The sequence below is a fragment of the Telmatherina bonti genome, assembly GCF_933228915.1.
Source record: "Telmatherina bonti genome assembly, chromosome: 15".
NCBI classification, from domain to species: Eukaryota; Metazoa; Chordata; class Actinopteri; order Atheriniformes; family Telmatherinidae; genus Telmatherina; species Telmatherina bonti.
This window is the reverse complement of record NC_136613.1, coordinates 26,126,024-26,257,503: the sequence shown is the minus strand read 5'-3', so window position 1 is coordinate 26,257,503 and position 131,480 is coordinate 26,126,024. Positions and strand designations below refer to the sequence as shown.

At 37.5% G+C, this 131,480-nt stretch overlaps 7 protein-coding genes across 8 annotated transcripts; 1 reads left to right on the top strand and 6 right to left on the bottom strand.

Annotated features, from left to right (window-relative positions):
• Positions 1-6,182: 6,182 nt before the first annotated feature.
• LOC306766698 (UDP-glucuronosyltransferase-like) lies at positions 6,183-8,428 on the bottom strand (the record flags this gene model as incomplete). The annotated part of the gene is made up of 5 exons (XM_079254516.1): positions 7,562-8,428; positions 7,290-7,421; positions 6,924-7,011; positions 6,615-6,834; positions 6,183-6,465 (listed from the first exon to the last, which is right to left on the bottom strand). The coding sequence occupies exons 1-5, from the start codon at positions 8,420-8,422 to the stop codon at positions 6,183-6,185; spliced, it is 1,584 nt and encodes a 527-aa protein (XP_079110642.1). The 5' UTR covers positions 8,423-8,428.
• A 3,280-nt stretch (positions 8,429-11,708) lies between these two features.
• LOC306766889 (UDP-glucuronosyltransferase-like) lies at positions 11,709-15,307 on the bottom strand (the record flags this gene model as incomplete). The annotated part of the gene is given in 7 exon segments (XM_079254741.1): positions 11,709-11,790; positions 12,165-12,443; positions 12,579-12,798; positions 12,893-12,980; positions 13,240-13,371; positions 14,447-14,776; positions 14,780-15,307. Coding segments are annotated over 7 exon segments (1,659 nt in total).
• A 1,961-nt stretch (positions 15,308-17,268) lies between these two features.
• On the bottom strand, positions 17,269-26,261 carry LOC306766888 (UDP-glucuronosyltransferase-like; the record flags this gene model as incomplete). The annotated part of the gene is made up of 7 exons (XM_079254740.1): positions 17,269-17,488; positions 20,533-20,746; positions 23,030-23,274; positions 23,426-23,645; positions 24,092-24,179; positions 24,897-25,028; positions 25,401-26,261. The coding sequence occupies 7 exons, from the start codon at positions 26,259-26,261 to the stop codon at positions 17,269-17,271; spliced, it is 1,980 nt and encodes a 659-aa protein (XP_079110866.1).
• A 6,863-nt stretch (positions 26,262-33,124) lies between these two features.
• On the bottom strand, positions 33,125-36,335 carry LOC306766426 (UDP-glucuronosyltransferase-like; the record flags this gene model as incomplete). The annotated part of the gene is made up of 5 exons (XM_079254185.1): positions 33,125-33,407; positions 33,564-33,783; positions 33,911-33,998; positions 34,699-34,830; positions 35,481-36,335. The coding sequence occupies 5 exons, from the start codon at positions 36,333-36,335 to the stop codon at positions 33,125-33,127; spliced, it is 1,578 nt and encodes a 525-aa protein (XP_079110311.1).
• Positions 36,336-39,731: 3,396 nt separating this feature from the next.
• Positions 39,732-53,834, bottom strand: LOC306766887 (uncharacterized protein; the record flags this gene model as incomplete). The annotated part of the gene is made up of 12 exons (XM_079254739.1): positions 39,732-40,014; positions 40,171-40,390; positions 40,525-40,612; positions 41,769-41,900; positions 42,502-43,388; positions 49,099-49,302; positions 49,402-49,520; positions 50,890-51,132; positions 51,282-51,501; positions 51,608-51,695; positions 52,116-52,247; positions 52,974-53,834. 12 exons carry the CDS (start codon positions 53,832-53,834, stop codon positions 39,732-39,734), a joined length of 3,477 nt encoding a protein of 1,158 aa, XP_079110865.1.
• Positions 53,835-60,514: 6,680 nt separating this feature from the next.
• nxph2a (neurexophilin 2a) lies at positions 60,515-79,564 on the top strand (the record flags this gene model as incomplete). Its single annotated transcript, XM_079253900.1, has 2 exons — positions 60,515-60,592; positions 78,818-79,564. The coding sequence occupies exons 1-2, from the start codon at positions 60,548-60,550 to the stop codon at positions 79,562-79,564; spliced, it is 792 nt and encodes a 263-aa protein (XP_079110026.1). The 5' UTR covers positions 60,515-60,547.
• A 3,498-nt stretch (positions 79,565-83,062) lies between these two features.
• spopla (speckle type BTB/POZ protein like a) lies at positions 83,063-92,138 on the bottom strand. 2 transcript variants are annotated; one of them, XM_079253794.1, is made up of 13 exons: positions 91,997-92,014; positions 91,722-91,771; positions 90,715-90,795; positions 89,267-89,391; positions 88,872-88,993; positions 88,381-88,532; positions 88,119-88,246; positions 87,142-87,319; positions 86,359-86,414; positions 86,041-86,163; positions 84,982-85,124; positions 84,829-84,882; positions 83,063-84,363 (listed from the first exon to the last, which is right to left on the bottom strand). In XM_079253794.1, exons 4-13 carry the CDS (start codon positions 89,342-89,344, stop codon positions 84,219-84,221), a joined length of 1,179 nt encoding a protein of 392 aa, XP_079109920.1. In that variant the 5' UTR covers positions 89,345-89,391; positions 90,715-90,795; positions 91,722-91,771; positions 91,997-92,014; the 3' UTR covers positions 83,063-84,218. The 2 variants fall into 2 exon arrangements, with proteins under 2 accessions (XP_079109920.1, XP_079109919.1); XM_079253793.1 differs by lacking the exon at positions 91,722-91,771 and having other exon boundaries at positions 91,997-92,138.
• Between the last annotated feature and the right edge of the window lie 39,342 nt (positions 92,139-131,480).

Below are 131,480 nucleotides of genomic sequence, written 5' to 3'. Positions count from 1 at the left end.
TTTGCGATGACAGATTTAGGTCCTGATGACTTCACCTTTTATTGGGTACATTCTTTGCTGTTGCCTGATTGTCTGGTTTTTTTGGGGGTTTTTTTTTTTGGTTTGTTTTGTTGAGGTGAAAGGTAAATGAGTCAGTGGAAACTGTGTATTTAGGACACACCAGCCACAATAATCACAAAGGATTTCACAGCTCTTGTTTAGCCACATGAAGTACTTTCTATCCTTTAAAACCCTTTTGCCTTTAAAACGGTAGACTTCAATTTTAAATTTAATTAAATAAATTTATTCAATATTGTATGTATTTATAAAGCATTAACGAACCGAGATGAGATCCTCAGACCCCTTGTGAGACCATTTGCTAGTGTGGTTGGCACTCGGTTCCTCCTAATGCAAGACAATGCTAGACCTCATGTGGCTAGAGAGTGTCAGCAGTTCCTGCAACATGAAAGCATTGATGTTATGGACTGACCCGCCCGTTCCCCAGACCTGAATCCAACTGAGCACATCTGGGACATCATGTCTCGCTCCATCCTCCAACGCCAAGTTGCACCACAGACTGTCCAGGAGTTGGCGGATGCTTTAGCCCAGGTCTAGGAGGAGATCCCTCAGGAGAACATCTGCCACCTCATTAGGAGGATGCCCAGGCATTGTAGGGAGGTCATACTGGCAAAAGAGCTACTACTGTGCCTCATTTTGACATATTTAAAGGACATTACATCAAAGTTGGATCAGCCTTTAGTGTGTTTTTCCACTTTAGTTTTGAGTATAACTCCAAATCCAGACCTCCATGGGTTGATACATTTGATTTTCATTGATGGTTTTTGTGTGATTTTGTTGTCATTACATTCAACTATGGAAAGAACAAAGTATTTAATAAAAATATTTCATTCATTCAGATCTACAATGTGTTACTCTAGTGTTCCCTTTATTTCTTTGAGCAGGGTCATATAGTTTCTTCCTAGCATGTTACGCTAGGGCAAATTTATAAATGAATTTATGCTTTCATCCAATTTGAGGGTTTTGATAAAGAAATTTAGAAAAGAAAAAGTGCTTAAAATGATCATAGAGTAGTTCTCATTCCTAATTTCCACAAAGAACAATCAGAACAATACTTTCACCCTTAGAGAAAGTAGAGCACAATGGTATCAAATGCAAAATAATTTAACCAAGTTAGTTGGGATGTATCCATTGATGTGGACCACAAGTTCAGTTTTACTTTTGCTACTTCTTCACGTTGGCCAACTCTGTGGCTTGTACAATGTAGTCTATGTTTATCAGAAAAGCAGCTTCCTGAGGAAAAGGATGTAGTGCACAACTTTCTTTGTAAAAGGGGGTTTCTTTATACATGACTGATATCTAAGGTCACCAGAGGGGTTACACAACACATATATACATATATATATATATATATATATATATATATATATATATATATATATATATATATATATATATATATATATATATATATATATATATATATACATATACATATATACTACTTGGTTTCTGTTCTTCAGTGCTGGTTCAGTATCCTGCCTCCCATCCCTGCACTTCCACCACTCCTTGACATAAACAATGTTAAACTGGATCCAGTCTCTTGCTTTTTAAAGTGAACCTAAGTGCCATTACTTTTGGTTATCTTCTATTGTTAGATTTATTGCTGGTTAGGATTAACCAACCCACCCAATATTACTTTATTTTAGCTTACCTTCAGTAGCATAATGTCATAACCACATTCTTGATAATACTTAGGATGTGGGTAGTATTTTGCAACAGTTGTCCTTTGCTGGCTTTTCTCTTTCTTGCTGATGTCATGTGCTCCTAGTACCACTGTCATGGTTAGACAAGGTCTGAAAATAAAGAAAACGTAGTTAGGTTGTATTCTAAATCTATATTCAAGGATAATTCAATGATAAGGGAAAATGAAATTGCAAAATAAACTCACTGTTTGCAGTGTGCTGAAGTCAGAACATAATCCTCCCTAATAAGTATCCCCCCACATGAATGGTGTCCATGAAACTGGAGTGATGCCATATAGCGTCTGGAGTGGGGCTTTGCAACCCTTCCACCTATTACACCACTCCGTGTGGCCCCTTGCAGAAGAGAAGGAGTTCAAATCAGTACATATAACCTAAAGAACAATTTTCCCAATTACATCTAAAAAAATATTTTCCAGGTAACATACAGCTGTTAACAAAAGAATTAGATAGCAGGAAAAGAAAGTTAATACGACTCTTGAAGCCACTTGAATCAAGAATTAAATCTCATCTTACGACTAATGGTGACCAGGAGAAGGAGGTAAATGATGCAGTATGGATGGGTCATTATTTTACACACACAGACAAAAGATTGAAGAGTCTGGCTTGCACTAGCTCGTCTCCCCCTTCTGCAGTCAAACTCTTAGAAACGGAAACTTTGTGGGCAGGTCTTAGAAATGCTTCTGCACAAAAAGGAGTAACCATCATGTTGTGTTTCTGTTCGATCCGTGAGATGCATCTCTAAGATGATAACTTTTTATTTTGGTTTTGCCTTTATCCTTTTTTTTTTTGCATGATTAGTACTTTTTGTTGAAGCAGACAGAGATTTATAACAGAAATGTAAGGTTTTTAATGTTTCAAAACACTGAGATTTGCGATGACAGATTTAGGTCCTGATGACTTCACCTTTTATTGGGTACATTCTTTGCTGTTGCCTGATTGTCTGGTTTTTTTTGGGGTTTTTTTTTTTGGTTTGTTTTGTTGAGGTGAAAGGTAAATGAGTCAGTGGAAACTGTGTATTTAGGACACACCAGCCACAATAATCACAAAGGATTTCACAGCTCTTGTTTAGCCACATGAAGTACTTTCTAGCCTTTAAAACCCTTTTGCCTTTAAAACGGTAGACTTCAATTTTAGATTTAATTAAATAAATTTATTCAATATTGTATGTATTTATAAAGCATTAACGAACCGAGATGAGATCCTCAGACCCCTTGTGAGACCATTTGCTAGTGTGGTTGGCACTCGGTTCCTCCTAATGCAAGACAATGCTAGACCTCATGTGGCTAGAGAGTGTCAGCAGTTCCTGCAACATGAAAGCATTGATGTTATGGACTGACCCGCCCGTTCCCCAGACCTGAATCCAACTGAGCACATCTGGGACATCATGTCTCGCTCCATCCTCCAACGCCAAGTTGCACCACAGACTGTCCAGGAGTTGGCGGATGCTTTAGCCCAGGTCTAGGAGGAGATCCCTCAGGAGAACATCTGCCACCTCATTAGGAGGATGCCCAGGCATTGTAGGGAGGTCATACTGGCAAAAGAGCTACTACTGTGCCTCATTTTGACATGTTTAAAGGACATTACATCAAAGTTGGATCAGCCTTTAGTGTGTTTTTCCACTTTAGTTTTGAGTATAACTCCAAATCCAGACCTCCATGGGTTGATACATTTGATTTTCATTGATGGTTTTTGTGTGATTTTGTTGTCATTACATTCAACTATGGAAAGAACAAAGTATTTAATAAAAATATTTCATTCATTCAGATCTACAATGTGTTACTCTAGTGTTCCCTTTATTTCTTTGAGCAGTGTCATATAGTTTCTTCCTAGCATGTTACGCTAGGGCAAATTTATAAATGAATTTATGCTTTCATCCAATTTGAGGGTTTTGATAAAGAAATTTAGAAAAGAAAAAGTGCTTAAAATGATCATAGAGTAGTTCTCATTCCTAATTTCCACAAAGAACAATCAGAACAATACTTTCACCCTTAGAGAAAGTAGAGCACAATGGTATCAAATGCAAAATAATTTAACCAAGTTAGTTGGGATGTATCCATTGATGTGGACCACAAGTTCAGTTTTACTTTTGCTACTTCTTCACGTTGGCCAACTCTGTGGCTTGTACAATGTAGTCTATGTTTATCAGAAAAGCAGCTTCCTGAGGAAAAGGATGTAGTGCACAACTTTCTTTGTAAAAGGGGGTTTCTTTATACATGACTGATATCTAAGGTCACCAGAGGGGTTACACAACACAGTGAGAGCTGCAGCTGCATGCAAACATACCACAAACCACAAATTTACTATTGAGTTGTACTAAATTGACAACTTGTCTTATTTTTTATATTCAATTTAACTTTCTGCTTTGCTTTCCACAAAAATATTATAAAGACAATTTCAAAGGAAGTTCTCATAGCATACTGTCTCTTTACCTGAAAACAAGCATTTCATTCAAACTTAAATGCATAGATTTAATATAAAAACAAACACAAACAAAAGATAAAAGAGTTCATAATAGCTCATTTCAAGCAGACAGTAATAAAAAGCAAAAGCATATGTATTCGCCTGTGCAAAGGTATAATATTTAAATTTGACTGATCAGCTAACTTAAGTGTCCTCTTTGGCTTGTGCACCACTGAGTTTTTTGGTAGAGATGAATAGATGAGGCCTCTTCAAACATTTTAGCACATCACCCAAATTGTCCTGATACTGCATCAGTACTTTGTTGCTTAATACTGACACCTGCTGGGTTTCAAACATCAGTGCAGGAAACCTTGTTGCGTCTCAACTGTCATACAGATTCAATGATCTAGTAAAAATAACAATAATATTTTATGTTGCAATTTATCTTAATCCAGGTTTAGAATGTCTCATTTTAAAATATACAGTCAAATAATGTGAAAATTGGGTGTGTGATCATGTGAAATATAATAACAATTATATGTAACAATGTGAACATCAAAGTGTTATGAATGGGCTTTTACTTGCGTACTTGTCTTTGAGGCAAGGATAGTTTCTTTTTTTTATTTATACATTTCTATTCAATAATTTTTTGTCTTTCAGGCAATGAAGTTTCTTTGACACAGCTTTAGAGAACACCAACTCACATAGCACTGATGAATCTGGTGTGCACAAAAAGTGTAGGGACAGCCAGAAGAGGTATGGGTGTGTGTGCCTTTGGTGTTCCCCATATTTTGATGAAAACTAGGATATTGAAAGATTACTCTGCCAGGTGTCTCTGGACCTCAATGCCGAATTGGCTGTAGCATTAATGATCTGCCTACCACAGCTGCTGCCACAGATTATGTAGAAAACAACAAACTTGCATTTTAGTTTCAGTCTTCAGTTCTGTCTGTTGATGGCTTCAGTACATTTGGAGTAACTACAAAATCTATCACGGGAAAAACTGAATTAACAAAGTGACAAAGTAGGTTAACTAAATGTGTGCACACTGTCAATCAACAACTTGGAAATAAATATGTGGAATATGAAAAATAGTAAAGTCTGTATTTATTACAATTGTTGGTGAAAAAAAAAGTGTACACACACACACATATATATATATATATATATATATATATATACTTCTTTATTTACCACTTACTACTAATTTCAGGATATAACAGGACTTAAAAAACAACAACAAACAAACAGTCAAAAAAACAAAAAACTTGGAAAATAATACATGTCATCTTGGTTTAATGATTTATAATTGTTTGTTTTGTAATGTGATTGAAGGATGATACAGTATGATATAAACTGAAATAATGGAAAAACAATGTCCAATTCAAACACTACTATTACATATCATACAACCCCCAAATACCTTGTTTCAGCATCTGACTTCACATCCCCAAGACTGCTACCTGCTGTTAGCTTGCTAAGCTGCAGCTATCAGCTGCCATTGTTAAACTGTCTGGAGAAAAATAGTGGTGGAAGATAGAATCAAAGCAAAAAAATGGATTTTGTTTCCACTTAAATTCAAACAAAATGATGTCCTCCAAGAATCAGACGAGGACTTCAAAGATTTTAAAGTAAGTCTGTCTCTTTAAACACAATGTTCTTAGCTTGTTTTTACATTACACACACAGAGACACAAAGCACTACCATGTATTTATAAAACAAGTTAGATTCAAGGAGGGTTTTATGGCTTCAAACCATATCTGTAAACATGTTATTACATGTTAAGTGTTTCAGTTCAGTGTGGAATTGGCTTATTTACATACGATACACAACAGCAAAACAACAGCGTTAATACCATTTTCATCATGATAGTTATTACTCAGATTTCTTCTTGGCATTTCTCTTTCTGAAACATTTGCACAATAAAAATGGCCTATCTTATACAGCACACAACTAACACTTAACAGTATACAGTACATCCTGCTAAAACTTAACAGTTGATTTACATAATGACAGACGTTACTCAGATTTCTTCTTGGCATTTCTCTTTCTGAAACATTTGCACAGGAAAAACAAGCAACATTTCTTTGTCAGCCACAAAACAGTTATGACAATCATGACTAAAAAGCCGATGACGTCCAGGCTGTGGTACTGAATCCAGTTCAAGTCATGTGCAGCAACCCTTAGATGTGTGGCTCCTTTGTGCCTCATGACAAACTCGGTCCAGAAAGCAGCCAGGTCCACAGGCTGGACAGGAAGATCTTGATGTGTCTGGGACATTGCCACCATCCGCTCCTTGTAACTGAGGGGGGCAGTAATATCATTACATGCAGACATCAAGTTTGTGATGATCTTAGATTTGTTAAAGTGGCTAAATTTTCTGCTGTTTAATGATCTCCATATATCTACAGATAACTATGATTGCGATTAATACATATTCAGTTTTCTTACCTTTTATCATGGATGAGTTTCTTCAGAGCAGCCACCAGCGCTTCACTTGTCACATCATATATACTGAGTTTGCCTGCTACACCACGGGCCACCATGCGATTTACATTGTCTCCCTGGTCCCCGAAAAGTGGAAACATCAACATCGGTACGCCATTACAGATACTTTCAAAGATACCATGGGTGCCTCCATGAGTGATGAAGACTTTAGCTTTGGGATGAGCTGTGGATGAGAGATACAGAAACAAGTTTCAAGTTTAATCCACCATGCAGATTATTTTATCAAGTTCAATAGCAAAGAATTAATCCCACCTAGGAGATCGTTCTGAGGTAACCATTTCATAACTCTGACATTCTTGGGGACATCTTTGGGTAGAGTACCAGTGTATCTCCACAAAACCTAAAACACAAATCATATCACCTCCTGAGCATGTGCAAACTGTTAAGTTAACGGCGTTGCCATGTTGACAAAGTAGGGACAAAGTCCAGTGGCTTAAACTGATCAGATATTTTGTTTGTATGCAAAGGGCGAAAATGTCTGGTTAACATATCAATGATTAGTTTAGCTGTATCATTAAAAGTTATCTGTTTTATCAGAGGAGCATAAAGAGGAGTCAGATAAAGACATGTTGGTTTAATCGAAACAAAAATTAATGAATTTATTGAACTTGTCATTACCCTCTGAGGGATTTGTCGGAATGCATCAAAGAAGTGTTTGGCTTTCTCCTCGGGCATGTTGGACACCATTGAACCCAGTGTAAAGACAATAAAGCCATCTTCTCCTGAGCCATCCACAAACTCTTTCAAGTCCTACAGGGAGGTGGGAGAAGACATAAAAAATCACAGACTGGAGTGTAAACTTAAGGTACTAAATATGAGTTATTTACTGTAAGTGAATCTCAATGGGAGTTAAGCTTGTTTTCTTTGTATACCTTTATTTACATACTCACCGCTGGTAGAGGGGCTTTCTTTGCACAGTTGATCCCACCAATTAAAACCATGTTTGGTAAAAGAGGTCTGGGCCATTCAAACACAAAGTCATATTTGAGGAGCCAGATTGCACCGTGGCTTATAAGTTCTGAATAAGTCATGCCGTTTCCAATGCGTCTGCTGGTCAGATCATCAAAGTGCTGATATGTTACTCTGCACATGTAGGACTCGACGAAATACATCATTGCGTTTTTCACTCTCTGAAGAAAGTTCATGTGGTCTGTATTACCAGAGTGTTGTGCAGGAACGTAGGAAGGAGGAGATGGGCACTGGTTAGCCTTGAAATCCAGTTGACATGGAAGTCCATGCAGGAAATAAACGGCAGGAATTGAGAAGAGTTTAGCCAGGACTGAACCACAAGGAAGGAAGGGGTCTGTAAGCATGACATCAAATCCCTCTCTCCTCAGTCGTTCCATTAAAGCTTCATTATCTAGTAAATTATCGCAGCCCACAACCTGGACTGAGGTAAAATTAAGCAAACGCTGCAAATTGACAAACAAATCTGTAATCCCCGGCGCCTTGATGAACACATTTTCCCCAAATGTTTTGAAGTTTGCATCCAGCTCAGCTTGGGTATACGGCACTTTGTAGATCTCAGTCTTGTAGCTGTCTGAGCCTTTGATCAACAGGCTGCTTTCAGGCACCAGGACGGTAACCTCATGGCCCCTGCGGCTGAGTTCCTTCACCAGTATCTTCATGCTGAGCCAGTGGCTTCCATCCACAGGCATAACCAGCACCTTCCCCCCCTGAACGGGCCCCAGACTGAGGCAGCATATCCAAACCAGCAGTCCCACGGCAGGAAACCACACCCCGCTGCTCATTGCCTCTCTCTGCTCTGCAAGCTGTCTTGTTTGGAGACTTGATGGTAACTGTTGTTAAAACCCTTTAGTTGAGTGTTTTCATGTGTGAGTGTGTTTTAATTCTTCAGGAAGTGCAGGCTATGTTTTCAGTCAAACTGTTATGTAACCTTGGATTAGACAAAGACAAGGCTCAGAGTATGTCTCCAGTTAATCATTCTTTAATGTGAACTGATTATTTTCCTGTAATAACTTAAACCCAAGAAAATCAGTATCTGTTTGAAAGATAGTGTTTTATTGCAGCTTTGTTAACTTGTCACGCAAATCTTACTCATGTGACCTGCAAGTTGTAGTGGCAATACATAATTCTGCCTGCCCATTTGTGCAAAGTCCTCTGTTTATGTTGGCTAAGCCCTCTGACAAGCAGAGACATGCAGGGCTGTACACTGACCTGAGTTCTGCAAAAAACAAGAAAAATAGTATCACGCCCACTTAAAACAGCCACTAAATTTTTAAGGACAAGAAGGAAGTTTGTTATGAATCTTGCAAAGTAAATCAGTTTAAACATCACAACCTAATTCTATAAGTTTGTTTCCTTATGGCGGTAGTGATTATTGGTAAACCATTAATGTTTTACATTTTATGGTTCTTAATTGTACTTTTTCTCCAGTTATTTCAAAATACTTAAACAGGTTTAACATCAAAGGTTTAGGTGCTGATGATAAATATTTTTTGTGCTTTCTTTACATTTGCATGATCACTGTTTCTCTGAAGGTGTCATGATTTGGGTTTTTCTGTGCTTTGTTTTTGGGCTTCCTGTTTTATTTGGTAGTTTTTTCCTGTCTTGGTTAGCTTCTTAGATTTCCTGTTCATTGATTTGGTTCACCTGGGTTCATTTAGTTCATTTGTTTCACCTGTTTCTCGTTCGGTTTTTCCTGTGTATTTATACCACTCATGTTCACTCATTGTTTGCTGGATCATTTTGTACCTCAATTAGTTTGTCTGTTCTTAGTTTCCTGGGTTAAAAATAAATCAGTCTTGAACCTGCATCCCTGTTCCCTCGTCTCCGCGTTTGGGTCCACACCACATCTCCATTGCTTTCGTGACAGAAGGCAGATATAAGAAAAGGTGTAAATTTATCAGTGGAAACTGTGTATTGTGTGACATAATCCTTTACGTATGTTGTGACAGCAAGTTTGATAGTATTAAATACAGGTTTGCATGGGTCTTTTGTGTACTTGCGGACTGCAGCATCTAAATCACTAAAATATTTTAGTGAAGAATTTTTTGAAGAACACATTGCCACATGTTTGGACTTTGCATTTGAATCTATCATATGTCACATATTTTATTAAGTATATAATAAAAATCTTAGTCAGGTAACACATATGATAAAAACAAGGAGGCTAAATATATTTTATAAAAGTATTTAATGGGCCTCCTTTTTTCTATTATTTTTGCAGTTAATTTGAATCAGGGCATGTTTAATTATCCAAAAACTGGAAACAAAAAGATCCCAGTAAACAGTGTTCATATCTCCCTCTTAAATCCATTACATTTGATCCATTCACCAACTTCCACCCCTCTTTAACCTATGTCCTAATGGCACAGTGGATGAAAGGTTAAGCGGCAGTAGGCAGCTTTAGCCGGGATTGCAGTTCTGCAAGCTTTAGATATTTGCTTGTTCTAACACACCTGTACTCATTTGACCTACACTGTAAGAATAGCTGCCAGCTTTTCGCTTTTATGTTTGACAGACTAATATATTTATGTGATTCAGAGTACTCTGAAGAAAAATTGAAAGTCTTCAGAGACATTGTGGTATGAAACATAACCCTACCTGTCTATTCATCCCACCTACTGACTGTTTATTCAACCTTTAACATATAAACCAGTTAAGATGAAGACAACCAAATAGAGTGAGGTAATTTCATCCAGCTCCTTCTTAGTCATCCTCAAAATATACCTAGCTTCTAGATTAGTAATTCCAAGGATATTTTTCTTTATTCAAGGAGGCATGGCTGTTCAAAAAGCTGACTTGATGTCTGTCACAACAGTATCTGCCTTCCTATGTACCATAGCATCCAGTACCTGACACTTAGGCAGTGAAGACCACAGTATTTTATCTTTTCTTGATGTGAATGTCTTGCTTGGAGAATTATTAAAGTCTAATTCCCTACCTGGTTTAAAATTAAAATCTTCAGACTCAGAACTGACCTCAAAATATTCTTCATATTAAGATAAATCTTTTTTTTTCAGACAGAAAGAAGACATATTGACAGATTGATGGATGAATATATTGTTAGATAAACGGAGATGAAGAAATAGATGTGTTACAATCAAAATTAGAAATAACATAGATTTGAAGTAGATACATTTAAAATACAAAAAAAATGCCGTTACTTTGTGGTAACTGTGCATTTTATAAACTCAATAGCCTATAGCATAAAGACAGGTTTAGCACAAAGACAAAGCAGACTCTATTTTTGTAAAGAAGCTAAGACCCTTCCATATCTGCAAAAAAATGTTACATGACATCCAAAACTTTGTTGAGTAAAGTGTGATTGTTTTTTCATCCATCTGTTAGGACAGCAACATCAAAGTCAGAGACTGAAAGAGACCATAGAAGGCAGGTTTCATGCTGGGAATAACTGGAGCTGTTTATTGAGGAAAAAATGCTGCAGAAGCTGCCGAAGATAATGAATAATTCTTGTCGCTGTCTATAAAACTTAACAGCATATTCAGTATAAGGCTTTAGAAGTCAAATGCTAGACAGTAAGGTGCATTAGATCATTAATGCCAAAAGCCATCAAACTCAAGAGCAAGACATTATCATCTTCTTTTTATGGTCTTTAGTTTTTTTTTTTAAAAATTGCAATTACAAGAACAATATAATATCCCTCTGGGAACAATAAATTATTTTTAAGTAATTAATTTAATATGATAATACCAATTATCATACAATACTTATATTTAATAATAAAGATATATAAGATATCCAGGGCAAAAATGTTGACCATAGGCCAAGTCTTTATGCAGACTTGTATTACATTCCTCTGGAACTCACAGATCTCTCTTCCTCACACATACAAGGAGATTCATTAATAGATCTTTATTAAACTAAGATCGCTCTGTCAGTTGGTGCAAATCCAGTGCTCTGTCTGTTTCCCTGTTCAAATATACCAGCTTTTTTTTTTCTTTTATTCAGAGTGACATTGTCTATTTCATTACAGATGTTTATGTTTTGATTGAAGAACTGATGTGTTGCTTTCAGTTTGGCGGATCTCAAACTTTCTTCTTTTTTTTGGTCTCATTTCCTCCTCCGTTTACTCTCTCCTTTCTTTGAACTGAACCACTGCAGGGCAATGGCCCTGATCCCCAGGCTGTACACACTGTGACACAACAGGACAATTGTGGGGGTCAATTGCGTCATAGCAGGATTGATTTCTAAATGCACAAGCAGAATTAGTAGTGTCTCTAACCCATGATAGGTTAATAAACATCTCAAAGATGCAGAGTCTGTAGTGCGAAATGATTTCAAATCAAAACATTGTTCATACAATTCAATTTATTTTTTGAAGTATTCATATTGGCCTTTGACAAAACAAAAAATTAAATTTGTAATTATTTGCATATGTGTACAGTTTATTATTGTGTGACGGATTGTTGTAGTGCAAATGGTGTTCACCAGGGAGCAGAAGACAAGCATCAGATTTAGAATGACATAAACAGCGGTGTTTATACAATTCAAATCATGACATATTACTCTGGTTTCTTCTTGACATTACTCTTCCTGAAACACTTCCGGGTAAAAAACAAGCAACATTTCAGTGTACACCATAAAACAGTCATAATAACAATGATTAAAAAGCCGATGACATCCAGGCTGTGGTACTGAATCCAGTTCAAGTCATGTGCGGCAATCCTTAGATATATGGCTCCTTTGTGTCTCATGACAAACTCGGTCCAGAAAGCAGCCAGGTCCAGGGGCTGGACAGGACGGTCGAGATGTATCTGGGACAACTCCACCATACGTTCTTTGTATCTGAAAGGGAACAATATTTTCTCCTGGTGTCAATTGCATCCTTGCATTAGTTCAGCTGCATCAATTTTTCTGACGCTCATTGATTCCCCACATACAGACTGAAGTGAAAAGCATGCCTCGGTATTCAGCTCTTACCTTTTATCATGAATGACTTTGTTAAGAGCAGCAACCAATGTTTCACTTGTCAAATCATTTATGTTGAGTCTGCCTGCTACTCCATGGGCCACCATACGATGAACATTGTCTCTCTGGTCCCCAAAAAGAGGAAACATCAGCATTGGAACACCATTACAGATGCCTTCATAGATACCGTGGGAACCGCCATGAGTCATGAAGACTTTAGCGCTGGGATGGGCTATGTAATACAGACAGAAAATTGAACGGTTTTGTCAAAAGGTTCAAAATCATGTAATGTGTTTTCTATTTTATCTTTTGTTACTTAAACAGACCCAGGAGATCGTTCTGAGGTAACCATTTCATAACTTTGACATTCTTGGGGACATCTTTGGGTAGAGTACCAGTGTATCTCCACACAACCTGAAATACAGTACAAATCATATCACCCAATGAGCATGTGCAAACAGTTAAAATAATGGCTTTGCCATATTTTACATACAAAGCAGAAGACAAAGTCTAAAGGCTGAAACTGATCACATGTTTTGTATGCAAAGGGTGAAAATCCCTGGTTAATATGTCAAAGATGAGTTTGCTTGTTACGTTAAAAGTACAGAGGAGTCAGATAAAGCCTTTTTATTGAATTGAACTAAAGTAAAAATTTTATTGAACTTGTCATTACCCTCTGAGGAATTTGCCGGAATGCATCAAAGAAGTGTTTGGCTCTCTCCTCGGGCATGTTGGACACCAGTGAACCCAGTGTAAAGACAATAAAGCCATCTTCTCCTGAGCCATCCACAAACTCTTTTAAGACCTGGGAAAATGGATTAAATCTACCTTTATGAATATGAACGGGAAAAAACAACAGACAGACTGGTAGAGGGTAATTAACGGTAATTCTCAGTAAACTTAGATTTGCTTTAACGCGACTGAAATTAAAATAGAAGGGTCTTTATTTTTCACAAAATTGCTTAAACTCATCTTTAACATCCATACATACATATATGTATATATATATATATATATATATAGTTGCATGAATTGGATTAGCCTTTTTACAGTGTGCAAAGTTACAATAAAAAGCATTCTTCAACTGAATTTGGGAAAATACTAGCTCTGTAACGTATATATTTAAAGACTGAGAGTATAGTCAAATTTTATTCACCTGACTCAGAATTAGATTTTTGAAATTGAGATTTTAAAAACCAGATTGTATAAACTGGACTGCCTAAAGAGAAGAAACAAACAAACAAATATGAAACACACAAGATAACACAAGTGTTGTTCTGTTATCTTGTTAGCTCTTCAAACTGTATTTGAAGAGCTAACAAAAACAATTACACTAGAAAGCAAGTTGAATCAGACAGATTGTAGCTTTTAATCCAAGGCAACAAAAATCATTTTAGCTTTGCACGATAACATGGTTTTCCAGCACAAACAGTATAATAGTTTATACTAAAAAGGAAAAAGCAAAAGCTGGATGATAACACATACCCTCCTCAGTCCAACAACACTGAATGAAATCAATTTTTTTCAGCTTGAACTTGTCTCGTAACCCAAAGCACAACAAACAACTTTAACTATTTTTACTGAATTTTGCGTTGGGTTGGGTGCCAGCTTCAGTAGATCAACAATGCAAGAAGCAGAACTTGGCTAGCTGTTATCTAGAATGCTAGGTCAAAATTCGGTGACCTCTCAGATTGAAGTGTAGCACGCTCCTGTGCTTTGGAGGCATCATTTAGGAGGGAAGTCTGAAAAAGGGGTTTGAACTTTGGAATCGCAACATGAAGCTTGCTCGAATTGTTTTTTGGAGCTCACCAATCCTACCTGTGTACCTTGATATAAAGTGTACTTGTTCATCTTTTCTATTTACCTACCTACATACTCACCGCTGGCAGAGGGGCTTTCTTTGCACAGTTGATCCCACCAATTAAAACAATGTTTGGTAAGAGAGGTCTGGGCCATTCAAACACAAAGTCATATTTGAGAAGCCAGATTGCTCCTTGGCTCATGAGATCCACGTAAGTCATGCCATTTCCAAAACGCCTGCTGGTCAGATCATCAAAGTGGTAATGTAGTATTTTGCACACATGGGAACCTACAAAATGCATCATCATGTTTTTCACTCTTTGCAAAAAGTTCATGTGGTCTGTATTACCAGAGTGTTGTGCAGGAACGTAGGAAGGAGGAGACGGGCACTGGTTAGCTTTGAAATCCAGTTAACATGGAAGTCCATGCAGGAAATAAACAGCAGGAATTGAAAGGACTTTAGCCAGGACTGAGCCGCAAGGAAAAAAGGGATCCGTAAGCATGACATCAAATCCCTCTCTTCTCAGTTGTCCCATTAAAGCTTCATTATCTAGTAAATGATCACAACTAATCACCTGGTTTAAAGTAGAGTTCATTAGATGCTTCACATTGACAAACACATCTGTGATTCCTAGAGTCTTGATGAACAGTCCTTCCCCGAACGTTTTGAAATCATCTTCCAGCTCAGCTTGGGTATACGGCACTTTGTAGATCTCAGTCTTGTAGCTGTCTGAGTCTTTGATCATCAGGCTGCTTTCGGGCACCAGGACGATAACCTCATGGCCCCTGCGGCTGAGTTCCTTCACCAGTATCTTCATGCTGAGCCAGTGGCTTCCATCCACAGGCATAACCAGCACCTTTCCCCCATGAACGGGCTCCAGATTGAGGCAGCATATCCAAGCCAGCAGTCCTGCTGCATAAAACCACAACCTGCTCCTCATTGATTCTCTTTGCGCTACAAGCTGCCTTGTCAGGAGAGCTGATTGTATCTTGTTAAAAGGCTTTGAGTGTGTGTGAATGTTAGAGGGTGTGTTTTAATGCTACAGGAAGTAAAGGCCTTGATTTTGAGTCAAACTGTTATATAACCTCAAGGAAGCAGAAAGGAGAAGTGTAAAAGTATGTCCCAAGTTAATCATTCTTTAATGTAACTTCACTACTTCCTGGTAGTTATAACTTATATAAAAGACAATCAATGTGTGTGTGTGTGTGTGTGTGTGTGTGAAAGATGTTTTATTTTCTTTTTTTGTGGCAAAGCCAACATGTCATGAAAGCCTCATTCAAATGACTAGCAGGTTATTGTGACATGTTTCTGCCTGCCCACTTGTGCAGTGCTCAGTTCATGTGGGTGGATCCATCACCACTCCCCCTGAGAAACTGAAAAGCAGACATACAGGTCTCTACACTGACTTAATACCAAACTAAGCAAAATAATTTATGCCACATGACGTTTTCTCTCTTGTCCTATATGTTTGTTGTTGTTGCATTGCAAAAATTAAATGGTGTTTCTGGATAAAGCATTTTATTTGGCATTTCAGTGAACATGCATGAACACAGGCCATTTTTTTGTACTTTAAGCTCATGAGAAAGTGCGATAGAAACAGCACATTGTGGTTCATTTTCTGGGTTTCATAATGTTGCTTGATACAACTCTATATGTGAATCAGGTGACTTAAAATGCATTGCTTTTGCTCACATGCATCTTTAAAAATTATGTAAGTTAGGCTGAATTAATCAGTTAAAAAACAGGTAATTTAGACTTCATGAATTTTTCTTTTTTTCCAAATCATACACAGCACCTGTTACCCAGAGCCAAAACTCATAAGTTTCTTTTCAAAAGTAAAATTGTAGAAATATAATCATTATGTCTACATGTAAAGCATTCAACAGACACAAATGATAGCTAAAGGACCTGTTTAAACAGAATTACTTGCAAGTGTAAAAGACACTATTTGTAGATTTGTGAGCTTATCCTGCTGTTAGCAAGTCTGAAGCACCACCTTGTGGACTCAGAAAATACTCCAATATATTACAGCTCATTGATTCTCTTTTAAAACATTTGTACTCCTTTGTTGTTCTATGTCCTAAATAATACTTACATGGTTTTCTTTTAAAAAAAAAAAAGTTAATAAAAATCAAATTATGGCACATGATGCTACACCCTATTTGCTCATTAAAACACCTTTTATGTTCAAATGAATGAGATGCTTACAATGACCATTGATTAGTTTACTCTCACCTATAGTCACACAGAGTGGTAGCCAACAGTACCTTACAAATGGAGGTACACTTCAAATAAAAGTGTTTTGCATAACACTGCAGAAAGAAAAAAGAAAATTCTCGTATGAATCAATATTTTTACAGCCTTCCCAGCAGTTCCATGAGGTTTTGTGTTGAGTACTGGTTATAAAGCAAACATGGCTAAAACCAATGAGATGGAAGCTTTGCAGCAGTGTCTCCAACCCTCTGAAGCTCCTGTTTCTCTCAGTATAAGATCTTCAGTAACTGCTTGTAAAAGCAGCTAAAAATGCATCTTTTAAACTTGCTTGTGCTTATTATTAGAATCCTTTTTTTCTGGTTTCTCCTCACAAGGGGTCCTTAGGTTATTTAACATCAGACACACTCACTCAACCAACCCGGGTATGGTTGGTGTTTAGATGGCATTTGCAATCCCCCCATTGATCAACTCTCCTGATCCAGACCCGCCTTAAGACTTTTTCTGCTTTCTCCATGATGTTTGATGGTTCTCCACCTCTCTACTGCACTCTACTTTATGTCCAAAGCAGTCGAGGTTTGGAGGGGTGATTGTGCCACAAACCCATTGCACTCAACCTCAATGGACATCCACTTTGCCTTCCATTCCTGCTTGTGGCAAGCTCTTCATATCTACACTAGCCCTCTTTTCTCATGGGTCTTTCCTAGACTGTCCTCCCACAGCACTGGCAACTCCATGAAGATGATGTTTTTTTATCTCCTCTGAAATCAAGAGGATGTCTGGCCTTAAGGTGGTTGCAACACTGTGATGTGGGAACTTAAGTTGTTTCTCCAGGTCGACAAACAGCTGCCAGTTTTGAGCAGTTGCCAAGAGTCCTGGTGGCTTCCTGGCTCCTGCAGTTCTCTCCAACCTTTACGAAGGCAATCGTCTGGATAGGCGGGACCATCTGCAGTTGCTACTGATTTGTACATGGATGGATTCCATGATGAGTTTCAGGACGTGGTTATGTGCCCAAATTTACCAATCCTCCCCAAGAGCTGCTAGACAGCAGGTCTTTTAAGTTCCAATTTTCACCCCTGAACACTGTGAACAATTAGGAGACTCTATTTTGCCCCAGATGGAGTGGTTTGATGGGCTAAACAGAATGTTGGGTACTGCCTGGACAAGAAACTTCATGCACAGTGTGTTTTGCACACCAATGATCAGTCTATGTGTCCTAGTTGATAGACTGCTTTCTCCTTGTCCAAGCATGATGACGCACAACTTTATGCCCCGGATCTACCAAAGGTTTGCTTGTACTAACTATGTGCAAACTGACTGCACACACAACAAAATTCCAAACTGATTTTCTAATGGTGTACACTGAGCGTTGCATCTTTCAAATGTGCAAAATCAAACATTTGCATCCATTTAGTACATCTATGTAAATAAATATGCATTATGAAACATTTGCACACAATTTTCCATTAGTTGGAAGGAGAAAATGTAAATATGTTAATTTAGCACCTGTAATGTGATCTATCAAACCTAACAGCAATTTTGCTCATAGAAACTTTGCCTATATTTAACACATTTTAAAAGGATGTGCAAACAGTTTGCATGCATAATTGTCCACATGGCTGCAGTTATTGTCACAAGAAGGAGATATCAAAACAAAGCAAGGAGATGCAAAGAACGTGTTTTCACCCATATGTGAATATTTTGGGATGTTGTACCTGTACCCTTACCTTGTAGGCAGTGTATCGGTAGAAAATAAAAAGACATCTAATCTTCATAATAGCATGATATAATAGCCTTCTTGTGTAATGTAATTCCTAACTAAGAACAATGTGATACAGAGACAAAGGAAGACAATGGCAGATATGCAGCAGTTTGTGTTCTTTCTTTTTACCATGAGACTTAATATTTTTGCAGAGTCCCATAGGAAGAGATTACACTTTTGACCAATCAACAGATTGAAGTGTCATGCCATATAACCCCTTTGGGCTAGATGGATAAGAGTGGGACAATATTGGAAGAATCCAAAGAAATGTAGGACAAGCTAAATCTGATATTCTGGCACCAGTCCCATTTTGTCTCAATGGAAATGCAAAACAAATATGTTCTGCTTGAAACTGTACCAACCTGCACCTATTGGTGCAAGTGGGACATAAGCTGCAGGCAACTCCTAAATTTGATGAGGGCTGCCAGCGAACATCTCCTGTGTCTGCTTTACTCTTGCAACACTTCTGTGTCACTCAGTGAACAAATCCCAATAACCTGGCTGCAATGTGTGTTTAATTCTGGCAAACTGGAGCTTTTTTAAAAAGGTTCTTTTCCTTCTAACGTTTTTAGTTTTTTTCTTATTCAGTAATGTGCGTTTAGGCTTGGTCAACACTCAGTCAATGGCACTTATACTGTAAGAATAGATATTACATGAGGAGCCTTGCGTTTCTATGTGTTAACTCAGGGTTTAAGCATACTGAAAAGTATGATACAAATGCTGATTCTTGGTTGACTTAAACAAAGCAAAATTATTGAAACAATGGTCTTATTGAACAGTCAATGTCACTTTTTACATACAAGTATAAAATGAGATTTGTTAATCATTAGCTGTTATATTCTCTTTTTGATTAGGGAACAAAGGAAAAAAATCTTTTGTACATGTGAAATATAATAAATTCTGATGATGATGGCTACCAGCAAAACATTTCTTCTCATGGTTTCACTCTTAGAACAGATTAATAATTATCTTCCCGCAGGCCTTGTGCCCTTGGTTGTGCAAGGTCAGAGATATGAAAAAAAGCAATCACATTTCTTTTCAGTTGTACAGCTGAACAGGCCTCAATCAATGTTCCAGAATAATGTGATTTTACACTGTATTGTTTCATACAAGAAAGTTCTGTCAGGGTCTTTAGTTAAGCAATAGGAGGATAGAGTCATTGTTAGTGGGTAGTGGGAAACAGCCCCCATTTCTAAAGTAAAACAAAATATGGACGAGAAATGGCAGGAATTCAAGCAAACATTTATTTAGTTAGATTTTAATTTATCTCTTTACACCAAAACACAAACTGTAATGCAGCAACAATTCAGGGCAGAAAAAAGTGGCGTTTTAAGGTAGTTTGTCACTTATCATTCACAGCAATCCAGTGTTAATACACAAACACAAACACGCACACACACACACACATATATGTATATATATATATATATATATATATATATATATATATATATATATATATATATATATATATATATATATATATATATATATATATATATGTCAAGGAGGACGAGGAGCCTGGTTCTGAAGTGAAAAGGATTACAAAGTCTATTGTACAGAAAATAAGAAAAAACGAAATAATACAAAATTCAATTTGGAGAGACATCCCCGAGGTCCGATAGGGTAGAAGTCTGAAATTCTCAAAAGAGTTCTACACAAAACTACTTTTTTAAGCCCTCGCCTACAGTACGTCAATTGCATGTCAAAAACCTGTATTATTCTAAACAGGTAATATCTGTCATGGGTTTAAAAGTTAGGTCAGACTGACCCCTAAGTTATAATCTCTCTAATGGGACCATGGTATCTGACTTAGCTGTAAAACTCTTCAAAGGAAGAGAGTGTTCTAATTTATCAGGTCTCAGATCTCTGAATGCAGACATCTCAGGACTACATCTACACATTTTATTTATGTATATATATATATATATATATATATATATATATATATATATATATATATATATATATATATATATATATATATATATACATACATATAGCTGTAGAAATTCTATGTTCTATATTTCATCATACTTAGCATATATTCATTTCTGATTATGGTTTTGTTACACATTGTCTGCTTATTTTCCTTTACAGAATAACTATATATATATATATATATATATATATACATATATATATATATATATATATATATATATATATCGCTGCAACGGGAATTAACAAACCTCCTGCTGGCTCCTTGCTTACGGAGACCGGTTCTATTGCAGTGGGGATTAGCTACTTCCCCCGATAGGATAGGAGTTGAGTTCAGATAACGAACCCCCTGGAACACGCAGGAAAGTCGGTCTGAACCCAGCAGGATGAGAATGGGTGGATTCCACACCCACACCACTCTGCTTCGGCCTGGATACGCGTCTTGACGCGTTTGCATGCAAATGTCTGCAGTTTAGCAGACAAACAGTTACAAATCACATCCGATGCTTATTCGTAAAGACACCAGTTTACCAACAATTAAAGCACAACATTTACCAAGTTTATAAAAATTCCCAGAGAGAGATCATTCACAGAACACGCGTTCTCCGTTTCCCCAGCGGCTTACACAGCAGATGGAACAGTATCATGCAGTTAAGCGCAGCGCACTTCACAAAGAAAGAAATAAAATTCCGTAATTTTTGAATGCACTTTCTGATCATTAACGAATTCTTGCCTCGCACGCCGGACACCATTATATGTAGCGGAATAGGCCTCTACTAATTTATTAATTTATTAATTACCTCGGAGCACCACTCATCACTTTTAATTAACCTAAGATTCAGGCGGTTGAGACACCTGAAATACTCTCAATTCAATAAACAGTCTCAATTTAAAGGAGTAAATCCTAAGAACGAATGAACCAGAAATTGTGCATTCAGAAATTATGACAAGAACAGATGAATTGATTATACATAATTATTACAATGATGGTAAACATACAGCAGTGAAAATGAGCAATGATGGAGAGGTTATTGGTGAGATGGTATAATGAATTTGTCTGCATGGAATTTCATTTATGACAGTAATAAGGAACGCTGAAATTAATGAAATGAGATGGAGCAGGAAGAAACTGGTTGTAATTAAGCAAATAAATTGGGATGATTATCTTACTTAAATCTTTGATAAGAACGTGTTTAATAATTCTAAATTTGGATAAGAATTCAAATTTAATTATTTAATTAGAATTTGATGTACTGGTTTTGGACATCACAAATGTCAGAGCGCTATCAGATCCTACTTGAACGCTGAATCCGGAGTGAGGTCGAAGCGGGTGGTTGGTTCCCTATTCGGCGAGTTTCTGGGGGATTGGATCCCTGGAGCGTCAGACGGGTAGGTCTATGCAGCTACTCTGGGCTTCTGGGTCCGTTCAGCGGAGTTCCAGAGCGGGGTGATGATGATCCAGATTGTCCCAAAAATAGATAGTTCCAGAATTTACGTGTTAAGACGCAGTGGGAAAAGTTGGAGCTACGCTTCTGGTTAATTACTGATCTCGGGAAAAATACTGGTTACAAATAAACACTTGTTGTACTTTCTCCCGTTCGGAAGAACGGAGAGGTAAAAGCTTATAATAAAATAAAAAAAGAAAAAGAAGACGAAAGACTAAAGAACTAAACAGAAGACAAAAGCTTAGACAAAGACAAAAGACAAAAACTGAGAAAGTCAGGCTGCCAGTCTAATTTAAACAGACCCGCCTTTCGAACTTCCAGCCAATCATGAGTTGCTTCTGTCAGAGGCTGACCAACCTTATCCAATCAGGTCAGCTCTAGTTCCTTCCCTCTGCATCTCATTAATGTGAACAGGATACTCCCAATTCTTTGCTTTGTTTGACTCCAATACACATCAAATCACATGCTTTCAGAGTTATGCAGATTCATCGTTTGCTGGGGAAGGAAAGCATTTTATAGTATTACTTTCACACATGAAAAGATTGGCTACATGTATTTTTATTAAAGGTGGATTAAGTAATTGTCATGACTCGTCCTCATCGGGTAATCCTAAAAAAAAAGGAAAACTCACATTTTATTCATTCACATTAGTAGCTTAAGAGAAGTCTGAAACTTGGAAAACATAATCAACAATTATTTAATGCAGTGTTTATGATTAATATGCGTGTGTGATCAGTTCAAAGAATTAAATCATATATCAAGATGAAATAATGGAAAAGAAGAAATTCAATCAAAAACAATTAACCACAGTCATTCTGACTAAGTTAAATTGGTTGGACAACTTGAAGAATAAGATCATGAGGTAAAGCATCTAAAGTTTCCTTCAATTGGGGAAAGAAGTTTGAATTTCTTTCAGTCTCTTTCTCAGTCAAGGGAGGGGGTTGTTCTGGCGCCATGAAGTCTGGTACTTTGATGAAAGGTGTCATTTTTGACAAGAACCAGGGTTTGGTCAGATGCGACTCTCGGCATCCCCCAACCTGCAACCATAAATTGCCCTATGTTCTACTCCCTCTGGTGGAATGCTGTAGAGAGAGAAGGGTGTAAATCTCTGTGTGTCACCCTCCTCTTGGGTCAAATGGTCACCCTCTCGCCTTGTGTGGACCAGTCTGACTGCAGAGAAAGAAATATGACAACTATTGTTTAATCCAGTTCGAATGTCTTTTAATCCTGGAAGGCCAAGATCACTACACACATAATGACAGATGTTAGTCAGATTTTTTCTTGGGATTTTTCTTTCTGAAACATTTGCAGAGGAAAAACAAGCAACATTTCTTTGTCAGCCACAAAACACTTATGACAATAATGACTAAAAAGATGATGACGTCCAGGCTGTAGTACTGAATCCAGTTCAAGTCATGTGCAGCAACCCTTAGATGTGTGGCTCCTTTGTGTCTCATGACAAACTCAGTCCAAAAAACAGCCAGGTCCAGGGGCTGGACTGGACGATCTAGATGTATCTGGGACAACTCCACCATCTGTTCTTTGTAACTGAGGAGGAACAAAATGTTGTCAGGGAGATATTTTATCAAGCTGATGATAACATTTCCGCACTTGCAGTACTGCAAACATTTGCTGCTGTTAATGATCTACAAATATGTATATTGCAGTGTGGAGGTCAATGAGTATTCAATTGTTTTACCTTTTATTATGAATGATTTCCTTCAGAGCAGCCACCAGGGTTTCGCTTGTCATTTCAAATATACTTAGTTCCTTTGCCACACCACGGGTAACCATGAGCTTTACATTGTCTCCCTGATCCCCAAAAAGTGGAAACATCAACATGGGCACGGCATTACAGATACCTTCATAGATACCGTGGGAACCTCCATGAGTCATGAAGGCTTTAGCTTTGGGATGAGCTGGACAACAAAGAAACAGAAGCAGTCACAGGTTTATTCCCGAGTGTACACTATAAAGAAAATAATGTGAACTTAAACAACTAAAACAGCTGCAAAACCCTTTGGGGTACATTAACGAGAGGTTTAATTTTCGTGTGAACCTAAATTAAGAAGGGAACTCAAAGTAGAATCTTAAATTTAAGAAACTTAGCAAACACAAACAAAGATGCCATTTCAGGTCTACTCATGTCTTTGAGGCGAAATTCTAAAGTTGTTTATTTTAATATCTGAAAACCTCTCTTCAAATATTGCCTCAGTTTAATTGTGTTACTAAACATGAATAGCAATATTTTTTGCCAAACCTAATATTTTTATATAATATAAGTTCACAATATAGGTTTTTTTCTGTTCTCACAGAGTTTTATTAAAAAGGGATGGTTTTATATTTCAGGAGGGATTATACTCACCTAGGAGATCGTTCTGAGGCAACCATTTCATAACTCTGACATTCTTGGGCATATCATTTGGTAAATCCCCAGTGTATCTCCACACAACCTGTAACAAAAAAATTAAGAAAACATAAAGAACTGTAAACTGCTGCATTAATACATTCTAAATGGCATGTATTAATTCCGAAAGGGGCACTGTTGAAAACCGACCACGCACATAAAAACGGTAAAACCAGGTGTGTATACATCCAGGTGTGTATACATCCAGGTGTGGCGCCATAGTGCAGAGTGAGGCCATCCAAAAGTTTACTTGCCCTCACTTCCATTGAAGACATTTTGCATCGGCATAACGCTGCTGACCTAGTCCACATGGCCCCTGCGGCTGATCCTCAACTCTCACATACTATAGAATATCATGGATAGAATGTCAAATACAAATTAATCTTTTATCCAGAATCTGTAATATTGGTTACCTGATCAACGCCTACTGATGTGCTTTACACACTTCAACCCTGGTGCTCTGCTATGTTTTAACATCCTGTTCTTTCTCAATATGCTGCAACGGAAATTATTCAAATCATTAAACATTCTGATATTCATCATACTTGTATGAAGTTTTCTTGTTAATTTTCATCATAGATTTCTTATCATTAGTCTTTCTTTTAGAGGACTTTGTCATTTGACTTTTTGCACAGATAAAATTAGTTCATGTGAACCTTGAACTATAAGCAGTGTTTTATCTGATTTGTATCAAGATCAGTGGAGCAAAAGTCAGTTTATTGTATTAATCTCCTGTAAAGTGATTCATTAAGCTTATCATTACCCTCTGAGGAATTTGACGAAATGCATCAAAGAACAGCTTAGCTTTCTCCTCAGGCATATTAGACAGCATGGAACCCAGTGTGAAGACGATAAAGCCATCATCTCCAGAGCCATCCACAAACTCTTTAAGGTCCTGCACAGAAATAGAATCAGATAGAAAAATTACCTTTAGAAATGTAAGAAAAACCCACTTCTGGAGCTTGTATGATATATGAAAGCAATTATTTTAAATGTTAGCTGTTACATCAGTCCGTAAAATGTTCAATTATCTCATAAATACTTGAGAAAAATTGTTTTAGCAACATTAATGTTTGAAACATTCTCCAGTCTTAGTTGTCTCTTAGTCACAATGACACTTTGTACCAATATCAACAAGTATCTGATATTCCCACTTTGCTTCAAGTATGTAACTTTAAGTTTAAGGGTTTGCTTTAAATCAGGCTGATCTCAAAGTTATTTCTAAAGGGCAGTATGCTTGTTTACTTTCTTTACATTACATACTCACCGCTGGTAGATGGGCTTTTTTTGCACAGTTGATCCCACCAATTAAAACCATGTTTGGTAAGAGAGGTCTGGGCCATTCAAACACAAAGTCATATCTCGGGAGCCAGATTGCTCCATGGCTTATAAGTTCTGAATAAGTCATGCCATTACCAAAACGTCTGCTGGTCAGATCATCAAAGTGTTGATACATTATTCTGCACAAGTAGGACTCCAAAAAATGCATCAACATGTTTTTGACTCTCTGAAAGAAGGTCATGTGGTCTGAATTACCAGAGAATTGTACAGGAACGTAGGAAGGAGGAGATGGGCACTGGTTTGCCCTAATGTCCAATCCACACGGAAGTCCACGCAGAAAATAAACAGCTGGAATTGAAAAGAGTTTAGCGAGAACTGAACCGCAAGGAAGGAAGGGGTCTGTAAGCGTGACGTCGAATCCCTCTCCCCTCAGTCGTTCCATTAAAGGTTTGTTGTCCAGCAAAGCTTCACAGCCTACCACCTGAAGTGAAGTAAAGTTCACCAAACCTTGCGCATTGAGGAACACATCTGTGATTCCAGGTGCATGCTTGAATACTTCTTCCCTTAGGTGTTTGAATTTTTCATCCACCGTATCTTGATTATATGGCACTTTGTAAATCTCAGTCTTGTAGCTTTCTGAACCTTTGATCAACAGGCTGCTTTCAGGCACCAGAACAGTAACTTCATGGCCCCTGCGGCTGAGTTCCTTCACCAGTATCTTCATGCTGAGCCAGTGGCTTCCATCCACAGGCATAACCAGCACCTTCCCTCCCTGAACAGTCCCCAGACTGAGGCAGCATATCCAAGCCAGCAGTCCAACTGCAGGTAACCACACACTGCGACTCATCGTGTTTCACTATACAGCAATCTGTCTTGTCAGCAGAGTTGGAGGCGCTTGTTCTCAAAAAGGAGGCTTTATGTGTGTGAATATGTTCAAATCTTGAATGATGTGCAGGCTGCACAAGCAGAGAAGTCTCAGCATTCAGACTTTGTCTCTAGTTAATCATTCTTTAACATGACTAGGTATTTTTCCTGTAGTTGCTTAGACTCAAGACAATCAGTGTCTCTTTGAAAGATAATATTTTATTGCAGCAATTCAGTTGGTTAAATGGTGAATAAAAGCAGTCAAAGGCTGGTTTGTGGGGCCCTGAGTCTGACATACATCCCACACACAATCCATCTTATGTTCAGTCCTACCTTTACTCTCAAACCCCACCTTTTTCAGTTTGTGCACCATTTTTATCTAGCTTGTATCAAACTCTGTTGCAAACTGTCCAGTGCATGCTAAAGTTCTTGGCTTCAGGAAGATAACAGACCCACATGATCTGTATCACCTGCAAAAAGCTGTAACCCTGAGGTTTGTCAACTACACACCTCAACTTTCCAAATGTTCCTTGAGATCCTTCCATAAATTGGAGACACAGGGATAGTTTTTGTATCACCAACTCTGCAACTCTAGGGCCAGTGTACTGAGGCTTTAAATGTTTCTCTGGAGCAGTGCACCATACTGAATTGAATGGGTGGTCAAAAGGCTTGTGCAGAATATCTCTACAAGCTGTTGGAGAACAATTCAATTCAAATCAAGTGTGCTGCACTAGGAAAAACCTGCAGTACACTGGCCCAAAAGCTTCGTAGTTGGTTCCCAGCCTAGTTCCAAATGCACTTTAAATATGATCAACTATGTGCTGATTATGTGGACACTGGTCTTACTTCGAGCAAACAGGGACCTCTTGAAACAGTGACTGGATCCCAAGGGAAGGGAGAAGGGAAGTGATCATAAACCTTCTTCAAGTCTACAAAACTCACGTACACTGAATGGTCAAACCCTCATTACCTCCTCAGCAACCATGATTGGTCTATTGGTTTAAGACCAGGATAAAACCACATTACCCCTTTTGAATCTGAGCTTCAACAATTGTAAGGAGCATTCTTTCCAACACTAATATGAGCTTTCCAAGTGAAGGTAAGAAGTATGATTCTTAATTGTTGGAGCACATTCTCCAGTCTCCTACTTTTAATTGGGGCTCACAAAGCTAATCTACCACATAACAATTGTTATTCTGAAGCTGCAATATTGAAAAGAACAGTTATTCACATGCTAGAGTTCACCATCTCTCATAAAACCTTATCCATCTCTAGGGCAATGCCACCAGTGAGCTTTGTAATACCTGGGAAACCTCTGCCAGGGTGATGGGGGTGTCTTCCTCAGGGTCTTTAGACTCTGCCTCCACAGTGTAGGACCAGATGACGGAGATCCTTAAAGACATAAGAATTTGTCATTTTTCACTTTTGGATAGAAGGAATTAAAAAGTCGCTATTTAAAGAACTAGAGGATTGTAGTATGATGTTACAAACAGTCTCTCTGTGTTATTCTCCAGCTCCGAGTTTACCAGCCAGTCTGGCTCTGAAACCATGTACATTTATGTGAATCACTGCCTACCCTCTCTTGCAGCCCTCAACCCTCTCTCCCTATAAGAAATTTTCCTGCAAGGGAGTTATGGCACTGCATGTTTTCGAAGCTAAAATGGTGGAGAAGGGAACATTGTTCATCTGAAAACAACCAAGACATTACTCCTAAAGAAATAATGGTTGCTGACAAAGAAGTTATGAAACAGTTAACATGTCCTAAAACCAAACCAGGTTCTGTAGTCTAGTGTTTCTTTCTCCACTGGGTGGAGCTTCAGACCATAACGTGTAAGAGAGCGTGTTTACTTTGTCCTTGTTAAGATACCTTTGGTGCAAAATACTTATACAGATGTATAAACCACTTACTTTGTTTTACTATCACCTCTCGTCACACAGAAAAATAAAGCTTATAGTATCTTATGGACAGATTTTGAATTTAAATTACAAAAAAGTTTTTGCACAACCTCTGTAGGAAATAATGCTTTAATTAGAATATAAACAGTTTGATAAGCAAAAGTTGTATATTTAAACAATGCTCTTATATGGCTCTTATGGCTCATTTAAGTATCTGTCTGTTTGTTTGTCTGTTGGCAATTTTACACAAAAAATACTGACCATATTTTCAGGATTTTTTTTCTAATGAAAATGGGTCTGTCATGATGTGACATTTGTGTTGTCACTTTAGTTCCAGTTTCCTGTTTGATTTTTTTTTCTCTTTTTTTTTTTTTTTTTTAGCTCCGCTGTGTATTGTAGCTCATTTTGCTTTCTGTTCATTGGCTCACCTGGTTTGATTTACTGATTCTCTTCACCTGTTCCTTATTACTCCTTGGTTCTAAATTTGATTTAGAATACATCATCCTGTGATGTTTCCATCTTGTTGGCTTTTCAAGTTCATTGTTTGGATTAAAACATGTTCCTGCATCTCATCAGCCTTCTGCCTCTCTGTTCCTTCTATTGGGTCTCCACTAAATGTGACAGGTTTTAGGGCTTGTGTGTGTGTTTAGGGCTAGGTTTTATTCTAGCTTGGAGTCCAATAAATTTGGGATGTGATCCCGATTACCTTCTGGATCCAGGACTGTTTTTTTTTTTTTTTTTTTTTAAGAATATTTTATCATTTTAAGATGGAGCTATTTCAGTAAATATGTATAAAACTTCACAATAAATGGTCAAGGTGCTTGGCCAAAAAATACAGGAGAAGTTCCCTCCAGGTTTTACAATATATCAAAGTTAGATATGTCATGGCAAAATTCTGGATACTACCATCCAGAACAGTAAAAATAACAGGATCTTAGGAATTTCCATCGCTGCAATAGAGCAAATTAAGAAGCATGTAAGAAACACCCAATATAGCCAAGTCACTAAAGATTCATTCACTGTTGTATTTAGCAACCATCTACTAGACAAATAAAATTAATATAGGACTATAACATAGGCTGGAAATCACAGTATGGGCGGAAATGAGCTACTTTGCAGAGGTCTGCACTCTCATGTTGCTTTTCTAGTTTTGAATGCATCTGTTTATACCAGCTACCGGCAGTCCAGCGACAACGAAGTACAGACAAAAATGTGACATTTTTGCTGCTCTCTGCAACTTCTTCTTTAACGTCACCGCTGATGTTTGTCATTGTCAAAACTTTAAACATTTTCAAAGGAAAGGAAAACATGTATGACTAACTATTTAACAAAAAAGAGGTTTTTATCAATATGACTTATACACGAAGAGCAGCAGAGAGCTTAACCAAACCTGCCAGCACTGTAGCTGCATGCATACCAAAAAAATGTGAAACTAATGAATTAAAGTTATGAATGAATCTAAACAGACACTTTTTTGGCATTATAAAATTGCTTAAGACTCATACTTACTACAGTTTTCTGCTATGGATACTTTTTTAGATTTATCACAAGCCCTAATTCTGAGGAAAATATCAAAGCATCATTTCTTCTGAACTAAAACCTGTAGTTGCAGAATCAAAGAGGGTGGACTAAATGATAAAGTAAACATGTCAATATCTAAATGTCTGACTTCTGATTAAAAGCTTCACAAATCTTAGTTAAAAGCAATCAAATAGAAATAAGGATAGCAAGTCCAGTCATCAACCCGCAGGCATAATATTTGCTTTAGGAAATTATCTCTTGCAATATTGACTGCAAGCTCTTTATTAAACAAGCTGAATGATTTTTTTCCACAAACAAGGTAATCAAATTTCCTGTTAATGATGAATCTAGGGCCAACTCATTTCAAATAAAGAAACAGTAAAAATCTTTGCCAGTGCCCCTGTAATAATTTCTGTAATAGAGGTAATTTCTTTAAGTCCCTCAAAAAAAAGGAAATAAAATGATAATGTTTGCATTCATGGTTGCGGTTGCCATATTTTATACTTTGACCAGTAAAAACATACATTGATTATTAATAAAATATCCCTTAAAAAGACATGAAATGATCTTTTCTACCCATTTAATAATTAACCTTGAGAACCACCAGTTTATTCTTGCACCCACTCCATGTAAGATGCACATTATACACCAGAGTTTTGTTTTTTTTTCCCTGATGGGAAGCACTCTCCCACACAAAGCCAGAATGATCACATATTTAAGAGTAATGACCTGAGAGAGGCGGACCGTGTGCCTAGACCTAAACCCAGCAGAGCATTATCGCTTTAGTATTCTGTGCCATAATGACAAACATATTCACACTGGTCAACTTTCAACAACCCCTGGTTGGGAGGCTACTGTTGTTGGAGATTTGAACTATTAAAATATATGTACTGTAGCAACCTCCCAAGGCCGAGTTAACCCCCGAATCAGATAAGAATTCAGGAAGTTCTTATCTGAGGAGGTCCATCCACACAGCTCCAAAACAGAGCTCAATGAAAGCCCTAAAAATCAGATCCATCTTAATCCAGGTAGACAGACCTCCACTTTAAACCAGGAACCCTGCTGGTTTTATCTTGTTCCTGGTAGGAAATGTCTACACAGACAGACCGTGGCACCCTTTTGAAGTTGGACCCTGGTAAGAGCCTGTTGTCCATCACCCCAGGAGGTCCCTTTGTATGCACAGCACACAAAGACCAAATTCCACCTGGATAAATGGACTCTTCTTCCTTTATAAATTAATCCAAGACTTTAACCATTTTTCAGATGTGAAATCTAAAGAAGTTAACAAGTTAGTTCATTTCTGTGATTCCTTGGGTGGAGCAATGGTGCCATCTAGCAGACACCCTCGAACAGGTTGAGATATACATTTCAGGCTGATTAAATACACTGTGGTTAACGTTATATGCTGTTGTTATTAACGACTCTGACTCAAAGTAAGAACTTGTGTGGAAATGACTTCTTGACCCACCAGGTCCGTGGAAAGTGAAAATCATTAAGTGTATTTGAAATGTCTTGTACCTGCTAACAAACCGTTTCCCGTTTTGACAGCAGCAAAACTGTTTTAAGGTTCATGTGTATAAGGATCATTCATACTTCTTCTAATCTATAAATGGATTTTATAGACATTTTTTGAGGTTGGAAAAATGTTAAGTTTAATTCCCCAAGAATTTAGTATTTTGACCAAACCTTCAGACCCCATGTTCTGACCCCTGCGCTCTGATTGGATAATCTAAAGTCCACCCCAGAGCGCCGGCAAATTTAACTGCGGGTCTTCCCGGAACTTACCTCTTCTTCTCTTATCTTTTGTCTTTTTTTTTTTCTGCTCTTGTTTTTTTTTCTCTCTCTCATTTTCTTTGTTTCTCTCTTGTTTTTTTCTTTTTCGTTTTCATTTGATGTTTGCTTTAGTCGTGTTTTTGTCCGTCTGGCGTCGTGTTCGTTTTTATTAAGCTCGCTCGATTTCTTAACACCAGAAAACTCATCCAATTCTGGCTGAACAATTTTTTGCTTCTGACACACCATCGAAGCTGCTCTCCGGGCCCACAAAGACTGTGACCAGTAACGTACGGATGACCCAAAGGTTACTGCTCCAGCTGATCCCAGGACTTTGCGGCACCCGTGACGCTTGGATTCTAATCGGAATTGGGTCCAGCTTCAGACGTCGAACCAGGCGGTTCCAGGCGAGCTCCTGACTTCTGTGGAGGTCCCCTTTGGACAAGTATCAGGACGACCACTGAATCCTTGCCCACTGGACCCAAGGTTCGGGTTCTCGACCACCAAGGCGCTGAAGTAAGGCCGACCCATTATTCCACTGTCTCCGATCCAGCTGGTGTCTTAGCGGAAGCTGCCCCTTTTTAAATCCACTCCCCTGGTATCTGCCTGATAGTCTACCCTGACATAGTTAACTTCATTAGACTTGCCATCTTTCCAACCCTCCTATTTGTGTAAGTTATGTAATCTGCTTTCATAACTTTACCTTTCATAATTTTATTTTACATTTTTGTTGTTGGCTCGGCTCGAGCTTCCATACTCTCTCTCTCTCTCTCCCTCTCTCTTATCTTGGCTAATTCAGTATTTGATGCTTGCTGACCCTATTTCTGGTTTACATTATTAATTTAATTTGTGCCGGATGATTTTAACCGGTGTGGTTTTTAATAAGGTGTGTTATATTTTAAGAAGTCATGGTAGCGTGATTGATCTTTAAAGAAGTGATTTGTTCCCTCTGACGAGAATTTACAGTAAGCGTATTTTGAGACTGATTGTTATCTGTTATTAGACAAATATCATTGTCATATTACGGTATTCCCTGCCTGACCGTATAACAAATTTAGGGCTAGGTGGTGCCCCGAGATTGTCCGCTTGTCTAAGGACACAGCGAATTAATAATTAATAATTAATAATAATTAATAATCCGAAATTGGATCCCAGGTTAACGTTAATGATAATACGCTACAGTACCAATGGACCATGGATCACCAGCTACCCCTTGTTGGAAATTGAGAAAAACAATGATGTGCTGATGCAATGAGTCAAAATGATCACATCGAGATTTTCTTTTCAACATTATTATAACTGTAAGGAAATGATGTCCTGTGCACCAATCATTTATAACTGTTTTTAATAAACTGAGGAGCAGAAGAAAACACAAACACTGATTTCATTCAAACACATCATTACTCAAATGTTTTTAAAAACTGTTCCTGAGTGTAAACAGGATGTGTTTTTGAAGAAATCCGTGACATGAAAGTGTTGGCAAATGCCACACTTATCATAAAGGGTTCACAAGTAGGACTTAACCTTTCTTCTCAAGAACTGTTTGTGAATGTGGACCAAATGTAAAAATGGCCTATCTTATACAGCACACAACTAACACTTAACAGTATACAGTACATCCTGCTAAAACTTAACAGTTGATTTACATAATGACAGACGTTACTCAGATTTCTTCTTGGCATTTCTCTTTCTGAAACATTTGCACAGGAAAAACAAGCAACATTTCTTTGTCAGCCACAAAACAGTTATGACAATCATGACTAAAAAGCCGATGACGTCCAGGCTGTGGTACTGAATCCAGTTCAAGTCATGTGCAGCAACCCTTAGATGTGTGGCTCCTTTGTGTCTCATGACAAACTCGGTCCAGAAAGCAGCCAGGTCCAGGGGCTGGACTGGACGATCTAGATGTATCTGGGACAACTCCACCATCTGTTCTTTGTAACTGAGGAGCAACAATATTTTGCTAAGAACATACTGAATAGGATCAATATAAGCGGGATCATCTTAAATTAGTTAAACTGGATCATTTTTTTTATCTGTTTAATGAACTCCATGTAGATAAAAGTGACTGGGATTGATCAGTATTAAATTTGCATACCTTTTATCATGAATGAGTCTCTTCAGAGCAGCCACCAGTGTTTCGCTTGTCATTTCAAATATACTGAGTTTCTCTGCCACACCACGGACCACTATCCGATGAACATTGTCTCCCTGGTCCCCAAAAAGTGGAAACATCAACATGGGCACAGCATTACAGATACCTTCATAGAGACCATGGGAACCTCCATGAGTCATGAAGACCTTAGCTTTGGGATGAGCTATAAATGATAGACATAGAAATCAGTCAGAGGTTGAAACCACAATGTCGACCATTTTTGTCTAAAAGATTTAAGAACATGTAGAGGTTTTTTTTGTTGTTTTTTTTTCATGAAAAATGAATCATACCTAGGAGATCATTCTGAGGTAGCCATTTCATAACTTTGACATTCTTGGGGACATCTTTAGGTAGATTACCGGTGTATCTCCACAGAACCTAAAACACAAATCATATCACCTGATCAGCTTGTAAAAAGTGCTGAGCTAATGACTTTGATATTGTTTAAAGCAGAGGACAAAGTCTAGTGGCTGAACCTTATCAGGCCTTTGGCATATACACAAAGGGTGAACATCTCTGTTTATTTGTTTAAACTAAAAAGAAACACTGGTGCTGGAAAAAGTGGTGAAAGCTGCCCAGAGGAACCTCCCTTTCATTGAAAGTATTTGTATCATCATGGAGCAGCACAGCACACATCATAAGTAGAACACAGTCTAACCAGCCCATAAACTAATTCCCAACCATCAGCTGGAAGGCTGTGGAGCATCATGGCTAGAAGAACAGGCACTTTTTATACAGGCTTTATGATATAATCACCACCTTTCTTCATGCTGTGCTGTACTAAAAATATTAGTTGAATTATTTATTCTGTTATTTACTAGACATATGCTTATTAACAGTGCTTGTACTTGTTTTGTTTTTTTTTCTTTGTATTTTAGGACTTTTATCTTCAGACTTATTTGTGATTTGACTGTCTAATGTATCGTGGTCGGATGACCAAATTTGTTTCAGGTAGAAACATACAATTGAAATGAATAAATAAAAATAACCTTGAACTTTGATAACTGTTTATCTGATTTTGTGAAGGGAAATTAGTTGATTGACTAATGTGAAGTGATGTACTGAGCTTTTGTGTTACCCTTTGAGGAATTTGACGAAATGCATCAAAGAACAGTTTGGCTTTCTCTTCAGGCATTTTGGAGAGTAATGAACCAAGTGTGAAGACAATAAAGCCATCATCTCCAGAGCCATCCACAAACTCTTTCAGGTCCTGCAAAAAAGTGGAAAAATTATACTCAGAAATATGAAACACTCAGTTTACAACCCCTTTAAAATTTCAGCACCTTTTAAAGGCTGCATCTGCATGAGAAAAATTATTTAAAATGATTTCAATTCTGCATGAAATATCCTCTTATTATTTTCATTTTTCAAGCACACTCCCACATTGTTCAAATCTCAACAAGATGATTTTATATGTGTGTGATCCCTGTTGATACAGAAGGGATGTAGTCCAAAAATTTAGATGATGATCATCAGACAAAAAAAAACATGTCCATGTTTAAAGGCAAATATTACATAACCATGAAAGAAATGCAGGAAATATAGCAAATATTGGACTTATGATGGGTGATTATGTATGAGTTGAAACAGCTTTCTCGTCTCCAGAAATTATTTAAAAAAAAGCATGCAATGAAAAACCAAAAATATTTTAAATGTCCATAAAACATTAATAGACAATAATTTTAAATTGCTTCCATGATCTCTGATAACATGTGTTTCTCAAGAGGCATCATAAATCTACAGACTGATGATGGTTTTCTGATTCTCAGTAAGTTTATAGTTTGCTTTAATCTGATTAACCTGAGTGTTAAATTAATCCATATGCTTCTTTCCCTTATATACATTTATCTACATACTCACCGCTGGCAGAGGGGCTTTCTTTGCACAGTTGATCCCACCAATTAAAACCATGTTTGGTAAGAGAGGTCTGGGCCATTCTAACACAAAGTCATATCTCAGCAGCCAGATTGCTCCGTGGCTTATAAGTTCTGAATAAGTCATGCCATTTCCAAAATGCTTGCTGGCCAGATCATCAAACTGTTGATATGTTATTTTGCATGTGTAGGACTCCAATAAAAGCATCATCATGTTTTTCACTCTCTGTAAGAAGGTCATGTGGTCTAAATTACCAGAGAATTGCACAGGAACGTAGGAAGGAGGAGACGGGCACTGGTTAGCTTTAACGTCCAATCCACAAGGAAGCCAGCGCAAGAAATAAACAGCAGGAATTGAGAAGAGTTTAGCCAGGACTGAACCGCAAGGAAGGAAGGGGTCTGTAAGCATGACATCAAACCCCTCTCCCTTCAGTCGTTCCATTAAAGGCTTGTTGTCCAGCAAAGCTTCACAGCCCACCACCTGAAGTGAAGTAAAGTTCACCAAACGCTGCACGTTGACGAACACATCTGTGATTCCTGGTGCCTTGATGAACGCTCCTTCCCTCAGGTCTTTAAAGTTTGCATCCAGCTCAGTTTGGGTATACGACACTTTGTAGATCTCAGTCTTGTAGCTGTCTGAGCCTTGGATCAACAGGCTGCTTTCAGGCACCAGGACGGTAACTTCATGGCCCCTGCGGCTGAGTTCCTTCACCAGTATCTTCATGCTGAGCCATTGGCTTCCATCAACAGGCATAACCAGCACCTTCCCCCCATGAACAGGTCCTAAACTGAGGCAGCATATCCAAGCCAGCACTGCAGGAAACCACACTCTGTTGCTCATTGCCTCTCTCTGCAAGCTGTCTTGTCGGGAGACCTGATGATAACTGCTGTTAAGAACCAGTATATTTTTTGTGTATGTGAGTGTTTAATTTCCCAGGACATGCAGGCTGCACTTTGATATGAGCTGTTATATAACCCCTGGAAGACAGAGTGAAAGTCTCAGCCTTCAGAGATTGTCACTCATTAATCAATCTTCACCATGACAAGGCTATATTCCTATTGCCTTTTAAACTGAAGACAGTCGGTATTGTTCGACAGATCATGGTTTATTGTAGTTATTTTAAATGTAAATGATTAACTAAATAAATGGCCGGTTATCCATAAAATCATGTTAGCAATCATGGCTGGACTGGGACAAAAATTTGCCAAGGCATTTTGAACCGAGACCGGTCTACTATGTATTGATGGAAAGACAGAAATAAGTACAAATGAAAACAAACTCTTATGAGAGTGCTTATTCACTGTGTTGTTGATGTATATGTACTTGCTTCATAAAATAAAAGTAGGGCTGGGCATTACGATGATATATATCCTTTGGACGATAGAAAATGTCTAATGTTTCAAATGAGGCTTTCTTTACACCACAATATGGTGCTTTACTGCAATATTTCACTTCAAGATGCGCTTTACAGCATGCACACTGCAATATAAAAACAAGCATGGAGAAAGATGGAAGTAGACGCGTTTCAGAGCAGGGTTATTCATTAAAAGATGACTAGCCAACAAAAACGGATAAGCTTGTTCATAAAAGTGGGGAAATTACTGTCGCATGGATGCGGTTTGGAACCGACAACAGACTAGCTCACAGTCCCAACAATGGACTCTGACACAACTAACTAATTTTATCACCTGCGCAAGAATCAGGATAAATAATGTAAAAAATAGATTTGAAAAAAAGATGTGTGGGATAAATGGGCTGAAATGCAGCCTTTGTTGTACAAGCCTAGTTTGCATGTTGCCTACGATGAGCGCCTTATTTCATTCAGGCGGTTATCTCGATTCCGACAGTACACGCCCAACAATCCTGCCAAGTATGGCATAAAAATATGGATATGCTGTGATTCTAACTCTAGCTATGCATAAAATATGTAAGTGTACACTGGAAAGCTACCTTGAGGAGCAGAACATCACATTACATGTCACAACTTCTTTACATCCTACTGCCTTGGAGATGAACTTGCAAAGAGAAAGCTATATGTTTGTAACAGTCAGAAGAAATAAGCCAGAACTTCCAAGAATGCAAGAATTACATCTGCAGAAAACACACAGTTACAGTCCGTCCATCATCTTGATAACATTGAAAATGATCAAACTGAGAAAATCAGATAATATGGGGCAAGTTAAAAGTGTTTGTGAAGACTGAAAACCAAAAATAGTTCTTAAATAAATGGTGTTGGAGTAAAAAGATTGTATTTAATGTTTCTTTTCTAAATGTTTACATAATCTGAAAAAAGCTGTAATAGGTCGAACTAATTTTTTTTTAATGTTCTGAGTAGATTTGCACAGTGTGGGTCAAAATGAACCACAACTTAATCAATGGTATTTTTTTTCAATAATACAAAGGTTAATTCCTTTTTAGAGCTGCGGGTTGGGAAGGGTTCTGATTGAACAGTCCTTATTTATGGGTTGTCCCAAATATGACCTGAAAAGTCTTCAGCTGATCCAAAATGCTGCAGCGAGGGTTCTGATGAGGACTAGCGGGAGAGATCATATTTCACCAGTTTTAGCCTCTCTACACTGGCTCCCTGTTAAATCCAGGATAAAGTTTAAAATTTTTCTCCTCACATATAAAGCTCTCCATGACCAAGCTCCATTGTACATAAAAGATCTCATAGTTCCATATATTCCAAATAGAGCACTTTGCTCTCAGACTGCAGGTTTACTTGTGGTTCCCAGAGTCTCAAAGAATACTATGGGAGGAAGAACCTTTAGCTATCAAGTTCCTCTCTTATGGAACCAACTCCAACTGCGGATTCGGCAGGCAGACTCCCTCCACACCTTTAAGATCAATTTGAAAACCTTCCTTTTTCATGATTCTTATAGTTAGGATATGAGCTCCTGAGTTTGAGTCTGCATGTATGGGACCCAACTGTCCAGGTTATGCTCATTGCTCTTATAGTTATGGATAGTCTAGCCAACCATTGCTTATGTAGGAATGGGGACGTCAGCTGATGCACGAGAAGTACCTTGCTCCATTTCTCTAATGTATTAATGTATAAATATATGACAATATTGCCATCTCTAACTTATTTATCCTTTTCTGCAGGTCTTACTGAATAAGTGCAGTTGTACATGTTGATCTGTCTTTCCTGTCCTCTTCGCCCCAACCAGTCGAGGCAGATGGCTGCCCTCCCTGAACCGGGTTCTACTGGAGGTTTTCTTGTTAAAAGGGAGTTTTTTTCCTTCCCACTGCAGCCTCGTGCATGCTCAGGATAAGGGATTGGATCGCAGTCATGATTCGATGCAATCAGTGGGTTTCTATTATAGCCTGAATTGGCTTGAAATGATGTATATGTAAAGTACCCTATGACAACATTATTGTGAAGTGGCACTATACAAATGTAGCTCTATATATATATATATATATATATATATATATATATATATATATATATATATATATATATATATATATATATATATAATTTCCTACTTTAATTAAACAAAATAATCATCAAATAATCATCAATTCATGTGCGCAAGAGAAACAAAATAAATTAAATATAATTACTGTTCAGATAGATGGGAAAGCATTAAAAACAAAACAGTAATTTAAAAGTAAAGGTTAACAAACTGAATTAGATGAAAATTTATATGTGATACTAATAGTCATACAGTCTACAAAATGGAGCAATATCAAAGGTAAACTGCTTATACTTAAATGCTGTTATTATCTTATTTAGACATTACGCATAAACTGTGGCCATATGTTCATAAAATTAAAACTTGTTTTATATGTTTAAAAAATTCTTGAGGGATTGAAGGCTTTAAACAATCACTACCAGCATTAATTTTAGACACCGATTGTAGAAAATTACTCACAAAAAAAGGAAAGGAAACAAAAAAACCAGTATACAGCACACCACAGCAGTGTTCATATCATTCACATCATAATAGTTATCACTCAGATTTTCTCTTGGCATTACTCTTTCTGAAACATTTTTGGATGACAAATAAGAAGTATTTAATTTCCATCGACAAAAATATCATGATAACAATCACTAAAAAACCAATCACGTCCAGGCTGTGGTACTGAATCCAGTTCAAGTCATGTGCAGCAACCCAAATGTATAAATGGCTTCAGTTTTACAGACACACAGTTAACACATACACACTGTACAGTAGATTATGCTAAAGCTTAACAACCTTGTTTATACCATGCACATAATGACAGATGTTACTCAGATTTCTTCTTGGGATTTCTCCTTCTGAAACATTTGCATAGGAAAAAAAAGCAACATTTCTTTGTCAGCCACAAAACAGTTATGACAATAATGACTAAAAAGCCGATGACATCCAGGCTGTGGTACTGAATCCAGTTCAAGTCATGTGCAGCGACCCTTAGATGTGTGGCTCCTTTGTGTCTCATGACAAACTCAGTCCAGAAAACAGCCAGGTCCAGGGGCTGGACTGGACGATCTAGATGTATCTGGGACAACTCCACCATCTGTTCTTTGTAACTGAGGAGCAACAACATTTTCATTTTAAATCCTGAATGCGATTAATATAAGGATAATCTTATATTTGTTTATTGGAAAAATTTTTTTTTTTTTAGCTTTTTAATGATCTCAATGCAGATATGAGTATTGATTGATTAGGATTGATTTTTTTCTTACCTTTTATCATGAATGAGTTTCTTCAGAGCAGCCACCAGTGTTTCGCTTGTCATTTCAAATATACTGAGTTTGTCTGCTACACCACGGACCACCATCCGATGAACATTGTCTGCCTGGTCCCCAAAAAGTGGAAACATCAACATGGGCACAGCATTACAGATACCTTCATAGATACCGTGGGAACCTCCATGAGTCATGAAGACTTTAGCTTTGGGATGAGCTGCAGATGACAGACACAAAATCCAGTCATGGGTTGGATCCACAATGTAGACCAGTTGTTACTAAAAGATTTCTAAGAATATAAAGTTTTTTTGTTTGTTTGTTTGTTTTTTATTAATGAAAAATTAATCATACCAAGAAGATCATTCTGAGGTAGCCATTTCATAAGTCGTACATTCTTTGGGACATCTTTGGGTAGCTCACCGCTGTATCTCCACACAACCTTAAACAGAAATCACATCACATGATAAGTGAAAAGTGCTAAGCTAATGACTGACATTTTTCAAGGCAGGGGACAAAGTCCAGTGGCTGAGCCGTATCATGCCTACATATATATATATATATATATATATATATATATATATATATATATATATATATATATATATATATATATATATATATATATATACAGTACATATATGAAAAACGTGAAAATGTCTGAAAAGAAACAGAAACAAACTAAAAAGAAACAAACATATGTGCTGCAGAAAGTGGTGAGAGCTGCCCAGAAAAGAACCTTCCTTTCATTGAATATGTTTCTGTCATCATCAGTTACAGCTGTACAGGGGACCATATGCCCATTCAGCCCATAAACTAATCTCCAACCTGCAGGTGGAGGCTGTGGAGCAGCCTGTCTAGAACAAGTCTGTTTTACTTACAGGCTGTAAGATATCATCACTGCCATGCCTCATTCATGCATTTTATATGGCTCTGGTCTGCTGTGCTGCAATTAAATTATTTGCTGAAATATCATTCTGGATTTTTTAGACACTTGCTTATAAACTGTTTTTATTTTTGTGTTGTTTTATGTTTTCATTTAGGAATTTCTATCAATAGACTTATTCATAATTTGACTGTGTCATGCATGCTGGTCAGATGTCATGTCTGCTCCTGCTCCTCTGGTTTGCTCAACCTCACCTGCCGACTGATCACTACATTTCCCAGGATTCCCCTGCACCTGCCACCATGGATATCACCTGTTTCCTCCTAGTTATCCTCATATATTGCCCCTGTGTTTTTCTTGTATTTAACCCTTGTGTTTTGGAAGCTTCCTTGTGTGGTCTTGTTCTTCTCTGTTGAAGGTTTTCACCCTAAGTCTCTTCTTGCAGTGTTCTTCGCTACCTGTTTGAGAGTATTTAAAAGAACTTCTGATCTACATTTATCCTGCATTTGTGTCCACCAATCACCAAGCCTTGTCTGACATCAACGGACAAAACTTATTTCAGGTGGAAACATACAATTGAAATGAATGAATAAAAAGAACATCGAACCTTGAGAACTGTTTATCTGATGAGAACATTAGTTGGTCGACCAATGTATATATACTTAGTATATATATGTACATATAATTAGTGATGTACTGAGCATTTTATTACCCTCTGAGGAATTTGACGGAATGCATCAAAGAACAGTTTGGCTTTCTCTATAGGCATGTTCGACACCATTGAACCCAGTGTGAAGACGATAAATCCATCATCTCCGGAGCCATCCACAAACTCTTTCAGGTCCTGTAAAAAAGTGGAACAAGACATTAAAAATATACTCAGAAATATCAAAAACGCAGTTTCCATCATTTTAAACTGAAGGAATTTACATCCTGTTCCCATGTCTAAAGGCTGCATTGCTTGTTTATACACATGGGAAATTTTTTTCAAATGATTTTTTTTAAGGAAGAAACATCCTCTTATTTTCATTTTTCAAGCACAATCACACATTGTTCTCAACAAGCCTATTGTTTTTACATGCATTTGATCCCTGTTGACACAACAGAGTAACCAGCACTTTTCTTCCTATCTTGGCTGCAGTCCAGAAATTTGGATCACCGGCATTAAACAAAATAACCACGAATATTACATAAACCTCAAAGGAAATGTGTGGGTGATTCTGTCTGAATTGAAACAGCTTTTTAAACATGTTCTTAAACATTAATAGAGACTAATTTTTAACCACTGCTATAATCCCTGATAAAATTTGTTTCTCAAGAGGCATCATAAATGTACAGACTGATGGAGGTTATCTGAGTCTCTTAAAAAGTTTAAAGTTTACTTTCATCTGAATAACCTCTGTTGTAAATATGCTTCGGTTGTATACATGTATTTACATACTCACCGCTGGCAGACGGGCTTTCTTTGCACAGTTGATCCCACCAATTAAAACCATGTTTGGTAAGAGAGGTCTGGGCCATTCAAACATAAAGTCATATCTCAGGAGCCAGATTGCTCCGTGGCTTATAAGTTCTGAATAAGTCATGCCATTTCCAAAATGCTTGCTGGTCAGATCATCAAAATGTTGATACATTACTTTGCACAAGTAGGACTCCAAGAAATGCATCATCATGTTTTTGACTCTCTGTGGGAAAGTCATGTGGGGTGTATTGCCAGAAAAGGCTGCAGGAATATAGGAAGGAGGAGACGGGCACTGGTTAGCTTTAATGTCCAGTTGACACGGAAGTCCACGTAAGAAATATACAGCTGGAATTGAGAAGAGTTTAGCCAGGACTGAACCACAAGGAAGGAAGGGGTCTGTAAGCATGACATCAAACCCCTCTCCCTTCAGTCGTTCCATTAAAGGCTTGTTGTCCAGCAAAGCTTCACAGCCCACCACCTGAAGTGAAGTAAAGTTCACCAAACGCTGCACATTTACAAACATATCTGTGATTCCAGGTGCCTTGATGAACACTCCTTCCCTTAGGTCTTTGAAATTTGCATCCAGTTCAGCTTGGGTATACGGCACTTTGTAGATCTCAGTCTTGTAGCTGTCTGAGCCTTTGATCAGCAGGCTGCTTTCAGGTACCAGGACGGTAACCTTATGGCCCCTGCGGCTGAGTTCCTTCACCAGTATCTTCATGCTGAGCCAGTGGCTTCCATCCACAGGCATAGCCAGCACCTTCTCCCCCTGAACTTGTCCAAGACTGAGGCAGCATATCCAAGCCAGCAGTCCCACTGCAGGAAACCACACCCTGCTGCTCATCATCTCTCTCTGCTCTGCAAGCTGTCCTGTCGGGAGACCTGATGATAACTGCGGTTAAAAAGAGGTTTCCTTGTGTGTGTGTGAGTGTTTAAATTCACCAGCACATGCAGGCTGCACTATGAGTTGAGCTGTTATATAACCTCAGGAAGACCGAGGGGAAGTCTCAGCCATCAGAGTTCTTTCCCAGTTAATCATTCTTTACCATGACATGGTTGTTTTCTTGTAGCCTTTGAAACTCAGGACACACTGTATCAGCTTGATAGACTGTTTTTTTATTATAGTAATTTGATTGTGAAAGGATTAACTAAAGTGATTCATTACTTGTAGGTCAAGTTACTTGTAAGTCATGATAACAAAGTATATTGTCAACCAGTTTCTACAAGTCTTATGATTATGCTTTCCTGACCCTCTCTCCACAAAATCAGATAAATTTATAGATTTACTGAATAATCCACACACCTGTGATGCCATGCTACATGAAGTAAAACAAAATTAAAACCAGAAAAGCACTCAGAGAGCGCAAGCATCCGCCAAGGGCCACAGTTCTCTCCTTACTGTAATTATTTATTCTCTTTCTGTGATTAAAATTCCAAAGGCCCCATATTTTTTCGTATTCTGGATCACAATATCCAGAGTGATTCCTTTACCTGAATCAGTCTTTGATGTATTTTACAACCTGTTGGAAATTTTGGGATGAAATTATCAAAAAAAGTCTAATTGTTGCATAACCTATTTGTTCGGTTATGCACATACTGGGGTATTCGGTTATGCACATACTGGGGTATTCGAGAGTGCTGATTGAACTCCCCCCCCCCACCCCCACCCCCACCCATGTGCAATCTCAAAAAGCGAAGCCCAGCTTTTCGACATGGATGCACAATGGTGCATGTAGTCATACAGGCACAGCGAAGGTAAGATCTATTTTGCTCTTATTCTGCATGTGCAATTTCGAATTTTCTGTGGGACTGAACCACAGTTTATATGTGATTTAGTGATTGTGTAATAGGGCAGAGGTTTGCATGTGACATGGCTTGCAGTTGGCGAGTTTAGAGAGAAAACATAACCTACAGTAAAAAATCTGATTGACACACATTTAAACGCTGTATGGGAGCAGTTAAATTTATGATAGACTCAATGCTGTCAGTTAAATGCTAACAGGTAATGAAGTAAAAAGACGTATGAAGACATTAAAAGGTGAATAAAAGAAAAAGAAATCTGGGAAAAAAACATTTTTTGGTGTTAGTTAATGACTAGTGCGTGGAAACCTAATAACCGTAACCATCCGGCGACACATGATTAGGACTTGGACAGCACATCTGGGGATCCCAGCTGCAACACACAATATCTGTCATCTGCAGGTGTCCGTGAATCCTCTCCACATCCATCATGAGTTCCTCTAAAAGCTCCAAAATGCTGGATATGTTTCGATGATTGTTTCCTAGTTCATCCCAAAATTCTTCACATGATGGTGAAGAACACGTTCTGTAGAAAAGGCCTCAAAGTAATTTTTTTTATTGTTTTATAATCAGGTTCATTTAGTTTAGTATGTGGTCATTTAAGGGTTAAAGTCGCGTTATCAGCTCACGGGGGGTTAGGAAAGTTATACAGGTGCAGAGAGTTTGTCAACAAGTGGGCTACAATGGTGTGGGGACCTGAGTTTTGGTTTGGTTGGTGTGTGCGTGAGTGACTGGTGAGTAATACTGCTCAGTGACAATCTTGCTTTGGTGTTTATGTGGCCACTGTTTATCCGACACTTCGTATGATAATTGAGCTCATTTGTGTTAATATTAAACCATGCTAGCTCCTTGCTTGTGCAGCTAAGTAACCACCGAGCTCACCTATACCTGTAACTCATAAGTGAATTGGCCATGTTTGTATTCTATTTGTGTCTAATTCTGCCCATGTTCGCGGCACAGTTGTATCTATTGTACACAAAGTTATTTCTGTGCTAAATCCATTATAATTAACTCTAAGTAATGTTTTATCGGCTTGTGTAAGAAGCTAACGCGCTACCGGAAGTAGCCCACATGGACTTTCACAATAAGAGCATGCAACGGAAGGGCTGTATATTTCAATTTATGGTAACTTGACTAGCCGGAGAGCTTTGCTGTGTTCATTTAAGTGTTCATTTGGGTTTATTTTGGTGTTAGTTTGTTTATTGATGCGACTAGAGGCATACAACTCCAAGCTGTTCTTATTTACCTTATTTTCCTTGTGTTAAATTATGTCTATGTTAATTTGCACTATTGTTGGTTGCATTTATTCTATTTTGTGTAGGAAACCACACATACTCTATCCTATACATCCCCACCTTTCCTGAAATAAAGAGAAGAGGAAAAGATCTAATCAGCCTCCAGCCCCGTTTATTCATGTTATACTCTGATTGGCTTTAAGAAGTGCTCTGGCTGGCACCCCAGTGTGAACCTGGTGATAATTCCAGGACAAGCACCTTAAAGTCCCTTCAGAACACGTTCTCTGCATCTCTTTGCTTTGTTTCCATGTCTCCTCCTTGTGACAATAACTGGAGCCATTTTTGCAATAACGGCTACAGACTGTCTGCACGTCATTTTGAAATTTATTAAATATAGACGCATTTTCTGTCAGCAACATTGCTCTCAGGTTTAATAGATCCCATTGGGGGTGTTAAATTAATATATTTACATTTTCTCCTCCCAACACATGCAGAATAGGCCGTGAACACCCCATTGTAAACATTACATCGGACATACAAACAGTTGCTGTGTTTTTGCACACCATTAAAAGACACAACCCTCAATGCACGCTGATGATCAATTAACTTGTACTTTTTTTTTGCGTGTGCAATTACTTTGGTCACTTTTGAGTATGTGCAAACCTTTAGTAGATCCGGGCATAGGAGTTCTACTGCACACATAAGCCCATTGCGTTTTTCTGAAGTACAAAAAAATCAGCACAGTCGGTATTAGGTATATGACTTGTGTGTGTGTGTGTGTGTGTGTGTGTGTGTGTGTGTGTGTTGGGGGGGGGGGGGGGGGGGGGGGGGGTGATCTGCAAATAGTGTCACATCAAGTCAGCTCAAGCAGTTTACTTTTCAATTATATCTTCATTTTTATTTGAGTTGGTCTCTGGAGACTGGGCCAGTACACACTTACTGGGCAAAAAATGGGACTGGCTTGTCAAAAATAAAAATATGTCTGCGGCGGAGCACACTTTAACAGCAGAAACTGTCTTTCAAAAACACATTTCTGCCTCAAACTGGGTAACATTGTTAGTAATCCTTACACTTATTATCACTGAGCATGATATTATTCATAATCTGGATTTTAGGAAATAATGAAGCTTTCTGTGCAAAAGAGACCAGAAGAAAGCGCTTCTAATAAGGACAGTACAGTGTTTATTGATAGCATCTGCAGGTTTTCTTATGTTGTGTCTGCAGTGTCTGCAAAGTAATGTCAAGCTATTTCTATTTCGGGAGCATGGCCTCACAGGGTTGTTTGATCTGTTGCTGCTGTTATTTATCAATTCATTATTGTAATCAATAATATATTTTATGGTCATGTTATTAATATGTCAATACAACTAAATAAAGAAAACTTCAGTGTAAACATGGATATTATTTTCTATAATGAGAAACTTGGTACATTTGGAGGATGCGACAGGGCCTACACAATTTCTCAGCCCAAGGGTCCTACAGTAGATAAAGGCTAGGGTTTCCAACTTTCATAAATTAAAATAAGGGACACTCACCACAACTGCGCGGGGGGGTGCTTTATTAGCAATGAATACATTCTTTGTTGTGCAATTGTTGGATATGAAGTTTTGCTTATTAGGCTATATAAATCTGTAATTACATGTATCTCTACTAACATGAGGAAAATACTTTAACACATTAATCACCTGATTCAGATCAGCTGACTTTTGACAGGTGAATGAGAAAAATGTGCTACCTGACAACAGTTGTTTGACATAAAAACTATAGTTTTTATAGTTTCTATAGCCTACTTTAGCATATTTAGCAAATTATGTTAAAAGAAAAAAGAAGGAAGACAAAAGAAATTTTTGTTATAAAATATTTACAATGTGGGACTATGGTGATGACAACGCTGCATTGTGCCGTCTAGGCCCCGCGTTGTTCCATGAAATGCGGCTCCTCGTTTAATCCTACATATTAGACTGTATGTGTTTGCTGCCTGCTTCATGACTTGTAGGGAAGTCATGTCATAACAGTTTAACAACACTAATACAAAAGGCTGATTTATCGAAAGATCACTTATTACAAATTTATTAAAAACTGACTTAAAAACATAAAGCTCTAAACGTTTTAATGTAGGAAATGCATATACAGTAAAAATAAACTTGTCTATAGCTGGACTTTATTTATTTTTTGCGTTTATTTATTAATTTTTCATCCATTGAAAATACATTTTTAATGGGTATATATGGTATGTATATTGGCTAATATAATTATATGCCTACAATACATAATTAATGATCGTGCTCTGCTGATGCTGTTTGATATCGGACAGTCCACCGTGCGCGACGGAACAGTGGCTGACAATGGTACAATTTGACTTATAAACTCTTCACTGACGCTGCAGCCACGTCTCTTCACGTCTGTATTACATGCGCATTCTATTTTGAGGAGGGAGAATACCAGGTAGGCCACAGTCGACACTTTTAAAAGGCACGGGTCTTCTGAGGAGCGTGCATGAGTCATGTCTGTCTCTAGGCAACTGTGACTGTCTAACATGCTGGCGCAGAGGGGAGGAGACTGGACCTGTGCAGATTCTGCACGAAAAGAACATTTTTGCTGGCCGTTGTATTTTCTGTGTTTTATTTAGTTAATTATTCTAAGAGTGAATGTTGATGTGTGTGACCAACATGTGTAGGCTGTTGGAAAAATATGAAAATACAGAACAAAGTGCATCCCATATTGGTTCAATCCGGGACGCAACGTTTGTCTGTCAATTAAAGGACAATTCCGTATTTTACAGGACGGGTGGCAACCCTAGTAAATGTGGCCCTGGGTCCGGTGTCCCATAGTCCTAGTGCAACCCCCACAGGAGTCAGAAGTTGTTCACCATTGCCCGTGCCTCCTCCCATGCCCGAGACTTTGCCTTGGCGACTCCTTCAGCTTGACAGCACCCTTCACTGTGGCGGGTGTCCACCAACAATTAGCGGGATTAGCGTCATGACGGGCACGAACGACGTTACAGCCACAGCTCTGGCTGGCTGCTTCAACAATAGAGGCACAGAACACAGCCCAATTGGACTCAATGTTCTCCACCTCTGTCAGGACACGGTTGAAGTACTGCTGAATGTGGGAGTTGAAGCTCGCTCTGACGCTGGACTCTGCAGACATTCCCAGCTGACTCTTATCACACGTTTGGGCCTTCCAGACCTGACTGGACTCCTCCCCCACCATCAGGACCAAATCACCACCAGGTGATGATCACTGTTGCGCCCCCATCTTCACCCTAGTGTCCAAGGCATGTGGTCGCTGGTTCGATGATACGATTAAAGCCGATCATCAAACTGCAGCCCAGAACACAACACTCTTATGTTCAAACATAGTGTTTGTTGTGGACAATCCATGGCAAGCACAGAAGTCCAACAACAAGATCCACGTGGGTTCAGAGGGCACTATGCCTCCCAGTTACTCCTCTCCAGGTCTCACTGTCATTGAACAAGTTAGCAATAAAGTCCCCCAGTAGAACAAGGGAGTCCCCAGAGAGTGCAGCTGAGGATCAGGATCACCAGGGTCCCTGCCTCTTGCAGCTGCCTGGCTCACATTGCACCCAACCTCTACGGCCCCTCCCTCAGATGGTGAGCCCACAGAAGGTGGGGTCCATGTAACCCTTTTAGACTGAGCCTGACCGGGCACCACGGGCAAAAGCCCAGCCACCAGATGCTCGCTCTTGTGCCCCAACCCCAGGCCTGGCTCCCTGAGGGGACCTGCGTCTGGGCAAGGGAACAATTTTGCCACTCATCATAGGGGTCTCTGAGCCACACTTAACTTGGTCCCTCCTCTAGACACCAAAATGACATCGGTGATCCTACCAGGGGCATAAACATAATTACTAGGATCTTCAGGACACACAAACCCCCCCACTACAATAAAGGGGCGTCTGAAGGGAGCTGCTACCTTATCATCCAGGAGGCCCTCAGGTGGAGGGGCGCTGAGACATGTGTTCAGAGAATATAAACCAAGCCAAGCTCCTTGGTTCAAAAACTCAGGTCAACTTGTCCAGACCAGACTACAAATGGAGAAGCAGCATTTAGCTGTTATGCTGCAAACAAGTGGAACAAACTGCCATTAGAGATTAAATTTATCTTTAAGTAGAGATTAATCTTATCTTGCTTTTGATCATTAAATTTATGATCTTATTATGCTTATATTGAGCTTTTTTTTTTTTTTATTTGTTGCTTTGTTTTACTTTTAATACTTTCTTAACATAGTCTGTAATGCTGTTAATGTTTCATGAAAACCATGCCATACAAATGTACTTGCAGTCTCATATTGGTAAACTTGCTTTGTTAGATAAACTTCTGATATAAAATTCAACTATTGCTTTTGTGCTGTATACACTACACACACTACACAGAAGGAGTGGCCAACTCCAGTCCTCAGGTAAGCCACAGCCCTGCAGTTATTTGGAGTTTCCCTCTTGTAACACACATGACACACAAACCTTATTGGTACATTTGTGCAAGGCTTGACATCAAACCCTGACAATTCTGTTAATTATCCATTGATTTGAGTCAGACGTGTTGGAGCAGGGAAACTCCTAACACTTGCATGATGACAGTTCTTGAGGACTAGATTTGGCCACCCTTGTTGTACAGTATAAAATACAATAAAATCTAAACATTACAGCAATGTTTCATTTCACCACAACTATTATTTATAATGCAATCCTTAATTACAGCATTTTTCTCATCACCTTAACTCATATGTCTAACCACTACCAGTGCTGTCACTGTTAACTTGTAGTATGATTAGCTATTGGCTGCCAAGGATCACTTGTTTGAATCCCACTGCTTTAATTAAACAAAATAATAATCAGTTCATTGATTTAAAATAAAAAAAATCTGTGGAAACATTTTTAGTGTTCAGATAGATAGAAAAAATGACTTTATAGAAAAACATTGAAAACCATATAAGTAATTTGAAAATAAAGCTTAACAAACAAAATTAGATTAAAATTTGTTTGTAACACTTGGCCATGCAGCCTACAAAATGGGGCACTTTCAAAGGAAAACTGCATAAACTGTTCTTATCTTATTTAGACCTGAGACATAAATCTGTGGTCATGTGTTCATATAAAAAACTAATTTTATTCATTTAAACTTTATTGAAGTATAGATACCTTTCAACAACACTGCCAGCATCATTTTTTGGACCCATGTTTTAGATGAATGTAGAAAATGACACACAATAAAAGAAAATGAAACAGTGTACAGCACATTTCATAGCAGTGTTCATGCTATTCAAGTCATGACGGTTATCACTCAGATTTTTTCTTGACATTACTCTTTCTGAAACACTTGCGGGTGAAAAATAAGCAGCATTTAAGTTCTAGCCACAAAACTATCATTAAAACAATGAATAAAACAACGATCACATCCAGGCTGTGATACTGAATCCAGTTCAAGTGATGTGCAGCAACCCTGAGATGTGTGGCTCCTTTGTGTCTCATGACAAACTCGGTCCAGAAAACAGCCAGGTCCAGTGGCTGGACTGGGCGATCTAGATGTATTTGGGACAACTCCACCATCCGCTCTTTGTAACTGAGAAGGAACATAATTTTGTTAAGTAGTTACTGAATAGGATCAACATAAGCTGGATCATTTTGTACTTGTTAAACTAGATATATTTTTTAAGCTGTTTAATGATCTCCATATAGTTACTGGGATTAATCAGTATTGAATTTGCATACCTTTTATCATGAATGAGTTTCTTCAGAGCAGCCACCAGTGTTTCACTTGTCATTTCAAATATACTGAGTTTGTCTGCTACACCACGGACCACCATCCGATGAACATTGTCTCCCTGGTCCCCGAAAAGAGGAAACATCAACATGGGTACACCATTACAGATGCCTTCATAGATACCATGGGTACCTCCATGAGTCATAAAGACCTTCACTTTGGGATGGGCTGGGGATGACAGAAACAGAGAACAGTTATAGGTTATGCAGATTATTTTATCAGAAGTTTTAAAAGCATGTGCTGTATTTTATATTTTCATGAGATATGAACAAACCTAGGAGATCATTCTGAGGTAACCATTTCATAACTCTGACATTCTCAGGGACATCTTTGGGTAGAGCTCCAGTATATCTCCAAACAACCTGAAACACAAATCATGTTGCCTCATAAGAACGTGAAAGCACTGAGCTAATAGTGTTACCATGTTTACAAAGCAGAGGACAAAGTCCAGTGGCTCAACCTGATCAGATTTAGTCATGTAGGCAAAGAGTGAAAGTTTCTAGGTAGTATTTGAATGTTGGCTTTGCTTGTGTAATTAAAATGAAATAAGCAGTCTTTTATCCAAAGAGTGTAAAAAAAAATATTGATCAAATTTATCTCAATTGTTGTCATTATCCAACAGTGGTCGAAAGACAAAATTCATATAGAAACATCGAAATTAAAGTAATGAAAGAAACTTTTCACCTTGTTTATTTGATATTACAGAGCCTTGAAATAAGTTAGCGGACAGTATGAAACTAATGTAAGGTAATGTACTGAACTGAACTGTATTGTACTGTTACCCTTTGAGGAATTTGACGAAATGCATCAAAAAACAGTTTAGCTTTTTCTTCAGGCATGTTAGACACCATTGAACCCAGTGTGAAGACAATGAAGCCATCATTTCCAGAGCCATCCACAAACTCTTTAAGGTCCTGCAAAGAGGTAGAAGAAAGCAGGACAACTTTGAGAAAACGCCTCAATTCACATCATATATGTAAATAAGCTATTTAAAATTTTAGCCATTACATCTGTCCATCACTGAAGTCTGCTAATTTGTTATTAATGTGAAAGAGAAATTATTTAATATGTTTGAATGAAATGCTCTCCAATTTTCTTAATCTTTCAAGAACAAGCACATTTTGTACCAATATTAACAAACCTATTGTTTTTGTATGTATTTGATCCCCTTCAACAGAACAGGGACCACAGCTATCTTCCCAGAGTATGTTGACTGCAATCCATAAATCAGGATCAAGGGCAAGCATTAGTAGTTACAGGTCATTCTTAAATACATCTGCCAAATTCAACTCATGTTTGACTTTAATGCTCCTGCCCTCACATTCACATCAGAGGTGTAGCTGCTTTTTTGTGTCCAGAAAAAACTAAAGTAAAAGCAATGGAGAATTAACGAGCAGCCAAATCAACAAAAAGCGGTTTTGAATCTCCTGAAAACATTTGGATGCAATTTTTTTAAATCACTACTATGTTTTCCAAAACCATGGGTTTATTAAGAGACATATAAATGCACAGACTGGTGGCCGTTTTCAAATTCTTTGTAAAATTACACAATTTAAGGTTTGTTTTTGTCTAACAAATGTCAAAGTGTTAAATTTATCCATATGTTTCTTTCCCTTGTATACATGTATTTACATACTCACCGCTGGCAGAGGGGCTTTTTTTGCACAGTTAATCCCACCAATTAAAACCATGTTTGGCAAGAGAGGTCTGGGCCATTCAAACACAAAGTCATATCTCAGGAGCCAGATTGCACCGTGGCTTATAAGTTCTGAATAAGTCATGCCATTTCCAAAATGCTTGCTGGCCAGATCATCAAAATGTTGATACATTATTTTGCACATGTAGGACTCCAAGAAATGCATCATCATGTTTTTCACTCTTTGTGGGAAAGTCATGTGGGGTGTATTGCCAGAAAAGGCTGCAGGAATATAGGAAGGAGGAGACGGGCACTGGTTAGCTTTAATGTCCAGTTGACACGGAAGTCCACGTAAGAAATATACAGCTGGAATTGAGAAGAGTTTAGCCAGGACTGAACCACAAGGAAGGAAGGGGTCTGTAAGCATGACATCAAACCCCTCTCCCTTCAGTCGTTCCATTAAAGGTTTGTTGTCCAGCAAAGCTTCACAGCCCACCACCTGAAGTGAAGTAAAGTTCACCAAACGCTGCACATTTACGAACATATCTGTGATTCCAGGTGCCTTGATGAACACTCCTTCCCTCAGGTCTTTAAAGTTTGCATCCAGCTCAGCTTGGGTATACGGCACTTTGTAGATCTCAGTCTTGTAGCTGTCTGAGCCTTGGATCAGCAGGCTGCTTTCAGGTACCAGGACGGTAACTTCATGGCCCCTGAGGCTGAGTTCCTTCACCAGTATCTTCATGCTGAGCCAGTGGCTTCCATCCACAGGCATAGCCAGCACCTTCTCCCCCTGAACGGGCCCCAGACTGAGGCAGCATATCCAAGCCAGCAGTCCCACTGCAGGAAACCACACCCCGCTGCTCATCGTCTCTCTCTGCTCTGCAAGCTGTCTCGTTGGGAAAGCGGATGGTACCTGTTGTTAAGAGGAGGCTTTATGTGTGTGAGTGAGTGTGTTTAACTTTGCAGGAAGTGCAGGCTGTGTTTTGAGTCAAGGCGTTACATAAAACCAGGAAGAGCATGATTCCCAGCTGAGTTGGTGGGGGGAGGTCTCAGCATTCAGACTCCAGTTACTCCTTCTCTAACGTGACTTGAATATTGTACTGTTGTTCAAACTCAAGAGAATTAATATTTCCTATTTAAAGGTGTGCATTGCTGTATTTCTAACTGTAAAATAATGAACCAAAACACTCAGTCCCTTGCAAGGCTTAGTGTTATGCATGTATTGTTGTTTACTTTGGCTGTTCCCTTCACTCCTTCTGAATAACATACACATGCGTGCCTTAAGGGCTTTTACCACTTTTTTTCTCCATTTCCAGTCACGCACACAGCTATTGTCGCAAGAGTGATAGCGTGCAAAGCAACCTGTAATAGGAAACCAACACCCCCGTCTTTGCAGTTGGGTGATAGCATCAAACTAACTGTGCGATGCATGGAATTTGAACTGTGGTTCAAACACGCTTTTCCAAGGGAAACAGAGTTTAGAGATTAACTATTACAGAAGTTTTAAAACTGCCAGAAACAATAATAAATAAATAAAAAATGGAGAATGGAGCCCCTTCACAGATTATTGTTTATTGTTTTAGTGAAGGGGAGGCTTATGACCAACACAGCTTTTGGGGGTTGGGAATGTGCCAGCTGGTTTCCACAGGCAACTTTAGAGGTTGTTTCTTCAACAGAGCACTTCCAAGCTGAAAGAAACAAGTTCAATTTCAGAACTTTTTCACAGCTTTTCAAATGATCTTTTCCACATTAACTGGGTGTATCACTGTGTGCCAACTAGGAGTGATTGCATTCAAAGCTTTTTATAAAAGGAAACCGACACCCTTTGCTTACAAACTAGTTGTGTAAAGTCACTGAATATGAACTCTGGTTTTATCTTGTTTCAGCCAGAGTAACAGATTTCAGTGAGGAACTATCCCAGCGATTTTAAACATTTTAAAAGCTCAGTCAAATAATTATGGATAAACCCACTTATCAGTTCTTACTCTGTTTGCAGGAATCACAAGAGCAGTGATAATGACAAGTCCAGCAGAAGTCAAGTGTACTTATAAATTTGTTTCTTTTTTTTTTTTTTCTTTAAATGACTTCATTGTGTCAGTTATGCAACAGCTAACCTGTTGGCTGCGTAGAAAAGCTTTTAGGTTAATAAGGCCACACAAAGATTTAAACCATTGAGAAATTCAACACAGCTCTACACATTCATAAAATAATCACAGCTTCTCATTAAACCACAGATGCAGTCCTAGAACAGTTTTATAGCTACAACTGTACCATAAAACTGTGTTTTTTTTTTCACCATTTGCTTATTCAGCATGAGGCAGGAGGTGTAAGCAGACATTACAAAGCTGAATGAGAGGTAGGACTGAAGGAATTCCATCACCCACCCCTCCCCTTTAGAGACAGTTCAAACTGACATGCTTGAGTTGAAGCAGAAGAAAGAAAGATAGATTACACAAAACTTGCTATGTGCACAGCTATATCAATCTTTAAAAAAAATAAATAAATAAACAATGACAGCTTCTGTGCACAAACACTGTTACATAACCCTAACTTGAAAAACGGGACAAGTCCTTCTTTTGTAAAAGTCGCTCATGCTCTGTTGGGTGCTAACTGTCAGGACTTTAACACTGAGTCTCAACACTAATATCAGGCCGCCAGTGACCTTTTGCTTGATTTCAGCTATTTAAATGAAGTATTGCAACACAAACCTGCTTATCTGACATAATACAAGAAAATTGTACAGAGCACCTCATAGTAAACAGGTTCCTGATATAAATCGTAGGTGTGGTCTTTCTCTGTGAGATTTGCATGCATGAGTTTCCATGTACTACAGTCCAAAGAAAGCATATTAGGTTGAATGATGTTTTTAAATTCTCTGTAAGAATAAATGTGAAGGGTTGTTTGTCTCTCTGTGTTGGCCCTGTGAAGGTCCAGGATCCTGTCTAGAATGGGACACTAGAGCCCGACCACCATGACCCACATGATGGTATTCTACATGACATTTTAACAAAGTAAACAAAAATAAAATAAGTTGAATTCTATATTAAATTTTGTTAAGACATTATATGGTAAACTAAGAAGCATATTAATTAATTTCTAATTTGCTCAAACAGAATGTCTCCGTCTCAGCCTTTTGTTCAAATGTATGTTTCTTGGGTGGAGCTAATCACAACAGTTTATCCAGCATGAGGCAGGGAGGGATTCTGTCGTGATAAGGCCGCAAGGGATGTGACATAAAAAGAAGGGGATTGGGTGAAAACATGCTCCATATTTGCATGGAAACATGAGGATTTAAATGAGAATAACAAGTGAAATAAAAATAAGATCCCATGAGAAAAAAAAACACTGCTGTAAGTCTGCAGAAAATGGATCTGCATGCTTTGTGGTTTTTTGTATCAGTAAGTCCTCTATAGTCAGTGTCCAGTTGTACCCATTGATATACCCCTTGTATATTAAAATTTTTACAGTCCTAACTATTGTACACGCATTCACAGAATGAACTGGTTTAATGGTGCAATTGAAGTGAAGTTATATAAACTTAATGTGCCAATTAATTTCCATCATTCTAATAGAGCTTTTACCTGTACAAATTGCATGCAAAGTGTACAATGTATAAATTAAAAATAGAGAATATTTTCTAAAAAAAAAAAAAAACAAAAAAAAAAAACACAGTCAAAATAAAGACCCTCAAAAAATCCAGCAAAATAAAAAGTTTAACTGTAAAACACTTGCACGGTCAAGCCGGTTTTTCCAACGTTTGAGGTAATTCTACTTTTTCACCACATGATGGTGCTACAACCTTACAACTCCTTACAAGAACATTTACTCTGCTGCTTTATGCTTTTATTCATCTTCAGCTCCAAGGAAATTTTCCTGTTTTTGTTTCGTCACAGCAGACAAGCTCTATCTTCATCAGTGTCCATGAAAATAAAGCTTCTGGCATGGAACAAGAAGGAATTTCTCTTTCTTCAACAGTCTAACTTCAGATGCATTTCTTAATTCTTGTCTTATTAACCACAAATTGCTCTTACAAATGGACTGGCAACGCAGCGTGCTTGCACTTTTGTCGGCCAATTAATCAAAGCTTATCATAATCAAGTGACTGTTTTATCAAGTAACCTTATCAACCATTTGAAAGTGTTGAAAGCTCCTGACTGAAATCCAGTGCATGTGAGAGGTCAGTGACTGCCTGATGTGTGTTCAGAGTTCAGAACAATGGAACAGATCAATGTGCCAGCATACAGCTCAGTCCAACTGTAAAGAACCGATTGATGGATAGCAGTTTCAGGTTACTTTTCATATCTATGCATATGTGACAAGACAAATTGTGTCAAAAGCAAGTTTTGTGAACTCTGACTCACTCTTTGTCAAACTGTTTGTCTGATTAACTCTAGGTGCGCCTCTCATGGATAGACATTTATATTGGGGCATTATCAAATCAGTAAAGTCATTGTATTGAACTTTGTTCCTCCTATCAGGGTTTCCGCCACCAGTGGGGACTGATCAGTAATCTAAATTAATATAAATATAAAGTACATTTACTCAAGCAAGTAATTAATTTATATAATAATTTTCTCATTTTTACATAACTGCATTTTTCACGCTCCTCCCTTTTAAAAGGCGACTATACATTTCTTCCTCCACTGCATTTATTTGACAGCTTCAAGTTTCCTATAAGATGAAGCTGTTACACAGTTAATGATCTGACAAGCTTTCCAAATACTAAATATTGTTTCAAATCCAACTTTTCTGGCTCTGAAACAAAGAGGAGGTAGTTGCTTTAAAATTGCCGAAACATTCCCTAACTGGAACGTTCAGGTAATGGATAGTGAGGAGGTGAGCACATATCTTGGTGTTCATGAACAAAAGGCCTGTCCTGGAAGGGACTCAGTAGGATCTATCTTCAGCAGAGTCACAAGTTCTTTGGGATTCCACCGTCATGAATGGCAAGAGAAGGAAACTCAAAAAAAAAACTGAGTAGAAAGGCCAGCTTTGCTCTGAGAAAGCTGAATCTGATGAATACTGGGACACAAGCATGTGTTGCTAGGCTAACAATACTTTAAGACAATGTTTCTCACATCATTCCAGCCACCCTGATCATGATGGAAGCTGTCAGTGTGCACCAAGTGTGTGGAAAAACCACAAGACATTTACTAAATCCAGTTCAATTTTATTTGCAGAGCAAGTTACAAACAATACTGTTGAAACAAGTTCTGTACACAAAGAAAGAAACACACTTATCTCACAATAAAACCATCATAAGAGAGTCAGCATCTCAGCCTGAATTAGAAGTCAATGAGAAATATTGTGTTTTAAGATGAACAGAAAATGAATCGACCAGCCGAATATGAAATGGTGGATCATTTAACACTTCTGGGATGGCGAATGAAAAAGCACAGTTGCTTTATCTGCTTTGCATGTGAAAACTTCAGTGTAGATCAATGTGCAACAGCATCTGTATGAGTGACGGGTTTAACGACTGTAGCCTGGTGCTTGTTGCAATTTTTATACTTTGGCACCCATAAAGAAAAGTAACTAGTTCCAACTCTTGCATGCTGCATGCAGTCCTTAAGTCTAACTAATTTAAGCCATATTTTATACCAAGAGGGGCTAAAACTTTAATATTTTACTTTGATATATGAGCTATATATTTCTGCTAACACTTTAGAAGGACCATGAGATGTAACAGATCGGGTTCCTAGCTGTATTTATAATCTGCACCCATCTTGCATCACTACATCCAACAGAAACTGTCATATTTTTCACAACACATTTAGATATTAAATTGACAAAAAGTAGCCTTTTTGTAATTCTAGCAATATTAGCACTGCCACATGCTGGATAAATACTAGTTTTAAAAGCTTAGAAGGCTTATTAAAATAGTAGTGGTATACAAATTGTGTGTATGGTCATTCACATAAAGTAAATAGCAATGCCAGAATGATGGGGAAGGAAAGAGACAATGACTTCATCGATTAAGCTTAATTTGGAGATAAAAATTAAAGTAATCCTGATAACGCATATTCAAAACATATTACATTGTATAAATGATACTTGGTGTGACTATCGCAACATGAGGAAAAAGATGGAAAATGCTATAGCCCAAAAGCAGCATCCAGTGAAGTAGTGATGGTGTAAATGGTAACATGTACTTAAAATAAGTTACAACAGCTTCAGTTGTTTGCGAAACATTTTCAGTCATGACATGTTTGACCTTTACTAAACATACAGCTGTCACATATCATTTTATTCTTTAAACACAAAGAAAGACATTTAAAACAGAAAGTGAATGAACGGAGAGTGCAACTTTTAAGTGTTTGGGATCACAGCTGTAAAACCAGTATGTGCATAAAGTGAGACTACCAGCTGTAACCACATGGTGGCGCAGATGCCACGGGGATCCTGTGAGTCCAGTCTTCTCTAAATGAAAACCCATCGCCCCTTTACACAGCCAAGAGCAGACTGCTAGTAGCACACAATTTGACCTTTTGTTGTGGGGGTCCCTGCGTAGTCAGGTCTGCTCCATCAGTCACTTACCAAATAAATGAAGTAACACTTCCCATCGTGTTTGTGTGAGCCAGCCTGGTTTCAGCAGTCATGAGGATGAGTTTGCAACCAAACCATCACATACACAAAAAAGTGTCAAGTTTCTGATGCAGAACTCAAAACCATACCATAAGGATCAAAGAAGCATTGCTTGTATTTTATCTTGTGTTTGCAGACTTAAAGACATTTCTGCCTTCTTCAAATGATCAAATCTCCTCTTAACGAGCCAGAAACCGCCACCACGTTTAAGGGGTTAAAAAATTGGACATGTTGCTGAATAGAACCGGAACCCAGTGACATCAAGCCTCTTGCTTGTCTTTTAAATGAGGAGAGTGAGTCTTCAGAGGTAGATGTTTTGGGTCCTGACTCTGAACGGATGCGCGCCGATCTTGGAGTCTCCAGGCGCGCAGCGAAGGATTTTGCGCACTGAAATCAAACAGAGCAGAAGAGAAGAGCGCACTCAGCGAGCGGACTGCTGCTCATCTGCCTGCAGTCCTGTTACTGGGATACAGGCAAGAACTCAAAGCTAATATCGTTCCGGATTGAATCGAAAAGAAAGTCCTAGTTTATAGCGGTGTGGCTGGATGTGAAACTTAGAGGAGCGCTGCTTGCACCGACTGACTGCAGACGCTTCATCCCGTTGCAGACTCCCAGCTGCTCAGAGGGAATTCCGCCAACATCCTGAGAAACGGGGGCAAATCCAGAGGATTTTTAGAAGCCCTGCAGAAAAAGTGGATTGAGAATGATTCCAGTGTGAGGTATTATCTTTGCAAAACTGTAAGAAAAAAAAAACCAAACTTCACTCTGTCCTCACCACGATGAGAATCAAACGCTGTGGGCTCATTAAAAAAAAAAAAAAAAAAAATCTGACATAATAGGGGATTGGAAGTGGTTTACTTGGTTTAATATTTCCACTTTTCTCGCAGGTGATCACAGCGATGTTTGAGCGACACGCGCGTCTTCACCTCTCCAAGTCTCCCAGAGAGGATTTAAGCGCCGCTCATCTTGAATAAACCGAGAAAGTCCTGGAAGATGAGTGCCCTGCAAACATTCTTGCTGCTTATCCTCCTGCACCAGGTGAGGCATGAGATGACACAGATGACTGAATGCGAGAAGTGTGTGCTTTTAACATGCTGTTGTCTCACACTAAGCCTAAGTTTATGTCATGTGTTTTATTCCAGCTCTGATTCCCACAAACCTCTTTTACGTATCTTATCAAATAGCTTTTCATCCAGTCTTACAGAGGCTGGGATTTTAACTATATGACACAAATGAGTGAGATTTTTTTTATTATTATTATATGAATGAGTATGTTTTTTTAATGTCCTAAAATTGAAAATTTCTCACTAATTTCACAGTTTTATACCTTTTTCGAACCATAACAATATACTGTACATTTTAGAAAATCAAATAATTATTGAATAAGAATATAGAATATAGCATTATAGGCTACAATATGCAATTAAATAACTTAATGGTATCAGCTTGAAGATATTTAACTATTTAGTTAGGAAATTAACATGTTAGAAGTTTATTTTAAAGAATATTACAGTTCAGACTTAATAACGCTGCTCAGTTACTAATAAAAAAAAATTAGGCTGGGGAGATAAAATCAATGCAGTATTAACTTTTAACTTTGTCCTGAGATCTTAGACTCTTTCATAGATTAAATTTATAAACTGTTTAGTCTAAAATCCATATTGTGACTCTTCGTTTTCTGCCTCTCTCGCTTTAGCCAAATCAAAATAAACAAACAAAAAAAAAAAAAATCCAATCTTTATTTCTTTAACAGTATCAGGTGCACACTGGTGTATGAAGACTAGTATAATTCATTTTGCTTGCAGGCAAGAACAAGGTTGGACCTCTGTGTTAAACCCCTAACATCTGTTAAATATATTTTCTCCATCAAAAATGAGGCCAGAACTTTTTTTTTTTCTTCTATTAAAGGGACATTAGAACAATAGATGAAAAATTGCAGAACCTGCTGATTTATTGTATAACTTGTACAATGATCAATGATCAGGTCTCTGCAAGTATAAAAAGAATTATTTTGTCTGTGCTAGAAAGTGATTGTGTTAAGCTTCTGAACATAATCTCTGGTGTAATTTTGTTTGCGGTAAGCATACTAAAGAAAGATTGTGGTCTTTTGGGAAATTTAAAGGTATTTGTCCGCTTTGATCAACATCTGCTGATGTTGTCCCTCAGTTTTTCTTTTCCTTTTCTTTTCTTTTTTTTTTTTTTTTTTTTTTTTTTTTTTGGTACAGTGTGGGTTTTATCGTGTTTATCCCTTTCCATGATCAGACTTGAACTTGAAAAATGCCACGCGATTGAAGAAGTTTTTCACATCTGCGCTCGATCCTCAAAGAGGGCTTCTTTAAAGATAGCCTTGAACTGTGCAGCTGCAGCAGCAAAGTGCTGTCTGCTCTGTTGTAATCAGCGCTGTGTCTGTTGGGAGCTTTGCCTCCTGAGAGAAAGAGGCAGGCTGCCTCCCTGGAGAGGCCCTCTTTATATGCCTCAGTGGCTTCCCTCCCTGCACACCCACCCCTCCCCACTGTCTGCCTGGGAGACATATCAGCCTTTATCAATATTATCCACATTCAAAGGCTTAAAAAAATTCAAAATTATCCATCTGATATTCACTGAAAGCATAAAAGGAGAACATACAAAATCATTTTCCTGTAGTTTAGAACATTAAGAAGATGCACATCGTTGGAATTTGGCAGACTTGGAACAAACAGGATATAAAATTTGTTAAGAAAGATAAGAAAAACAAATGAAAAAATCTAAACAAATGCTTAGTTCCTGAACCAAGTGGGGAAAATGTAACCCCATTTCAACATCTGTGCCAAACCCCAGGGACAATATGAGGGCAAAGCCATCCTGGGAGAATCCATTTTAGCCCATGACATCTGCTGCAGTTATCCTCGGTGAAATGACAGCAGAACAATGTAGATGAAGATGAAATATATTTGACCACTGTGGTCTCTGCCGTCTCCCCTTTACCTCTTCTGTCCCCGGTCTGTACTCCTCAGATTGTATGTAGGGGAAAGTGTGTGTGTGTGTGAGTGTGTGTGTGTGGTGGGGGGATTAAAGTCTGAGAATATGTTTGACAAAGACTATTACGTCTTTGCTGGGGTAAGAGTCTTTGGGACTATAATGTGACAACAAAGCATCGGTAGGGCCCATGCTGACGGGATCAAGGGCGGTGTTAAATGTATAGCACCAGAAATGGACCCCCCATCCCTGCACGACTCTCACACACACACATACACACACACACACACACACACACACACTCTCTCTCTCTCTCCAATACAAATAATCTGACCGCCCTCCCCAGGGTTGGAACAAGCAAAGGACTAAGCATCTTACTATAAGGGTGTGTCGCAGTCTGAGACGAAGCCGAGCTGGTTAAAAAGCTGGCAAAATGTGTGTTGTGTTGGGGATCATGCCACACTCAAAGTTCCTCCGTGCAAGTTTGATGTGCAGTGATTTTAGGGATTACAAGTGATTTCTCAAAGGATTTGGCATTAATTTTCAACTTTTTAGAATAAATGTATTTATTTATCAGAAGACGGTTCCACAAAAGTTCATCTGTTCAGCCAGCGATGGGCAAAAATAACATTTTTAAAAAAGTAAAAAATTATTTCATATAATTTTCTGCTACATAAAGCTGTCATAAAATTCCGCCTGAAGATCTCCACCCCACTTCTTTTTTCTTTTTTTTTTTTTTTTTCTTGGCAGTGTCAGCAGCTCCATTCAAAGTCAAAAAGGGTTCTGGCAAGGACAACAGTTTTATCCCTGTCTTCATAACAAAACACAAATTCTACACAAATTCCCTCTCTAAGGACTCTTTAACCCTTTTCCCCTTCCCCATGCTCAATTAGGTTTGCTTTTATTATTTATTTATTGTATATTTAAAGGCAAATAACACTGGGAAGTGTAATAAAATGTACAGTTGGGGGATTAGGAGCAGCTCTTTAATCTCACGCTCCTGATAATACTGCATGGGCTGATTGATTAGTTTTTCAGGAAGCTTATGTCAGAAAAACCTAATCCGTCTTTGGATTGTGCCAGCCTTGTAAGGTTTTCCACGCTGCCACTTTATCATGGCGGCGAATTACAGAGCTGCTGGGCTGTGATAAGGTCCGTCGTCTCTTTTACAGACCCTACCGCCCAACCCCTCTGCACACACACACACACACACACACACACACACACACACACACACACACACACACACACACACACACAAGCACCCCTTTCCCTCTGGACAATAAAAAAAAAATGTGTTTATATTCTTCACATCCCTGCTCTGCCTGGTCTTCACATCAACCTCTCCCAGGATTTGCCTTGTAAGAAAAGAGAGGAAAAAAAAAAAAAAGGAGTGGAACTTAAGTCTTCAAAAAGCCACCAGAGGAATTGGGTGGAGAGAGAAAATATGAGAGAAAATGGCAGGCAGGCCAGTGAACATTTCTGTGGAAGTGATTAAAACATGGTTTGGTGGAGTGAAAGGGGGCATGTTTGCATGCACTGCCTTCCAGGAATCATTTTTAGAGCTTACATGCTGCTGATGTGTATCTGTGCTCATATTGGGGTCACAATCTTTCCAGCCAGAAGGCTTGACTTGATAATCCTTCATAAACAATACTGTCTGTGGCATTTGCGGTCCTCAGACTGTATGCTGTCTCAGACCTTGGAAGGAAAGGTTGTCGTTGCTGCAGGTGAAATCCCTCAAATGCAGCCTTGTAGGCACTACAGGTTGTTCTTGGCTGTACTGAGCCCCCTGCAAGCTATTCCTTCTCCAATCGTCAGTCATAACTGTGTGTCCAGGCAATAAATCCACGATAAAGGTCTTGAAATGAAGAGACGGACGCTCCAAATGATTGATTGCTGTGGCAGAAATGCCCTTTGTGTTGACAAAAACCCTAATGTGGAAGCTGGATGGTCCATTAAAGACTTAAGTCAAGCAGTTATTAACAGCATGATTACTTTCCCGATTGCTGCTCTCGCGATGTGAACTGTTCAGGAGGAAGTGAAGTGGTGCAGGAAACATTATGTTAAATATGTTGTTGAGTTTCCTGATCTTGGTCCACAGCTATGAATTTTTATGGCTGCCGTGTGGCCCGAGGCGACGGTAGATCTAGAGTCTCAGCTACTTCATAGCTCCGTCATTACCGCTCTGCAATTTCAGAAATAACCAGCATCCTTCCATGCACAACTTTACTATTTAATAGACTATTGAATGCATTGCTTTCCCTTGCCATGCTGCAATAAAATGAAATGTAGCACTCACATAATATACAACTACATCAGCTGAAGAGGAAAGAATGGGTGCTGCCTTTTAATTTCTTATTCAGTTAACTGTTTTGTGTCCGAACTGCAAACTAAAATCTCACAAAAACAAAGTTTCTGCTTTTTACACTTTGAAACACCAAAGTTATTAATTATAATCTGGTTAAGTTCCTGGAGAAGACAATAACGCCACGTGTCAGGGCTCAGGAAAATGATTGACCTTTTTAATTAAAACTGCGTGGCTTTCTTGTAAAAGGCAAGTGGTGACAGCTTCAGAATAAGTACAATAAATCTCCTCTCTGATTCTCCTCACTTTTGCATTTCCTCCCGCCTGTGAGCTTTGAGGCCCTTTTCTTTTTCAGCTTGTCATTTTCAGCCCTAACAAAGCGCTGTCAGCTCCCCTCTGTCTTTGTATATTTCTTGTGATGTACCTGTCTTCAGAGCTACTCGGAGAAAAAGGAAGCGACGTCTTGCCAGCTCTTGTTTCTTCTTCAAAGGCTGCTGTTTTCTGTGAAATCAGCCGCGGCGCAATCAGCTTTGAGAATGGAAACATTTGCTCTGTCAAATTTAGTGGACGTATGTTTGAACAAATCAAGCAAAACAGTTTTTCTCTCTCTCTCTCTCTTTTTTTTTTTTTTTATCATTTCCAGCACTCATTTGAAAGGAATAATTGCTAAACGGTAGCTTTCACACAAACACTGATGCAAAATAGCTGAGTGAGGGAAGCATTCAGATGATGTCTTCAAAAGATGAAAGATTTTTTTTTTTTTTTTTAAAAAGCCCTAAAATGGTAATTAATGAAAGCCTCTTGTAGTATTAGTTGAAGAATCTTGCAAGCACGTTTACTCTCATTGTGAGGTGTTAAAACTGGTCAAGCGGAAGATAATTACACTGAGTCCTGAGTGCTTTGTGGTATTATCCATCCCAATCCCTGCTATCAGAAATCCGGAGGTGTGTGGCAGGTGTCAGGAGCCTGCACAGGAGTTGGTGCTTTGACCATGTAAGGGGATTATGAAAGTGATGATGTGTTGAAAGGTAACGCCTGCCTAAAAGTGAAGTGTGCAGGGCTTTGCTGCTGTCGTATGTGGCAGGTGCAGAGATAACACGAGTATCCAGATTACCTGGAGGCGCCCGTCCCAGAGGCTCCTGCTCATTCTCTCTTCTCTCCTGGTGGGATCTCTGTTAACACTTTCCAAACACCTGACAGCGTCGCTGCATTTAAATCTGCCACACTGAGCCGTGCTCACTAATGTCCAATTTTCACCCGAAGGCATCGTGCAGTTAATTCACAAAGAGATGAAATGGAAGATATCTATAAGTGCAGCTATTATTTTCATCTGCTGTCATCCAGGGAGGTGATACGGATCAGCAATTCAATGTCAAAAATGCATTATTTATTTTCCTTTAAAAAATGTAGTATTAAGTAGTACTTTATTAATATTGGTAAGTCAAGTATTAATTAAAATGTCAGGCTCATCCTCTAGTTTTGTTGATTTTTGGGATTCCTAAAGGGCTTAAAACAATAATAGCTCATATTCACTTAACCCTTACAAGTTTGCATCGTGAAAAAATTGGATAAAATGTTTTTTCCATTCTTTCTTTTCCTTTGGACAATAATAAGAATCAATGTTTTGTTTTATTTAGATTTTTTTAACAAGTGGTTTTGATATAGTTCAGTTAATCATCCCATGTGAAACTTTAAAAACTTGAAACTGTGATTACGTAACAGATACTTACTGTTGGCCAAAACCACATGGGAGACACTGTTCTGTTCTGGTTTATGTCTAGAGATGTCGGATATTATTGGCATACTGATTTTATTGGCTATTTTTGACATTAAAATGCAATATCAGGAATTATCCGTATTGGTTTTTACATTATTAATGACATGACTTTTACACAATATGCACATATTATATATCACACTTTTCAGCTAAGTCTCCTCTAATTCAGAATGATAAAATATTAGAAATGATATAGATGATATGATATATAGTATAGTATAATGATATATAGTATAGTGTTCCAGATTTTTTTTTTTTTTTGGCACAACTTCCTCCAAAAATATTGGTATCAGTTCATATCGGTATCGAAAATTAGGAGTTGGACAAAACAGGTATATCAGGTATCGGTAAAAAAAAAAAAAAAAAAAAAACTATATCAGTTATTCCTATTTATTTTCACAGATTGTCAAGTGAAAATAAAGGGTTAAAATCAACTAAAATATCTATTTCTTTCACTTTCGTCGCATAATTGTGAGCTACTCTGTAGATTAATATGAAGGACTGTAAAACCACATAACAGATAAATGAAAACTACATGTTGTAAGATAGCACGTTATACATTATGCAAGCAGTGACTTACATATTCCAAATAAGCTCCTGCCCTCTTCCAGAATTTAAATGTAGTTTTGATGTTCATGTTTAAGTAACAGGGATCCAACAAAGCAATAAGTGATGAATTACCAACAATCACTGCAACTGCATAAACCAAACTACCAAACTAATATAATAGTTTCACTACAGACCTAAAATGAATCTTCTTTATTATCCTTATGTATATGCAATACTTTTCAGTAACATTGTTTTTAACATACCGGTAGTTTTTTTTTGTTTTTTTTTCTTGGGCTCTCCTCCTTCGGACACACACACTGCAGTGCCCATGCTGCCCCAACCAGCTGTGCCTCCTCTCACCCCCGTGGTGTTTTCTTCTCATCACTTGTCTCTTTCGCTCTAGTTGAATAGCAGTTTGTTGTGATGTTAGAAAGAAGGTGAGCGCAGAGCCCAAGCAATCACTTCTGCTTGCCAGAGAAAACAACAGGAGTCCTGATCCAAACAAGTTTGCATATTGATTTTTTTTTTTTTTACATGCTTACAGTTAGAAATTTCACTGCAGCTTTAGAATTATATAAACTTCATGAGTTTCAACTAATATTTAATAGTAAATGTGAGCGTTCAAAAACTTGCAATGACCTTACTTGAACCTGAGTCTTGGATTGAGGGTTTGCTGATTCAGTCTGCTTCCAGTTAAGATTGGCTGCAGGTTGCTTTACAAGTGAATGAATTGGTCTTTTTGCAAAAGCAATTTCTGCACCTCCATGATTCATTTTGCATCATCTCACATGTGGACATTCTGAAAATTCTCTTGATAATAGTTTTGAGAAAAACAGAAAACAAATGATTTCATACTTATCTTCTTTTACATGAGAAAAACTCACAACAAACAGCACATTACATTATGCAGGCAGTGACTCACATGCTTGCATATGTAACGGATGCACCTGTAAGGCTCATGGAAGAAATTCTTAAACAAATCTTTCATGTGAATCTCAGCAAATCAGGATACTTGTTTTAATGACATTATTGGACACTGAAGAATGATGTATTCTAAGATGACGGCAGAGGAAATTGTGTATAATTTGTTCCACTTGGTGTGTGTTGCTATTTTAAGGGAGAGTCTCTTTAATAACACAGAAAGCCTCAGTATGAGCACTAAAGCCAATATGCATAGAGGTTGATCAATGAGCAAATGTGATGAAGTGAGGCATTGTTTGCATCACCCTGATCTGAAACAGAGGGAAAGACAGGACAGTGTGGTTGAACCAGAACAGAGCAACACCGACACTGTAAACATGACTAATGGCTCATATCAGATGATTTATGTTCCCCACAGGAGGGTTAAGTTTCATGCTGTAATTTATGCTAATCACAAAGCAGCCCCAAATGACATCATGAGCTGTCAGGTCACATTTTACATCAACATGTGTTGACAAACAGCCTCTCTAGAGTATGTTTTTGTTGTACTGTTTGTGTGATGGGATACAGCACAACTTGCAAACTAATAGACTGTAACTTTATCAGCTTTTCAGTGTATTTTGCTGCAAAAGGAGCCAGACTTTTACATAATAATTGGAATTGTTTACTGAGAGTCTTTCAAAGTTTTTAGTTTGTTTGTTGAGCCACTTAACACTAATGTATGGATCATTCAAGTTAAACAAAACAATAAAATAAAAACAATACAAAGCAAAATGAACAAAAAAGTGCTGTTGCTTAAAGCTTAAAGAACTACTGATGAGTCCGCACTGTGCAAAGTGTACGCTCATCTTAAATTTCTTAAGTCGCATCAAAGGAAGTGTTAAAGATCAAAAATAGTTCAACGGGCGGCTAAATAGTTTTTTAGCACCAATATGGTGCACATAAAACAAATGAATAAAAAAGTAATATTCTGGCAGACTTGTGCCAGAAAACAAAAAACAAAGGTTATTGTTATAATAACATTAAAACATATGAACTCGGTGTATACCTTCTCTTTTATAAATGGCTTTTATTGTTTTTTAATTTAGCTTCTTAATATTTATTGAAAGATGTTAGCATGTATAAAAACAACTGAATACCCATAAATATACACAGAGCAGATGAGAGTTAAGGGCTTTAGCGAATGGCTAACAGTGGTTTACATTCATTGCCAGAGCCTGAGTCCACACAGCAAGTTCACCACTGTAACCTTTATATCTGCTATATCTATCTGTCCATCTTTTTAGCCCATGAAAGGAATGTTGAATCAATACAGGTGCTCTGATGTGGCCTTTGCATTTTTTTTCTAGTTCCAAACAACAAAAAGAACAGAAAATGCAGAAGAAAAATTTTTTTTAACACCTTTATCATAATTTCACTGACTGAACTCTTGTATATTATGAAAGTTTTGCACCGTAATACACACTGCCAATATGTAGGTATGGATTTTTTTTTTTGTTCATTATCAGAAAACTGTAAAAGAAATATGACTCATAAATTAAGAAGTATAAAAGCTGAACTACCAATGATGGGCTCGTATGGAATAGGCTCTAGATCCTGTATTCTGCTTAAAAGGAAGAATCCGAATGCTGCCCAATGCAAATTCAGTCCACAGGCACATCTCAAGTCATCAGCATTATGATGCATTGTCTGGAAAAAAAGCAATGCAAAACTAATTTACTGTTACTATGAGCAATGAAACAATGAAAAGACTGTTTCTCATTCCCAATGGACCTTAAATGAATTACATTATTGAATAAGAAAACTAAAGAGTTTTTTTTATTTTATTTTATTTACAAAATTATCTAGGTTTGCATAAGATTGTTGCTAATGGGGTTATGTATGAACAAGCAAATACTAAAAACCATTACTTGTTTAAAAACTATATGCTCTTGTCTCATGTAGTTTTTTCTCCAGCATTCACTTCAATAAGAGTCTTTATTTATATATTTTTTTTTCATTTTATTAACCAAAAAACTGAAATAGAAGAGAAAAATCTGTATAACAGATTCTTCAACGGTGTGATTCCTAATGAGTCATTTGCCAAAAACGTTTATCTTCTATGCACTTTATGCAGTGTCCACAAAAAAAAAAATGAGTCCACTGAACAAGGGAAGTACAAAATCATCTTCTGCAGATTAACAGTTTCACTTGAGAAATGCATCTGGACCTTCAGCTGATTCATTTATTCTTTACTGAAGCCTCACTCGACATGGTCTCCATGGAAGGGTGGCTGTCAAGAAGACAATTTTACGGAAGGGAAACAGAGAGAAGAAGCTGAGGAATGGCAAATGGCACGAGAACTGGACTGAAAATCAGTGGTAACAGGCGATAAATCCCTCCCTGAACCTGGGAATTTTGGAGAAATATCAGATGAAAGTCAGATGAAAAAACATTTGTGAAACGTTTATAGGAAGTCAGCTTGATGCTTGTTCAAGATAAAATGTCGGGCTAACTTTCTAACCTTTCCAGTATCTCAAAATAGTTTTTATGCACCTAAATGCCTGTATTTTTATAATCTGTGCAGTCAGGCACGCTTTTTTTAAATTTTTTTATCTTGGAATTAAATAGCTTTGGTCACAGTTTTTAATACAAATTTAACATGCAGCAAGAAATCCCATTTGCACAATTATTATTCAGTGTGATTATACACTGGAGTTGATCAAAGTTTAACAACTCGTCTTTTCAAAAAATCTTCATGTTTTACTTTTTTTTTTGTCACATTTAAACTTATGATTATTATATTAGTATTTATGTTGCATATTATCTTCGATCTCAGCAAATGCCAAACTGTTAAATGTTAGCTTGGCCTGTTCAGTAAACTGTGGAAACATGAGGTTTTTATGGTTTTGGGTTTTTTTTTACTAAAACTAATTGTTCACATTTGATAGACATTGTCACCATTTAGGTAGGATTTATCGCATGTTATGGAGGAGTGTTAACATGAGAGGCCATCTCCTTCTCACAGAGGTCAGGTGGTAACGACCTAAAGGATTAAACCAAGAGTGAGGTGGGGGGTCACACATGCACACACTGACCATAGCCCATTGTGATTGGTAAGTTGCCCCTGGTGTGGATTTGCTGTTGCGATCCACCACAGTGCTGAATCACCTGCCATGTTTTTCCCCGAACGGTCTCTGATTAAAAGCGATGGCTCTGGAGCGTGAGGCTGTTCCAGCGATCAGAGCAACAATCTATTCTTCAGCAGGATGTAGACTGTTTGCTGTGGGCTGCCAAAGCACCTCCGGGGCCTCTCCCCCCTGGAACCAGCTCTGGATGTGAATCATTACAAATAATATGCCCCGTAACATCAGGAGAAATATGGCCAAGGAAGGTGGATAGGGGCTGAAAACAGTTTTAATGTCAACTGAGCTGTTTGTCATGTTGGATGCTTGAGAGAGAGGCGCTGCCGTCATTCTGCAGCGTAACGCTAACAGCACCGGCCAAGCTGTCGACAGGTGCCGTGTTTCAGTGGTGCTGGGAAAGTGTTACAAAAAGGCAGCGGCGAAGGCAGTGTCACTTTACCGGGGTGTCCAGATTTTTACTACGCAGAGACGCATCAAGTTAATGAAGCTTCAGACACAGAAAATTAGCAGAGAAATGAATTGCACCACCAAAGTGAGGTCAATTTGCACAGATAAATCCATGAAGAACAGCGGGGTGCATCATTGGAAGTGCTCTGCTTGCACCGATGAGCGGGTTAATTGCCCATTTTGTTTATTGTGAGAAAGATGCCTGAAACCAATTTTCCCCAGACGCATATCTCAGCCTTATGTGGTGGGGGGAAAAAAAAAAGAAAAAAAAAGAAAAATCCACGATGAAAAATTCAAGCAGGTTATTTTAGCTCTCTGAAACATTGAAATGAAGATGTTGCAGAAGAAGCTTTTTCATTCTCAAAGTAAGAAAGGAAGAAGAAAAAAAAAAACAAAACAGCTTCTCAGACACCAAGTGGGGATGACAGTATCAACGGTGCCAGGTTTCCATGGTTGCCTTCAGAACAACACTGCAGCAGCATTGCCCGCGGCTGAGGTCCATCACCGGCGAGCTCAATGTTGCCAGCTTCTCATTGCAAATACATTTTAACGGCATCTCTTCAGATGATCCAGGGGCCAGATGTCACTGGCTTCTTAATAACTTTCTAGAGGCTACTTCTGGTCACTGTGGCAATTACCTTTATGTCAGGCCTCTAAAAGATATGTCTACCCACGGGACAAGCAGGCAGCCAGCTCCATAATGCTCATTACAGATGAATGTCCAGACTGATTCATCCTGACTCACTGTGTGGCTTGCTGCTGCTCAGACCTGTGATGGTATTTCAGTTTCCCCAACATCTCTGGACTATATTGATCAGTACAACATTACTTGGAATGGTATTTATCATTTAACCAAATTTTGCACATTCTGCACGTATTGATCTTTTAACAAGAAAATGCCTTTTGGGGCAGAAACTGTAGTAAAACATACAACCGAAACATTTCTATTAGGTATGCTCTACATAAATTTTCAGTTAATCCAACAACCAAGGTACACTAACAATGAATTTTATGCAACTGAGAAGAAATAGTTCAATAACTGCTTAGAAGTTGGATGAAAGGCTAGAGATGCGTATGCAGCTCACCTAACAGTGATCCGAGGATAAATTATGTTTTTCCTCCTGAGATACAACAGTGGAGAACTCATCTTTGATGGTTTATTCTCCTATGACAGTGACCTTTGTAGATCCAGGATGTTAAATAAGTTATAAGTTATAGAGTGTGCCTTTTTCTCACCTGTGCACTAGTTTTCCTATTCTAAAGTTATGCATTTAGGGTTGATTAGTGAAAATAAATTGGTTATATTTGTTATGGGTTTCGGGTTAAATTGAGCTTAGGTAGTCTGACACAAAGTCTTCTAAAGCATTCAGCCAGTGGAAGACTGGTTTACAGCTTTTAGTAAGTTTTGAATAAATGTTAAAAACTGTAAACTATACTTTGGAGGGACAAAAAAAACGTCATGACATCATGAATACTTTTGTAGTTTTATGTTATTCATAGCACACAGAATAATGCATTTTTGCTACTGTAAATCTTATTAACAACACTTAGCATAAAAAAATTTACATATAGGTTGATTTTATATATTGATCAATGTGTTTTTGCTTAAAAACTTTCATCACATGATCTTTCTCAAGACTTAGCTTTAGTGGTTCATGTGTTAAATGTGGGAACTTCATGTTTCAGGCTCAACATTTGTAAAGTAACTAAACTTCTTTTGCTGCAAATTAATTATTTATTCCTACTTTTGCCTTTTTCATTGTAACATGCCTAATTCTTATGATATTTGAAACTTAATTAATTTGCAAAAAGTTTCAAGTTATTTTCAAAGGTTCACAAGAAACCCTACATGCCTGTGTGTTCCTGTGCAGTGTGTAACCTGCTTATGTTTTTTATGACATTAAACTGACAGAAGTGTGAAAATGGACGCTCAAAAACAAGCTTCTCCAACAAATGAACTGAGTTTGGTCCAAAACTGTCCCACAAATTCTCAACTTTTTTACTTTGCTGTCAGCTACCACTGATTTAAGTTAATAGTCATAAAAATACACAAGTTTAGACATAATGGAAGTTTTACTAGGTTCAGGTATTAAAATAAACAAATGCTATTGGATGAAAATGATATTATAGGTTTGCGTCATGACTCCACAGCATTTCCTGATACCCAATAACAGACAGAAAAATGAGTTGTTTACAGTGAGACTGCTCAATTTTTTTTGACACATCTGACAAATAAAACAATTAAACACTTTCACAAAAATGGGCCAAGTAACTATAAGAAACTTTGTAGAAATAATAATAATATTTACATTTTTTTTTAATGTACTTAAATGTAGTTGACTGTATCAATGCCATTACATTTGGGAAACACTCCCATCTGTAGACTAAAAATGCACTAATATGCATACATGCTTAAAAGTTACGAAGAAAATCACTGCTAAAATTAAACCAGATTGTCACAACAGAAAACAATGCAATGTTTATCCAGTGGGAAATGATCAAGGAGTAGGATATGATTGTTTTTATTCTCTAAATGAGAAAATATGTGCAAACCATTTGATAGTGAACATTTTGTGTAGACTACAGATGTTTATTGCACCCTCTGCTCTTTTAAACAATACACTTCAAAATGCTGAAGTAACATCGAGCAGAGTGGTGTTTAAGTGTGCATCAGTGTGTTGAGTTCTTGTTTCTGTTAGACATACAGGAAGAGGAAAAAGCCAAACCACACAGACAGATATCCGCCAATAGTCCTACTGCTTTGTGCTGCTGAAATGAAATCTAGTGTTTTCAGCTTCATAAGTCTGCAGTTATTATCATAATAATGTCTTGTTTCAAGTCGCCCTGAAATGCCTCTAGCGCTGCTGTGCCGATTAAGAAATCTTAATTAAGCTTTTGTAGATTCTCCTTCATCAGACCTTGCCTCGTTTTGTGCAAAGTCCCCATATTCCTTCAGTCTGTTTTAAAAAGGCGGCACTTCCGCCTAAATGAACAAGGTGTGCTTGCTGTGAGTGTGTGCGTTGGTGTTGTGTGCATAAAGAAGACGGAGACAGTAGCAAAGCCAGTATTTCAGCCTGAGCTTTCAAGTACCCGGCGCTTCATCTCTCTCGGGGCATTTAAGTATTAGATATCCCTGTGCTGATCCGCTTGTTGTCACAGCAATTTCCCCAGTTGCTCATCATACTTAAACTCCTCTCTCATTTCCATTATAATCATCCTAGACAAAGCTCACCTGAGATTTACACCAAAAGACAATTTCGCCTCACCTCTGAAGCCGCGCAGCATGATACCCAGTGTGTAATGGATAGAACAGTTTAAGCTGGCGGGAGGACGGGGTGCCATGTCTCCGTCGCTCACAGCGGTGAGGAAATGTTCCTGTTGGGAGATGGCAGATTTTATGTGCAGCAGCGGCTGTTGCTGTGATGTCGTGAGCGTCCAATCAAATTAACAGCAGAACTTGCACAGGGTCTTACTAAGTGGCAGCATCAGCTGGGAATACTGCCACTGGAATTGGTCGATTAAATGGCTGTAGCTGTGATGAACTACACAGAGGGACATTATTACAGCGTTGCCTCATTCATCCATGTTTACAGGGAGCAACCATCTTAATTAAGAATTGTAAGAGCTGATGGATCGGCCGGGCTCACATTTCATAGGAGACACATTGATCCCACATTGCGCATCTTCTTCTTCAGGCATTGATGTGATACTATGGTCGAGTTTAGAAGCAGTACAGGAAAGAAGGTGCAATTCTAAGACGTAGAGCCGCACAGCATAGGAAGCGTGCAGCCTGTTTGCATGTCAGCTTGAAATGTTTGCAAGTGTGTGACTCTGACAAAACAAATAGTGGCAAATGACCTAGTTTGTTAGCTTTGTACACATGTGTTTCAGTTAGGCTTACAGCAAAATTATAATTAGTCTGGGAGTAGTGCTCAGCATCTCAGCGAGAACTCAAACAGCCGCTGCTCTGTGCTTTCAACATCTGCTTCTCTCAGTGATCCCTATAACAGGGCCTGGGGAGAGCGAGCACTACTAATTACTAATAAAACTAGCTAAGCTCATTGCTGTGAATTATTGCAGCTTTATCTGAAGTGGACCAGGAATCGCTCCCCAAGCTAAACGGCTTTGAGGTGCGAGGAGGGATCACAGTTCATTGGTGCATCTGGATTAACACTATACTTGGCATACTTTTCTATCACTATAGAGGGCTGTTTCATTGTTGGACAACATTCAAGCTTTGAGATTTAAGAATCTTGCTTATATGCACAGAACATGTTGAATAAATGCAATTGTATGTTTAACTGAACATTTATCACATGACTACAGGGGCCCAGAGAGTTTATTCGCGTGGTCTCAGCCCTAACCAAAATTCAAAAACCTCTATAATGTAACCACCTCTCAGAGATATGTACCCTCTCATGTATTCTGCGATGTTTCCGACAAATTCAAAGTAGATTACACAAACAATGGGATTTACGAAAGAGTCTATTGTTTTAAGACTATTTACTCTCATCCTGGGTGTAGCGAAGTGCTGCTGACGCAATGCCATCAGAATTCATATAAAACCACCTCCAGCACAGCAATATAGTTTTCACTGGGACTCTTTCATGTAGAACGTAGCCTTAATGGAAATCCTTTAGTTTGGAAAATGTACAATAATGATACTCTGGATCTGTTCTAGTGAACTGACATGCCTAGGACTTTAGCACTTGTATTTTTACAAGGGCTAGGACTTGTTAAAAAAAAAAGAAGAAAAAAAAAATAATAACAGGTTTTGCAATTAAGTCTATAAGTTGCATTTTAATATTTGTCCCAAAAAAGCAACCTTTTTTTTATTTAAATGTATTTTAGTAAATGACTTATTCATATAACAGACATTAAAATTAATATTGTAAACTCAGGCTCTATTAATGTCTGCAAAAATACATTTAATTTAAAAACGAACAGACCTAAAATTAAAATGACTTTCAGCAACAGCTCCAGTTTTTTCCCAAATGAAGAGTCTACATGCCACAGTACTTTTTACTTTTGAAATGTTTTCGTCGACACTCTTCATTAATTGACGTTAACATCTGACAGTAAGCCAGAATGAGTTCCAGCTTCAGTAATCATGTCGTGCAGAGGTGATTACCTCTTGTTCAGACAGTAGCTTGAAACTGGATGCTGGGGATCAAACTTCATGCATGACCTTTTAGACGGGGGAGGAGCTTACACAGAAGCCACTGCTGCTAACAGAGAAGTAAATAATACCTGCTTTTACGTTGCTCACAAAAGGTCTCTATTATCACTCGGAAAAGTCACTAGACTGGTTTTTAGTTGCTTTTTTTTTAAAAATAAAGTCGTTAACGGGTCTGAAAGATCGCTTAATATGGCACAAAATTGCTACGTTTTTAGCTGACTGATACAAAGTGCATCAGGGTAAAGGGTGGCCAGGATTTGAGCACGAACAAACATTTCACAATTCAATGCGTTAATTTTTTTATGCATTATCTTTTGTAATTAATTAACTAATTGTAATTAACGGATTAAAGTCCCACCACTAATTTCTACAAAAATCTTCTTACACCAGTGTGCAATATTGAGATTGTAATGGCAATATGTGCAATATTTATGTTGTATCAATGCAACTTATCATCCTCTTTATACTTAATAATCAAATGCTTTTTGTGGGAAGTTTTACGCTGCCTGATATTATTAATTTGTTTGAATTTGATATCTAATTTATTCCATAATTTCACTCCACAGAATGAGATACACTGACATTGTCAACCAAGAGTATGTTTTTTTTTTGTTTTGTTTTGTTTTCTTTAAGTTAAGTACACCTCCCAAACCACAAGCTTCCCTATGACTGAATAATTTTTGCAGATTGCCTGGTATATTTTTATTCCTTGCCATGAACATTATTGTTGCGGATTTATAGCTGACTAAATCAGTAAGCTTCATGGCATGTGAACAGGACAGGGAATTTATGTGATCCAGATAGTCGGCATTGTTTATTATTCTGATTGTTTTTTTAAGCTTGTTTAAAGGCTGTAAATTATGTTTATATGTATTACCCCAAATCTCTACACAGTAGGTCACATACAGAAGTGTCAGTGAAAAGTAAAGTATGGATTTGTGATTTAGGGGGTGACTCAACTTCCCAATTACTGCAATGTTTCTCGCCAGTTTGGATTTGATATGGTTTATGTGACGTTTCCAGCTGACCTTGTGATCCAACATCACACCCAGAAATTTCATTTGAATGTCTCTCTCTAAAAGACAATATAATCTATCATAACCTGAGCTTGTATCTTACTTTTCCGATTACCAAATATAAGTTTTGTTTTAGTTAAATTGAAAGACAATTTGTTCCCATCAAAACAGCCTTTTAATCTTCTCAACTAGGAGTGGTGTCTTCCTACAGCTGTACCTCGTCCCCCTGAATAAAGGATGTGGGTGTGATCAGCAAATAAGATAAACCTGAATTTTTCTGAAACCATATGTATGTCATTATGTAAAGAGTGAACACAACCTAACACTGACCCTTGAGGGACACCACATGTAATGTTTAAAAAGCTGGATTTTTCTTCCCCAATCTGAACAAACTGCTGCCTGTTACATCTGTAACCATTTCAACACCATTCCACTTATACTATATCTTACAAATTTGTTTAAGAGTATATTATGATTGATAGTATCAAATGCTTTCTCTAAATCTATAAACATTCCTACGTTTCTTTTTATCTTTACTGTTTGTGATTTCCTCAGTTAGGTCCATCAATGCCACAGTTGTTGACATATTTGACCTAAAGCCATATTGAACTTTTACTAGCAGTTTATACTTTTCAATAAATGTATTCAATGGTGCTATAAATAATTTTTCTAATATCTTGGAAATTGACAATGTAATGATATAGAACTCTAATTAGTAAAATTTCATCAATTTCTTGCTTTGAATAATGGGGCAGTTCTGGTAATCTTCATTTTTTGGGGAAACAAGACAGTTATTAATGATAAATTACAGCTAACTGCAAATGGTTTTACAATACTGTCAATCACGCTTTTCACCAATACCATATCATTATCATTCCAGGCAGTTGGTGTCTTATCGCTACTCTTGTTGACAATTTATTGCAAATATATGTTTTATTTTCCATTAATAGTGCTTTTCTCTCTACCTGTTTTCTGTTTCTATAAAGGTCACATGCAGGAAAGTGGATGGAGGAGCCACAGAACTCATCGAGTGGAGAGACAACAATAATGAACAGAAGATATCTCCCACGGGGGCCAGTCCACGGATTCTCAACCCCCTGCGTTTGTTTGCCAAGGGCTCCCCCGAGCTCAAGAGTAACATCAGGGAAGTGACATATTTACAGAGCATGGAGGACTTTTGGGACTGGTTATCTAACCAGACAGATGTTCAGGGTCCTCAGCCCAGAACTAAACGCAGACCCATCGTCAAGACTGGCAAGTTTAAAAAGATGTTTGGGTGGGGGGACTTTCATTCCAACATCAAGACCGTCAAGCTAAACCTGCTGATCACGGGGAAGATTGTGGACCATGGTAATGGCACTTTTAGCGTGTACTTCCGTCACAACTCCACTGGGATGGGGAACGTGTCGGTCAGTCTGGTGCCACCTTCCAAGGTTGTGGAGTTTGAAATCGCCCAGCAGTCCACACTAGAGACCAAAGACACAAAGTCATTCAACTGTCGCATTGAATACGAGAAGACGGACCGCAACAAGAAAACCGCCCTGTGCGGCTATGACCCATCCAAGGTGTGCTATCAGGAGCACACGCATAGCCACGTGTCATGGCTTTGCTCAAAACCATTCAAAGTCATCTGCATCTATATAGCCTTTTACAGCGTAGACTATAAACTGGTGCAGAAGGTATGCCCTGACTACAACTACCACAGTGACACACCTTACTCCTCCACCGGATGACCTAGCTGTTTTCTCTTTTCATCAGCCTTTTGTTTTGTCTCCAAAAAAAAAACAAAAAAAACCTAAATGTTAAGCTCTAAATTCCTACTCTCAAAATACTTAAATACCTGAGATATGTTGCAGGAACGCACAAAGCTGCACACACTGGAGGGATTTGGCAAAACCTTTGTATATACTGCAAATGATTTAAAGGTTTAGCATTTCAGATAGGTGTCCAGGGACTTGCTGGGAAGCGCTGACGTGAGATTCAGAGCTAGCTACCATTGCAACAGCACATGTTTTCTGTAAACCACTGGAATAATTGCTGTGTTGTCCAGATGGTTTCTTCAAGGCGAGGCCGCAGGCAGGAAGGCACTCTAGTTTGAAGTGCGTAGCTGGCTTCTGCCAGCGCTGCACACAATGCTAACATTGTCCAATCAGCTCCTCACATCACTGAGAAAAAGTACAGGATTTCAAAGCATTTTAAAATGACAGGACCCAAACATAAAAACGTATTCATTTACCAAAGCATAAATTTAAGGATCTCCAATGTATCAACATTATAAATGCTTCATAAAAGTGATGTTTTATTGCCTTTAATGTGCAGCTGACATCCATTTGCATCTGTTAACAGAACTAAACCAGGATAGTGTCTGTTATTTGTTTCAGTTTGATCAATGTGCATAACTGAAGCTTGAATAATTATCCTGCTCAAACAGACAATTAATATATAAAAAAGAAGTTATCTTTCTCATGTAGAGACTGAAATAAAGAAAAGCGATAATTTAACCAAATTTCAAGTTCCCATTATGAAATAAATTGATCCAACAAATCCAGTTTAAGAAACCTGAGCACGATTGTAAATGATTACGAACAAGAGCAATCATCCATGTGTAACCTGGCTGCAGCTGTGCTTTTCCCCTTCAGAATGTGTTGGTTTCCTGCTAAAATCATCCTAAGGTATGCGTGTGCTAAACTAGTCTGAAATCCAACATCTGTGTTTGCAGGATGCACTTTGAGGCATCAGACTGCCGGGCGAGCGGTGCAGTGGATTAATGTGTCAGGAGAGGTGGGGAGGAGGAAGCTATAATTGCAGGACAGGTGGATTTAGTGAGTCTGGCAGACAATTATCAGCACTTTGTCATGGTCCTGCCACCAGACCTGACATTACCTGTCTTTAATAGGCTTTAATTAGCCTGGGAAATTTCATTTACCAAGAGTGGAGAAACAGAAAGGGGGGAAAAAAATAAAATAAAAAGGCACAAGTACAGAATCGGACTATTTTAATGAGAAGTGGGAATAAATGATATAATACCTCTCCCGACTGTACAGCAAGCCCAAGCGGATTGACTTTTGTGTACAAGTGGATAACATCCAGTCTCGTAATACATGGTGTAATGTGCTTTGACCTAACAATCACTACCACCATTTCTAAAGGTTTCGATGAAAACCATCACCACATTAATCGCTGTAGATTGTGTTGTTTGTACATATCCCGGGTTTTTAGGTTAGGACATACAAACACCACCAATGACTGCAATTATTTCTGTCCATAATACTTCAGTTAATATATCTTATGTCCCCCCACCTCATTCCCATCAGCTGTAAATGATCTTGTCACCTTGTTCCCAGGAGAGGTGGAGGATAAATCACAGGTGATCTCTGTGGATGTTTTAGTTTCACTCCTTTGTGAAAATGCTATGTATTAAGTGTAACTCTAAACCCAAAAGTGTTAAAAAAAAAATTATGGCTTTGGAGTAAATGATGTCACTTCATTCAAATTTTTCCACAGAAATATATAAATCTGTATAATCTTCCTTATTTTTGGTGTTTTATCAGAAATATCAAGTAGATATATGTCTGATTTATTGCTCACAGTCAAAAGATTGCTTTTCTTTCCATTTTTGTAACTGCAGATTGTACCTGTTTTGATTTCCTGCTTGCTTAATCATGTTTAAACGGTTCTCCCTGTAAAATAGGAATAACACCACTTCTGTGTGTACTGTGATTACACATGTTCATTTTGGGAAATTTGTTTTCACGAGCTCATTTTGTTAAAAATGTAATGGTAAAGATCAATTTGGGTCTTTATGGCATTAAACCTTATTTGAACTTGGCTCATAGAATATTGTCACACCAAATCAGCCACCGTTTATTGATGCTCACCGTTGTCTAGTATCATTCCTAAAAGGACTTCTCTACCAGATAAACACACCATTTTAAGAGGTACATTTCAGTGTAGCTTTTTAATGGGCAATAAATCTGTGTCCACAGGCGTGGATGATACCAGAGGTACACCTCAGGGAGCACATCCATTTTGCTGTGGCCATCAGAGACAGGGGTCTTTTCATTCGCTTCCATTACTCTTATCTGATCAGGATGAGGCACCTACTCCTTCGGCTTCAAGTCACACCAGGCTTCCCTGCTGCACCCGTCCAAATCCTTGAAAAACCATAAGGAATGTTAACACGCTTTCCACTTTTAAGTAATCACTGAATAGAACCAAGCAAAGCCTTAATATTAGTCAACTAATATGGAACTACATTATCCTAATCAAGACCAATAATTTATAGTCCGACAGTAAAAACAAAGATTAAAAGTAAGTGATACTCCTTGCAGAGCTTGTTTACTTTGTCAGCAGTGTTAAATATTCGTGGCATCGTCCAGAGTTTATTTTCTACAATCCAAATGATGGAGGAATCTTTCATTCTGACAGCGCTACTGCTTGCATCTTCTCTCTCAAGCATTACAGTTAGTGGAGGAAAGCGAGGCAGGAAGATAAAAGGTTGGAGAGGCGTCTTAAAGCTCCGATGGTATCAGGCCTCTTTCTAGGATCTGTGCTGAGAGGGGCGGACTTGGATCAGCAACCCCTGATGAAGACGTCTCTTCCAGCAGGAAAGAGCAGCCTCACATTCACTTTAATTAGAGCTGGCGTCAAACATTCACATAAAACAGGAGGAAAGAGTCTTTCATGTGCTGGAAAAAAGGTTCATCATTTAACATGGTACTGTGCTAGCATTTCCTTTTGATTACCACAGTGGAGGAGTTGTTTTTGTAATTATGTTTAAAAGAAAAACACACACACACACACACACAGCAAAGACAAAAGAAAAATCACCTTAGCCCTACATCCACATCCATTAACACCAACATTCAAAGGAACAGATAACTAATCACCCTTCTTCAAACTGGAAAGGCATCAAATGGAGCAATAATAAATAAATAATAAAGCTGAGCCGTTCCAGACTGCTGGAAAATGTTTTAATGGGTTAATGCAGGCATTCTTGCAGACAACAATTCATCTATTTTTTCTTTTTGTGGGTTTTTTTTTTTTTTACTTCCAAAGTATCAACAAGTCAACGTGATGCTGAATGATGAGTAATATCATGTAAAAATGACGCTACTCTTAATTTACAAAATCCTCTGACGTGTCAGTCACACCACACTACATACAAGACGGACTGAATAAACATGACAACCCCCCCCCCCCCCCTCCAAAACACAGAATAACATTGCCAGTAGAAGTGATGCTCAGCATCCTACAGATATCCAAGCATGTTAGAGGAATTTTTTTTTTCTTTTTCTTTTTTGCACATACTCAATTAATGTAATTCTGCACAAATATGTCAGATAATCGCAGAAAAAAATTGTTAAAAACAAAATTGGTACTTGGACAATTTTTTTTTTGACAATAACATGACCATGCATTAGTCTCTCCACTTTTAGTTAACCACAATATACTGAGAATATATATTTGCAAGTTGGCAATGCTAAAAGAAACAAATTCTCATAATTGCGTCTATAACAGTTCACAGATGTATGATCTGGAATATGTCTTTCAAATGGGAGACTGAGTACATACTTCCATATACTTCCAATGTTTTAATATATTTAGGCCAAAGTATCCAAACTTTTCCGTCTTTAATGGATTGACACTGGACTTAATGGTGGCAGATTACTAGTTTTCCTACACAAATGTGCAATAGAACAGACTTTCTTGTACATTGGTCTTCTGAAGATGGTTTAACTGTCATTTACATAGAAATGGTGCCATCAATATGGGGCATACACATCTTTTAAAAAGTGTAAAGAACTGACCTTGCACTAAGAGTGTTCATGCTTTTTTAATGTCTAGTCACAAAACGGGCTAAACATTACAAATATATAATATTTCCCATTTAGTTAAACCTTTGTTACGTTCCTATAGAACTCCATATCAAAATGACTATACATGGGAACTAGTGCAACCTGGAGGAGGCCTGGTCTTTGTGACAAGGCAGGCACAGAGTAAAATAGACGAAGTACTCTGGAGCAGAGCCAGAGCAATGGCAGATATATTAAGGCCATTTTGAAAATTATAGGAAAAAAAAAAAAAAGAAAAAGAAAAAAAACCAAAACTGAAGCAGAGAAACTTGACTTGCTACCCGTGCTGAACAGAATTCAGCTGGGGCAGCAAAGCAAGCAAGCAATACCGATTGATTCAATTTTTTTTTTCAATCCATTGATGTCAGCCTTCCACGTGCCAGCCTCCCCACATCTCTGGCCAGAAAGCTCCACTCTTCTTTATTCAAGTGTGTTCAGTTTGGTGGAAATAAAGAGTGGTACCCTCACTTGTCCTTCCTTTGTAAACCCATGCTTCACACCTCCAGTAAAGTCCTGGGGCAAAGTCAAGCAGTCAGGACTGTTTTAGACGCTTTCGTGGAAGACCAAACGGTGGGCACTGTGCAGAAGCCAGGGCTCGGAAGGCTTCGGCTACCAAGTGAGGATGGGACTGGATCATTGACTTCCAGCCTGCAGTCTCCATTATATCTGTGGCATGACTGTAAGCACAGACAAAATGAAGTCAACACCCAGGCTTGATAATCTGCACATTAAAAATCAATAAACGTAAATGAGATTGTAATGACAAAACAAATAAGAGAGGTTTGATTTGTGAGTTGTATGACAAACTTGCAGAGGGCCATTAGTACTTCCTGTGCCAACAGTGCATGAAAACGAAGAATAAACATTTCAAGGTGTCCTGCAACACTGCAGTACATCATCTGAAAAACCTGCCATAGCAACCACTCCCATCTTTTAAAATTGAACAAATATTCCATTTCCGGGGTTTATCCACGTATGAGTCTATTAATAACATGGATACGAAGATATGAAGCTTCAAACTGAAAAGGCAAATAGCACTCTGTCTGCCTGGGCTAAAACAATGAATTCTAATGCATCTGGTTGGGGGAAGAGATAAGAGTGTGTTATTAATCTTGTGTCACATATATCAGCTAATTACATACTTGCTATTCCAGTTCTTTCCATCTTTACAGCCCAGCTGTCTCAGGACACTGCACCTATGGCAAGGAGATAAAAAGGTAAGCATTCAGGGCTGGTAAACAGAAATGGCAGCAGGAATTTATCACTTGAGGTTTTTCTTTTTTTGCGATACTTGCCTGTTGATAAAATCTATGGCTTGTGCTTTGAGCTGCTCAGCACTGTGCAAGTCAGCCAGGATGAGGGTGTCAGCCACATTCTCCACTGAAAGGCTGTTGCACAAGGCCTCTTCACACATGACCTTTAAACGCTCCAGAGCATACTGGAGTGGGGGGGTTTGGGGGGGCACAAAAAGCAGCCGTTAAAGCCTGGAGGTAAAGTAATTCTCCATGTTTGGAAGCTTCATCTCCGCTCTTCCAAACAGTCCATCAGTGCAGAACTGTTGCCATTTACTTAACGCTCATTTATCAACTCAATTATCAAAACGATGATGTGAATATGTTCTGCTTACTCTAAAAGTGTGTTCCTGGATTTAAATTAGGGAAATATTCAAAGGAACCTGCTTTGGATCACTGTGCCCTACACAAATATTTTACCAATAATGATTTCTTAAAAATATACAATTTAACATTTTCTCAATCTTCCTTTAATTTTCAGAGTTATAAAGTGGGTTTTTCATAGACCAACACAGAGCATAAACCACATTACAGACTAGATTCATCCACTTCTGTTAAAGGAGAGTGAAAATAAATAAAAATCTCAAACTATTTATAATGAAATGATACCCCATTAGATGCAGGCTAACAGCTGCATAATTACAGAACAGACCACCGTAAGCCTCATTGACTTGCATACAGCCTCTCTCCCTCTCTACTTGCTGAGTAGTTCAGAGGCTCTGAACAGTAAAACAGGTTACTTTGTGCCCATGGCGATACTACACCCAATTACCGTTTCACCATTACTGTACCAGTGTTTAAGTGACTGATGCAATCACTCACTTTATGTGGCATGTGTCTACTGATGGTAGAATATGACGAGGCAAAAATAAGATTCAAATAAACACGAACTATATATAGACATAATTAAGCAGAACTAGAAATGGTTACATGTCGAGTAAGGCAGAGCGAAACAAGTTCATTTGTATGGAACATTCTGTGTGCAAGACAATTCAAAGTATAATGAGAAGCGTCGATGTTTGATCAAATATTAGCATAACTGTCAACTGAGTTGGTGCTTACTTTATCTGCAGCTGCCAGCAAGTTGTCTGCCATTTTCTCCAAGTTTGGGGCCTTCCCTGTATAGATGAAACCCATCATTTCCCTAAAGACATCCGGATCCACATCACTGATGTCAACACGATTCTGTAGGAAATAAAAGGTTTGTTTACTAAGCATAAGGAGATGGCATCTATCCATATATGCGACAAAAGAAGATAACTTTGATATTCAGTGTCGGGGAAAGTATTCATTTCAAATGTGACACAGCAGTTTGAGCCATGATGACGCGACAAAGGTTTTGTATATTCATGATAAACTATCAAAACCTGTTATTCTTACCTTTTTACTTTCTTCCATTTCATGTTCAAACATTGCATTAAAAACTGGTGACCTCGCTGTCAAAACAAACAAACAAATAAGCACGTTTACAAAAGAACTAGCAAACATCGCCAACAGTAAAAATGATAACATAGAAAGTTATGTTGTCAGAGCAAGGATGTCCCTCTCCACTATCATGAATCTCTTGAAGGCTCATCTCTCAAAAATTCTCAACTTCTCTAAATTACAGTTTGGTTTTTTTTTAGATGTTTTTCTAGCCTGTCCCTTGGATTTAGTACCTTATGGAGTAAGTATAAGCTTGAATGTTGTTCCTCACTTGTGAGAACTTTTGGATAAAAGCATCTGGGAAATGAGTAAATGCAAATCTGTGCTCGTCTATTACAGTGTTAAAATGCAGCAAAATCCACACAACCGCCAATTTGTCAGCATTTTGAGATGCTGAAAAAGAGTCTTCTTCAATTATTTCCACCACAATTTTACTGCAGCAGCAACTATGTCTAATTGAGATGAGCTGAAGGGGAGAGGCAGCTACTCAATCTCCTGGATCCTATAGTCATCTAGGTCAAGCAGGGCCAAGCGGGGCCAAGCAGGCGTAGTAGGGTGGATTAGCAACCACTGCAAAACTAGGCCGCTGCAAATCAATCCAGACACATAGACCTTCCTTAGCTTTTCGAAGCCTTTCTAACTCTCCACTAGAGCCCATTAAGAAGCAGCATAGATGCTCTTCCAACGCTCCTCCCCAGATTGTTGCTACCCGGTGTCCTGCGAGTTGGGACATCTTACCTGCAAGGATAGATTTGTGGGCTTTGAACTCCTGCCCTCCCACGTACAGGCTGCAGTCAGTGAAGCGCGAACACTCCCACAGGTTCCCCAAATCATCAGACAGCTGACACTCTGGTACCTTCAGCATGTTCATGTTGGACTGGCCCGAAATGTTAACAGAGTCCTGGACAACGCTCACCTGTAAATAATTTGGCATAACACGATGAAGCAGCTTCACAAAGCTAAAACAAGCCAAACAGCACCAAACATTAGGTAACTTCCCGCATAAGAAAACAGAACAGGTTATATTCAATCGGTTCGATTTACAGTAAACTTTCCAGAAATTAGGGAGGGACTTTTTTGCACAAAAAAAGCAGCCTTGAAAGAAAGATTATTTTCTTTTCTGCCACACCTGACTGATGAAAAAAACATTTTGTGTTTAATTTAAATGTAATTTTATTTACATTAGCTGACAGGCTGTTCATTGTGGCAATATTCAGGTAATTGCATATACCTTGAAAGAACACTTCCAGAGACATTTATTCTTTTTGACAAGTTCAATTCAATCATTTAAAAAACAAGCATCATTGTAAATGTTAAGATGGTGGAAACATTTCTCTTGCCAAAAGTAAAATGTCACTCGATTCAAATCTCAACATTATGTAACAATTCAGCATTTGCTCAGGTGTAATAAAAGAGACTCTTTCCATTAAAGGTTACTTGACGGATAATAAATGCTTCAATAAAGTAATAACCACTCCAACGTTCAAACTATTTTCCTGTCACATACGGGATGGAAGCTGCTCCCTACTGTGACTGGTACACAGTGATACCAAAAGGGATAAGAAAAGCTGAACGGAAACACGTTAAAGTAGCTGCAGGAGGGTTTGATTATTTACAACTTTTACAATCAAGAGAACAGGCATTCAAATTAAAAGCGAAGGTTGAATTAAAGGCATAAGAGAAACAAATCAAGAAAACAGCTCTATAACACTTACCTCACAGAACAGGGTGAGCTTGTCATCTGGTAAGAGTCCATTAGCTTCATCGAGGAGGAAATCTCTCCTTATAAATTTTTTGAAGCCCCAGTCTTTGCCTTGGACAAATCTATATGCTCTTTGGCTTTCTGTAACCAGGAGAGAAATAAAGATAAGCCTCACAATAGTCTTTGTATCAGTAAGTTAGCTGATTGTGGTATAAAAGAAACAGACTACACTGGAGAACTGTACATGATGATAATTTTAGATTGCCTCTACTTACCCATTGCTTTTGTCTCCTCTCGCTTAGCGTTCAACAACGAAAACTTAAACTTTGCTCTGACTTCACTTTTTGGACAACTAACAAGAAGTAAATACAACGACAGATAATCTTTGCTTTCATCATCAAGTCCCTTTGGATTGACTCGCAGACACCTGGATAGACAGATAACACTGTGCATCAGTTATCTTACAAACCTGAGAAAACAGTACCGCTTTTATCCATTTGGTAAAAAATAAAAATGAAAAACACAGCAATTTGTCTTTATAGTGGGATTTTCATTGTCCTTTAGAGGTTTGTTGCAATTCTAACCAAAAATCAGATTGTTTCTCAATGTTCATGTTTATCCTTGAGGAAACCAAATAAACTGGATCTAACAAAAAAATATGAGAAAAGGTGAAATATCCAATTCAAGTGTTTGAATTCTTTAACTTTTTCACAATCATTTCATGACCATGAAGGTTTTACAAATAAATAAATAGTTTAATACTGACCACTTCATTTTGTCATTAGGGCCAGAAGAAAAGGTGGAGCTCTTCAACACCTCCCCCATTTCTTCTCTGCAAAAACTAAAGTTGTTTATGGTCCACATGTAGGAAAACTTCACAACTTTCACCTTGGAACCAAAAGAAAACAGAGGAACCATGAAACCTTACATGCCTTAACTAAAAACAAAATCCAGTCATAACATTTTGATGAAATTTGGGCATCATAATAACATTTTGCAGTAAGTTTACCATAAACATCAAATTTTTCTAATTGTGTTCTTTAACATATCATACAACACACATCCACCCAAAAATACTGCAGTGTAATACTGAATAGACTAAAATATTAACCCTACAAGGCAATGTGAACACAAATTCAGTGTGTTCAGTTATGTTCATACCTGTGTGTAACACCAGCTCTCTGCCACAGGTCCACTTGACATCTCCCCAGGAGGAGGAGGGGTGGGAACCCGTGACATCACTGGCTTAGAGGTACCACTCACTCACGTCCTAAAAGCACTAGTAACTGCAAAGAAAGAGTAATGTTATTTCTGCACAAATTACATTTGTTACTGCTTAGTGAAATATCTTTAAGATAATAAGATAACTTAATTACAAACAAGACAAGATCTGCCCCCAAAGTGCTCATGGTGAATAAAGAACTACAAACTGAGGTCCTATGATGATGTGATACCAAACTCCACTTTTTTTGTAATTTTTTTTAAACTACAGAACAGAAGGAAACAGATTTTTTTCAGTCACATATTTGAAATAAAGTGAAACATACTTCAAATATATCCACGCCATTATATAACCAATTCTGTTTTGGGGGTTTCTGTAATAAATAAATAAATCCTTTTAGATATGTGGAATAAGCAACATGGCTTTTGTCATTTATAATTACCTGAAGTGGTGCCAGAGCAGTGGAAATGTCTGTCTAGACTTGGATATCTAACTAAATGTTTATTTACTAATCTGAGGAGCTGAACATTTGTTCTATTTTAAACATGTAACCACATGTCCCATTGACTTTTAGCAAGAAAGAATTTTGCTTGAGATGATGCAAGTTGGTAACTATCTGTGTAGATTGAGCAATTTTGACACAAATTCCTACCAAGAAGCTGAAATATTAGCCTCCTATATTTTCTTAAAATTGATTTTATGAGGACTTCTTGTGTAGCTGTTTACCACAAGTATGAACATGTCTGATTTTGAATGAGGTCAGAAACCAGAAGGTCTCGACATAAAGCTCTGAACAACCCTGACCTGGTTTCAAGAAAAATGAGAAAATATCAATCAATGGACAATACTGACTAACTTAAAGCTCTTATTATATCACAATAATCCAAGTAATAACAGTATAATCTAAAAGCAAAGCTAACAAGGTAAAGATAAAGGCAAAAAGAATTTAATAGAGTAGCTTCACAATGGCAAAGTGGGTATTCTACTCTAAATGAAAGAACAGACAGCTCAACTTCATCTCAACAGCAGAACAAAAACAAATGAACATATCCAATTAACAATGCCACTAAGATGACTAAAAATAAATTAAGAACTTGATGTACAAAAATGTAGTACATTGCATTCTGCATCTCTTTTTTTGTTCCTGGTTTTGTACAATTAATCAATTTTTAATGAAAGATAGTAAAAGAGTTTATAAGTGAGCCTCACTATCCTAAGACTGTTGTCTCCTAGAAAGAACACTTTTGCCAGAACGGCAAGTGCAGTGACTTGCAAGCTGAATTGCTCTTCTGTAAAGCAAGTTTCCATACCTCCATCATCCTTTGTTTAAATGTGAAATCTGAATCATGCATCATCATCATCAATAAATTTCAAACCTTCCCATCACCTCTTCAGTTCTTGAAATGAAAGGATGGAGCTTGTCTATGTAATCACAGAATACTTCATGGCCCCATCTTCATACTTCTCTCTAGAAAATTCAAATGAAAAGCAAAATAAATAGGACATAAGGTCATGGAAATGACAGTCAACCTGTATAAAAGCAGCTCCACTGAACCGTCTATATGAAACCATCATGCTTGTAGGTCCTCAGATTGCTAAATGTTGTCAATAAAATGTCAAACTAATGTGACATGACATGAACATTGAAGTTAGTCATAAATACTAAGGTGTTAAAATCTGGACATCGGCTCATAACAAGATAACCATTTGTTAGCACATTTTATGATGTTATGTCATTCATATATTAAGGAGTTAACTACATTTTGTGTTTATTGAACCGTTTATATTTATCATAAAGTGTATTCTCTTACTTCTGGAGAGTCTCTCGAGTCAGTGATTTAGTTTAGCCAACTTAAGATTCACCTGCAACTTTGTTTGGCTAACACATTAGCTGGGGTTGTGCAACAACATTGCGTACAACACAACAGAGGATGCAATGCAGACGTGCATCAGCCTGGCTAGTTTGATTTAGCTTAAAGTTGAACAATCGTGCTGTATTAAGCGATACAGCTCTCATTTATCTATAATTCACTTGAAATGTCAGCAGATGTCATTACTGACGCGGAAGATAAAAACAAGGAAAAATAAAACACTGTTAAGCAACAGCTCATTGTTGGCGAAACATGAGCTAAAGTGTCAATGCCAATTTTCACATCTTCTTTAACATCGCTTCACAATTTTTCGCTATTTAACAATTAAGCCTGTTTAAATATGAATACATAAAAAAGTATGTAACAGAAAAACTTGAGTTTAGAATACATATTTATCTATCTGAAGCTAATGTTTCCACTAGCACGATTAATGTTAACTTCACTTTAGCCTTTACACCGCAGATACAGTTATCAGCTAGCTTCACAAACAACACGTTAGCAATCAATCCGTCCGCAAACCTACCAGGCAGCTTTATAATAATAACCTTACTCCACGGCTGGCACGCAGTCAAGCTACAAATACACAAAGTTAAATCGTCAATGTAATGTTTAGACCCCGCAGTACCGGGGTAAAACAAAGGGCCTCCACTATCCCCTAGGACAGGATGCTAACTGAGCAAGCTCACGCTTTCGTCCAATCTGCTGGAGGGAAAAACATCAGCTAACTAGCAGCTAGCCAGAGCTAATCTCTGCACTCACTGCTCACAAAAAGTTTAAAAAGACGTGGTAATGGCGTACCTTTCAATTTTATACTCCCATATATATCGCAATACGCATATAGCTTTGTGTTACACTTGCTCCTTTCACCGCCCGTGACTTTGAACTCTTTTTCATTCAGTCTCTTCACAGGGTTTCTTTGTCTAATTTATCTGTGCTAGCTTACAGTTGTCTAGCTGGCTTGTAGCTTAACAGGCTAGAAAATATAGCCACTGCGCACGCGCGAAATTTAGAGACCGTTCATATACTGTACCCATGATAATAATAATAATAATAATAATAATACTTTTTTATTTCAGCTTTCCTTTATCTTCACTAGTTACTTGACGCGTCAAATGAAATATGAAATATGTATTTCACATGATTATTTAGAAAATCAAAACAAACGTCCTCTTGTTCACAATACAGTGCACTGGCCTTCATTATCTGTGAATTTAAAAGAGAAATGGAAAGTATTTTACTGTATATGTAATTATAAGCTCTTTAAAATAAACAAAATGAAACCTAAATCTGACTTCTTTTTTTCTATTTTCAAAGTTCTGGGGTGTGGTGTGATTTTCCTGCCAGACTTATTGAATCCAATGTTATTCTGTTGCTAATAGGCTACATAGTGTTACATGTCATGAACAGGAATTTTAACCCAGTTAGTGCTTTCTGTCATTGGAAATGTCAAGCTGCTCACTCATAAACATTTATTTGCTTTTGTACTAGCTGACACATTATAGGAATATTTACAACTTGCAAGTTAATTACACACTTCCGAACAAATAGCCATTTTTTCTCTAGTAAAGAGAACAATTTAACAAACACTTCAGAATCTGTTGGGGATCTTCCCCTTCCAACACAAACTCAAACATCTTTGATCTTCGAGGGCTTTTGTGGATAAATTTAATGAGTTTTTGTACAGATCTTGCAAAACTCCTGTTGTCAATGTTTCATTTCCATTGTGCTTTAATAAATATATAATTATATATATATATATATATATATATATATTCATTAAATACATATATATATATATATATTCATTAAATACATATATATATATATATATATATATATATATATATATATATATATATATATATATATATATATATATATATATATATATAAGTATAAGTTTTAACAAAAAAAGATCTTCAAAGTTTTCTGGTTTCCTCTTCCATGTTTTCTTGTCCTTGTGCATGTCTTAACTTAAAGCATGGGCATGGTCTTTATAATATAGTCATGTGATATTTTTCTGATTTAGTGATGACAGAATGAAATCAAGTAGGGGCACATTTCATGGTTGTTGGTTCATGATGTTGCTAGGGTAAAAAAAAAAAAAGAGAACATTTTCTAAGATCAATGCAGGAAATGGTCACCCCAAATTAACAAGAGCAATCTATTTGCAATTATATAACAAGATATTTTATAATGGAACCGTTGTACACAAAGTTGTCATTTTAAATACAAATAAACATAAAATTCAGAAATGCAAAAACAAGATGGTCCAAAGGGACCATCACAATGTTTTTGACAGCTAAGGGAGTATCCATATGAGATATACACTAAGAGATCAATCATAAATGCTTGACCCCACTGTGAGAACTCTCAGGAAAGTCAAACCATCTCAACAGCTGCTGATCTCATAGCTTTGCCCCACTGGGAACATTCTGACTCATGGGATCCTGGTGTGATACAGACACAGCTTTGCAGCTGACAAGAAAACCCTGCATAGAGTTATAAAATCTGCAGAGAAAATCACAAACACACACCTTCCTTCACTGGAAGACATCTATATTTCTTGTTGCCCCAGAATGCACCCTGCATCTTAAAGGACTCATCTCACCTAGCCAATAAAATGTTTGAACATCTACCCTCAAGGAGAGTTTGCACATCCATCAAAGCATGCACCTTAAGACTGCAGAGGTTTTTACCCTAAAGCCATTACCACATTGAACTATGCTCCGATGTAACACATTTTATAGACAAACATGTGGGGCTGAAATGTAGTGTAATATATTAATTATTAATGTATTTTAAACTTTACTGTGCATATTTTATAAGCCACTTGCACAGGAAAATTACATCTTTTTTCCCAGATTTTCACTTGCAGGTGCTGCTCATGCTGGAATACATGTGTGAAAAAGGTTGTCTTGTGTGAGCGTGTGACTTTCATGTAGCACATTGGTGTAATAATGCTAAAATAATCTGGAATTTGAGGAGAGGCTCTTGACTCTGTTATCTTTCGGGATGCATGGAAAAAAAGTTACGTTTTTTATTGCACACATGATGGCAGATGATGGTAGTTGTTGCTTTTAGAATTTGAAGGCTTTCAACTATTGAATAACTTGCTGATCATGTTTTTATACGAAACACATGCTTACACATTAAATCTCACTCGATCTTCTCTAGATCATGTGATACTTTTATTATTTTAAAATGTATTGCTTTGTTAAATACTCTTTCTACTGATCATCAAAATGCAAGTACTAAAGTAGCTTTCGTCTGAATGATGTCCATTAAATTTCCAGAAACTTTTTATTCTAAATGCTAAGGCACGTTGAAGTTGTTCAGGTGTCCTTTGGTGTCGCAGGATTCCACAGAAACACTTGATTTCTGATTATTTTTGTTAACAATCTTTAGCCAACCTCTAAAGTTTGTTTTCAGTCATCGAAACGGTACATAATCGAAAATGATCAATTACCCCATTCATCAATTTAACAGTTTTAGGCTCTTACTATTATAATTATTACCATTTGCAGAACAAAGATGCACCAAAGGTGACATCAAGTCTATGGAGGATTGCTGTCAGAAGCAAGAGAGTAAATGTTTTCATTGATACAGACTATCAAGGCACAGCCAATAAATGAGAGTTTTAGGTTATCATATAGTAGCACAAATAAATATGCCGAAAGTACAGAAAATGCCAATAAAGAAATCTTGATATAAATCTAAATAAAATTGCACATTGCAGCTCATCATCTCAGATTTTTCTATCTGCGTCAGATGTGAAACACAATGCAGCTTCTGGTAAGCCATTCTCTGCAACAATACTCCAAAAAGGATCCCCGTGGGCCTCTGATAACCAATTCCCTTTCAGATGGATGGACACTCATTCTGTAGAATGAACAATAAGTGGCCGTCCCTTCACCAGTTTTGATTTAATTTTTGTTTGTTTATTTTCATCCTTTTCTTTCTTTTCATTCTGCATTGTATAGTGATAACAGACACCTATAATAATCTTTTCCTCTTGTCAAATTTAAAATGGTTAAATGTTACATCTTCCTCAACATATCAAATATCTTCAAAACTCCGGCAGCGATCCATTGACCCATGCTGAAGTAAAAGCGTCTGTTGGTATGACCACATTAAAATACACCAAGGTGCTTCTCACCAATGTGAACCAGTCTGATTTGGCAGGAAAATAAGTCTATGGCAACACATTCCATCAAACTTTTCACACCATGGAAATTCTGATTCAGCTTTCTTGCAAACTCAGGTCACTTAAAGTTTGGTTAGCTTATTCTGGGATTATATTACCCCTTATAATATCTTTTCTGAAGCTAATAACAATGACCAAAGATTCACAGCAGTATATTAATTTTTCTTCAACTAACACTCTTAATAAAATATATACATATATTTGCAATTCATTCTTTGATTTCATTGGATTTTTATAAAAGAGATTTTTTCCCAGTGCTTCACAATGTTAAATAGAGAAAATGATAAATATTGATAAAGTGTGTTAGGGCATGTTTAACTTCAGAATGATTTGCTCTGAATACCTCTTTCATCTCTTTATTTGACGTATTCATCAGGTATGAATAGCCCTCTGCATGAATGTCTCATTGAGGAATGGGTGTAACAGTCTTCTACCGCCAATCTACAATACTCTAATTAAGAGAATCTCAAACCACAGCTGATATTATTCCTGACAACCATTCAACATCTTAAGTGATGGAGACTGATGGAGACAGAACTTATGAGCATGAAAAAAGAGCTGCAGTGACAAGATGAACCCGAGTGACCTCATCAGAACATGGCTATAAGACGTCGAGAGAAAAATTGATTTAGACATTAGTCACACTTTTTTTCCCCACTATCCTGGAAATAAAGTCATAACACTGAACAATGGGGTTGGGAGAATAGCAGAAAAATCCACTTTAATCTAATTTGATCGCATCTAAGTAAGAACCTATATATGCATACATAAATATTCATTAGACGGATATGAAAAGTTGTTGATGAAATCACAAATAGCTCTCTAGAAAGGCCATCATGCTCTGCTGATAGATTTTCTTTTAAAATGAAATGATATGTGAAATATATGGGGAGATTATTTCTTTTTTAAGAGATCAGAACATATGAATCATCTTTTTAATGTAAACTTGGTATGTGTTATTTCTGAATGTACTGTTTTATAGTTTACTTAAATGCACTGCAAGAAAATTCTTTACTTTGGGGAAGCAAACGTTTAACTTTCGTAGACACAATACGCCTCAATAAATGTGGTATAATGCAGCAGAAGAAAAATGTGTTTTTTTAAGTATTTATTGAGCAAAATGATCAAAAGATGATTTGCACTTTTGGAGAAAAGGCAAATGTATTCATGACTTTACTGTACTTCGAAATTACTTAGAAATTACTTCTAAAATTTGGACTTAACTTGCTTGTTTTAATCAAAGACAAACAAAACAAATCACCTTTTAAAACTACAAGCCCCCATTTCTCCTTTCTGGGACATACTGAGAGTCTTATCTATACTTAAATGATTAAAAACCTCTGTTTCTATCACCTTTCAGAAAAGTAGGATCTCTTTGAATATGGCTAACTCCCATTGGATTCCCTTGATTAGATTTGTATAGGGAGTTTAGATACAGGTTGAAGACTTGTTTCTTTTTTTTTTTTTTTTTTTTTTTGGTATTCTTTGAATCTTCCTATACAGTTTTTGTAAAAATCCAAGCTCAGTTACAGATATTTAAGTGACCAGTGTCAAAATAACATAGATGTGAAAGCCAGGGTTTGTTGTTTTGTTTTCCTTTAATCAAAACTTTGCATTAACACTTATGGCTCAGAATCACAGTTACCTGCTTTATTATTCACCAGGTACTTTTACAATCTTTTACCAGAGACAGCTTGGATCAACATCAATACACCACTGCCACTTCCTGATGTTTTTCAATCTTTTACTGGCAATGTCAAGCTGCACAAATTTGTGTCTGCAGAATCATTCCAGAACATACTTAAAATCACAAGTTTAATCCCATTACAATAAAATATAGTTTGTTTCCTTTTCAATATCACAAAATCTACAACAGTTACATTTTTATTCATTTCAGGAGCCATTGGTTGATGCAAGATGATTTAACACAACCACTTCCACTCATAATATAATGCAAAACATACTCTAAGTAAATTCACTAAATATAATTCCATTCCTTACCTCAGACATTTGACCTATCGAACATTTAATGTATGAAATTGGCAAATTTGTAGTCTCAAAAAAATATTTGGTAAACAGAATTTGCTATAATAATTTGCTAAAATAATCAAAGAAGTACCTCTGACAACACACCACTCTGGTTGAAATCAACATTTTCCTTTATCAAATCTAAATGAAAAATTTAAGTCTTTTAAAGTTCGGAAGGAAAAATTATTACAGGTGTGTTTCAGTGTTTTCAGTTTGCTTTTGGATCACCGATCATTTATTTTATGTCCATCAACACCCATGGACCATTACTTACCATGAAAATGCAAATGTCATTTTTACAACAATGCCACATAAAATTCTGACCTTAAAACTCTGACTTGTTTTGATGGAACAATAATATTCACTATGCTTTTCCTACAGTCCAGCAGCCATTCCTGCTTCCTCAGACTGAAAACCAAAACTTCAAAATTTTTTCCTCCCACCACAGACAACTACATTGTTCTTTACATTACATCATTTGTCAGCATGACTGTCAACACCCTGGCTAGTTTGGATGCAAACTAATTCAGCATAGGAAGAAAGAAGAAAGAAATGGACATAGCAACTAATAAGACAAGAGCTGTTACTGGACTGACTTTTATTCACTGGAGAAAGCTCAAAGAAGAGACAGGATGCAACACAGAGGCTGAATTAGCCTTTGTTAAGGGTTGCTAAAGTAGTGCAGCTTTAGCCATGTGTTAATTTAGTCAACAGCTAAAAGTTATAGGAATATATATCTGCAGCATCTGCTTGGGATTACATGTTAGCAGTTTGTTTGACTTAAAATGAGCCTGTTTTAATGGATGTTTCATTTGAGCTGATCTGAGATCTGTCAGTCACAGCATTGCAGTTTCAAATCCTGGTTTTCATGATTTGATGAGTCACATTTGTCTTTTAGTTACAAACTCAGAGGTATTTCTGTTTTACTTTGACTTTGATGAAATAAAAATTTCACGTGTTGTCTTTGACTAATATGAAAGACCATAAATTAAAAAGATTTTGAAGATTTTAGTGTAGAAACTTCCTTCCGGTCCTCCAATTGCACCACAGTAAATGAGAACACATTACTTAGTCATCCAAACTATTACTTCAGGTGAACTTTGGATTTTTACATCATTAGTGTCGTAGTCAGCGTGTTTTCTGTTTTAGTTTGACAGTCCTGTCGTGTTTAGTCTTGGTTTCTTGTTTTTATTCAGTATATTCTTTATCCTGTCTCATTTCCTGTGTGCTCACCTGGTGGGATTTTCTCATTCACTTCACCAGCTCCTTATTAGTCTCTCAGTTTATTTATACTCTTTATTTTTCATTTGCCTTTGTCAGAACACCTGTCATATTTCTCTGTTGTGTTTCCCTTTCATTTTATTATTTGATTTTTCATTAAAACCTTTGTTCCTACAGCCGTCTGCCTCCTGCCTTCTCCGTCCTGCATTTTGGGTCCACTTCTTCCTCAAGCCATGAAAATTAGCACCCTCTTAATGATACTACATGATCAAACCTGTCCTGAAACTGAGCACTTAAGTAATTAAGAGAAGGGGAAACTTTAACCACCTTCTACTAGAAGAGTACTTGCATTTGTTTATTACAGCAATACTCGCTGTATATCATTTTAAATTGATGTATAAGACTTCATTTTAAAGCATTTTGTTGATCTCTTGTTTGCACAGTACATCATTTATTCAATTGTTTATATTTATAAATATTAACATTGAATATATATATATATATATATATGTATTGAAATAATTATAGAGAAATGTCTTCATATTAACAATTATCAACTTCCCTTTTATTACTATGAAATAGGGGAAAAAAAGTGGAATCTTTTCATATAATTTTTCTGGGTTAAAGACATGCAAGAAAATCCACACCCTGAAGGAAAATCTATGTCTTTTTAACCAGAAATCAATGATGAAATCTCTGTTGATGATAACTTCCTTCAGACATTAGAGCACCAGCTCCAAGAAATCTAGATAGATAATATAGATATAATATCAGGCATGACAGTGATTTTCTTTTCCGTAAATATATTTAGGCACAAATTGATTTTAGAGAAGCCTTTCATGCTTGAATCTGAAAAACCCACAAAATGTCACATGCACTGCTGATTGTTTTATAGATACCTGGTAACATCTTCCATTGATCATTTATGCATGGGAAAAGGAAACATTGCAAACAAGGAAATAAGATCTTAGATAGCAAGAATCTCTATGTGCTTATTAATATTATTTCATTATAGTCCTGTAGTCTGATTGCACAGATCGTAACTCCAAGAATGTTCTTAACTCTGTGTACAACCTAACCTTGAAGCACCTTGACAAACTAATCATGATGGCTGAGAGAATATATGGATTACTCCATGAAAAATATGCAAAGCAGCAAATGAGTCTTTTCTTATACTAAAGAGATTTTTGAGAGAGACTCAAGGTGTCCTTTACCACATGACGGTGAGCACTGGAATATGATGCAGAGCTTTGTTCTTGAAATATGCACACCTCCAGTCAATTGCCCACATTAATGGCAACAAACACATGACACATATTAATCAGCTGGTTTAAAATATCACCTGAAGAGGTGGCTGTAATATTTGGTACTGTGTTCCTCTGATGTGGTCATGTTTGTCAAACTTTGTGAAATGAAACAATTTAACTGAGCCGTTTGTGAAATGGCCAGAGAGTTAAATATGTCTTAAAACTTCAGAGTAACCAAAATATTTCCAGCCTGAAAATGCCAGAGTTTAACACCAGAGTTGGCAGAGAAATGTGCAGGGAGTGAAGGGGAGTGAGTGTAACACTATGGAAGATCAAATTACACCTGTGTCCATTTTTGTTCTTCCTCATTAAGTGCTTTCCGTGTTTTCTTTCTGGATGGTCTTTGAGCCTTTGTCAGTTTTTGACAGGGCTGATTATGTAGCATAAAGCAGATGCTCCATCGCCAAAATGTCCATTGACAATTATTGCTATTCTTCAAAGCTCATTTCCCATGGAACACAGAAAAATTGCACATTGGCTCTATGTTATTAATAGTGTTACTTGATATGGAAATGAGACACTGATTTAGGCAAAATTAGCATTTTTTTCTGGTTTGATTATCAAATGAACTATGACATTTTTTAAAATGAATTTCAGTTATTAGTTTGGATAATAACACAGTTATGCCACATTCTGCCATTTCTCCACTTGATTAAAGAGAACAAATCTAATGTGATAACTTGACAAGCTGATTTTGGACAGTACTGGTTGTGCATGTTTGCTTCTATGTGTGGCTGTGTTGCTCGTATACAGGAATACAAATGCATCTTATTATGGAGCGCCGGCTCAGGTGGTGCAAATGAAAAGCTGATTTTTGGCTCATGGAGCGCTGAAAAGACATTTTGGCAAGTAGTCGTCAGCAAAATATGCTTTTCACATATTTTAACATTGAGTGTGTTTTTTGTAAAAGACAGAAGCTAAACATAAAGAACAAGCCTTGTTGCAAAAGAAATTTTTAAAGAAGTATTGACCACCTGTGGGTTTTCATTACATAATCTGGCATAGAACCGCATCAAGATAACACTGCTGAAAATATTCTTATTGTATAGTGAAAATATGAATGCGTAACATTAATAAGAGCTAAATCATGAGCACAAAGTAATCACTAGTGGTTTATTTTCAGATATGGTAACACTTAAGTTATTTTGTAAAGTTGAAGAAATGAACATGGAATATAATGGAAAGGATGTCCATGTGAAAAATAAAATAAGAAAGAAAATAAAAAAAAACCCTTTAATTTAAATGAGGCTGTTGAACACATTTATTTCTATAACATAACTATATTACTGTAAAGTTAGTTTAATCAACTGTATTAAATCAAGTTTATAAATCTACTGAATTGAGGTGGGCCAAGAAACTTTGCACCTGATCAAGTAGAAGAATTTAATAGAATTAAGTGGCAGCAAATACATTGAATCTTCATGAATAAAGATGGTTTAATTAAAAAATAATAAGCTGGAACAAAAGATTTAAGATGTATGAAAGTTATTATACTGTGTAGATATATTTTTATTGATTTAGTCACTGGTTTAAATTGTATGAAAACAGCAAAGCTTAAAGGACCGACCTGTAATCTTGGGTTTGAAATTTTGCAAATCACTGTCATGTAATAAACTAAACAAACAGGACAAACATGGTAAGGTGCAGAAAGAGTAGAGAACATTTTCACCTTTGAGATAGAAAAGTTCTTTCCTTTGTGACACTGCACCCTCCTTACATGTGTTTTTAATTTAACTCAGTTTGTTCTTTGAAATTCTTGATTTGTTCAACATTGTTTACATGCTTTTAACATGACATATATGATTTAGATTTTTTTAGCTTTAGCATAATGACTAATTATTTAAAAAAGCATATACTTATGAAAATTAGCTTTAGAAATTTAGATTTTTTTTTCATTTTCTTTTCTATTTTTCTTGTCTGTGGTCCCAATATCTGGAGCTATAAAACAACAGCAAAATAAGGCTGTTAAAATTGGAGCAGACAAGGCGTACAGTCAACTTCTCGTGTTTGTAAACAGCGTACGGTCTGTCAGAAAGTGAGGATGATCGGGGGGAAGAACGGAGGGAAAAATAAGACATCATGATTTGATGACGAGGCTCCTTATTTCTCCAGCAGGGAGCTGATGATAACCTGTCGTTCTTCTGGTCTGCTACACCTGCACACTAACAGGCTGCTGGATCCGGCTTCTTCCTGACAAGCTCCTGTCTTCTCTGCCCTTTCATCTCCTCGCTGCACAAAAGAGAGTTTAGAAGTCTTTTATCTACGCCTGGGGGTATAGTTTCTCGTCTGCCAAGAGAGGAATTCAACCAATTAAGCTGGTGGTACTTTGCTTATGAAGCATGCATCAGAGGAGGGGCTTTAAATGTTTTTCAATATTTCAGCCTGCAATGCATAATTAGCGAGTGTCTTTTTCAGCCAATGAAAAATAATTTAATCTTAACCTGTTGCACTCCAAACAGGTTTCATTACATCGTCTCAGTGCTGTAATCTGCATTACAAGAGCTTGTTTTGTACTGTTAAGGCAGTTCATTTACTTTAAAATGTTTGCTTCCATTTTGGATTTAAGTTTAAATCACAGTACAAGAGCTCCAGTTTAACAATGAAACATTTTCTTCAACTACTGGATGCACAACGACATAGCAAACAGAGGCCTCTCTTTGTTTATCACAGCTTTGTAACTTTGCATTTTCCTTTTAGACTCTGCAAACAACAATTGAATGAGGCCAATTTTACTTCTTTGCTGTATATTTCAAAATATTCCTCTTCGCGAAGGTACTTGAAATGCTCTCCACTCTTGTTCTCCTTTGTATTCACTCCTCGCTTGTGTATTGCATTTGCAAAGCACATAGTCGTGCTCTGAAGAGATACAGCATGGCATCACTGAGAGACTGTCGGTGAGCAATTGCTGATCCCATGGAGTGATAAAGAGAGCCTGGGTTGTCTGAAACCTGAAAAAAGAGGTTGGCGAGAGCCACGGAGCATATAGACCTGGAAGGTCACCTGCTGCCACAGAACAACCAGACCATCACCAGTATGTCCTCAGCTTATCCTCGATTTCCTGACACTAATGACATTGTGCACCTGCAGAGTTGGAGTGTACAAGAAGGAGGACAAAAGTGTGTTTAAGACAAAAAAACAAAAAACAAAACTCCTTACACTTTGACAAAAGGAACATTAAAGCAGGTGCTTTTGTGACCTTAAGAAAAGAAAAAGAACGAATATGTTCAGGTTGAAATCACGACAGAGTGATCTTGGCCTTGACATATAAATGCAGATTGAAAGTGGATTGATTAGAAGATATGCAAATGCAAACAATCCGCCGGGCGCCCTCACTATCGCTACCTTTGCATATGGTCATTTTAAGGACGCCCTTATCTCTGGCACCATGCTAATAGATTTATTTCCTTACAACCATTGACAATTATTCCCCTCCCTCATACATTTGCATTTGTTTGGGGACGCATGCCTAAAACTCTCTTTACTGAGCCAAGAGTTTTACATCTCTCTGTTTTCATATCAAGCTTAGCTGCTTACTGTAAGTACCAAGCATTGTTTTGTTTTGTTTTTTTTAAAACAATGTTTTCAAATATGTTTCACGTTCACCATTTGTTGCCATATGCCAGACAATCGAATCTGATTTTGGATCTCTAGTACCAGATTGCAGCAGTGTTTAGTCACTTATTTATCTCCAGGCTTCCCCAATCACATTTCTGGGCAGGTGCATGGCTGCCCTCCACAAATTACATCCAGGATAATTTCATATTGATTAATGCAGATGCGTTCCTCTTGGCTCTCATACTCTACCTGCAGTCTATTTGGTATAAATTACTGGAGCTATTTTGCTGCACAAAGCCAGCCCTCTCCAATAAGGTGCTGGCTCATGTGTCGACTGGGGCCCCCAAACTACCCCTCTGCCTGCAGGAACCACTAAAGCTTTTAATTGCCTTCTGTGCAAATGGTCCTTATGCACTTGATAAAGTATCTGGAAAGTCTGGCATGGGCTGGTGGAGGCTTAGGGGAGTCTGCAGTATTTCAGTATGTGTGTGAAAATGACAGAAAGTTTTTGTGAGAGATGGGAGGGAGAGGAAAAACAGAGAGAAAAACAGAGTGAAACAAGTATATAGATAGTGTGACTTAGTGACGGCTGCTTGCTGAATCTTATCCATGATATTACAACCTCTATGAGTATGGCGTTAAAGTTACCCCTTTATGTGTGCAGCCACCACTCAGCAAAATGCTCGAATAGCCCTGCTTGTGGCACACAGGATTATTCCCCTCTGTGTACATTCACTACAGTAGAGTGGCTGATAACCCTGGGTAAAGCGATAAACAATCAAAGCGCGGCTTCAGTGGAAATGATTGCATTCTGTACCCTGCCCCAGAGATGGGGGCCATTATTAACGTGGGTCCTGCCCTGACAATGCTATTTTCTGGAAGGTAATTGCAGATTCAGATCTCTGAGAGGGCCCGACTGAGAGTAAATGCCACCTCTTTAATTATGGTCTCCTCCACGTCTCCTCTATTGAGCTGTGGAGATGTCTATCGCTCCACGGGATCCTGGGGAAAATGACTCTAATGGGAAATGACCAGTGTCTGGGAAGCTGGCTCAGATTAGAAGCGACGTTTCTAATTGATGGCTAAAGAAATCCCTGGCCGGATGACTGGGAAAAGTCACTTTGGAGCACATGTAATTGGAGGGATTGCAGTTCTAACAAGAATCAGCGGATGATCTCTCCTGATTTAAGCGTGCGCTAGCACAGAAAACAAGCTCAACATGAGCTTCTACTATGTTAGAAATTTACAAAAGCCAGAGACTGATACCCTTATGCTTTATTGTCAAGGTGAAATAAATATAAATTACATTGTATTCAATCAGTCTCAATCAGAACTCCTTGTGACAATGATTCAGTGGAAATGTAACAGCAGTGTTAGCTTTAAATGAGCAACAAAAGTTGTGTGGTGAAGCTATTTGCATTTTATTGTCACAGGTGATTAAACTTCTTTTTGCGAAAGCGACACCACTAAGGTAGTTGCACTCAGTTACAACTTTTTCTTTTTTTAAATGAGTTTGTTCATCAGATGATGGACCCTGATTAAAGTCAGAGTTTTTCTTCTCCTGCTGCTCAGAATAGAAAAGAGTGAAAACTTTGTCTCTCTTTGATTAGCGTTGATATAAGACAGTCACACAAGGATACAGAGGCAAACATTACAATCTTTAATCTTTTTTAATTAGACATCTTGGTATTGGAGCCAACTTTATGCATACCTAATAATTTTCCTCAGACTATTTCAGATATACATGATCACATTAATTGTTGTCATCTTCTAAAAATATTTAATTTAAATGATCAAGGTCAAATCTTTAATCAACACTATAATATAGCATAGAGCTCTTATTAGACGAGGAGATAAGGGTCAAAAGAGAAAAGCCTTTTACATTTGGTTTCATTTTTGTGTTTTTTATCCTACATGTCCTGAGTATAAACAAATATTTTAATAACCAGTAAACCTGTATTCAATGTGTTGTGACCTGCTTTGGTAATTGCTATTTATCTGATGTGCCCTGGTTGAAATCCGGTAATTTTGCCCGATATAACTGGTTCATCAAAAAACCTGAGGTACCCCAATCAGGGGACTTTTAGAAGAGACCATACCAAAATATAATACTGTGCCAAAATGGCCATTATGGAGACATCACTTGAATTGTCTGTACTTTTTACGGTTTTCAGCTTGTTCAGCTGCATCTCTGCAATGGAAATGCAAAGTTTTCAGCCTACCATGAGTCTTTCCATCTTCACCTCCCTTGGAGAGATTAAAAATTCGGATTTTTGTCAAAGTTTGTGCTGGCTGAAGCCAAATATTTTCCAACATGCGTTGTCCATCTGGTGGTTGGAGTGTGCTAATTTGTGTGTGTGTGTGTGTGTGTGCAGCCATATGCAATACAGAAAACATGTAGAGAGAAGTAGAAATGAGGAGCTGTGTAAATATGACTCTAAATAACAGCAGATGTCATTTGGTCATATATCAACTTTTCCTTCTTGTGTTTGAATATAGAGCAGCTCACATGTTGTAATGATCTAGCTAATGTAAAAAGACACATTTCTAAGTGAACACTGAACAGAAGCTGGAATATAAAACAAAAATGGGAAAGTGTGTTCAAACCTTTGACTGGTAGTCTATCTATCTATCGATCGATCTATCTATCTATCTATCTATCTATCTATCTATCTATCTATCTATCTATCTATCTATCTATCTATCTATCTATCTATCTATCTATCTATCTATCTATCTATCTATCTATCTATCTATCTATCTATCTATCTATCTATCTATCAATTGGCTATTTTTAAAGCCATTTGTCAGTTAATACTTGAACTTGAAGGATTGATACCATATTTATAGTTTATTTGTTTTGCTTGTTTAGATTGTACTATGTAAAATCAATCATTTTGGTGTGAATGTATGCTTATATGGGCATACAAGCTTTTGCTTCTGTCTGTTTTGGTCTCTTAACTGCACAGTCTATGTATGAAGAAATTAATTATTTGTGACTGAAGAAAAAAACTTCACATGAAAACATTGCAGTTGGGGCTCAGATTCTTTGCATCATACCATTTTTAGGCTAAACCTTACATGTCTTATTTTCAACTAAATAACAGACAAATCCATCTTTACCTGCATGTTGTCTGAAGTGATGACATCATCTGTGAGGCTAAATAACATGAGTTTAAACAGTAGCATCATCTTTGAGATGCAGATTAAGGAAATTATTCCATCTTTCCATTTAGGAACACAGCATCAGCTATTTTTCCGCTGGTGCCTCAGTTTAGATGAAGTCAGGAAAACTAAGTGCAACATATTTTCTTTACATAATTATGTGGCTTTAACTTGTTTATGTGTTCATTTGTGACTTAATTTGAACCCAGCAAAAAAAATGTTAACTCAGTCGTTGTTTGAAGATTGACCTCTAAAGTCAAAATACAAAGGATTTCCATCGTCTCTGTGGTTGTTAGATGACTACTATACTATAAATTGTAAAGAAAAGTTGTAAAAGTGCATTGTCAAACAAATAATAATGCAAATTTCAAATCCATTCATTTTTAAGCTGAGTGAAAAACAGCCTTTGTATCTGCAGCAACACCCGGTGCTGTCTGCTGACTATCCGCAGCCTGCTGTTTTGTAGATGCTCAATCTTGAATCCATCACTGCTTTCTGTCAGTGGTAACAAATCTGCTGCTCTTTTCCGGCTGTCCGGTCATTAGCTGACATTCTGGTGCGGGGCAACAGGATCTCTGAGGTTCTCTAACTGGTCCAAAAAAGTTGAAATGACAAAATAATAACAACATCTGTCTTCTGTCCAGCGGTATTGACATAACATTACAGGTACCAAATTGTTTGTGTTGTGAAGTGTGTCTGGATGATACCTCAAGCTTATGACTCTCACCGCTCCAGACTGCATCTGGGTTTACAGATGTTTGACTGACAGACAAATAAATGATGGTGTAACTGCTTCTGACCAAATGGACTTAATAAGTTGCCTTTAAGGGACGATTTATGTTCTTTTAAGCTTGATGCCGTAGCAGTAACCTTTACCGGTAATTTTATGCAAAATATGAAAGCAGAGAAGAGACTGACAGAGTGCAGTCCCTCCCCACCCCACTGAGCAACACACTGCATCCTGAGTGCTACATCAGAGTATCGTTAGCAGCTCTGTCAAGCTCTTTATTGGATTTGTTGGAAATTCACGCTCCACCAGCCACAGAAAACCTGTTGTCTTGGACAGTATTCCAGCTGTCAAGCACACACCTAAAATACTTTTTCTTGCATCCTTCTGCAAGTAAAGCATGAAGAAGTATTACTTAAAAACATGAACAAATCTAAATCTGACTTCAGTTTAATCTTAATCTAACCAAATTACCTGAATCTGACCTAACCACCATACACCTCTGTGTGTACTGCTAGAAACCAAACCAAGTACCAGAAGAGGTGGTCTCGTTTATAGGGTCTTCTTCTATTATTTCTCTATCATTCTCCTCCATCACATTACTATAACATTATTTCAAACTGCACAGATTAGGCTACATCTAACTTTGTTCATGCAGTCTTGACAGCAATGAGTAACGCACAAAATATTCATCATATTTCCAAAGTGGCACAAGGATTTCATGGTGCTGGTCAGCTGCATATGACAGTTTTCTGGTGTTTGATCCACTGTTATTATGGCAAGAAACATTTAGAACTTCAAAATAGTAGTGGAAAACTCAAGAATAAATGTGTTACCATCAGATAAATTAGGATGAAGAACTTTTAAAATGTTGAAAAAGAAAAAAGAAAAGAAAAGAAGGAAAACTGTAAAAAAAATTAGTAAAATCAAATCAGAGTACCATTGTGCGTATAACTACTACTCTACAACTGATGATGTTGCTCAATTCTTTGAACTCTTATTGGCTAAAAAAGAAATTCAGAGATAATCACTCACAATACAAAAAAACCAAACCCTTATCATCTTTAGAAAATAAGACTTAAGTACAAATATTAATGTTTAGAAATGATTGTGTTACTTAAGGTCATCATTGGTATTTGTGTTCCTTTGTCAGAGTATAAAGGCAGGTATAGAAATTTCTGTTTTATTGCACTTTTCTCAAGCATAGTGACAGACACAATTGAATTGACACATAATGTGTCACAATCAGCACACTAAAACTACTTCAAACACTTCTGTAGTATTTAACACAACAAATTTAGTACTACTTCAGTCTTTCCTTTACTCCAAACTGAACGAGGTACAAAAGTACAACAACTTCCGGTTCAAAAGCCGTCTGGCACCATTGTCCAATCAGCGATTTCTCTTGTTGCCCGCTGGTACCTACCTCTTCCGGTATGTTAATCTAGTTGTGCTTTTTCAAAGTTCGTTGTTGTTTTTTATTTGTCATTGTGTTTTATCTTTTTTTTTTGTGTTTTTTTTAAAAAATTTGTTGTGTTTTTATTAGAATTTTTTGTAGTGTTGATTAAATTTGGCGTGTTTTTTAATTTGTCATTATGTATTTTTTAATTGTTGTTGTCATTTTCAATTTGTTGCTGTTTCTTAATTTGTTGTTGCATTTTTTTGTTTCGTAGTTTGTGTTTTTTGTTTTGTTGTTGTGGTTTGCACTTCAGGGCCACCGTAGCAGGGTTTAACATTTCCCATGTCATCATCACACCTTCACTTTGGAGAATTTTTTTTAAAATAAATCAGATCTCCAGTGTTTCCATTGTCTGACTCTTTTCCAGAGCTCCCAGTTTGTTCAACATGTAGGCTGCTTCATGACATCAGTGTGTTTTCTCAAAAACTGAGGTTGAAAATTTTAAGTTACTCCTCCCTGGCATTTGTATTTTTAACTTTAATCAGGAAGGAACGTGCCCTTCAGTGCAAGAGGTTTAATTCACTCCATAAACTGTGCGTGAACTCTCCTTCTCATATAAATATATATATTGAAATTATTCTCTTTTCTACCTGTTCTCAAAGGTCAACATTCACGCCTTATTCGTTGAGTATTTACTGACCCTGTCACCTACTTTGTATTGTGTGTGGACAAATGAATTAAGATTCAAGGGGCCTTGGTAATGGAAAAGTGTTTTAATTTCCCTCTGACATTAAGATGTTGTGCCTCATAGGCATTTGGTGGCGCATTACTTGGCGCCTGCTCTCTGGCTTTGCCATTGCCCCCCATGTTCCACTTAAACACTTCAATCATAGCAAAAGATCAAAGGAGCTGTTAAACTAATCAAGTGGAGACACAAGAGATGAAACTCCCCTTGTATTTGGTGTTTTTCCTATTAGTACTCCCCCCTCTCTCCCTCCTCTTGCTCCCTTCCTGTAACCCTATTAACAAACAGTGTAAATCCAAGAAGGTGGTTTGCTGGCTCAATTGACTGCAACATATAGAGAGCAAACAAATAGGTGTGCATTCTCTGTAAGTATAGCATTACTGAACACAGAGCTCTGCCTGCAGTGCTTAAGGATCAATGTCATCGTCCTTTTCTCACAGTAGACATTCCCACCTGGTGTTACATCATATTATAACAGGACAGCATTATTAAAGTGTGTTAATCTCCGCAGAGCCAAAAGAAGGCATGCGCTGCATTTGAATCTGATGTTATATTTAAAAAGGACAAATAAAAATGTAAACTATGATCACAAAAGACGTAAAGGAAATCTGAGAGCAAAGTATTTTTATATACCGGACCCAAATCTCCTGTCACCCAGGAAGCTTAAGAGGTAAAGCTGTGAGAGACAATTTTTCTAAAAGCCTGAAGAGATGAGTCCTAAACAGAATTCTTAGCTGTGTGGTTTTATAATAAAACACTTGGAGGTGGAAGGACAGTGTATAGTGGTCCTTAAGAGTCCATACTCCGGCTTAATAACATCCCAGTAGAGACCCTCAGCCACTTTTCATGAGCTCTCGAAAAACTGCCATATTGGAAAATAACTTGTTAACAAGCAGCTGAAAAAGAGGGATGCTTTGGAGAAGAGGTCAAGGGGTGAGCTTCCTCTTATTTTCTGCCAAAAGAAAACAATCTCAGAAATCTAAGAAAATGACACAGCTTGATGGAGAGGCAGTTTTAAGAAGGAGGTAATGTGTGCAACAACCAAAACAAGATAATATATGTGACTATTAGTAGCTTTTATGATTACAAAGGCCTTTGAATCCTTGTTCATTAACTTGATTCAGGTCCAGTAATTCTCATAAACTGCTGAGTGTTATGCAACGTTTAATAAGACAGGAGATATGCTTTGAATGCATCATTGTTTCTGCAGGCCATTGCACTCATTCACGGGAGCCCAGAATGGTTTCTTAAAACATTGTGCCTTTTTTGGAGAGCCTCATCAAGGCCAAACATATCTGGGTGTTTTTTTTTTTCCAAATGTGACCTATATTCTGACATCTAGAGCCAGCCTTGTAAAAATTCATTTTGTTTTAATGGAGAAGGGTAATGTAGCGGAACAAAGGTTAATTTGACAGGTCTTTATGTTTCAATCACTAATTAAGTAGTTTCATTTTGGAGCCTAAATAAGGTGAACATTCAGTGAATACATGTTCCAACAGAAATAAATATCTGCAGCACAACTGAAATGAAGCAATTAATGGCAAACAACAGAAACTCATTAGTTTAATGGGGAAATAACTAAATAGAACAGTGCCGAGGGTGTTTTCATGCCATTGTCCATTTGTTTGCTTTTACTGATGATAAATGTGCTTCCATTAATGATATGACCAAATTTCCTCTTTGTATTTAAACTCTTGTTATCATTATTGTGAAAGTTGTTCTGTTATTAAACAGCATCCAGGTTAGATTTATTCAATCATAATTTATATCCATCTCTCTCTCTCTCTCTCTCTCTCTCTCTCTCTCTCTCTCTATATATATATATATATATATATATATATATATATATATATATATATATATATTCAAGCATGTAAATATTACATTTCCAGTTTTGCAAAAGAAGGCTTTCAGGACACTGCCTTTCATTCTTAGATAGAAAAGACAAAAAAAGAAGAGAAAATACTTAAAAAAAGAAAAAGGATAGAAGATGGAGAAGTTTCTATCTGATTGCAGAGGAGGGAAAGTAGCTTCTGACAAGGCACACAAACTCTTTGGAGCCCTGCTTTGAGTCTCCTCCTGCCAGTCCTTTCACAAGGAAGTTAATGATGCTGGCAAGAAGATGAATCACCTCAGACAGCACACAGAGCAGTACTGACAAGTGAGCACTGGCGAGTCTGACACCTGCAAGTACCAGAAGAAAGACTAATAGTCATGTTGTCTGCTACCTGTAGGAGTTGAGCTATGTCTCTCTGAGTTGAAAGAAACTGTCCCCATTATTGTTGAAGTAAAGCAACCTGAAGGATATGGCTGACTGGACTATAACAAAACATGTCCAATGTGAGAAAATGTTGGATGACTTCTATGTTTTTTTGGTTTTTTTGGGGGCATTTTACTACTTTTGTGGCATTTTTGATACTTTTTAGAAAATTAAACAGTTTTGACAACAGCAAAGAAATTGAATCCTCTACTGATTTGATCTTTACATATTTTAAGATTGCTGTTTTTATGGGATTAAATGACAGTGAAGATAATTAGTGATTAGAGCTTTCTGCATTTGCACACTGACAAAAAATGCTAAATGCTAATGCTAGAAATATTTAGTGATTCAAAGACAACACAATGTGTTAGACTTATACTTTTTACTTACTGTTTTTATTTAATCAAGCAGTACTGGTGCACAACTTGCACATGGATGTATAACATGCAGACATTAGATTTATGGTCATTTTGTTGGACCGTGTTTTGACCTTGCTCAACTTCTTTGTGGCATAGATTCAACAAGCTATTAGCATCTGGCCAATTTTGATCCATTATAACATGTTAGCATCACATAGTTGCTGCAGATTTGTCAGCCCTACATATCTGCTGACCATATCTATCCTACAAGGGATAGATATGGTCAGCAACAATACTCCGGTAGGGTATGACATATAAAACATTTTCAGATGGTGCTAGCGAACCAAAAATGTGCCAAGAAAATGTCCGCCTTATCTTTTCACCACAACTACCAACCTGAACCATTGATAAAAAGGTGAGATGGATCCATAGTTTCATATTGTTTATGCCAAATTCTGACCCACCATCTGAATGTCAAAGCTAAAATGGGGATTAATCACACCAGGCAGCGTTTTTCCAATCTCCTGTTGTCCAGTTCTGTGTGAATTTTACCCTCTGCTTCAACTTCTTAACTTTTGGCCAATAGGAGTAGCCCATTGTTTTCAAGCTTTGATGTATCACTCACTAGCAGTCAAAAGTTCAGACACACTCTCCCATTGGATGTAATGGAAAAGTGTGAGACCACATTCGGCAAACCTTGGTTTTAGCAAATAGTTATTTGAGATACCATCACCTTTCTATCATCTTCAGCTATTCTGCTCCTACTCCTCTGGCACCAATGCAAACAACTTCTACTTACTGAATATTTTCTCCTTTTCAGATCATTTGTAATCAGTAGATCAGCAGTTTCTGAAATACTCAGACAAGCCTGTTTGCCATCAACAATCAAGTCACATTCAAAGTCACTTTATTTCTTCCTCCATTTTGATTCTCAGTTTAAACTTCAGCAAGTTGTCTTGGCCATTTCTTTATACATTGAGTTGCTGCCATGTGATTGGCTGTTTCCTTCTTGTTGAAAAAACCTTTGAACAAGTGTACTGTGACCAGTGAGTGTATACATACTTCAGTTCGTAGCAAGAAAGTAAAACCTTTTCTGGGCATCCAGAGAGTGCAAATGATATAAAAAGATTATTTCTAATTTAATTCTTATGATTTAAAAGAAATGAAGTCATCTCATACGTTCGGTTTGCACTTCCTCATAACTGCCCGACGTGTGGTATTAATACAGTGGCATACGAGTAATTAGTTCGCATTCTCAAACTTCACAAACGGACTTGAGCCAGTGCCCCAGCACAATGAAATGTATTCCAGTACAACATATGTGTTTGGAGTTTGGTGGGCACTTTACAGACACATCAGTTAGAAATATCAGATGAGCTAAAATGTCACCAAACTTCTAAACATGTATATTGCACTGGAAGACATTTCATTGTGCTGGGACATTGGCTTAATGATAATAAACAGCATACTGATTCTGTTGATGTTGTGAAGTGGCGCTATACGAATAAATCTGAATTTAAATTTAATTGAATTGAAACTTTCTAACATAATTATCATTAAAAAAAAGTGTACTTTAACCCAAATTGTGTTTTTCTAAACCTGAAAAAAATACTTTCATCTGATAAACCTTACCAAACAATTATACCTCAAAACTGTAAAACACATAGCCTCACAGTGGATTTAATTCTAGTCACAGAACAAAATCTGACATTTGTGGTTCAGTTGTCTTACATTTCACTCTTTTTCTACAAAAAAAAAAAAAAATTCCACACACATTGTCAAATGGATTAAAACTCCTTACCCAAGAAAAGGCAGATGTAGATCATATGATATATATTATCCAAAAAATACCCACAACAAGACTCAAACATTTAGAAAACTAGGAATGACTCAAGTAGTTTAATAATCTCAGTTAGGAAATCCGCCTCTGCATTTAAACCAGCTCAACATTTACTAAAAGCAGTGAGCTGTCATATTTTAGCACCATGGTAGTAAAAGGTTTATAATTATAAGTTCATAATTTCCAAGTGATTCATTAACATTACAAGTTAAAACCCATTTTTATTTAAATCAACAATGCTTAAACAGGCATCAACAGGAACACAAAAACTGCCAAATCATTTTAAATCACATAGATATTGTTTATCTTGCTGCATCTAAACAACAGATGACATAGTCATTAACTTTGAATCTTGAGAAAGAGCAAAACATTGTCTTACATGTGTTTTTTAATGTATCTTTCAGATGAATCAAATCCATAACTAACTGACATGTACTGACAAGTACGTAAAAATACAAGGTTTAACTATTTGAATAATATATAAATAAAAGGATCCAAATATGCAGTTCAGAGATATTTTATTTGCCAAGTTCAACCTCTGTAAAATCCTGTAAACCTCAGCCAAGTTTCTCTCACAACATCTCAGAAAATATAAAATTATACAATAACACACAGAGAGCCGTTGCTACTCTGATGTTAAAGTTCACTTTCACAGAAAATGCTAATAAAATAAAACGAGAAATTACAGCTCAATTGAACTATGTTTAATACAGTGCAAAACATATCTCATATGCTCTAACAAGGAGATGCAAATCTTTGTATCACTTCACTGTTCAAAAGCTCTTTGTCAAGTTGCAACAATCCTTTTCACCTCGTCATGACATGAGCATCATTAGTAATGTTGTAGACTTGTGATGAAAAGTTGAAGGTTTGCTGCCAACAATCCTTAGGTAACAATGAAAAGCTATCTTTAAACACCCCTGTAGAAACACACAGATGTTTTTAGATATGGGTGATTAGGTCACTGGACTTCATGAGGTCCTGTCCCACCCAAACAAAGTCAGGAAAGCCATGAATCAGAGGAAAATCAGTCAAGCAAGCATGCGTCTAATCAGGTAAAATTATTTGCTTTGTAGCTTCACAGGACCTTCAGTGTGCATGAGCCTAAAATGATCTGCGCAATAGCTGCTACTTGCAATGGACAGATCTGATACTGTGAAATAAGTAGAGATTCTGTTAAATTATTCTCAGTAAAACATATTTTTTATTTGCAAAACACAGGTCATAGTGCATGTAACTGTAAAAACAGACTATAAAAGCAGTCGTGGTTGGAAACATCCATTTTGGACATGCAGCACAACAAATACAAACAGATGTAAATGTTTGATAGATTTTGTCTTGCCATTATCAAATGGGTAATATTATGTGCATCAAAAGCTGCCTCAGATCATCTAAGCTAAAATCAAAGGCTTTCAGAAAAGCCACTGTTGCTTCAGCTGACCTCACAGTTTCATTTTTGGAACAATAAAGGTGTTTCTCACAAATTCAAAGCTATAAACACATATTACTCTGTTTCACAGTCCTGTCTGTGTGACAAGATTTACATATTCCCCTTAAACACTGTTCAGATCAAACCTCAGTGATGTTGTTTCTCAAAAGATAAAAAGAAGAAAAACAATAAGCCAATTTTAAATTCAGACAGACAGCAGATGCAATCACAATACATTTTCATTGCATCCTGTAGCAATAATACAACCATTAAATTAGGACAAAAGCAACATTCAAACTGCAATATGCCACAATTCACAAGCTATATATTTTTTTTAATAATATAAATACTGGCCAATCATATTTCTTGTTGAATTAATATAGAAAATAAGAGTAGCTGTATTTGAAAATGAGATGATAATTTAAGTAATAAAATTTTAATAATAAAAAAAAAAAATCTGGCATGTTAAACTAAGATTAATCTGAACATTTATTTTCCCATTTGGCTGATGATTTATATTTGGTCATCAATAATCAGCCATAATATTAAAACATCTGATAATAAAATAATTAACACCACTTTTCGCGGTAGAAAGGGTTAGTGCCTGTATCCTCACATGAGCATGGATACACACATTCATTCTACCTAAACGTTTTGTGTTTACTTATCAGGGTTGTTTGAGACTTTCGCTGAGGTATCTGCCTGTGGCGCTACGTGGGAATTGAATGCTAATTGCTTGGAAGTTAGCTTGAGGATGTTGGAGCCATAAGGGGCTCAAAACAACTGATCTCATAACAAAGAAGAAAATGACAAAAAGTGAAAAATAAGAAGAAGCACGATAGTGACAGTCTTCATTAACAGTCCGTAAAACAGATGTTTGTTCACTTTGAATTTGTGCAGAGTGTAGCTAAATGGCCAGTAGCACAACATAGAACAGCCAATGCCTTACAAATGTCTGAGACCAAGTGGTATATGGCACAACAATTGCAAAGGCTCAACATAAAAAGGTGAGAAAAAATATCTCAAAAGCTTGAGACCCTCCGTATATTTACAGTATTCCTCCACAGTAGCAACCTCCCCAACAAGACTGCATACAAAGGTCTTAAAAAACATGACAGAATTTTTGGTATTATGTTCACCTGACCTACAAACTTCTCAGATACTGATCTGATAGGATATAATGGCTTCTGAAGCAAGTTCAGTCCACAAAGATCCACCTCAAAATGCAAGAAGCCTAAACAGTTTGTAGGTAATTTCCCTCCACCAGATTCTCCAGGAGACCATTTATCATTCCTTGTGAACACTTTGACTGGCTAAAGAACTTTTGGTGGCACACAGACGTACTCATTATTTGGTGGTAATAATATGGTTTGCATATTGTTATCATTGGATGAGGGGTGTATCCACTTTTAATTCCTGGTTTAGTAAGGAGCTGAGTATGAATAACGCACCATAAGGATAAATCAAGATGATGTTAACAATGGACGTCTATGAATGTTGCATTATCTCTGCTTTCTGATTCACAGTGAACTGCTCCACTGTTGCACATTAATATCTTTCAGTGTGGATAAGTGATGCATGGGTTGCTCCAATGCTAAATGACAGCAGTAAAACAAGCCTGCTCATTAACTGCATTAGTTGGCTAGAGGGGATGAAAATAGACACCCACTTCCTGAGGACAGGACATGCATTTGATGCCAACCTGTTTTTCTCTTCAGTCTTTCTGTCTTTAAATTTACTTCATTCATATAATGACTTATTTCATTAAAAAAAAATACTTGCTTAAAATGAGAAAAACACCATGGTGACATGTTGACATGCACAAATTATATATTTGTCTGTAGATTTTGGCAACATTTTCCACTATGATATGACATTGTATACTGTGGTGTTCTGCTACCTGCTTGGGGAAGCTTACAACCCTACCCTGCACATTAAAACCTATGCAATGAATGAATTAATTAATGGGCACTTGACCAAATTATATTAGATAAAATAGATGTGAGAATGAGTTGCATACATACATTTCAAGACGTAAGCAGGGTCTGTGCATGGAAACACATTAGGAAGAAGCAATCATTGTATCTTCATGCTGATTGTGCAATACTTTCCACAGTAAATCAATACCATATTTCTGTTGTATTTCATCTATAATTAGATGGCAGTGAAAATACAATGACTTATGGTTTTGTTTTTATTGTTCTAAACATAACAGGAACTAAGCAATCCTGCCAAATCTGCCAAACTACAATTAATAGATTAGAACACTATTCTGAGATTTATGTGATACTTTTCTCATTTTCTTTTCTTTTGCTTTTCCATCACTTAGTTTCTAACCAGAGTCCTAAAAAGTGAGGAATCTATATTAAATGTTTAAAACAAACAATAAATAGTGGTTTTAACATGTACTTGTATGCTTATTTTATTTGATTGATTATTTTTATCATTATTATTTAGTTTAATTAATTTATTATTTTAATCACTATGAACCCAAAATATTTATTTTGTCCTTGCTGTCTTTCTTTTCACATGCTTATCTACATCCATTTAGCATTTTAGACCTGAAAAAAGTTGAACTTTGTTGAACATGAGGTCCCCACAATTGGGGAAGACTGAGAACAGATGGTGCTAAACTGTGCCAAAAAGGTCATTATGGACACTCACCTGAACTGTCTGTACTAAAACCTCTCTAATTTTGTTCTGCTTCACTTATCAGAGTGATTATGATCCCATATTGTACATTGATTTGATGGACGTTTAAAGCTACAGCCGCATCATTCCAAAAGTTTAGTCAAATTCATCTTGCAGTTGTTTTTTTAGGTAAGCCATTTGTGTTATCTTCATTTCTTTTTCAGTCGTAACACATTCACTGATATTTATGCATCTTGAGAATCTCACATGTTCACTTTATCATGACTCAAAAAGTATTTAAATAGACCTTGTGGTTGCAGATAGATACTCATTTCTTTATGAGCTTGCATTTTTCAATCAGGGGGCTTAAAAAGTTAAAAAAAAGATTGGGGATAGGAACAAATGCAGTTGCCAATGTGGTAAAAAGAATGAAGGGGCCGAAGACTGGCAGGGGAAGATCAGTTTGTTTACAAATGTGTGAGAAAATCAATAAAATATCTGTAAAAAATGTTTTTAATAAAAAGAGTGAAGGGGCTAATCTCTTTACACTGCAACATGTTTAACTGTCCCAGCAATGCTGAGGAAGTTCTGTGTTTAAAGGGGAAGCAAGACCCCAGATGAAAAAGCCAATTAAGACTATTATCAGCATGAATTATATTAGGCAGCCTCTACCATGGTAAGGATATGTAAGCTGCAGGCTTGATATGCATAAAGAAATATATTAACAACTGAAATAAAGATAAACATTTCACTTCATTTCATTTAATTCTTAAAATAAAGCTTTGTTTGCATTTTTACACACATTCATTGTCAAAATCCACTTATTCCAATGCAGGTTGTGGGACTTTCTGCTGCTGCCATGCGAGAGGCAGTCGATAACCATCAGCTATAGTTTTACCATCTTTCATTTTATGGACATGGTGGTGTAGATATAGCAATTTCAACAAGATCAGCACTGATGATAACACATTACATCCACTGCGGTGATGGGATGTTCAATTGCTCTCAGAGATCCGACTCTGTTGCTTCATATCACAAATGGCTCTTGATTTAGGATCTTTTGTGGCCACGTTTTCCCTTAACTTCTCAAAAAAAGATGGATTTGCGTTTAAAAAAAAAAAAAAAAAAAGATTACAGTGTTTTTATATTTGCCTCCATTTCTGCGTTCCTTTTTTAAATCGATTTAATTTTATTTATTTTACTGTCCAGGGTGTACCCTGCCGTTTGCCCAAAGACTGCTGAGATAGGCTCCAGCTTCCCCGCTCCGTTTTCACATATTAGTATGATCCTATATCCTCATGTGTGATTGGCCACATGGCCATGTGGGCCAGTCAAAACAAAGCACTGCATTGGGTAGAGCTGGGGTCCAGTTCTGTGAACTAAGCAGGGAAAGAAGAAAAAGAAAAAACTGTGAACCGGCTCTTGTGATTCACTACGAAGCATCGGCTGTCAGAGCTGGCTCTTTTCAGTATGACACATCACTAATCCACACAGCCAGCTGCTGGGCGGGATTGAAATATTTAACCCTATAAAGCCAAACATCCCATATTTGATACATACAGTTACTGAGACATTTTGCATCAATTTATGGTAAAATCTTTATTTAAAAAAAAAAAACAAAACAAAAAAAACCCTGTTGTAAACAATCTGATAATTGTCTTCTGTTTCCTATTAGAAACCAGGAAGTAGAAGATTATGCTTCAATAAGTTTAATGTAGCACATGGTGATAAACAGTAAATATCCTCATTTGAAAACTATTTTTTTAGTTACAGTACATAACTGAATAAAGAGAGTCATATTTAAAAAAAAAAAAAAAAATCAACTTTTTTTCTTTTTTTTCTTTCTTTTTTTTACATTTTTTTCATGGCTTGGGCAATAAAGAGTTAAATGAGTTTAAAATAAAAAAATACAGAATGTTTTCAGCCGTCTTCCACTGCACCAGCTCATTTTTGGCTTTTTCCTTAACAGTTGTTATGACTTTCAGCTGCATTTCATAGAGGATTGTGATAATAAGCTGAAGAACCTAACTGACTCATTGAAAGCATGAAATACTTTGTCAAACCCACTCTGTGACTGTCTCGTTTTGTCACTGGGAGCAGATGACGTCACGGCTAAAATCACAGCTACGTGTTAATGAGAAGTTCCTGTGTGTATTATCTTTTAAAGGGAGCCATTATCAAAAGCAGTAAAACAAATGTGACAGCCAAGCGATCGTCCTTTCTCCCCGGACCCTCGTAAAGTCCCCACAGGAATGGTGTGATGAACGATTCAAGGCCAGCTCTGGTCCAGGGATGCTCCACTGAACCATGCTTTGATCTATCATCTGGCCTTCCCTTATTAATGATGAGGTCACAGTGTTGAGGGTCACGGCATTGCTGATAAAAGTGCAAAGCCTGCTATTTGTTATGAGCCAAACTTGACTGATCATAACTCTTTTGATGAAAGGGGGACAAGATTTCACACCACAGTGCTGTCACTTCCAAGACATGCCTATGCTTCTCATAATATACTGGTGTGTGAGGCTCAAAGTGAATGAGCCTTATCATAGCCAATGTGGAGCTAAATGAAGTGATTGTTATCACTCATTGGACAATGATTATGGTCTTCTGGGGACAGTGTGTGACTGTAATCCTGTTGATGAACAGATGTACTTCCCGCATGTCTAAAAGCTTGACTGAGGCAGCTTTGGAAGCAGCTTCCAGAGGAACTTGGTAAATCTATGAATTCAGAAAAAATAAATATATGAACAAATAAATACAGGAATTGTAGAAATGAACAAAATTTGTGGTTCCGAGAGTTTAAGAAGTAGAATGGGAGGCAGAACCTTCCAGTTTTGGAACTGGAAACATGCACATGTTACTTTTGCAGTTAAAACTTAAAACATCTTTTTGATGAGGACAAAGCTGATAAATATGGCTGGTTGAGGTCATCCTTTTTTTTGGCTGAGCAAGAACCCCCAGCTTAAAGTTATGATGCTTGTTGACACGTCTTTCCTGTTCTTCCCGTTGGTCTTACTGATCCCAGTTTCTGCTTGAGGTTTTCCTTCCTGCTAAAAGACTGTTTTTTCCTCCGTACCATTGTTGCCTGCCAGCATGCATGCAGGATGTGAGACAGAAACGACAGGAAGATTTGATACAGTCCAGTGGTTACCTGAACTACACAACCACATTTTTGATAAACTGACCAGTATAAACACATGAGAAACTAACAAATGTGGATTGGGGATGTTTTTTTAAAAGTGAGCTTATAACTGGACTGCAATGAATTGAACCACATTTTTTAAAAGCATGTTGAGATGAACTGCAGGTTGTGTGTGTGTGTGTGTGTGTGTGTGTGTGTGTGTGTACATATGAAACCAGATTACACTTGAAGCAGAAATGTCTGCTAAAAAATCTTGGAAAGTAACATTTCATCAAATTAAACTTCACTTTCCACATATATATGTATATATATATATATATATATATATATATATATATATATATATATATATATATATATATATATATATATATATATATATATATATATATATGCATGTGTGTGTGTGTTTGTGTTTATATGGCACCTATTTTCAGGGTTTAAATGATGACGAGGATGACATAGATGAGCTAACCCATGTATGCTTGAATAAATAAATATACCGTCTGCCTGGCCTTTAGGGTTTGATTATAAAATGATCTTTTTAAATGCTTGAGCTACATATTTCGTCAAAACAGTATGGGTGGTGTTTTTAGATAAATTTCCTTCCTAACTAAGAAGTCAATGCTTAAAGGGGTGCTATTATGCTATTTGGAGTTTTATGAGCTTTCTGCAGAGTTACAGTGTTGAATCCTCATCAGACATGTGAACGGCGCTGTTTTTTATTACCTACATGCGTGTTTGAGTTTGAGTTTGAGTTCCAGCACTCTCTCCGTTCGGTTTCCATGGCGATGAAAAACGTGTCGTTTTAGAGAGTTTTTCTCTACTTCAAAATCCTTGTGACGTCCCGGAGGATAAGGTTCGGTGATTGGTTACCTTCTACTGGTTAACAAGGGCATGTACAAATACATCAGGTGGGTGGAAAACGTCGGATAAAGTTATTTCCAACGATGGCTGGTGAGTTTACCAAAGAGAGACATCCTGCTGCGTTCGTTGCTGTTTTCCTCTTTGTTTTCAGGGTCTGATTCAGGTTCCAACATATAGGACTGTATGCTATATGTTGACATTGTACTTTGTTTTTTAATTGAGTTCATCTTAGCCTAATCCTTCTGTTTATGAGATATTACAATGACGGCGAAAGCAGGTGCGGAGCGCGCTCCTTAGTGCAGTGGTGGGAGGCGGGGCTTAATACGGAAGAGTCTCCATCCACTCGTTTTGCCCACAGGCTGATCTGACAGCCCACGGAGAGGGTCGGTCTGAAGTAAATAAAGTGATTTGTGACAATAACTCGATCAATCCCAGCCCTTCTGGGCTCACAAATAAAAATTAATTAGCCTGAAATGCACAAAATAGTTCCACTTTAAAATTAAATGATGAGGGTGAAATATTCTCTGCAAGAAGCTATTTCCTTCTTTTTAGAGCAAACAGACTAATAAAAATGATAAATTGGGATTTCAGGCAGTGCATGAACTATTACAGCATGTCATATGTGTCCACTTCTGTGCAGCCTGTGATACATTTTTCTGAACATGTTTCTTTTTTTGTTCACTTCACTGTGGTCAAAAAGTCAAGTGTAAAGTTTTCCCGGTCATTGCCTGTGCTTTTTTTTTTTTTTCCAGTTCATCTCCTAAATATTTGATGTGTTGCACTTCCTTTCAAGCTTTACTTCTCCATAAGGCTGGAAGGTGTTGGGTACTGAAGCCTTTATCTGAACTCAAACCAAACTGGCTCACCTTCCTTGGCATCAAAAATGTTTCTGTCCACAGAACTGATGAGCTCTGGAGCTTTACGTCTCAGCTCTTTCAGAAGTACTCAGCTGCCACAATCATGGGTATAAGTCATAAAGAGTATGTTTGTTTTTTTTTTCTTATGTTTTATGTCTTCATAAGCTCCTGACCTGTATTATTGCAGCTTTTTGAAATGCATTTCTTCAGCATGATAATGTGATTGAATGATTGCTTGAGCAAGGCGATGTCTACATGAGTAAATGCTCCAGTTTTAACAAAAAGCCCTCGTTCAATATAATTCAGTGAAGGTGGTAAAAAATTATCTGTTTTTAAAAAGACTGAATACTGATGGTACATTCAGTTCAAACGTACTAATCGTGGCTATATTTAAGACCAAGTACTTTTTAACATCTGTCACGGAGCTGTATCCATCAATTTAATGTGTAAACATACAAACTATTCCAAGCTACACAAAGTGGACCAAGATATTCGCCCTATAGTTCCCTTTCACAAACCTTTATCGTTTTGTGAGATCCAGTTGCACATGTATCCTACATGTATTTTAACGTTGTTTCAGCTTCTAAGAGAGAATATAAACTTCTAAATGTTTGATGAAAATCTGTTTACTGGATGAATCCTAAAGCTCAACACAAGTTGTATGTGTTGAAAGCTGATTTTTTTAATTTTATTTTTATTTTTTTCCACTTTTAATCGGCAAACACCTTCACATCAGATTTCCCCCAAACTGCAACCCTTTCCCTCATCCTCAGGGATCTACTGAGGTTCATTGAACGAATCTCAAACATCAGAGCAATCACTGTCCTGGTTGAGTGGCATTACCCTCTGCACCAGTCTAGCAGACTTGTTCTGCTTCATTTCAGCCAACATCCGGCCAAAGAATGATTGGAGCTGCCAGAGGAGTCTTCCCAGACGTTTTGTGGGCGTTTGGACGTCCCAGGCTCCTCTGTATTCATTAGCAGGCTAGTCACAGTGGTGCGATGGAGCGTATCCTCTCAGCAGCCCGCAGGGACTGTCATTCGAGTGACGGAGACAGATCGCAGGTGGACTGGCGAGGAGACCTGCCATAGATTAACTCATCTGCCAGCAGGGGGACTTCATGGTACAATTTGTTTTCAGCTCAACAGATACTTTTTCTAATTAACCTTTAAGTGCATTGCTTGATGTTGTTGTGGAAAGAGCAATGTCTACCTGCTGGATTTATATTCCTGGGAAAAAAATAAGAAATACCTTCAAATTATTGCAGCTGGCTATGTCACAGCCCGCAGGTCAAAGGCTTATATACTGTAAAATATCTACTAACTGCAAAATGTCATCTTGGTTTTGCTTGAAAATGTAGTATTGATCCAGTATTTATAGCTGGTGGATGTGGAGATGGATAAAAAAAAAAGAAAAAAAACCCCAAAAAAATAGATTATATCTGATATTAAAGTCTAAAACAAAGAAAAAAATGTTCAACCCTAAGATGAAATTTACTTGGCAGTTTGACAATAACACTAGTTCAGTGCAGTATGCATTTACTAAGATAATGCCCATCCGTCAGAGTCAGTTTATATTAAACCCCTAGTTTTGTTTAATGATACCAAAATCCACAGACATCCCTACAAAGTTCCTGAAACAAACAATATACTCATTTGCATGAAATACATTTACAAGATTAAATACATTCATCTTTGAACTTGAAAAGCTATTGGAAACATTTTGTTTAGGGTCATTCCAGGCCTTTGTGCTTGGCTTTTAATTAAGTAAGTAAATAAACATATCTCTTAAAAAATGAACAGCCATTTGAAGGATTTATATTTCAATATGTTGAAACATTACATCATTTTAAATATATAATATATACAGTGTAATGACAAAGATGTAACAAGTTCCGACAATATTGGTAATTTAAGCCACGATGATAGGCCATGATGGGGTAACAGATCAATGAGCATGTTTACATTCACAGATAAATTGAGTAGTTGTAGCTCTAAAAAGGCATTTAATTAGACCACCCCCCTGGCATCACTGTAAAGCAGGGGGTTTGAATTATTGAGTTTGATGTATTGACTGAGGTAGAATATGTCTGACTATAACACAATAAGGGACAGTTTATTTCAGTTTATTAGGAGTAGTATATTTCTTTTTTTTTTTTTTAAATCGTTTTTATCTGCCCAGCTCTTAAAGATAAACTGTGGTTGTTGTAAAGTGCTTTATAAAACAAAAAAAAAAAAAAAAAAAAAACTATTCTATTCTATTCTACAGTCATTTAGCAGACACTTTTATCCAAAGTGACTTACATCTGAGTGAGAGCAACACAAGCACGAAATCAAATAGTAGAGGGCATCGGTTTTTTGTTTTTTTGTTTTTTTGTTTTTCTTTAAATTTTTTTTATTTTTTTGTCTTTTTGTTTTTTGTTTACTCCCTTCCCACCCCATAACATCACCTATGTTATAATACAAAGAATTAATACCATAAAGTTTGTTGCAAAGAACTGGGCTAAGTTCTCCAACTTTCCAATAAATACAGCTATACTAAGTGTTGAAGTGCTCCTTGAAGAGCTGAGTCTTCAGCTCTTAAAGGTAGACAGGGACTCTGCAGAGCGGACAGAGTTTGGGAGATCATTCCACCATCGTGGCACAACAGAGGAAAAGAGTCTGGCTAATGATTTGGTCCCACGTTGTGGTGGTAACACGAGGCGCCTTTCACTGGTGGAACGTAGCTGTGGAGAGGGAGTGTAGGCCTGGATTAGGGAGTGAAGGTAGACGGGAGCTGTTCGAGTTATTGTTTTGTAAGCCAGAAGCAAAGCTTTAAATTTGATGCGTGCTGTGACCGGAAGCCAGTGAAGAACGATTAGCAGCGGAGTGACATGAGCTCGTTTAGGTTTGTTGAAAACCAGATGCGCTGCGACATTCTGGATCATCTGCAGAGGTTTAACAGAGCATGCGGGCAGACCTGCCAGTGGGGAATTGCCGTAATCAATGTGTGAGATGACCAGAGCCTGAACCAACAGCTGAGTCGTGTGTTCTGTCAGGTAAAGTCTGATTCTCTTGATGTTGTAGAGAGTACATTGGCAGGTACGGGCAACTGATGCAACATGGACCTTAAAGGTCAACTGGTCATCCACCATGACCCCAAGATTCCGGGCAGCAGGAGTAGGAACAAGTGTGACAGAGTCAAGGTTCACACATAAATACATTGTTTGAGCTTCTAATAGAGTTTTTTAAGGGAGCAGAAACAAAAAAGCCAAAATGATTTATTCCACTCTAACACATGATGCATGTAAGCATATTTTATCATCTGAGTAACTTTTATATGGTCAATGTAAACAGTACAGGCCTGACTGAAACTGGACATGTGAGAAATTTTGCACATGTAAATGCAGCTACTCACTTGAGGATTAGGTGATTTTCTAGTACAGTTTAATGCTCTCAAACATTCTCAACCTCACAGATTATATTTCTTTTTTCTTTCTAAAGTGCGGTAAGTTTACATCTTATTTCTTATTTCCTCCATCCTGCACAATGACTGTTAGACGGTTTCTGTGCTGTCATGGCATCTGGTGTTTGCCAACACATATACTGATTTCCACGCATCATAGAAATGAATAAATGTTGGGCTAAAAACCAAAAAAGTGATTCGCAGGATTTATAGTGGCTTTTCAAAAACAGCAATCACTTTGAGATTATGGTATTGTTTGCATATAAACACAACAAAATGAAACAGCCTTCAGTTTCACCAAATCACCAGAATCCACTTACACATCATGCATCAGAGGTTTGACATATCTCCCAGAGTCTAACCTCGTGCACTCAGGACATTCAGTGTCAAACTTCTTATTAACCATCAAATGTTGCCCCCAGGGCAAGACACTGTCTCCTCTGCAAATAAATCCAAAGTGGCTATCCCAAGAAGATTTCCCCAAGCCTAGAGACGTTCATGCTTTAGATTAAAAAAATGTGTAATTCCATAGCCATCTGGCTTGAGAAAAGGAATTTAAGAGCTGTGCAGATGCCAGCCCAATGCTACATCTTGGAATGGGCTATTGCTTTCCAAAGTGCTCGAGGCTGTGTCCCTCCCCATGTATTTGTGCAGCAGCATTAGCTTGTTTTCTGTCTGCCATAGCCTCTTCAGAAAGTTTAAAAAGTAATCTTTTCTCAGAGCATGGTTGTTTTTGATAAGGAATCTAAACTGGGTCAAGGACTCAGAGTAAAGTCATTGCACAGTAATTAAAGCACCCGCCAATGATGCAGTTCAGAATGTCTCCACCATGAGCTTTGAGATAGAAATCCATTCAAGGATTTGGAGAGCCTTTGTTTCTCTCTCCTCATGAGTAAAATCATTTTGCTCTTTCTTTTTTTTTCTGGGAAACTGAGTAATTAAGTGAGCTGAGTTATTATCGAGCCATTTGAGAGAGAAGTTCCGCCTGATCACCTACATTTCATAATGTCGCTCATTCACAGTGTGGCAGTATGCTTAAAAACATTTTAAGAGCTACAACTTGTACCTGAAAAGTCCTTTTTTGAGGACTCAACATTTATAATAGCACCATTTTTGCTTCGTGTTGAAAGCAAAGTCTGAGAATTGTCCGAGCAGTTGAGTTAAAGCCTGATTCAAAGCGAATAGCACTGTGTGTGTGACGGGCGCGTGTTGTATGAAGTGTCAAAAGCAAAAGAAAAAAGTCAAACATGCTTTTCCATTTCTGTGTGATACAACCATTCTGTGTAATCCCTAATAATCCTTATATCAGGGCTCCATTAAAACGCAGCCATTTTATTGTACTAGCCACACCAATTACTTAATTTTATTGTTTGTTTTTTTTTCTCTAAGTAAGCGACAAGCTTAAAGATCAGCTGAAATTAAATTGAAAAAAAAGTGATCTGGTCCCAAACCTGACCATAGTGAGGAAGTTTTAATGTCAGGAAAAGTAAAAATAAATAAACTAATTTACATGCAGATGTGGAGAACAATATATGAACTAATATTCCCACCAAAGGGACCACCAATGCCTTGTGAAATTCATAATCCGTTTCTGTAAGAAGACGATATTTGGCAGCCACCTCCATCTACTATAACATTGTGCCTGTGGTCTTTTGCGTCTTTAGAAGAGCCACTGGCTGAGCATTTGAAGTTTTTAATCTGGAGCTCCAGAGTCTAAGGTCACCTTTCACTATCCCCCTCTTTCCCTCTTTTATTTGCTCTTGCTTAGTTCTGGCAACCCTGCTATTTCACACACTATTAAAAGAAATCTGCTAATGCAAGGAGCGAGGTCCTTGGCTTGTGGAATGGAAAATGATGGCATTTCTGAATTCTGTCTCTCTAAAAAAGACCCTGGGCATCTTGTGCAGGGTTTATGACCCTAAGATTAGTCACTTTTTGGAGCTGGATGTACTGCTCTAGGCTATTTCTGCCAGAAACTGATTTTCATATTGATGTGCGACGTTGAACCCTCTCTAGTCCACATATTGGCTCATGCATCACCTGGACTCTGCAGCTGTCAAGCCTCAGTGATAGCAAGTGAAGCAGACAATTCCTCTGTTAATAAATAAACAACAGCAGAACTGCAAGTAAATATTATATTCTGAATGCTCTAGGCATCCAGCGCGGCAGATTTCATTATCATTAACATTGCATGATATTCAATCTCAAGTTCTTTGTTGTTTTTTGTTTTGTTTTTTTCTCCCCAGATTTCTTGTTACAAAGCATTATAACTTATAACTATAGAAAATACATGCTAATAAGCATATCAAGGAGTAACTATAGGATTCCAGGCTATTTTTGAGCTGCCATCACATCATAATTGACTCTCAAGATTGTGTTTGTTTTCATTTATCTCAGAATTTGAGTAGTCTTCACATGAAGAATTCTTGTAAAGCACAGCATGCTCTGCCTTTTTACTGTAAGTATAAACAACCTTTATGTGGACAAACCACTGACACTGGCTGCAAGAATAGCAGATCAAAAAATATTCAATCTACTTTACACTGCTGGCTTCTTTTTCACCCCCATCAAAAAAAAAAAAGTATGCAGTGAAAAGGAAAAGAAAGAAAAGAGCAGTCGAGGAATTACATGGAGCAGAGCTTTGCATGCATTACAGCAAAGACAAACTAAGGAGAGATTATCCGAGGCCAGATGTGTCTCTTTTTCTCTATAAGGAAAAGAAAAAAAAAAGATGCAGTCCGCTAAGAAGCAGGCACATCCTGCTGCCACTGGTAAGCGTCAAGCAGCGGGGCGTCAGCAGTCGGCTGTCTGGAGCATCATGCCGTCTGTCTCTGAGAATTCAAGATTTCAGGTTTTGGAAGCCACCGTCTTTTAATGTTGACAACACATCATCCATCATGCTTTAGACAAACATTTTTGCACATTGACTGACTGATGGTAATGCAGCATTAGCTTCTGTTTGCTCTGAGGCAAATATGTCTGTTTATGCATCTCAGTGAGGAGAAAATATGGAATTCAAATGGGCCTGTGAGACTTGTGAAGTTATTTCCCAGCAAGGAAAACGAAAAGTTAGTTGCAACCTGCTGACTGAAACCCTTTAGAATAAAAAGTTAGGCTATATATCACAATGTATTCTGAATTTCAACTTCAACGTACCTTTTTTTTCAGCTTAATTATAAAGAACGTGTTATTTGATGAGCATCTCAAGGCTGCAGTTCATGAGCTATGACTCCACAGCAGAAGAACCAGCATGCTTCTGTAGGTACGGAATTGCATTTTATTGAGCCGGGGCTTGTCAGCGTTTTTGGTGAGCTGGTAAAATATAATTGTGTCATCCTTTATAAAGCAGTGTTGGGTTGACAGCAGCCAGAGAAGCTTCATTACTCTGCTTTTTATTGGGGTGTGAAGAAGGGGGGACATTCAGCTGGTGATGAATAACGTCTCTCTCGCATGAAGTCAAGGTAAAACACACTCACAGTGCCGGCGTGCTCCAATGCATGTACATGCATCATCTAAAAAGAAATCAATTCAGCTGAAGAATTAGAGCTGGTTGCCATAATGGTTTTTATCTGACGCCCATCAATACCTGTATCGATCTTCAAGTAGAATTGAATCTTGTGTGAACTGAAGGAGGGGGGTTGCTTGAAAATGCTACATATATAAGAGCAACTGTTGTTTATTCTTTATGGATTTTTTTTTTTCATGCAATTAGCCTATATATAAATATATATATACATATATATATATATATATATATATATATATATATATATATATATATATATATATATATATATATATGTATACATCAGGAATATGTTTTGTTAATGCAAAAACAAACTTGAATTCTTACCTTCCTTGTAAGCTGGAGTGCTTTGTAACGTGGGAAGCTGGGGTTAAAATTGAAGAATCGTAAATGAGAATGGGAAAAATTTATTGTGACTCTGAGTTTCATAAAACATTTATATTGATGATAATGTGTAGAGCTTCTGTTCTCACCACCAGGGCTTCAGGAAAACACTTGAATAGTCCCCGTCTCTATTAGAAGTGAATTAGCTTAGAGTGTCTCCTGGCTCTTAAATGAGATGGCAAACAGCCCCATTCACCTTTCATGTGATGCATCAACTATCTTTTTTATTTATTATTGTGTTTAGATTCTTACCAGGCCTGTAAATAATGTTTAATGGAGAGAAAACAGAACTGTCTGACAATGTAGTAGAATTAGTAATACTTTAGTATGAAGTGCTGGTGAGGTGGAATTAAAACACAAGGACCCGAGGATCCTGATCATGAGTTATTAAGGAGGGGGAGAGATGGGAGAGAGGGTGGGCTGCTCCAGGGAGTCGCACTTTAAATAGAGCTTGGAAGTTTCCAACTTCATTTCCCATGCACAATCAAGCTCATGCCCGCTTGAGAGGGGGGATATTTAAGATCCTCTGAATGAATGTGAGGCAGAAACAGCGTTCAGTCAAAGCAAAAGAAGAGATACAAGTTGATTAATACGCGGAAGAATAATAAAGCTGCACTGAAATGTAAGGTCTTATTTTTCTTTTCCCCTGACATGGATTAAGCACAAATATCCCTGGCTGGTATTAACTTGTGGCGTAACTGCAATGTTTCAAAATGAGGTTTTAGCGCAAGTCTTGTATCTCCTCACCACTGCAGCTGCAGGAGAGGAGGACATCAACCTCAGTAATAACAGTAATAAGGCACAACTGATATAATCTTCAGGGTTTAAAAGATAAGAGATTTTTTTTCTTTTACAGGCTTCTGTCAAAAAAACACTGAAGTTGATAATATTCAATATTGCAATATTGTGTATGTATAATTTGACTCTTTTCAAGCTATTATGCAATAATTTCTTTGTGTTTCCTTCAGATTCTGTTATTTTTATTTTAGTCACTGAACCTCTAAACATCCTTTATTTCCCACTGAATCCAAACTCTTAGAGGGTGAACAGCTCTTCCAGGTGAATTGAGTCAGATCGCAAACGCAGCCTCCATCGTTAAACTAAATGCAAAAGAGAAAAAATCAGTTCTGGCCATATTCGTAAGATATCACGCCAACCTTGTGCGAGCAAAACATAAGCAAAAACAAAT

Coding starts and splice junctions, on each gene's coding strand:
- spopla (XM_079253793.1), bottom strand. CDS start 89,344: ATGTCACGGGTTCCCACCCCTCCTCCTCCTGGGGAGATGTCAAGTGGA. Junction 86,415..87,141: donor CCACAAATCTATCCTTGCAG/GTAAGATGTCCC, acceptor TTGTTTTGACAG/CGAGGTCACCAGTTTTTAAT. Junction 85,125..86,040: donor TGCTGGCAGCTGCAGATAAA/GTAAGCACCAAC, acceptor CCCCCACTCCAG/TATGCTCTGGAGCGTTTAAA.